Source organism: Lepisma saccharinum, chromosome 9 (assembly GCF_977018435.1).
Source record: "Lepisma saccharinum chromosome 9, izLepSacc3.1, whole genome shotgun sequence".
In the NCBI taxonomy this organism is placed as follows: domain Eukaryota; kingdom Metazoa; phylum Arthropoda; class Insecta; order Zygentoma; family Lepismatidae; genus Lepisma; species Lepisma saccharinum.
This window is the reverse complement of record NC_139237.1, coordinates 5,202,279-5,346,457: the sequence shown is the minus strand read 5'-3', so window position 1 is coordinate 5,346,457 and position 144,179 is coordinate 5,202,279.

Sequence of the window (144,179 nt, the reverse complement as noted above, 5' to 3'; positions counted from 1 at the left end):
TTTGTAAACCTCACGGAACGATGTGATCTTTCTGCCACACACACACACGCGCGCGCACGCGCCTCTCATTATTTCTGTATTGTGACGTGTTTTTTTTCAAGCAAACAAACAAATAATAATTGTTTTTTTTTTAGGATTCCTGGCCCCTATAACCCCGCCAGGGTGCGTGGTGCCCAACCAAAAAAAAAAGGTTCTAACGGCTGCGGTTAGATAACCTTTGCTTCTTTCACCCTCGCGTCCAAACGAAGGATCTGGTAATCAACCATCCGAAATTCAAATCCGACATCGCTCGTCGCGCAGGCGACAAAATAATTTACATCATCATCGTCCATGCCGTTCTATCCTGTCTACAACATCCAACACGTATAATAAACAGCGGATGAGGACCGGTTCGGTCGTGACGGCATCTTTCTGCAACGCTGCGCGTATATCTGCAAGAGAATCTCGAGATTTCAAATAATCGTACATGCGACACATGAATAAAATCCGATCGTCCATTTTCACGAAATTTTTTGGACGTTCCTGCTTAGGTAGACGGGCGTTTCTCAATCTGGATTTTTTGGATGTGATCTCGATCATCTGCATGTGATCGTTCCAAATCAATGTTGGTGTGCCGAACAACCATTGCAGCATCTTGTAGCCTTTGGGATGCTGAGCAAGCGGGAATCCACTTGGGCACTTCTACTCTTGAGAAAACGTTCCAACAGACACGAGGCGCCGTATCCATTGGAGTAATTGCACGTTTCTCGCAAGGACAATTTATCGAAGAGAAAATTTTTGCTCCAGATGGTTGGGTGTGAACCGTGAGAACCCGACGGACGCGAGGAAGTGCAGAGAGTTTTTTTCATTTTGGGTGGAAGTTGTCGCGTCAGCTCTTGCTGCTGCTGCTTCGTGTCTATCTAATAATTCGAGAACGTCATCGAAGGAAAAACAAGTTTGGCCTTGAGTGAAACATTCAGCGCAGTAATTGTTGAGCCGGTCTAAATCCTCTTCGAGTGCATAGCTTTGGTAAGAAAATCCTGCAACTTGAAACACGTGTAGGAACGAGAGTAAAAAACTCTCGCTGTGTCCTTCGTGAGAATCGCCAAAGAATCTCGGAAGCTAATTGATTGGTGAACATACCGCAACTGTAGATCATCCCCGTTGAAACATCAGGTGATTCGTGTAAGCAGAGTGAATTTCGGGCACGACGTCCGTGGTGACATTCTGAACTATGTGATCGCCGTCGTAATCTAAATTACTGCTCGGTCGGATTCGTCGGATATCGGAAAAATGATCACTCTCTCTCTCTCTCTCATGTCAATTGCTCTCGGGTGAAAAAGTAGGAATTACGTAGCATTGTTATTTTGTACCAACCAAAAAAATTACTCATGGGTGTGGTGGATCTGTCAACGATCATTTGTCCAGAAAAACATCCGGTCCCGCTGAAAAAGGTATGAAGTAGCATTGTCCTTTGTAGCAGACCTTAAAACGCCCAATGGGTAGATCGGTCAATGAACCATTTTTGCTATTTGTCCCCCAGGACATGCGCGTCAAAAAGGTCTTGCTGAAAAAAAAATAGGAAGTATATAGCATTGTTCGTTGTACCAGGGCAACACACACACACGCATGAGTGAATCGGTCAACGGGGTTCATTGCTCATTGTGTTTTAACCAAGGGATCGCGTGGGTGGGGTTCCTATATAACGCACCAGTTTCTCCTTTTGTACATCATTATCATAGTGAACGTCAATCGTGGCAGTTCAGTATTCTTAATTGTTTGTCTGGCAGTATACATATATCATCGTGGAAGTTCAGTGAGCTACAAGTTTTTTTTTGAAGTCTGTCTCTCTTAAAAGGTAAGTTTTTTTTTCAAGTGTGTTTTATTTTTTCATGATATATTTATTTTGTTTTGCGTCTGACACACACATATTCAGAGGAGTCATAAAAATATTGACACACACACACACATGCCGCACATTTTTTCTTTTTTTTTACCTCCTACAACAGTGCACACACACACACACTGTTCGCGTCTAATATATATATGCACTTGTGGAAGGAAAAAAAATGTCTAGCACTTTTCAGCTTTTTTTTTATCTTTTTTTCCCTTCTGTTTCAGTGCGCTTTCCCCTACCACCACCCCCCAAAAAATTTCGCGTATATAAATAACAGAGTATATATATACACAGAGAAATGGAACCGCAACCAGGCCCCTCCGGTCTTTGTGGGAAAATAGCATGTCGCAACTGTGGGAAGTTGATTTCTAAATCGAACATCTCGAAGCATTTGAAAAAAATGTCGTCTACCGGAACATGATGTCCCCCCGACAAAGAAATCTCGCATTGATGCGCATGAAGGCGGTGCTTTGAATAAAAGTGCACGCATCATGACGTATAAATCTGGAAGTGACGAAAAGTGTGACTCGACCACGTTCCTCGACAATGTGAAATCTCTGGTAGTTGATTAATTACGGGATTGCCTCATTAATGTTGCAGTTAAAATTCATCTCGTCTTGACCCTGCTGTATGAGAAAGTTGTCTCGGACAAGACAAGCACTTTCAGCTTTTACGTAGGGTGCGAAGGCTTACATGAGGGCAATCACGACGATCTTGAGGAGATTGTGACAGGCCTATTTAAGCATCTGGGAGAAAAACAAGAAGACTTTGAAGGTCGTGGAAGTGGATGGAGTCTTTGCGGTCGCAGCCACATGTTACAGCTTCGAGTGTGCAACTTCAAACCGTTACGTTGCGCTCAAAAAACAAAAACAAAAATGTTGCACCAGACATTAAAAAAAGCAGTGTTAAACATAGAAAGTAAAGATCAGAAGAGTTTTTTTATGGTCTGTCATCGCCGCATTACACGCAGCTAATAATAATAAACCTAGTCGTCTGTCCAATTACAGACAATACGAGAGGAGATACAAGCATGTGATGAAAGGAATTTCCTATCCTGTGGACCTGAACAACATAGATCATTTTATAAAACAATATCGAGAAAAAAAGGAGAAAATATTAATATTTCTGTATTCGGGGTTGACGATTGCGCCGACATTTGTGTGTTAAGACCTGCGAGAAGCCAGAATAATGTAATTCGACTCTTGCTTGTAGATGGCCGTTACAGTTTGATTCGCAATTTTTCTCGCCTAGTCGGAAGACAGATCAGAAAGGATCACGATAAGATTGAAATTTGCGATCGGTGTTTGAGAATTTTTCGCGGGGGAAAGAAGATGAAAGAGCAGCACAAGTGTTTTGGCTCCGTGAATGCAGAACCCGAAGATGTCATGCCGGAACCCGGAACCAAGATGAAATTTCAGAAACACCAGGCTCTTCTCCACCATCCCGTTGTCCTTTATGCCGACTTTGAAAGCTTCCAAGTTACCATGACGTATTGCAACCCTGATCCCTCTACCTCAAGCACAATACAAATTTTTCACCACGAACCTTGCAGTTTCTCCATTTACGGAGAAAAATTAAATGATGTCATCTTGTATTGCGGACCCGATGCGGCAAAAAATTTTGTTAAGAAGATAGCGGAATGTGCAAGAGAACTTGCACCCAGTCTGAAAGGCCCTTACGTTTCTCCACCTCCTCTCACAACGGAACAACAACGGAGACATGACACGGCGACAAGATGTGCGGAGTGTAACCAGACTTTCACCCCCGAAAATCACAAGGTCGTACACCACGACCATCAGAATGGATTTTTCCTGAACACCATCTGTAATTCCTGTAATCTTAAAATTAAGGAGTCGCATTTTGTTGCTGTGTTTCTGCATTACACAGAAAAATATGATACGCATCTGTTCATCAAAGAGTTGTACAATATCACGACTCGAATCAGCATCATCCCTAGAACGAGCGAGAAGTATATTGCAGTAAGAGTGTGGATCCCTCTTGAAGAAGGAGGAAGTGTGGAAGTTAGAATCCTGGACTCTTACAATTTCCTGTCCTCCAGCCTCGCCACCCTTGCAACTCAAGATCTTGTGGCCACCAAGCAAATGTTTTCGGGAGATGAGAATTTGAATCTGTTGCGTCGCAAGGGCGTCTACCCCTACGAGTACGTCAATGATTTCAACAAATTTGACGAGACAGAACTTCCACCCCGGGAGGCATTTTATTCTCATCTCACGGAGGACGTCTGTTCCGAAGAGGACTACGAACACGCTCGTAGTGTGTGGACGGCATTCAATTGCCAAACTTTTCGCGAATATCACGACCTCTATCTGAAATTGGATGTGACCCTTCTCATGGACATTTTCGAGTCGTTTCGCAAGAGATGCATCGCGATCTACAAGTTGGATCCTGCGTATTTCTTCACGACGCCGGGATTGACTTGGGAATCTATGATGAAATACACCAACGTACAACTGGGGCTCATCGCAGAGAAAGAACAGTATGCTTTCATGGAGAGTGCGATACGCGGTGGTATTGTCCAATGTCCCCTACGCCATGCTCTCGCAAACAATCCTCATACGCCTGGTTGCGATGCATCGAAGCCCAACACCTTTATTGTCTACTGGGATGTCAACAACTTGTATGGTCATTCCATGTCGCAGTGTCTTCCCATCGGCGGCTACGAATGGATGAACGAAGAGGAACTCTCCTCCGAGGATTTTCTCAACTGGACCGAAAATAACGAATGGGGCTGTTTCTTGGAAGTGGATCTCGATTATCCCGAAACGCTTCACGAGAAACATCACGGATTGGCCCTGGCCCCCACCAAAGAGAAGCCACCTGATACTAAGCGTGGAGAACAAGCGGAATTACGTTCTCCACTACAGACTCCTCCAATTTTACGTGAGTCACGGGTTGCAGCTGAAGAAAATACATAGAGGATTAAAGTTTGTACAGAGTAAGTGGCTGGAACCGTACATAGCCGAGAACACGCAACGCAGAGCACAATCAACATCCCCTGCAGACAAGGATCTGTACAAACTATTCAACAACGCCATCTACGGCAAGACGATGGAGAACGTGCGCAATTACATCGACGCAACGTTGGTCACAGACGAAAAAAAATTCGAGAAGATCGTCGCGTCCCCCTACTTCATTTTCGACGAGAATCTGATATTCATCGAGAAGAACAAGAAGCAAGTGATGCTCAACAAGCCGATTGCCATAGGTGCCACCGTCCTTGAACTCTCTAAATTGCACATGTACCAATCCTACTACGATCAGTTTCAAGCCTTTTATAGAGATAACATTGAAATATGTTACATTGACACGGATAGCTTCGTTTTTCTAATCCAAACACCAAACCTACAACATGATCTGAGTTCGATGAAGCATCTTTTTGATTTTAGTAATTTACCATCAGACCATCACTTGCATTCGACAGAAAATAAAACGACGATTGGAAAATACAATGATGAAGTTGGCGGGAAGTACATCAGCGAATTTGCGGGGCTTCGTGCCAAAATGTACTGCGTCAAGATTGCAGATAAGAAAGAGATTAGGAAAGCGAAGGGGGTGGGAAAAACAATCACTGGTAAATTCACCATGGAAGACTACAAAGAATGCCTGTTTCAAGGTAAAAGAAAACTCAGCACCGATCATCGCATTGCGAATACGTTACACGAACTGTACACGACGCGTGTAACCAAGGTAGCATTGGATGCCAGAGACAACAAGTTACGTGTTCTTGATTGTCAAATCCACACAAGAGAGTGGGGCCACTGCAATGGAAGCGACAAATGTGACGTGTGCGTACTCTAACCCCATAGCCATGATGTTCGCTGTCTTTTTCCGTCTTGCCTTCTCCAAAAACATAAGAGAGGAAAAGAGGAAGGGGCCTCAGGCGATGAAAAGAGTAGAAGTCATTACGCTCGCTTTAACGAGGCTCATTAAATTCAACTCTTACCTTTTTTTCTTCATCATGATCTAATGACATAATTACATGTTCGAGTCTTTTGAATTGCATCGCTGCAGAGAAAACCTTCTCTTTTTTTTATTCGATCTACAAGGGAAAAAAATTGTGTAAATTAAAATTTATTTTAAAATAACTACCAAAGGACAATGAATCTCTTTGGTTTCCGAAAGCAAACCAACATGGAAACTGTACACCACACGACAGATCTACCTTCAACAGCATTTGGACGAAATTGGATGACGAGGTCGGCAAGATTTTTTTACGTCTTCAATAACAATTTAAATTTTTTCGAGATTCCGATCGGCGGGAAACTTCGGATCATCGTGAATCCGGAGAACGCAGGCGAAATCAAAGTCTCCTCCGGCAAGAACATTTTTCGAATGAAGCACGACAAGATGCTTTCTAACATGGCATACGATGTTTCTGCAGGCGATTATCTTTACGTGGAACTCCTAGGAGATTACGACAAACTCATTCCTCTCTTCGTAGAATTACGAATCACCTATCCTATTATAAATAACCATAATGCCTAACGACATTTTTGGCCACACCAAGCGTGTAGACCACGCAGAAGAGATTCTGATGCTGGACGTTCGAGTTAAAAAGTTGAGGAGCGATTTGATCTTTTTGCAGGAGACCTTAAACAATAGCTTACAATCGGAAATCGCTACGCTCCAAACGCAATGTCTCGATCCTATTCTGAAAATCGATTCCGAACTGAAAACACTCATAAAAATTATGTTGATGTACCTTCTTACGATAACGTTCAAAACATACAGTTGAGCGTGGATTCGCTTTAAAATGATTTGGCCAAATTACAGCAATTTCAATCGAAAGATTTGGAAAAATTGAAACTCGAAATCGAAGAACGGACTTCCGCAATTGAAAAGAATTTATCTGAACTTCAAACCGTTGTGAATGATATCGATGTAGAACGCTTGCATGTAGCCGTTTCTAAATTACAAGAAGAATTCGCCAGCACGTTGGAATAAATTAAATCCAAGTTACAGACTTTGGAAGATACAATGACAAACCTACCATCGTCAGACGAACTGCAGGTCATCGGTAAAAGCGTTGCGAACATAAAAATTCAATTGGAGGCTTATCAAGATTTCGAACACATTCGAACCACCATCGCTACGCTTCAGGCGTCTTTGGAGTTGATCAACGAAGAAATTAAAAATATTCACGATCAAGCAAGCGCGTTGACGAGTATTCAAGACACGTTAAGCACGGTTCAGCAGAAGATCGAATATTTAGAAAATTTGAACGTCGAATCGAACCTTGCTCATTTTCATCACGTACTGGACAACATACAGGGTGACTTGGAATCGTTACAGACGAGTGTGCCTTCGAAGGAAGATTTGGAAAATTTGAAAACTACAGTGACGGCATTATACGAATCGAGTGACATCAAAAGTTAATTGAGCGATCTCGAAAGTACGGTGGCCAATCTCCACACCTCCAAAGAATTACACGCTTTGAAAAGGAACATATCTCGAATGCTGAAACGACTAAAAACGGAAACGGCAAACGTGGAACAGATTCGAGATGAAATTACTTCGCTGGTGTCGACGTTGCCCACTTCGCAGAGCGTCACGGACCTTCACACGCAGTTTACAGAGATGCGAAGCATCGTGAACGATCTTACCGAGAAAAGCTCGAAATTGAATCAAGTTGAGAACCTTCAGAACATTGTCGACAACATCAGAGATCAAGTTGGAGTGCTGGAATTCACGCAGGAATCGACGCTGGCCTCTTTCGGTGCCAAGTTGCAATAACTGAACGAAAACTACAAGCAGTTGAACGTGGAAGTGAAAATCAAACCGTCATTTTCTGCCATAACGGATACCATATTCGAGCATTTGTTGCCCATTGAAAATAAACTTGGACACGTTCACAGTAATCTGCTCAGCGTCGATACTAAAATCGCCAAATTGTTCACCTTGCAAGCCATCGAAATCAACAGCGTACTCAATCAACAGAGAATCTCCACGTTCGTCGAAGGTAACAAACTGTACATGGTACATCCTTATCATCCGTATTACAAGTTTCTCCTCGATGGCACGATTCAGATAAACGAATTTTCGTACTGGTCTCACGGCAGAAAAGCTAGCGTTCTCACCATGACGTTGATATCGAATCGTGGTGTCCAGAAAGCAGGAAACATTCCTCTGGCACGTTGGAACGAAACGCACAACATATATGAAATACACGAAGACGAAGATCTTACCGTTTTCGACGTGAGTGCCGGCGATAAGCTGATGATTCAAAATACAAGCGAGGTGCCACCCTCTTTGAATCCCATCACGCTCGTGCTTCTCTTCAAACGTAATCTCTAAAAAAAATGTCTAGGCAAGCCATCGTCGAAGAATTACATAAACCTGCACGCCGCAACTACGAACGTTTGGCGGTGGTAACCAAGGGCATCGATGACCTCTGGGAAAGTGACCTCGTGGAGATGAGCAGCGGCAAGATAAAAAATGTACATAAATTGAACAAGGGCAACAAGTACCTCCTCACCGTCATAGACACATTTTCGAAATTCGCATGGGCTCTACCTTTGAAAGCCAAAACGGGAACATGCGAAGCATTCAAATTAATTTTTCGCGAAAGCGGCAGACGACCTCGGTTTCTGCACACGGACAACGAGAAGGAATTCTACAATGCCACGTTCAGACAGTTTATTCGGAAACACGACGTTCAACATTACTCGACCTTCAGTGACGTCAAAGCCAGCATCGTGGAAAGATTCAGTCGGACTCTGAAATCGCGCATGTGGTCACGCTTTACGCTTCAGGGAAGCTACAAGTGGGTCACCATTCTTCCGGAACTCGTTAATGACTATAATCACACATTGCACAGAACGATAGGCATGAAGCCAGCTGACGTTACGAAGTCCGACGAGCAACGTTTAGTTTCTACCGTTTACTGCCCAAAGTACACACCCACGACAAAAAGACCTAAATACAAAATTGGAGACCAGGTGAGGATCAGTAAATTGAAGCGAACGTTCGACAGGGGTTTCACCAGAAATTGGAGCACGGAACTATTTACCGTAGTTCGCGTTTTACCCGGGAACCGTCACACGTATATAATAAAGGACAGTGGCGGTGAAATTTTATTGGGGCGCTTCTACGAGGAAAAACTCTCTAAAACTAAATACCCCGACACGTACCTTATCGAAAAAGTTTTGCGTAAGAGAGGTGACAAACTTTTGGTGAAATGGCTGGGACTTCCGGAAACGAGTTGGATCGACTCGAACGAAGTAATTCTATGAGTACGTGGAATGTTGTGAAACGTTTACCTGATTCGGAAAGTCAAACGAAAAAAAGGAACGGCGAATTGCTCCCCGATAGCATACGATGTCTGATTGTAGGACCTTCAGGGTGCGGAAAGACGACACTGCTCATTGATAATTTTACCCTCGCACCCAATTGGTTAGACTGGGAAAACAGACACCTCTACGTATTTTCGAAAAGTCTCGAACAAAAATTTCCAGCAAACGTCTCAAGCATATATAAAATAACCATTATAACAAAAAAGTGAGTGTTAGAAAAGTGGATAGTCTCAAGCGGCTGACGGCAAGAAAACTACGAGAACCGAACGTATAGGCTGAGAATTCGACGTTTCAGAAACGTTCCAACGTATATAGAAAAATGTCAAAACGTCAATTTCAAGAAGAGGACAATCTCAAGTTGCGGGAGTATCTAGTGAAGCGATTCAAAGGTTGGAAATCCGAGAATCGCGGTTTGTACGAAGAGAAGAAACGTCAAGATCAACCTGTGATCGACGCCATCAGCGGTCTAGGTAAAGAAATTAAAAGTGTCACGGAACAAAATAAAAAAATGATCAACGAACTCGTACCACTTGCAGCTAAAACTTACACTGTACCCACGCCCATTTCAAGCATTCCTTCGACACCGTTCGAACTGAAGGAAGTACCGGCACGACGTCAAGCCATAGGTAGCACGTCGTCTTCGGATAAGATCGAGTTGGGACCTTTGGCACGAGACTACCTGAGCACGGGGAAATTCGACAAGGATGAAGTGTTCGGATTGTATCCGAGCATGGAAACCAACGAAGGCGTCTTGTGGAAGATTGGAAAATCGAAAGTCACCTTCGAAGGCAACGACATTAAAGTTAATTTAGGCGATAAGAATAGTTGGACCAGGTATCCGGGTACGGTGGGACTGTGGGAACTCGTTGCAAAAAAATATCCGAAAGATTACACCGACGAAGATTATCAGAGTTACAGGGAAATTCTAATCATGACGGATGCCATGTACCAGAACAACGATGCCTCGCAGAATAGGGTGAAATCGAGCAGCGGTGAGAAGTACAGGAATCTCATCAAACCGATATGGAACGAGGTGAAGTGTGGAAGCGACGTCAAACGCTACAACACGTTACCCAAAGAATTCGTTTGGGTGGACGACGTGAGGAAACTCATCGACAGATTGTTAGTGATAGCCGGCGAAGAGAATGCAGGTAATCGTAATTTCTACAACGAGAAGGTTGGCATCGTGGACATGATCAGCACCAAACTTTCCAACTTCATCGTGAACGACGACAAGGGCATAGGTTACTTGATCAAAATTATCAACACGCTGCCTCCGAGATTCTGGAACGTGGCCGAAGGAAATGGACTCGTGAACGACATCATCAACAAGTTACCTTTCGAGATGCATTTACCTGGCTACCAGTACTGCGGACCGGGTACCAAACTCGAGAAAAGATTGGAGAGAGGAGACAAGGGTGTGAATCCGTTGGATGCGGCATGCAAAGATCACGACATCGCTTACAACACGCGCACCGATCTGGATGCACGTCACGAAGCAGACAAGAAATTGGAACATGCCGCTTTCGAAAGATTCGTCAGCAGAGACGCTTCTTCGGGAGAAAAAGTTGCAGCATTGGGCACCACCATCGCCATGAACACGAAACAAAAATTTGGATGGGTATATAAATAAATAACATACAGTAAAAAAAAATAATAACAACATGTCTTGTATAACCGACTTACCGCCCGAACTGCTATGTAAAATATTCAAACACTCTTTAAACGGAGATTGCGAGGATGTTGAGAAACTTGTAATCATAGCAAGAACAACGCCAGAATTTCGTATCCCTTGTGAAATGGTTTTCAAGGACCATCTTCGGGAGATCAGTGGAATGAGGTGCGGTGATCTCCACACTCTTCTTTCGACTGCAGGGGAAAAATTAAACGACAGGATGGACTAACTTCACGAGGCGAGGCAGGGGAGAAGACGATACACGGATGATTGGCGCAAGTCTAAACAGGAGACCGAAGATATCATCACACACATCATCGCGTTTTCCAAAGCACGAACTTTCTTCCTCTAACACACACACTGTGAAAAAATAATAATATACATGTAAAAAAAAAATGAGACAAAAAAAATATACGTAAAAAAAATGTACATGTAAAAAAAAACTTGATATATAAATAACACACATTGTGAAAAAAAAATTCTTCGATATATAAATAACACATTGTGAAAAATTAAAATTCTCTAACACACACACACCCTGAATTTCTCTTCGATATGACTGAAAAAATGAGTGACCTCCAAGCATTAAAACAAATTCTAAATTTGTCAGTCGAGTATATAAAAATTCAGGAATTGGAAGTCGACAAACCTTACACGATAACTTCCGGTTCAATTGTTTCTAACCAGTATGGTCCCAAGGTGCGTCTGTTGCTCAACGGACAATACAGTCTATTTTTACCAGATCGATACGCTAACATGTTATCCGACGAGAAGCTATCTATTTTAATCGAGAACAAAACTCGAATCGTGTACAAGGGGACAAAGGAACTTCTTGGTAAGAAAACAAAGCACGTAATAGAATTTGTGTAACGGCTGCGCGGAGTATATAAAATAACATACCTTGAAAAAAAAATACACGAGAGGGAAACAAAAAAAATCTCAGAACATTTATATATATAAATAACATACCGTGAAAACAACATGAAGCCCAAGGGTGTCGTGTACCAGATACCATATACGAATCTGAAAACGCTGAGTGCCCTCGATGGGTTACTCACCAAGAAACAACGCGAGAAGAAACGTTCTTGCTTGACAAAAGGACATGGAATGAAATTGCTGCTCAGCACTCCACAATTGAGACGGTTGCAGCTTTCGCGGAAACAGCAAAAGACAGGTGGGTTCATATTCAGCATCCCGGCCATCCTGGCAGCATTGGGGGCCGTTGGAAGTTTGGCTGGGGGTAGCGCCGCCATCGCGAAAACCGTGATCGACTCGAAGAAGAACAAGGCGGAATTGGAAGAACAGAAACGTCACAATCTGGCCATGCAGAAGAAAGGGAAGGGGGTCATGAGGAAGTTTAAAAAAAAGAAACAGCACTCACCAACCGAGACATTGAATCTCTGATCAAACCATTACAAATCAAACACTTCAGAGGCGTTTTCATGTCCGATTCGTTACCTTCAACCGTTAAAAATAGAGAATGTGGCGTAGTCAACTTGGACAGTCAAGAAAATCCAGGCACGCATTGGATATGTTACCACAAAAATGCAAATAACAATAAAGCATTCGTTTTCGATTCTTTCGGAGGTGTTCCACCTACAAATTTAGTTCGTTATCTGAAAACGAACAACCTATACTACAACGACGAACGCATTCAAAATTTCGGAGACGTGAACTGCGGTAATCTCTGCCTCTCCATGCTCACGTTTTTCTCTAAAATAAATAAGCCACAGGTGGAAGATTTCCAGAAAGCATTGTGGAACCTTAAACAGGATGGGCGTGTTCCATCTCACGAGCGAATCTTCGATCTTGAAACTCACGCTGCACGACGACATCGTCTATCCTAAATCCATAGCTCTGCGTGCATTCTACAGCATGTACCTCATACCTAACGTCACGCAGCACAACAACAAAATTAGCGTCGGAATTGAACATATCGTCGTCACGCCAGGTCAATACAATCTTTCTACTTTGCAAGCTCAATTCCTGGGCACCATAGGAGAACTTTTAGGTTTCGAGAACAACACCAAACTCGAAGCTGGCATCAAGCACACGGGAGCAAACATTCCTAAATATCTACCCATCGAAACTTTGAACGTTCATTGTAACGTGGCCGAAGGAATGATCACGAAATCTGAAGGGTTGCTGGGAAGTCAAAAGCAGACGGGAATCATAGCCACGTTCAAACCCAGTTCCGAATTCATGGAACCGATCATCTACACACCCTCTTCGCCGATCTATTTTCCAGTATGTCGCAGTATGTAAAGAAAGAAAGTGGAGACGCGTTCCCCGCAGCAGCAAATTTGATACTCGTGGACAACTTCGTGCCTCACCTGTTCTTGCAGGTGGAGGTGAGGAAACACAACACCGTCATCGACAGAATCGATTATCCAGGCATCTCGTCAACGGCAGTGGGAACATTGAAATTATCCAAAACGGACGCAGCATACTATCAAGTGGGAGGATTCGAAGCGGGGACGAAAATATCGACGAGAAGTCACACGGTGCTCTTTCCCATGCATCTGCTTCCGGGATTCTTCTCGGACTACAAGGAGATCATGTGGAAGGGAGGACTGAGAAGAGCGGCCAACGATAACGACGCACTGATGCGATACTGTAACTTGAACGCAGACGGTATCACGCCACTGCCCAACACATTACCCGAAGGAGCCAAATGCGTCATCCGGAGCATGGAGTTGAGAATGCCGATCGTGGAATACGAAACGAACTACGCCCTCAACTACAAAGCGGAGATCTTGAAAAGTCCACAGTTGCCCATTCACTTTCACGGTTACCAGTGCGTGCAAAAAATAGCGTCCGGAAGTCACATGGAATTCGACGTCACGACGCAGTTCAACAACATACAGTTCGACATGCCAGATTTCGTCATTGTACTCTTTCAGACCGGGAGGGACAAGAATCAGGAAAAAGATTCCAGCAAATTCGACGACTGCAAGATCAAAAATGTTTATCTCAAGAATGGCAGGAACGGAGTGTTCCCGCGCGAAAATTACAACCTCGACATGACCAAAGATGATTATCTAAAACTTTACGAAGCGTACTCTGCTTACAAGCGCGTGACCGAGGGAAACGTGAACATTAACTACACGCCCAGCGAATTCAAAACCCACAGGCCGATGTTCGTCATCAACACGACGAAGCGGAAGCAGGTGGTGGTCAACGATCGCACCAACATCAAGGTCGTCTGCGAGTTCCACGACGCGCTGTCCGAGGACACCGTGTGCAGCATCATCCTGGTCGCCGAGAAGTCCTTCTTCCATGACGTGAAGAACGAGAGGGACACAGAACAGTTTTAACAGGTTTTTTAGATAAGACGTTGCACAATGAGTTACAATAAGAATTTTGTACTAGCACAAGCACATTCAGTTACAATGATAATATGCATAATAAGAATTTCACCAGTTATCAGTTACAATGTCAATTTCATCAGTTACAATGTCTTTTTTTTTCATCAGTTTTTGCACTATAGCACGAGACAATCAGTTACAATGAATTTTTTTTTTGCTCTCTCATTTCAGGTGCTGCAGAACAACGAGCACACACACACACACACACACACTAGAAAAAAAGCATGCAACTTTATTTGTAACACACACACATTCTCCATCTTCATCAAGAAAATATTATAATAAACTTAATTTTTATCTATCTCACAATAAACTATATCAAAATACAACATCAAATAACACTAGAGTCGTTAGTACACGTTGCATGCATTATGGAGGTCCTCTGTAGAGTTTCATGGAAGTTTGAGAAAAAAAAACCACGTGAAACTCAACAGAGGTGTGGTTATCTAACCGCAGCCGTTAGAACCTTTTTGGTTGGGCACCACGCACCCTGGCGGGGTTATAGGGGCCAGGAATCCTAAAAAAACAAACAATTATTATTTGTTTGTTTGCTTGAAAAAAAAACACGTCACAATACAGAAATAATTAGAGGCGCGCGCGCGCGCGTGCGTGTGTGTTTGTGTGTGGCAGAAAGATCACATTGTTCCGTGAGGTTTACAAAGGTCACGATATATAAACATTGCCGGACTTAGAAAATTACGATAAGGTGCATTCGTACTTGAAGTACGAGAAGTGTATTTTCTCGTACCTGCTTTTCTGCGCTGTGAAACATCTTCAGCACTATAAATGAGGCGCGGAACGTGGAGAGAAAGTGAGTTTTTGAGGTTTTGGTGCAATTTTCTTAGAGGTCAAAAAATCAGGGTTGGTGTAGAAGGCATATTTACTGTACTACTTTAATACATAATAAAAGTGTGGTTTAGGCATTATAAAGGGTGTCTCAGAAATATTTAATTTTTGAATCCACCTTCTGGGTCAATTCACACATTACGGAGATATGAGATAGATCGCAAACGTTTAGCAACATTGTTAATATTTAGTTGCCATGGAGAACTTTACGGGGCAGCAACGTGCTTTTTTTGTTTGTGCATTTTATAAAAATAATGATTCTCACCCAATATTTACTTAAATTTGCACGGGACGTCTCTCATTCCTGTCAGGTTATAATGATGCCGGTACAAACGACGCACAACAACATACTCATCATAGTGCTTCCAGTGTCATCAAGGCAGATCATGTGTACTGGGTGTAGCAAAGGGGACTGAGCAAAACATCCTCCGTGCCACAGTCTGTTAGTGAGGATCCTCGCCAATCGTTAGATTAAGAATAATTGAATGTGAAAACATGAATGGTTACCTATTGTCCAATACTCTTTTCCACAAATAAAAATTTAATGTTTAAGCTTTCTTTTGGTAATAAATTTATCTTTATACAAAAAATTTAAGTATTTATTTTAATAGTTTTAAAAACGAAACTTTTAAATTATTGTGTAAATTATTTTAAAAGTAATTGCTAATTACTTTTAAATTATTGTGTAAATTATTTTAATACCTATACAAATTAGCATTTCTATTAATCTTGGGGGTGTAATATATGATACACAATATCATACACATATCCAATATAATTTTCTGGGTTATTGGGATTGAGGTGAGGTAAGATGATACCGAGAAAAGGGTTAGGAGATTTAACACCCTCCCAATTCCTAACCCCAAAATATGTAAATTATTGCATGTGCACAAAAACCTGTTTTGATGATTGCATCACTGCATGTCCAGGGATACTTCCTTTCAATGTATGTTTAAGAGATTCAATTTCCTTATCTAGGCCCCCTTGGATATCTGTGCATGGAAGTAAATGCACCTCCTGATGAAGAAATTGGATTCAGCTGTTAATTTGGTTCCAGGGGTGATCCCTGCTCTACATCAGCCTTATGAAGACATGAACTGCATTGTAGCCAACATGTTTCTACATCTTACAAGGTAACCATTCTTTCATTTAATATTATTAAAGAATTTTATGCCTTCTTATACCACTCCATATTTATAGTGAAGTGATGAAATATGTGGGAACAAAAAACAGAAGAAACAACTAGGTAATGCAGACAGAAGACATACATTTTTTTACCCTTCTTTATAATATATTTTTCTGCATATTACACTGACTTTTGAGTGTTTAGCTGTATTGCAGAAAAAATATATATACATGAGATATTTATTGTGGCAAATATAAATTCAGATTTCTATACAAAAATGGACAGAATTTCACATTCAAATTTGGTACATAAAATTATATTTTGATGTTACATGGATAAAATCTCAACTTTGATTTTCAATGTAAGGAGTCCCAGGTTTAATCCTGGCCTACGGATGGATGTTCTTTGCGTCCCTTCATCAATTTCATATCATCACTCATCCTCATCTTCGCAATTAATCAAAAGTGGCAGAAAAGTGAACAAAATAAACAAATACAATAAACAATCAAAATTGATTTTGTAACTTGATGCTTATCACAAAGTAAAAATTTCCATCCTAAAGGGAAACTTTAATGTATATGAAATAACTTTAATGTATATGAAATAATGTTATTCCTTTTTTGAACAAGTTTATTTTACCCTACTTCATGTTTTCAACATTCTTTTTTTAACCATACAAGTTTCAACATGGGATCAGTTGCAACCCAAGCCTGGGTGTACATACTTATCCATATATATCCTAATAACCTTTTTATCCATATACATCCTAATAACCTTTTTCGCCATTATATTACTCTCAATATACACTATCTACCAAAAAGTAATTGGGCACGTGTACAAAATGGTTGTCTGGTGGTACGAACCCTGTTAGAACCTCGTGGAGACACCTCTTGCTGCTATAACAGCAGCCACTCTGTCAGGCATGCTCTCGAGTAGTTTGTGGAGGATGTCCATTATGATGTGTCACCATTCCTCCTGCAAGATCTCACTCAGTTGGACAATGGAATTTGGCCGCGTCTCCCGAGACCTCACCCGCCAGTCCAATACCTCCCAAAGGTGTTCTATGGGATTGAGATAAGGACTCTGTGCAAGCCAGACCAATAGGTGAACATTGTTGTCAGCATACCACTGCATAGTAGCCTCCGAAACATGCCACCTAACATTGTCATCCTGGAAGTAACAGGGGTCCATTCTGTAAAAATGCCACAAGGTTGGGAGCATTTCATTGTATTTCTAGCATTTCTAGTATTGTACAGCATGCCTGTGAGTTCATTGTGCCATGAACATCCACCAGTGGTCCCACTAAATGATACTAAATGATTCAAATTAGATACTAAATTAACAACCATCATAGGTGCCCAATTACTTTTTGGTAGATAGTGTATATACTCTTCATCGCTTGTATGAATCAGTCACCACATCCAACTTGATTGAAGTGCCAAAATACTGTAGATAATGATGATATAGTGAGTCAAATTATCCTTTGTAGTCCAGAGCCAGTAGAGCTGCTTCATAGTCAGTGGCTCCATGCACATATTGATGGGGGCCTATTAAGGTGACTGCAAAATGTTGTAGTCAACGTGTTAATACTTGTGTCAATATTTTATAATCGGTACATAGAAATGTAATGGGACAATAATGTTCTGGTGTTACAACATGTATCACTTTTGGGATTAGAACCATCACACCTGTCACACCTTGTGCGACCAATTTTCTTCTGTGAAAAACAGGCCTTAAGCCACTGCATAAGGAAGTCTGCCATTCAATCAGTAGCCTGTCTATGCCCTAGGCTTTGCCTTTTTGAGCTTGTTGGAGAGCAGTGTCCACTTCTTCCTTGGTGAATGGTTGGTTCAAGATTGCTTCCTCTTCCTCTGATAGCGTGGGAATATCAGGGAACAGCACAAGCTCTTCTTCCACCTGGGGTGTCCGTGGTGCTTCAAATTGGGTTGCAAAATGTTCAAATAAGCATGCACAAATGTCAGAAGGTCATGTGAGACACTCATCCCTTGAAGTCTCGTAATGAGTTTTCTTTGCCCACTTCATCGTTCTGCACTCACATGGGCAATGCTTGCCTGTTTCTGGGGATCAATCATTGGGAGGTGACTCCTCACAACAAAGCTTGCCATTCGCTCACAATGCATCCGTAGTAGCACCAATTGTATGCATTTGAGTTTCATAAAGACTTGAGGTGTGTTGTCAGCTCGTGGAGAACTCTGTAATAGAAATTGTATTTCTTTTTAAAAATCTGGGTGCATCGTACCTGTAAATGCTATGCAGAAGTATTTGAACAACAGTTTTAGAAATGTGTCCTACCATGTAATAATGTCTGTTTGGTGCCTACTCATATTTTTCCATTCCTTCCACTTTTGTTTAAAGGCTGTGCAAAATTGTTATTCATGAAGGATCTGAGTATTTAGTTTCTGATAAACCCGTCCCCGCACAGAACTTGCGACATCGATTGCCATGTCTAGTTGCACACTAAAGTGGTCGGTGAAACAAGTGGAAAAAATCTTTGTGGATGACACTTTGGGAAATATCTTTGCACTTACATAGAAACAGTCTAATTGACTGCCTGAGTCTGGACGTATGAAGGTGAATCCATCCAGATGTGGGTGTTTGGTCTCCGAGACATTCTTTAGGTGGAAGGCCTCGACCAGCGTGCAGAGACTATTTGATGAGTTGAAACCTGGGTATTGATCTTGTCATCACAATACACAATTAAAATCCCCAACAAGGACAATATGATGGTGGTTGCTTCCCAGTGCCATCGCTACTTCTGTAGCATAGAAGGTATTTCGTGCTTCACGGGCCACTGATCCTGAAGGTGCTTAGATATTACAAAACCAGATTTTATGTACCTCGACGCATGTAATTTGTCCAGGTGGATGAAGGAATGTTTTATTGACAGGTATACCTTGTCTTACCAGGATGGCAGTACCTGTGGCGTTGTATCTAAAATTGCACCTGTGGCGTTGTATGTAAAATTATTATATATGGTATAATCGGGTCCACATGTGAAATCGTCTGTACCGACCTCTTGGAGGAAGAGAAGATCGAGGGCACTTTGCTTTATATAATCAGTTAAGGCATGGTGTTTAACCATAGATGACAGTTTATTCAGATTAACAGTGGCAAAATAATAAGACGGGAGCCACACTAATGAAATAAACAACCAATACAATGTATGTACTTACAGGTTATCTGAAGAGCCATTCTTATCAGTTTTCGTCATCAGGGCATGTTTACGGAGGCTTGGGTACAGTGTGGGAAAGGGTAAACCTTACTGGCGATGGTGAACACTGGTCGCTGGATTTCTTTGCTGGACGATCATTGGTTGGGCCTGTGCGACATGTCTTCTTCCTTTTTGTTTCCCCAGTGGAGGTGAGGGTGGAAGCTGGACAGATGGGATAGCTGGAGGTGGATTCATGGCAGGCATCTGTGAATAAACTGCATCCATTGGCGGTAAATTCTCCAAGGTTTCCAATGGATCCATCTACTTAGGAGAGACACTGGTGGCAAGCTGATAGCCTCATCATTGGTGGACCCTGGAATATCCGTGGAATCGACGAAATTTCATCAGTAGGCGAGGTGCAGTTTTCTTTGGTCAACTTTTGTGGAACACCCTGTATTGTATCAGAACTGGCAGATGCAGTTGGTTCGGTTTGTTTCTTGGTTGTTTCAACTGGGAATACTGTCAGTTCGCTAGGTATCACTTCTTCTGCTCTGATAAGGTTGAATGGGGTGTGTCACACTTTCCCTGCATACAAATTGTCACTTGCTCATGCTGATGGTCTCTGGCGACTGGGGCATTGATTGAAAAAATGTTCCTGGAAAGCTTGACCATTATATGTTACCCAGTACCTCCCCCCATTTATAGACACATAGGAAGGAATCGAATGGGTCAATTTCATCTTTACTATTTTTCAGCCCGTTCGGTCAGGGTATATGTGTTCATCACTATATAGGGTGTCCCAAAAGTAATGCAGAATTTAAATTTACAAAATGATCCTTTTTTTATACATGAAACATACTTTGAAAGAGTAAACACTCTGATTAAATATGGAAAATAATATCCAGCAAATGTCCTTCACGTCTCATATGACACTCGCACAATCTTTTGACAAAATTTGCAATCACATTTTCGCAAACTTGTGGCTCAGTTGTTGCGATAACACGTCAGATTTCTTCTTTAAGTTCGTGAATGGTTGGTATGTGTTTGTTGTAAACCTTGAACTTTACAAATCCCCAGAGATAAAAGTCACACGGTGTAAGATCGCATGACCTTGGTGGCGAATTGTGATCACTGTTGCACGAAATCAGCCGCCCATGAAATTTTTGCTGTAACAACTCAATGGTTTCGCATGCTGCATGCCATGTGGCGCCATCCTGCTGGAAGAACATCTCATCAACATCAAAGCCAAAGTGCATGGCTTCCACCTGAGGCCACAAAAATGCTGTTGTCATCTCGCGATAACGTACACCATTGACAGTTACTGCACTTCCGGATTCGTTTTCGAAGAAGTGCGGCCCAATAATTCCACCACACCAAAGTGCACACCACACAGACACTCGTTGGGAATAAATCGGTGTTTCTTCAATAACACGAAGGTTTTCTGTGCCCCAAATGCGACAGTTCTGCTTGTTTACATACACATCCAGATGAAAATGTACCTCATCACTGAAGATGATTTTCTTAGCAAAATCACCATCCACTTGCAGATTGTCCAGGACCCAATCGACGAATGCCCGTCGCTGCACGTGGTCTTGCGGCTTAAGCTGTTGAGTCATCAGAATCTTGTATGGTTGCATACGCAGATCTTTCTCCATGATCCGCTGCATGGCGCTCCTCGAAATGTCTAACTCAAGAGGCCTGTGGCGAATTGACGTTCTCGACACTCAGCGACACTAGTGCTCACAGCGGCAATGTTATCAGCTGAGCTTCCAGTATGAGGACGGCCACTTCTTTTGTCGTCCATCACCGAACCTGTTTGTTCAAACTTTTGAACCACTTTTTCCCGCCCAAACATAGTACGTAATTTTGCGCACCATTTCAGCACAACACTCTTCGCATTTGTAATATGTTTTTACGATAGTTATGCACTCCTGCATTGTGTATTTCTCCATCACGACTAACTCACTACTAACCGGAATGTGATTACTACAACATGTGCTTCAGATAGCGTTGCCGACCCAATGGAAGAAAAAAATGGCACGCAATTTAAATCCTGTGTTACTTTTGGGACACCCTTTACTTCTCATCTGTCATTCTATGTATTCTGCTATATTGACTCAAAACCATGCATGCTGGGTCATCAGATTGTTCACTAGGAATCATGTGGAGACGTACTATTACTCTTGCACTGTCCACCCATGTTACCTGGACTTCATGGTCACCTTCCGAATCATTAAACACATACAAGCCATTCGATTGGGTCAACAAACGTTCACACAGAACCTGAGAGACTAGTTTCAGATACAAGCTTTTTGTAAATAGGTCTATTTTAATACTCACTACCTGGCTCAGCGTTAGTTTCAGTGTGTTAATTATCCAACGGTGTAAATCCGTCGATGTCGGTTTGTCTCAAATGTTGCATTTCAGAGTATTAACCCTTTTAATTGCCATTGGACTTCGATGTATTAAACTTCCATGGAACACTTACGTAATGCACTGGCTAAACATGACGCGTCATCGGGAGTTGGGCAAGCACTCGGTTCACACAACTTCCTCATAGTGCATCTCTCGCCAGACTTACCACGAGCTACCGAGCCAGAGAGGCTTCACCTGATTTTTCCCTGTAACGGTTTTACCTGTGTGGAATCATTTCTGCTAGTGCTACTGCAATGGAATTTGTTGCCTTTGAAACACTGTAGATGTTGACTTTGTCTGGTTCTTCCCTGCACAGAGATGAAAATTCATTTAATTAAGATTAGGAACACCCAGGAGATGTACCACATAGAATTTTCAGTGAAAAATGCAGGCTTGACCAGGACTCAGTGGTAGAGAAATGGCGTGGTATTCCAGAGACCCGGGTTCAAGTCCTGGTCGAGTCTGCATTTTTCACTGCACTGTTTGTATTATATCTTTACCACTGCTATTAAGAGTAACATATGGACAAAACAATAATATAAGTGGATACATATGAGAGTATATGATATCTTGCACAAGTGTCTCATTTCTCCATTCAGATATTCATTTTAAAAATTTAATTTAAACGGATGCACATTGAAATTCTCCCTAATTGTTAATTTTAATTTTGTGTAATACGTATACTTTTTAAATCAAATTTAGTTTTTTTCTCACTATTTTAACAATGAAATGCCATTTTATTTATTGCTGTTGCTCCCAAAATATGCCAAAGTTTTTGTACCGAAATCTTGATATTTTATTCACCATAACTCTGTGGCTCTACTAATTAAGTAGTTTACATTTCAGTTTGGTAGTTCTTGCTTCAGCTGAATTATCTTGTTGTGATATGGACAAATTAAAAGCTTGTGCTCTGGTATATCCTATCTTTGATAACATGCACAGCATAGGGGCACCCCTTCCTTTGGTTTATCTTAGACAGGTGAATCTCGTACAGTCCATGTCCTGGCTGGAAATTCATCATGCCTTGAGTAGGCTGAGTAGGCTCCTGGGTTTATATCTTATAAAAATAGAATAGAGCAAATTCAAAAAAGATTTCTACAGTATTTATACTACAAGAAGAATCAAGTATCTGCTTACGAGATGAAATTATTTTATAAGAATTTATTGAAAGAGTTTTGTTATGTAAGTCTCAGTAGTAGGAGAGAATTAGCACAACAAATATTTCTTTACAAAGCAATAAATGGAATTATGGATAATAGTAACTTTCTTCATCAGTTTAAATTTAATACTAGAAAATCTAATCTTCAGATGCGACACCTTTTCCTCTGTGATATCCCGAGAACAGAAAAATACAAATCATCACCTTTATTCAGACTTTGTTCTGCATATAATTATATTTCTACAAAGCATGAAAATCTGGATTTTAGTCTGCCACTTTCCTTGTATCTAAAAACACTAAAACCAATTTTTGAAAGGACTAGCTATACATCTGTGAATCCATTCTACTGTGCATTTTTCCATTGTTCTGAAATTATTTTACCTTCTATGCTATTTTTATTATTATTATTTTTTCCGTTCAATACTATGTAAAGGCTATGTTCTGAACAATGAATATTTATGTATATGATTGGATATATACATGTTTCTTTCCTGTAGTACTTCACTTATTATCTTGTGTGTATAAATGAGTTTGTGTGTGTGTGTGTGTTTATATGTAATTTACACTATTATATGTTTATTATTTGAATTATGTAAGCTTTCCTGTAATTGGAGATTCTCTCTGTAGGAAGCAAACTAATAATTAAATAAATAAATAAATAAATAAATAAATATATGTTACACTTAGTCTTTCCTGTATGGTTGGGAGAAATCCACATATCCTATTTCCTTGTTTGGCACTCTCTCACTGTATTTGCTATTGTCGTATAATTTCAGTGTGTATGTCCAATCTTGTTCCAGTGTATCTTCCCAGAAGCTTCCGAGTTTTGACTTGGTCATCTTTCCTAAACCAATGGTTTATGCGTCTCTTTATTACTATTTTCTCTAGGACTGAGCCGATACCACTTTGAACTGATACCGATACCGATGCCAATACTCTTATCGATTCCCACTGATACCGATACCGATACTTGAAAATTGCAGTAATTAAAATTTGTTCAAATATTGATCAATATTGGTGTGCAAATTTTCTTCTCCGATTACATGCATCAATTTACCAAGATATTTACTTGCCAGCATCCAGGCGGCAAAACGGTCTTTTTTGAACAGCTGTAGCGGCGAAATGATGCACCAACGAGAAAAATGTTACTGAGAAAAGTTGTTATGTAATCACAAAAGATAATTTTTCGTGGATAATTTGTGCAAAATAAAAAGGAAGTTTGAATTTTTCATAATTTCCAGGATAATCAGAAAGTGTTGCGTGCTATTTTTGCAAACCCCGTGAAAGACTAAAATGCGGAAAAGTATCGGCTGGTATCAGTAGATGAATTCCAACCGATACTTTCCGATACCAATACATCAGCATCGGTATCGGCTCAGCTCTAATTTTGTTACATTACTGCAAATGGTGCTTGGGTGGATGTTGTTCTGAAGGCCCTATCACTCTCAGCAACACTTTCCTTTCTTCTAAGGACAATGTAAAAGGGGCAATGGAGAATTCACATTTGTAGAGAATGTTCAAAAGTCTTAGCACAGCTGTGGCGAAACTTATAAAAACATGTCCCCTATAGCCTGAGCTATGTTTCCCTGCCAATCTGCTGTCGACAGTTTCACATCTCCTCCAGAAAAAAAGAAACTGTAAAACTTTAGTTATATTGCAGATGAAATGCATAAATTGATATGATCCTCCAAAAATCTGAAATCTTATTTTAGCTAATATTAACAGTTTTCAAATTGGCTCATTTTTTCGAAATAAAGTTGACACAATGCAAATGCATGAAACTGTTTGATGTCATATGGTGAGAAAATCAAGTTGTAATAGTTTACAGTAATACCATACTTATTTTCAAAGTGCAGTTATTTAATATTCTCCATGCTTTAGTTGGTTTCAATTGCTTACTTCTTATTAAAAGTTGTCTAAAACTGTTCAATGTTATCTTCATATAATACATTGTCAATTCTCTGCAATTCACACCATTGAGTATAGTATGTACCAAATTGGTTTCGTTGGTATGTGTGTGTGTTTGTAATTGAACCGGCGAGACCAAGAAGGGAAGGATTCCACTTTTTGAACACAATGGACTGAATACTTTGAATACATATTAGAGCTAAAATAAAGGTTTTAAAAACAAACCACTAATGGAATATTGTTACTATGGTTATGATGAATAAGTTTATAATTGTAAGTTTCTTCATCTGGCTTTTAGTTTTGGTTGCTATGATGTTTTTTTTTGATTTCCCGAAAGTAATGTCGAGTGGAATATTTCCCTTCTTGGTCTCACCGATTGAATTGTATTGAGAGTTTATGGCAAATGTTGATTAAAAAAACAGACAATCAAGATTGATCGTTAATGAGTTAGTGCCATGTAGCATTGTGATATTTCATCAAACAACACATGAGATGATACAGTCAAGTGGCAAGCAATGTTACTCTGACAAATCTAAGAGAATTCAAAAACCTGCATCTGAAGAGAAATTAATTAGATTGTTTTAAGTAATTGCAAACAGTCAAACTACAATACCTTTAAAATATGTTTTTACTAGATTATACAACATCAAATTTATAATCAGAAATAATTGTAGTTACCTGTTCTGCATACTTGTTGGGAAGAAAGTTCCAAATTCACTTCATGTGGAAGATGAGTTGCCTGCTTGTAATTGTGATGTGATAATTTTTAAAAAAATTTAATAACTAAATTACTACAAGAATACTTTACATTATACTCACCATTGTTTCTCCTTTGATGCTCTATGCCACAATTATACTCTTTCTACCTGCAAAAGAGAAAAACATTGTAATACACAGCATGAACTGATAGACAGTAACAACAAAAATAACAAGGTATTAGAAATACTCACCAAAATTCCAGCCAGAACTCGAAGATAGGCGAAGTGGTAATAGAAATTAACCTGAAAAGAGAGAGCGAACTTTAATGATCAGAATAAGGTTAAAGATGGCAAAGTGTCTGTCTGAAAAGAAGACATTGCAACACTGTCAACCTCTAAATGACACTTTCCAGTGTTCATCTAGAGATCTGCTACTCTCCTCCTTCCCACCTACCCTTATTGTAGACCTCGCTCTCAAGGTGAGCTCTGGAAGCAACCAGACATTAACAGGTCACTATCTTCTTGTCGGACAGGCACCCTGAAATAAAAATAACAAAATATTTAAAATACTCACCAATATTGCAGCCAGAACTCGATGATAGGCAAAGTGGTAATAGAAATTAACCTGAAAAGAGAGAGCAAACTTTAATGATCAGAATAAAGTTAAAGATGGCAACGTGTCTGTCTGAAAAGAAGACATTGCCACTTTGCCAACCCCAGATGACACTTTCCAGTGTTCATCTGGAGATCGGCTACTCTCCTCCTTCCCACCTACCCTTATTGTAGACCTCGCTCTCAAGGTGAGCTCTGGAAGCATTCAGACGTTAACAGGTCATCTCTTTTTTTCAGACAGGCACCCGGAAATAAGAAAGAAACACAGAATATTAAAAATACTCCCAAAAAAGTGCACCCAAAACTCAAAGATAATTATGTGAGAGGTTTGGATACCACTCTAAACCGGCCCAAGTTAGCTTTTCTTTACATAAATTGAACTGAAAACAACTACGTATATACAATATTAAAACTAACATAGATCATTATTACCTCTATAGGGAAAAATGCCGTAATTAAAAATGTAATGAAATTAGATTTTAATACTTATTGTGGGTCCACTTGCAGAAAGATGTGTCCTGCTGTTGCTGATATTCTTTCTTTCTTTCTCTTCTTAATTTATTGCATCTTCTTCAACCATTTATGATGCTGCACCAGATCTGGAGAGAGGAACAATACAATGCAGACCTTTGCATAATTGTTTCTGGATACAGTTGACGTTATTAAACTCTATCGTCAGTATTTTTATTGAGGGCATTATTCTGTCTTTTTGTTATTGATTTTATGAATATGAAAATTTAATTCATGTACTACTGTGATTTTTTAAATAAATATTTAATATCTAGCATCTTTTTCCATGCCTAATATACATGTGTGCATTGGTTAAGAAATTTAGTGACTCATTTATGAAGATCATTTTATAGCAGTTAAGTTCCGAATTAGTTATTGATGTTGGTAAATGCTATGTTGAGCTTCCAACTTTGGTGTGAGTGGTCCTGGGTTTGATTCTCTGCAGGATCTCTCTAGCATTCTCAGAGTAACTAGAGAACAGCTTGAATGCAGACTCTGGCCTCAAAAGCCTAAAAAAACTTTTAAAAGGACTCGATGCCCTGATAACCAAACAAAAGTCTTGGTCTTGAAGGATTGCTGTGCCACAGAGTTTTAGCGGGATCTGTAAATACAGTAGAGTCTCGCTTATCCGGCAGAACGTCGGATAAGCAAAAATGTCGGATAATAGTGAGGTGTTAAGAAAAAGCCTACTGTTACCCATCCAACGCCAAAGTCGTCAGCTACCAGCTACCTTCTGCATTGTCTCTTCCTTGTCCGGTCTCTCGATTGCCTCAACTTTTTGTTCCATTGATACCACAAGTTTCTTTCTTTTCGTCGCCATTCTGTACTTGCGTAAATTTCAACTTTTAAACAACACAACAACGTTTGTCAAATTAACACACACAGACACATACGCATGTAACAGACGATAAACCGATCCGCATACAATGATAAACTGTACTGCACCGAGTAGCAAATAACAGACACATGAGTCATAGGGTATTCGGGCATGCCAAGTGGTAGAGTCGGGAGAAACTAAAAATAGACTACGCTCATGCTCGCAAGTTGCAGTTCTTGTTGCCGATTGATGATTTATTTTTCCCGGTGGTACGTCGGATGTCGGATAATACAGAATGTCGGATGAGTGAAGGTCGGATAAACGAAACTCTACTGTATTTAATTTGATTCATCCTTAATAATTACAGAAAAAAAACTTTAAAAAATGGAATTGCATTCATATACAATTTTTCTATGTTTAGTGTGGATTTTTAATTTTTACTCAAAGTAGTCAACAATTCTAACATTTTGACATTTTACTCATTGAAGCACAACTGCACTTAATCCCTACATAATTTGCAAAGTCACAAAAGAATATTCTTGTGGTGAGAGGAGAGAATGAAAATTCATGGTTGGGGAGAGTAAGCCTTTTTTTACATACTGCAAAATAAAAATTTAACGTTCTCTTAGCCTTATCATTTTTCATAGACATCTACTATTACTTTTCCTAATCTTCAACTATCATATTATTAATATACATTGTTTCCAGTTAAAAATAACTACAATAAAAACAACTTTAAAGTTTGTACTGATAGTTGGTTTGTTCAATGAATTGGTGTTTTAAGTCCACTTTATGCACAGTAAGGCTAATTGGGACTGGACCTACAATTTAAAGTGAGATCCGAACCACTATGTGCCAGCGGGTATCGAAATCAGGACCCCTTGATTACAAGGCAACGACGCTACCATGTACTGATAGTAACTACATGTCTATTCAATTTTGGGGGGAAGTTAACAAGCAGGCAACTCATCAGGCAGTTTATCATCATCGTCATCTTAATCTGGAAATAAAACAGAAAGTAGATTAAACAAAATTAAATCAAGGAAGTATGCAATTATTTATAATTAATCTGTGGACAACCAGTGTTAATAAGTATAAGGTTACTTGTAACTGCATTACAAGTGACTATTACTTTTTGAGTAATGGTAATGTTACAAGTTAATTTTTTGAAATAAGTACCTGTAGCTCAATTATATTTTTCAATTAAGGAATTAAGATATACTTCTACAAGTGCTTTTCTGTATGTATCAATGGTAATGAACAAAATTATAATTTGTTAAAATAGAAAATAAAATTTTAATCTTCACATATGCATTTATTCTCAGTAAATGTTTTGTGTGATATACATTTTTCAAGTTAAAGGTGTACTTCAAATTTTCTTAAATCTCTATTTTAAAATTTAAACATGTGGAGTTTAGTATAGCTTAACCCATTAACTGTGCCGGAGCTATATATAGACTCTCTAAAATTGGGACTTTTTTGCAGAGCATCTTCATGTAGACAGTATTTGAAAGTTAATTGTGGCAAGTCATTTTTATAAACACCACTTTTTCGTGCTATTATTACTCTATGTGGGTTTTTTCCAATCAAAAATTCCATTGTTGATGCTTTGTCAGTTCCTGAATTTTTTTTTTTTGCAATATGGAATTAGAGCCATGGTGGTCTAGTTGGTAGGGTGTCTGACTGCTATTGGGGAGACCCAGGTTCAATACCTGGGGTGGGTGTTTAGAAATGTTAATTTTACTGGCCTAGTCCCTGCATAAAGTGGCTCTGGGGCTCACCCAGCCTCAAATCAATGTGTAACTGGGTGCAACCCTGGAGGGTAAAGGCAACTGAAGCATGGTGCTTATCACATCACCTCCAAAATGGCATATATCGAGAATATGTAGTGGGGGTGTGTCTTTATGGCATGGTGTTGTATGCAGGAGGAACTTTATATTTTACCTTACCGAATATGGAATGTTTATTTGCGGTAGAGTCTATATATATGAGGGTAATTCGGAATGTAACCGCCATTGAGGCATGGCGCTAGTAGTAGTGGGCAAAGCGCTACCATTGTAGCATCACGCAATCTGTGATTCAGTAAGCTTCTAACTGTGCTAGTGAGAGCATCGTAGTGTCATGCGTGTGCTGGTTATAATGTCACAAAATGTGTGCTGCCATCAAAAATCTCGCCAAAGACGAGGTACGCAGAGTGATAAGATTTCTTTGGGCAAAACATCTGTCAGCAGCAGACATTCATCGTGAATTGTGTGCTGTATATGGCCCAAACATTATAGGTGAAGGTGTTGTGCGTCAGTGGATCAGATTTTTCAAAGAAGGAAGAACAAACATTCAAGATGAACCTAGGAGTGATAGGACCTCTGTAGTGAGTGATGATCTCATCAAGAAAATTGACGACGAAGTTCGTGAGAACCATCGATTTACAATCTCGGAACTTTCTGAAAAGTTTCCGAACATTTCTCGGACTGTGTTGTACGAGGTTGAAGAAGTGGCTTGGGGCACAGCACTTCGCTGACGATGAGGATCTCAAAATGCTGTGACAGGCTGGTTGAATTCCCAGGCGACTGAGTTTTATCCAGAAGGGATTGGTAAGTTGGTGAAACGCTATGACAAGTGCTTGAATTTTCATGGCGACTATGTTGAAAACTAGAGGACAGCTGTACCTTTCAGATGTAAAGTAAAAATTTGTTGTATCATTGCGGGTTTTTTATTTACAGCCAAACGACAGTTACTTTCTGAATGACCCTCGTAGATTGTTTTCCTTAGCTTTATTTTGTGGGAAGTCTTTTTATAGTTAGTTTCTTACATTATTTATAATGAAACGAATTTGCAGTTGCATCTATATATAAACAATTTTTTTTTGGTCGCACTTCCCTTCAACGTCGCTGCAGGGGAGGCGTTCATGAAAATTAAATGTTAAATTTAGTTGGTCATCAGAGAATAAAAGAAAGTACAGTCATGTCTGCTTACAGGGTGGGTGGGGCAAGGGGGACAATTTCCCCCTTCTGGAGATTTGGAATGGGATAATTTTTATAGGCTATTGAGCTGACAAAAGTTTATTTTAAAAATCAACATTTCAATAAATTGCTAATTTTTCATGCAATATTTACACATAATATTGATTACTTGCAATATACTTTTCATTGTAATCCCTTATTTGATGTACAGGTTGTCTATGTTACCACAAGCAGTTTTTCTTTGACACTACTATGTCTCTTGCATCTCTTACTTTTTCTGTTTTTTTTTTTAAGCATATATGTATAAGCAACAAATGTGACCTTTGTTATGCTCAGTGTTAGCCACCAAATTCTCTGTTGGTAGTATAAGCCTCTCTCTGTCTCTCTCTCTCTCTCCTTCTCTGTCCACTGCTATGGACTTTTCTTTTTTCTTTGTGAAAATTTAAGGAGTGTGTTAGTTATTGAGGGGAAAAAAGCAAAAAATCATTCTACGTAATTGCTGATGAAAGTGTAGGCATTTGGGCATAGAGCAGCTGTCCATAAGAATTGGATATGTAGACTCATCTCTATATGAACCCAAAGTTCGAGAAGAATTTCTTGGTTTTGTGGCCCCACAGGAACTTGATGCAAAGGCAATTGCAATCCCAGTTTAATTTTTTCATTAGGCTAGCCATAAATTAAATTTGGTTGTTAACTATACAAATAGTTGCCACAGATTGAAAATACAGTTGCAACCATGCAAGATATCATTAATTTACTTCGTGAAAGATATCTCAAAAGTAATCTTATATCCAAAGTGTCTCTCTTCTGTGCAACACATTGGTCTGCAAAGAACAAAAGCATAAGAACATTTCTAAGAACTTTGCAGAAATAGTGGATTGTTTGAAACATCAGGCCCCTGGAAAAAATTTCAGTGCACAATGTTCTCATTACTTACACTCTTCAGCAGTGTGCATCGCAGCCAAATAGTGCTATTTTAGAACCAACTACATATGTTCTAAAGGAAAGTCATCAGATCTTTTCAACGAGCTATGTTGGATATCCTTGAAAAACACTTCTCAGATGCCACCAACTGCTTTCACCAACTTCTTGATCTTGCCGAAACCTTAGCTGTTGCTGTAGGAAGCCCCTCGTGTTGCAAATCAACAGCCTAAACTCAATTACCAGGTTGCCACAGAAGAAAATGTTTACAAGGTGTACTTATTTATTCCGTATATGGATTTCATTATTGCATTTCAAGACACAATAATGTTGCTTATTCATTGCAATGCTTCGATTCTGTAATGCAGATAATTGAAAAAAGATAAGTTCATGCAATTCATACATGGTGTTGAAAATTTCTGCCATATTGACAACTTCTCAGGGGAAAGCGAAAGCTGGTATTGTATGTGGCAAAACAAGGATGCACGTGATCAGTTTTCCTACATAGATTTATTTCAACACTGCAAGGACATTTTCTTGGTGTAGTGACTGCCATAGAAACATTGCAACTTATCTTTGTTGAAAACCAGAAATGATATATAAGTAGATAATTTGTAGTTTCTGTGCATAAAATAAATACAAAATGTTTCAAACTCCATGTTGTACACCTTGTAGTGTACAACAGTTTTTGTTTAATGTGTACGTTTGTCATATTATTTAATTTTCTAATAAAATATTTTATTTCTGTCAATGCTGACGAGATATTGAATTTTAAAATCTGTTCATTTATATCTTGTTATATAATCTGCGGAAATAATAGTTCAGCATTGTATGATGTATTATGTGCATGTGCTCATCAAAGCATGTGTGTGTTCACGACTGCGCTTGTGTATGAGTCTCCCCTGTGTAAAGTAACTATGATTTAGTCAGTTTTAAAAAGTAACTGGATTGCACACACAGACACATCAATATGTAAATCTTTTTCAAAGAAATTGATGATGGTTAAAAGACACCTGATTTAAAATGGAATGATTTTGTGAGCTAATCCATGAGTATGTTGCAGTATAAAGTAATTGTCCTCACCAGGAGAGTGGAAGCAACATTTTTGCATAACTATCAAACCAATATGTACAGTGTGTCCAGGAAGTCTGTACATTATGTATTCAAATGATATTTTAAAGTTTAAAAGTAATGAAATTAGATTACTTTTTATGGCAATGCAGGACATGGTGTAATTGTCCAAGCACAATATCTTGGTAAGGTTTCAAGAGAGTCGTAGGTGCTCATGAGTGGAGTCCTAATCAACCTTCACTTCAGTGGTAGTGTGTATGTTAAAATGGTTGACATGAGTTGTTTTCAAAGGACCCAAAAATACACAAATAAAAACTACTATATAGAACAATGTCACCAGCAATTTGAATCCAAAATAAGTTCATGAGGTGATATTTTGTGTTCTGTTTTACCTGTTTCTTTTTAATCTTATATTCATTAATCATTAATCTGTAGGAATTAATGCAATTAAAAGCAATGATTTTTTGGTAGTTGGCAACCATAATCCAATTATTTTAAAGTTGGCAACCATAATTGTAACACTTTACCAATGGTCCGGAAATAGTACCCAATAAAAGTAACTAAATATCAGTTAAGGTGATTTTGTGTTATTTTTGTTATTCATTGCTTACCAGTGCATTAAAAATAAGTCTCTTTCTATGAGTAAATAGATTCTTCTGCAAGTTATCATTTTCAACTAATGGCATCCAATTATTCTAAATGTCAGTTTCTACTAAATATTTTCTTGCTGATCAAATATTATAGGGTTCGATAAAACTTTTAGTGATCTAACTACTGTATTTTATATAAAAAAGATAAGATTTGTGAATTTTTAATTCCAGAATGTGTGGAATTTAGCGAGAAATGTTACCTTTTTTTCAAGGCTTTCTTACAATTTATCCTGAGTACTGTGGCATATTACTTAATTTACTGGTCTTCTCATACCTTTATCTCCAGAACCTTTCTCACTTTTTCCACAAACCTGAAAATTTCATTGTTTATTCATTCATTCCTTTATTTTGGACCTAACAGCTTTTATGCTGTTTTTTGCCCATTACAAATTTGATTGTTTAATGCAAGTTTTAAAATAATAGGCCCTACTTTTATTTCTTAGCAACATAACTAATTGTTACTTAGTTCTGTTGAATTAGTTGAACTAATTGCATATTATTAACAATCAAGCACATGAAATTTGTTTTTTTTTACTGGAGAAGATACCAGTAAATTATGCAAAATAAAAGGGATAATAAAGGAATGATTTATTGATAAAGTTTAATTGTTCCTCTTGAAGACAGTTCAACAAGAATGAAGATGGCTTTATGCGTAACTCAGTTCAGGAATGTCAGGTACAGGATAGAAATGGTCACTGTCAATAAAATCAGTTTTTGTAAATCTTGGATTATAATTTGTTAGTTTTTAAAAGAAATAGTAATTGAAGTAAGGTTTGTGTCTGTTTGTGTCTGCAATTAATGTTCTCTTTTCATGATTTGTTAGTGCATTTTGGAATATACAAGGTTCATTCAATAAATAACCGGAAAATTATTATAAGAAATCTAAAATCGACCGTGATTGTTATATGTTTGTTATTTTGTGGAGGCATCTGTAAGCTATTCATAGCTGGGGCTGGCATCCCTGCCTCACACACAGGATGCTGGGAAACAGTTACACAAAATGGCAGCACCCTTACAGGAGTGCTCCAAGGTAGAGCAGCAAAGTGTCATGAGATTTTTGTTACGTGAAGGCATAAAACCGATAGAAATTCATTGCCGCATTACAGTTCAGTATGGTGATAACTGTATGAGTAGATCACAATGTACGAGTGGGCTGAGAAGTTCAAACAGGGCATAACCAGTGTCCAGGCTGCTCTGTCACTGCAGTCACGGAAAGCAAAATTGCTCAAGTGGAGGACTTGATACAGGAAAACCGGCATATTTCTGTCAGTGAAATTGCTTCCCAGATGGAAATAAGTGTAGGATCAGCCCATCATATCAGTCATGACTAGGCTTCGGATAGTTATGCATTTTGCATATAGCATATACGCAAATACATATTTTCAGTGTCTTCAGGATATATTGCATATCTTACCGATTTTTTTCTTACAAATGCATATTCTGCTGTTTCTGTCTGAAAATTTGTAGTTTCCTTTCCTTTGGAGCAATTCAGAAACATGATTCATTTGTCAGGTGTTCTTCGTAGTCAAAACCAGTTTGTTATCTTTGTTCGCAGGTGAGTCATATCTCTCTGGAAATGTCCCTGCTAGAACAGGTGCTAATGCGGTGCGTAATTTTAATCTTTGTCTGCCGGTTGTTTTTGAGTGGGAGAATCATTAGTTTTACAGTGGCTGTGCGAGACTGCAATCCGAAGATGCTGAAGAAGAAGCGAGCGATCTGTACTTTGCTCAGTGCGTATGTAAAAGAATTTAAAGATTTTTCTACTGACGGCTCACTTTTGTTTTGCAAATACTGCGAAACCTCAGTGTCAGCTGGGAAAAGGTTTCCAAGTAACTCAACATCTACAAACTTCAAAACACATCAAGAACAGAGAAACAAAAATCAAAAGCAAGAACCAACACTAAGTAAGTCAGGACCTCAGTTATCTCAGTTCAATGAAGATTTGTTCAGGGCGTTGGTGTCAGCAAACATACCACTGGCAAAGTTGAAAAGCAAGGTTTTTGCAGACTTTCTGAAGAAATACACTGAATGGCCTGTTCCAGACGAATGTACTCTAAGAAAAAATTATCTTCCGGTGTTATACAATGAGACATTAAGTAAATTGAGAGCAAAAACAGTGGACAAAACTATCTGGGTTTCTTTTGATGAAACAACAGATTCTGAACAGAGGTGTGTTGCTAATTTTGTGTTTGGTATTCTTGGTGTTGAAGAAGAGAGAGAGAATTCTTATTTACTCACAGTGTCTGTGCTAGAAGGTGTGAATCACTCAAGTATCACAGCATTTGATAATAATGCACTGAGTCTTTTGTAGCCTTTGGGCATAGCCTACGATCGCATGCTTCTTGTGTGTACAGATGCAGCAACTTACATGACAAAAGCTATGACGGGTCTTTAAGTTCTGTATCCAAAAATGATCCACGTAACTTGTGTGGTGCATGAACTTCATCGTGTAGCTGAAGTGCTTTGTGCGCGTTACCCTAAAGTAAACAGGGTAATTTCCTCTTTGAAAAAGGTGTTTGTGAAAGCCCCAAATTGCAAAGCTAAGTTTCAAAACTGTGCCATAAACACTCACCTCCCTCCCTCCTTCCCTTGTTATAACATGATGGGGCACTTGGCTTCATGCTGCAACTTACTATGCAGACAATTTTGAAGCAGTGAGCAACATTGCTAAACAATTAGATCCCAAGGATGCTGTTTCTATCAAGGAGGCACAAACAGCCCTGAATACAAACAGTGTTAGAGAAGAGCTCGTATTTATTAGCTTGAATTTCATGTGCATTGCAGCAGCAATAAGGAAACTGGAGACAAGGGGACTCTCTCTTAAGGAAAGTCTTCAGGAGGTGGAAAAGGTGGAACAAGTTCTGTTGAATGCTGGAAGGCCAGAAGTACTCGAAAAACTTCAGTATGTGTTTGCAAAGAATTCTGGCTACAAGCTCCTAAAGGACATTTGCTCTTTTCATGAAGGGAAACAAAATGTAGACGGTATTCCAAGTGAACTGCACGTTTCAGATTTCTTGAAATTACAATATGCACCTATTGTTTCTTGTGATGTGGAGAGACTGTTTTCAGAGTATAAAAGTATTCTCATGGATAACAGGCATAAGTTTACTTTTGAGCATCTGAAACAATACGTAGTTATTAAGTGCAATAGTAACCTTTCATACTGAGTAGAATGAATGAGAGACAGCTGTTGAAATTCTGCCAATCGTGACGTTCAGTGAAGTCAGAAACAGTTAGTGGACTTACGATAAAAATACATATATAAAAGCTATATGTAAAATATGCTCAATTGTCAATAAGGTAAGCCAAACCATACTTTTTTTACTTATGTAAACAGTGAAATTAATAAATAGTTACAAGCTATGGCTAAATTTTCTAAGTTTGATGTCAATTTTTAAAATTTTAAATGCATATTTTGATCATTTGAAGAGCATATTTCGAGCATTTTAAGAGCATATTTACATCCATATTTAAAGATTTTTCAGTGCATAACTAATCATAGTCATGACATACTTAGGTTCAGGAAAGTGTGTGCGAGGTGGGTGCAGAGATGAGTGGTCTGGTGTCCACTGGTGTGCTTTTGCTCCATGACGATGCGAGACCACACACTGCCAGTGTCACATTGTCACATTGTCTACCATCGAGGACCTAAAGTTTGAGTGCTTACCACACCCTCCGATTTCCTCACCTTTGGTCCACTGAAAGATGCACTAAGTGGATCGAGGTTCCAGAATGATGACAAAGTCCAGTCAACAGTGCATATTATTTTTTCCTTCGGAATCAGTTCCCTTGTCAAATGATGGTGTAGATGCATTGAACTAGGGGCACTATGTTGAAACATAGTACTGTAGTTCTTTTTGTGCTTGTAATAAATATTTGTTACCACATATTTCCTGTTATATATTGAATGAGCCTTGTACATATTGACATCCCAGTAAGAGGACAAGCAGTAATTTTCAGTTCAATTAAATCTAGACGTTTTACACAGATAATCTGTTGTTTTGTTTGTTTTTGGTTATTTTTCATCATTGTTCTACTTCACTAGGTTAATTTCAACAATGAGGATGAATAGTGAAGTGATGAAGTAGATAAAATAACTACTAACTAACTTACCAACCAAATCTAGACTTCTTACACTCGAAAGTTTATGGCTGCAGCAACACAAGCCTTCCATCTGTCCCTATCCTGGGTAAGATCAATCCAATCTTTTCCATCCTTACCAATTTCCTTTACGTCCATCTCAGCATTATATCTCCATCTTCATCTTGGCCTTCCTACAGACCTCTTACCATCAGGTTTCCCAATGACAATCCTGTAAACTCTTCTTTCCTCTTCCATTCATACCACATGGCCTGCCCATCTAAGTCTTCTTGATTTAATTATTCTAATATTATATTGAGATGAATACATATTATACAGTTCTAAATTCTCCATTCTCCTGTCCACTCACCCCTTTTAGATAAAAGAACTAATTAAAGGAAATGTCCATGCTTTTTTGTAGCCTTTGCCATGGTCATGGATTGGAATGAGGGTAAAGCATACATATTTGAATTTACTCCTTTATATAATTAATGATTTTCACAATTTTTATCCTTTTTGTGGTGTTAGGAATCACACTTCTGTTATTGCGAACACAAAGCAATTGCTTGTAATTTGTAGTGGTCAATGACCAATAAACAAATGATACAGTTCAAGCATTAATCCACAACATCAAGTTAACATTCACTACTACATACTACTTAGAAGTGATGGTTCAGGGATAGAGAAAGGAATCCTGTGTTTGAATTCAAGCAAGGCATATATGTACATGCAACTAAAATATTGGGGGACCCTTAGTAAAAAAATATCAAAAATACTAAGGTAACTGGGGGGGGGGGGGAATAATGCCTATTGAGGTAATAACGCCAGATGGCTATATCTCGAAAAGTTGAAAGTGAATTCGATAGATGGAATATGCCGTCTGTGCATTACTAGCAAGTAAGTCACATGATTCCTTTGTTCTGACGTCGTGCCATTCTTCCCAGTGTGAGTTAGCTGTTTGTGGTGAAAGCGGCTATTCGGAGATGCTGATGTAAAATTGAGAAGGTAAGTTCTTAGTGTGCAGAAGTGTTTTGCTCACGTTAGAGGTTCGCGCTCTGTATTATCTCTGTACGTGGGTCGTTATGTTTTCCAAACATACTACTAACTAATTCTCTTTGTTTTGAGGAAGAAGCAAAATGCATTCTGAAAGAGGAACTTGCGTATTATGGGTAATAGCGCCAACTTCAATTTGAGGTAACAACGCCAACTTTGCTATTGTGTTTATTGTTAATATGAGATATCTTCAACACGGGCACCTTTTGTTTGCTTTCGGTTTTTGTTTTAGATGCCACGGAAGTACACACACAGTTAAAGTTATAGATTTCAAGAGATAAAAAATGTATCAGTACTGTAGAAAATAGAATCTGTTTTTGTGTACCATTTACTATATGTGTATAAAGTGAGTAATTACCATTTACCTATTTAATTAGGACATTCTCATAGTATGGCGTTATTACCCCTACACATGTGGCGTTATTACCTGGCTATGTGGGAAATAATGCCAAAATGCACCTTCTTAGAAAAAAGCTCTCCGAAAATTTACTATTTGAAATAAAGATACCATATTTTTTTGTTGCTAGCGAAAAAATGCATCTATTGCCTTATCCAGTTTTTACATTGCCAGATGTTTTTATAATGCCAGGAAAAATCGAAGAAGCTTAGCATGGCGTTATTCCCCCCAGTTACCTTGCAAGTTATATACTGTGCTTTTTACTGTCAAGTCGTCCATGGAGAAGCACCTAGAGTGCCGGGCAATGAGAGCACATCTGCCTGCATTTACACCCGCAGCTGTACACTGACCTTGGCACTGGATGTGTAAGTGCTTCAGTACTCAGATAACTGGTGTCGAGTTTGCAAGTGTTTGTGAAGTGTTAAGTTATTAACAAGTGTTTTAGATTGTTTTGTTTTAGTTTACATGTTACTAGTGCTTTTCTACAGTGTAATTTAAAACAACTAATTTTTACGTAGGACTCTTACATCATTACAATGCTTGTAGGGAAGTTAGAAGGTGTTTCGCAGCAGAATAAATAAATAAATAAAGATGTTCCTGTTCCACACACTGACAGTATTGGAAAATTTGTGAACAGATTTAGGGAAACAGGGTCTGTTCTTGATAAGAAGCATAGGGTGAAACGGCATGTGCTTACAGGTAAGAAACTAGACAACATTGGTGTACGAATGAAACATACACCACACAAATCCTTCCGGCACCTTGCACATGAACCATACATTTTCAAGTATCTGCATAGCAAGCTACCGAGCTTTTAAACCTAAAGCCATACATTAGAACAGGGGTTCTCAACCTTTTTGGGCCTGCGCCCCCCTTTGCATCCACAAATTAGTCCAAGCCCCCTCCCTCTAGGCATAATGAATTATTGATGAACAAAAGTTCGACTGTGCTGTTAGGGTTAATAAATCAAACTGAAAAATATTTTATAATGCTTTTATTATTACAAATATTAAAAAATACTAATACTTGTTTTGTTGATAGAACATTTTCATTAATTAAAAAAAGTGCTTAATAGGCCTACATTACAAAGGATTCTGCTCTCACTGCAGTTCTAATTTCAAGCTACATCGTTTGGTTTTATTTCTTAAGAACACAATTAATGGAGGGCTGGCACTGTTTTTCTTTCACATGTTTTTGAAAGTTTGGTTCCAACTGCGATAATGCACACCTCAGATCATTTTCAACATCCAGCCATGCACAGTATTTTGATTTGATGTAAGCCAGCATAGAAAACCCAGACTCGCATAGATATGTTTATGAAAACTGCACCAACAACCTTGCAGTTTCCATAGCAACTTGTGGATATACATGAAAATAGCTTAACCAAAAATCTTCAACAGTCATGTTTGGGAACTCCGCTTTTGCTTGAGAATCACATTTTAGGTCGATTACCTGCTCCTGAAGGGAATCAGTAAGCAAGTCCACTTCTATTTTGAACGGATCTCGTGTCAACTAAAATTGAAGTGTATTGAAAAGTCTTTTTATTTACTACAGAGCGAGATTCAGCCTTGGGCTGCTCTACCACCTAACTCTGGTGATTAAAAGTTACAATACATATATTTATAATACTGAAATCAAATGTATAACATAACATGAATGAATTTGACATAAATGAAAAATAATAAAATTATAAGAGAATACAATGACAGATACATTAACACACACACGCACGCACACACACACATACACACATGTACATATGCAATTTCCAAATTGATACTAAAATAGCATTAAAAATTTAGTGTGTCATCAAAAAGCTCATTGAGACGTGGGAAGGATGTAAAGTTGGGTTCTGAACTCTGAAGGTGATGTTACCACAAAGCTATATTTTTCCAGGAAACCTTTCATGCTATCATAAGCCTCCACAATGTATTTCTGTCCTTGTAGTTTCAAATTCAAAAGGTTGATGGTCGATTCAAAGAAGTCTGATAAATATGCCAAGTGGTGGATACATTTATCATCTGCAAATTGCATGTACAGGGCTTTTTTATTTGAACTCCTCAAAAATATTTCAACTTCAGATTTCAGATTGAATAGCCGAGCAAGCATGTTACCTTTTGAGAGCCAACGAACTTCAGCGTGGTACAGAAGAGTTTATTGGTCACTATTCAACTCTTTGACATAAAACCTCAAAAAGTCTAGTATTCAGAGCACTATATTTGACATAGTTCACTACTTCGATTACTAATTTCAAAACAGTTTTAAGTGTTTCAGGCAGTCTTCCAAAGCTTGTCTGTGTATGATACAATGAGATTGGGTTCTATTTTCTTGCAAGCTGAACAAATCCAGAATTGCATTTTATCATGGCTTGTGCGCCATCAGTGCATATTCCAACAACGTTCTCCAAAGGAAGATTGTTAGCTGCCAAAAAGTTACACGGAGCAGAAAAAACATCCTCAGATTTTGTGGTTATCCGAAGAGTTTGGAAAAATAATACAGGGTGTCCCACGAATGGCGCAACTGGGTATTAAGAGTGGCGTTACTTTGTAATCGAAACCTGTACATACATAAGTCATACACCAAATGTTAGCCCTGTCCAAGTAGATATTTTTAAACATAGAAACAACAAACGGGGTGCGTGCAGTGTTGCCAAATGTAAGTGAAAGTGTCAATTTATTTTTCCACGAAGCATGGAAAATTGCATGTCAAACATTCGTACGGAAATTTGGACGTCAATTTCCACCTTGGGTAGGTGGACTATTTCGCCATCTATAGTTCAGAGAAGAAAACCGATCGTTTTCGCGTATAGCCAATCCTGAAATGCCTCGTAAAGGCGTACCGGTCCAAATGGGTGTTTTAAAAAAATTATGAGGTACAGTGGCAACACTGTTGATGTTTGAAGGCAACAAAAGGTGTGTTTAGTGATGGTCTATGACATGGAAATACTGGAAACATGAAAAAAAGAAAATGGAAATTATGGTGAAAAAAGTGTTACTTACCTACTTCTGGCAACCATGCAATGCACGTAACAGGCAGTGTAGCTTTACAAAAGATGTTGAAAATTACAACCATTTTCCCTGAGGCATTCATCAACACGTTTTATCATGTTGGAAGCAACTTTATGCAAGGTTGATTGGTTTATATTAATGGCTGTGCAAATGTTTATTTTTAGATCAAGTGTTCTTGGGTTATTAATGTAAACTGTTTGTTTCAAATAACCCCACAGAAAAAAATCTGGAGACGTCAGTAGTAAGTGTATAATAAGTAACGCTGTGTCTAGGCTTCCGAAATTGGCCTGTACCTTATATGCACGTAGTTTGTCATTAACTGATCCTGTTTCACGAAATCTGGAAACAAGTCGATATATCGTCGAATTTTCTGGAACACTGTTATTCGGATATTTCTCGTGAAACACAGTTTTTACACTAGCGTACGATTTTGAACAAAGAGTACTTCATTTCACAGAACAATTCTAATCTTCCCCTACGAACAATGCGAAATGCACGGCTCAAACAGTTCTGAGTACACAACTAACTGATTCTTTTGTTCTCGTTCGGTGGGCGCTCTTATCGCATTGCATGGTTTTTTCACCATAATTTTCATTTTCTTCTTTTCCTGTTTCCAGTATTTCCATGTCATAGACCATCACTAAACACACCTTTTGTTGCCTTCAAACATCAACAGTGTTGCCACTGTACCTCATATTTTTTTAAAAAAACACCCATTTGGACCGGTACGCCTTTACGAGGCATTTCAGGATTGGCTATACGAGAAAACGATCGGCTTTTTTCTCTGAACTATAGATGGCGAAATAGTCCACCTACCCAAGGTGGAAATTGACGTCCAAATTTCCGTACAAATGTTTGACATGCAATTTTCCATGCTTTGTGGAAAAATAAATTTACACTTTCACTTACATTTAGCAACACTGCACCCTGTTTGTTGTTTCTATGTTTAAAAATATCTACTTGGACAGGGCTAACATTTGGTGTATGACTTATGTATGTACAGGTTTCGGTTACAAAGTAACGCCACTCTTAATTCCCAGTTGCGCCGTTCGTGGGACACCCTGTATTTCCTCTATGAAGCATTTTTCCGTCAATATATATATATATATATATATATATATATATATATATATATATATATATATACAGTAAAACAGCAACTGAGAGTGTATTGAAATGTCAGTTGTCTCATCACATTGCAGAGAAAAGAACGAAGATTTCTTTAACTTTTCTATTACTTGTCCTCTATTTACACTGCTCGTCTGCATCTAACAGAGATGCAGAGGGTACTAGCGATATCGGGGCAAACTATTTATGTATGGGGCAGTGTAAATAAGATGTGTGTGTGACTAGCGGTGACAGGGAGAACTATTTGCAGAAGTTTATTTTCTTTGAGACAAGGGGTTTGTGTTTGTCACAACTATTTTTTGGGGGGAGGGGTAATTAATGTATATATTTTTCATTGCTCGTAATGCCTACCCTGAAATTCTCCAATGCCTCCCCAGGGAGCGTGCCCCCCAGGTTGAGAACCCCTGTATTAGAAGAATTTAAAGAAAACATCAGGAGAGAAACTGAAGCAATTTCGGAAGAGGAACTGATACGTGTTAGTAAAAATTTCCTTTAAAAATGCCGTACATGTTTGGAGGCAGGAGGACAACATTTCCAACAACTCTTGTATCAATGTATGTGCTCATTTTAATTGTAACTGTCAATGTAATAGTACGAGCTTATTTCATTACATAGCTTGCGGTTCCAGTTACGCGGATGTTGCATCCACTGCTCGGCATGCTAGCCGCCACTCCAAGGCAGGGACGTCGGAACTTATTTTGGAGGGGGGAGGTTTTCAAATCCATCAACCAGTTTTTACAATCTCTTCCCCTCCATATATATTATTAAATATCTTATTATATTTTATTGTTGTAATTATATATTTGTTGCATAAATAATATTCATATTCATATATTCATATTTTTTTATTTCTGTTGGCCCATGTCCATAGGTATGAAAATCGTCATATAACAGTACATAGAGTAATAAAATATTAATACAATTTTAGACAAGGATTACATTAATGATTTTAAGAACTACTACATGAAGGAAATCCAAATACACTAATAAAATATTAATACAATTATAGACAAGAATTACAGCAATGATTTGAAGAACTTCTACATGAAGGAAATCCAAATAAAGGAAGAATACACTATGGGAGTGAAATTACATACAATATTTAAGGCAAGCACAATAATAAGCGAAGAAATTTTTTTAGTGTAAAAATAAAATGTAAAAGTAAATATGTAACTTATACAACATGGAAGAATGCAATATATATACAGATCATGTAGGCACAATAATAGCATATAGTGAATACTTCGTACATGATAATATAAGTAGTATAATTCCATTTTATGTACAACCGAACTCTCTTTGTTGACAATTTATGTAATTTAATATTTACAAATTTAGAAATTAATTTAATGAATAAAAACAATGTCGTAATAAGAATTGTTTTAATTCCATTGAATATATGAATATCCACAGTGGCAAAGCCTCATAAGAGATAAGAGGAAGCCCAGAGGCCTCTATTACGGATTATTTTGTTACTTATAATTCCATTAAACGGCGCTAATATATGAAAACTGAAATTTTAGGTCTTACAATAATTACAGCAAATTTTCATTCCTGCATGGTACCCAATCTTCGCATGCAGCGAGGCATTCCTTTAATGATTAGTAACATAACTGAAAGCGCGCTACTTTTGAAAGGGGCGAAGTATACCTGCAATCGTATTGAGAAAATTCATGTTTCTGAAAGTTTCTCTCCGATGTGTTGCAAAGAAAGTTGCCAGTGTTCTCATATCATCGTTTTATAAATCGTAGTATAATTTTAACAAAAACGTCACTTACTAAAAGAAGAATTACGTGAATGAAACCGTTAAAAAATAAATTAATCAGAGATTTAGTTTATTTTACTTCCCTTTCCTGTAATTTTTGGCTAATCGCGAAGGCAGACGATGAGATCGAGGCAATATGGTATATTTTATTATGTAGGCGCAATATTTTTCATAATTTAACATATAAAATATTTCTGCTTCTAAAATGGTGTACAAAAACGATTCTTTCACCTTTACTGATATTTTCAAATCTCAGATATCTATTCAGAAATTGAAATTAAGAAATGAAACTATCAGTAATTTTAGAGCATTTGCTAGTCTAAAGTTTTGCAACGAAGACTTTCAAATATAGTACATGGTTGGAGAGGGCTGAGGTGTCAAATATGGGGCAAGTCGCCACGCTACGCCAACAGCTTTAAAATTAGATATTTTGATCTGTAATTATCATAGCAGTTAGGTACCTGGTATTGCATTTGAATGAAATCAGTCTGAACTTTACATGTCTTTTCAGATCAATGGACCTTCTCAGATGTTTCAGATTTGAGAGAAGAGCATAAGACTGAAGGTGAGAGGGACAATCGTCCCCGCCCCCCGATTAGTCTAAAATATCAATCATACCTCGACCTTGCCACCTAAAACTAAACAATTACTTCTCACAATGTAAAAATGAATCACCCGTGAACATAAGAATAGTTAGTTACCTCTCTCTGAGGTCAAAAACTACGCCATCAGCCCCGAACATGACGTTTAAAACAAAGATTAAACTTTTAATAAATCTAAATGGCCAAGAAATAAAAGGTTCTTCCCTTTCCACGAGAGGAGGTGGTTTATACATTCCACGGTTTGTAGCGTTAAAGCCCGAAAGGGCAGAGAATTGGTGGTATATGGAGACGATACTTGTCTGTATCTAGTCTTGTCTTCTTCTGTCCTTTTACACAGGAAATATAAATTAGTAAAGAAAACGTAAGGAGAGAAGTAAAACTTACCAGTATTTTGATTCTACGTCAGGCGACTAACTAAGCGCAGTGCAGTGATCTTCCAACTCGACCTTGCAGTCCATGTACTTTCTGCAAATGATTTACACGTATATATGCACAGTTGTATCGCTTGGTGCGGAAGGAAATCCAAACTCATCACTACAATTTCCAGAGTAACTGCCGAAACACACCATCTGCAGTTTTTTTTTACTCTGAGACTGTGTCGTCTTCCCAAGTCTAAATTTGAAGAGGGAAGGGGAGATTAGACATAGACTTGAATTTCCAAGAACTTATAAGGTGCACCTTTCCTCATGGCCGATGCTCTTTTGACAACAGGAGGTCCTTAAGCCTCGGCTGGATGTTGAAAGGAATCGCGATTTCGAGAGTGTCTTTAGTCTCTTTCCTAACAATAGTACGAAGAAGTGCGAGGGAGGCGTTGGCATCGCTGTCTACGAATTTCCCTGTGTCCCTATCAGAGGACTTCCATCTTCGCTGCCGATTTTTTGCAATTGGTCTCACTTATCGCACCAAATTCAAACCCCTTCTTGGCCTAGCTCTGTATTTCGTCTTCTGAGGCCAGGCCAGGTTAAATGTTTTCGTTGTTATAGTGTACATATACTGAAAATTTAAACTAACAAGCCTCCCTAACCACGAAAGCATTCCACGCTTACGTCAGAAGATAAATACGGTGCCTGACCAAGATGGTGTTCGAATTTGGTGCGATAAACCATACCCTTTCGGCAAATTGGCACCGCGGTTACAGTGCCTTGTACCGCGCGGGTTTTACGATCTGGTAATTAAGTAAGGGATAGAAGAAGGGGCGGTGGGTTGTGAGGAGGGAATGCTCGTAGTCACTGCCAGATGTGCTTGAAGCATGTTTTCTTTTAACTGAACCATAGTCTCCAGAAAGTTTTCCAACTTGCTTTGAGTTTGAGATCACCAGCCCCTTTGCGCTGTGAAGTCGCCTGTTTTAGGTTTGAAGGTCACAGGTGTCTCGGGTTCGAATCCTGGCCTGGGTATAGATGTTTGTGAGTATCCATTCATCATGTCATCACCCATCCCCATCTACGCAAATTAGCCAAAAGTGGCACAAGAAGCGAAGTAAAATAAAGAAAATCAATCAATCAATATTTTAAATGGAGAGAATTTTCCCTTTGCTTGGAAATTTCAGGGACTTGAGTGAAAGATAATTTAAACTAAGTCAGAAACTCATTGTACAATTATGTTCACATAAAGTAGCATACTCGTTTGAGATGAAACCAACCGTCGGAGACAGTATCTCGAAGTAAATGTTCGAAAAGCAACACCCTCGAGTTACTAGTAAAAATGTCCACAACACGCAGGAAATTTTCTGAATTGATAAGACATAGAAAACGGTTACAGGAAAGCTCTGCTTTGTAAGTATTAATGCCATACAGTATCGAATTTTACAGTCTAACGGTAAGTAAAAATTCCTGAAAAATTGTTTGAAAAACTCAATATGCAATTAACTATGGCAAAAATAACTATCTCAATTCATTCACTTGCGACACTTTATTTCGAAGCAGTGGATGATGGTTGCATTACCTCCTCCCCCTAGTCAAATGTAACAGCAAATTAGACATTTAAGATGCTCTATACTTTGACCTTGAAGTCTCACGTTAATTTTCTTAGTTTTCTTTCCCATTAACCATGGCCTTTGTCTTATTCACATTTATTTTCATCCCGAATGTTTACAGTGGGCACTTACGTTTTCACCGTTCTCACGTCTTCTTCTAACAAAGTCATGTTATTTGCAAATCTTATACATTCAGTTCTTATTCATTCTATTATAAGCACCTCATACTATGGAAACAGTTCTTTACTAATTTTTCTAAATAGATGCTGAATAATGTTGGTGATAAGCAAGGACGTATTTAAGGGGGTCCAGGGAGTCCGGATCCCCTCCCGAAAGATTTATCAAGTACTAAAATTAAATAATGAAAAAATATATTATTTTAGCCTTTGTTGTGTAATTTCCTATGAACTTATTGGACGACAAAAATTATATTGGGATCATACGGCTTTGAAGGACAGGAAGGACGTATTTAGGGGGATCCAGGGGTGCGGACACCCCCTCCCCCCCAAAGATACGAAGTACAGTAGAACGTCGTTTATCCGCGCGCCAATTATCCGCAACGCCAGTTATCGGCACACTAAAAAAACGAGATTCAAGGAGTGTTTTCTCATGTCTTTGGTTTTCTTGTACTGTATATGTATGTAGTATTGTGTACTGTATGTATAAAGTAAACCTGTATTGTACGTGCTTTTCTTTGTTAAATAAACACATGTTTGATTATCCACAGAAATCGTTATCCGCCTAACCTTCGGTCCCAATCAATGCAGATAAACGACGTTCTACTCTACTAAAATTAAGTAATGAAAATATTAGTATTTGTTGCATAATCGAGGGTTTTTAATTTCCTTTTAACTTTATAAAAGGCAAGGATTATATTGGGATCATACGGCTTTGAATGACATTACAAAGAAGATTTATGTACACTACTACTCACTATGCATAAAATATTAATCAGAAACTTACTTTTCTCCAACTACGTGTAAGATCATTTTTGTTATTCGATAAATTTTCAATTATTCATCAATTTGACAATAATTTCATTGTCAGGGCACTTGTCTTTATGTAAAATATTCCGACCTTAACTACAGGTAAGCTACAAAATGAATATGCGCTGTCATATATCTATTCTTATACAGTCCTTTTACCTATTCGTGTAATAATAATAATATAATGCATTAATTTATGTATTGTATTTAGTATTAATTTTATTTAATATGAATGTAGTGCTGCCTCCTAGAGGAAGAAGAAGCAAGCTACTGTTTCTAGACAAGAGTCTGGGCAAACAGAACATGTAATGGAGAACGCAGTTTCGTTATAATGTAAAGTTTTACGTTGTTTTGTGAGTTCCTTAATAAATTCAGTTAATCTTGTTAATATATGTGTTTTCGATCGCACAACAATAATTATTTTAATTTAAACATTATCATCATTATTATTATATCTGAGACACTTGGATCGGCAACACCCCCCCCCCCCGCCCCGAAACATATTTCTAGATACGTGGCTGGTAATAGACAGTATCCTTGTGGTACACTTCCCTCTGTCATTTCTTCTACTCTCAGTTTAATTCATTCTTTCATGGAACAGATTGCTTATGATTATGAATTTCCACTCTTCCGAAACCTGCACCGATCTTATTCAGTATCTCTATGAACGTTTCATTCAATTCACTCTATCAAATGCTTTCTTCAGATTCACAAATACTATAAATAGTACTTTCTTTCTTTAAGGAATCTTTCGCCTTTTAACTTTTTAAGGCGAGGAGATACAGCTACGCACCATGCGTGCATTTATGTGAATATCGTCGGGATGGGTAATGCCAAGTATAACAATTAAATAATCAAAATATACTTATGTAGCATTTATTGTGTAATAATTGCTTATTTATTTCCGCCGCACTTCTTGTGCCTCCATGGTATCGAACCTGGGACGTATTGTCGATTTCTTTTAACGATTGTGCCAAGTACATTGCATTAGTAACAACTTGTAAATGTCCCGACAAAACAGAAAAGTGAATAACATTTGCATTTGCATTGATTTATCTCAACAGGCAGTTTTGCATGCAGCAATAAATGCATTTTTACACAATTTTGGTCATGCACCTGTTCAGCTGTTAACATTAAAACAAGGAGTGAAATCTTCTATATTAATCTAAAAAATAATCCACAAGAACAATTTCCCATACAAAGCGGATTTTATGTACTGTGTGACAGCACTGTGCTCGACCCTCACTTATTATTGGCCAGCGAGAGACACTGAAAATGTCAAACAATGACGCGACGCCAGAGATTGAGTAAGGGGGCAGTTGCACGTTACACCTCACGTTAATACGTCAATTTAAATTGCTAATTTTTATAATAAATGTTGTTTGGAATTCATGGTGTGCAAAGAAATTTAGATTAATTTCCCTGCTCCTCACCACGTCCATACTTGAAACCATTGCAGCCTTAATACCGCAGGTAAATTTTTTGCTGGGATGAACGCAGGACTAGGTGTGTGTTTGGCTGTGTGCTTGTGTGTGCGTGTGTGTGTGTGTGTGTACACACGCGTTGATTGTCTTCGAACTAAAAATAGAACGTTTTATACAAGGAAGAGAATATTTTATTCTTTACTTTGAGTTTCAATAAATTCATATAAATCGGTACGAATGTTTGAAACCTTCCCGCCTGAAAAGATTCTGTGAGTTCTGGACTTTCGAAGTATTTATAACTATATGAAGTAAAAAAAATGTCATAATAGGAATCTCTGTCCCTTCTTTTCTACATTTTATTCAATTCGATTACTGCGTATATTTATTCCCATTATTGTGCTTAAAGCGAATATATAGAAAAAAAAGTGAAGAGTTTTAATCACAGAATAATTGAACGGCGTAACTTTCGTTCTTCCTTCGGATCAGACTCATAAACTGCCGTCATTTGTGTGACTAATAATCGTGATGATTCACTGCTTCGACTTCCAAAACTGTCTGTCTTGTTTTTTTAAAGAAGCCTCTGAAGTAATGCAGTTCCCTGATTTCATAAAGGTCTGTCTCTGCCTGAACAACACAAACCCAGATGGCAAGAAAAGATAAGCTTACGAACTGGCGGGTGAAACCTCCCCCCCCCCGCGCTCCGAGGGGCACGTCCCGCAGAAGCGAGAACCGCAAGAAGAGGGTGGGGTGTTTAAAAACGACAGCAGCGCTAGAGGCGGAAAATCCTCGAACTTTCAGAAGGCGTGGGAACTAAATACCTGTATAAAATTATATAATTTTTAGTGAAAATATTGTGCAAACGCTTGGAATTATCTATATAAATTCACGACACTAAGATCCACAATATTGAACCTAAATGGTATAGAATTTCAAAACTCTTCAAACGCCCCATTTAAAGCTACTTTTCAGATCCCATTAATGCTTCTTTACTATTTTTTGTACGCCAAACTAGATCCCCAAATTGTTTTCTAAGAATCTACATCACTTCGTGTATCCTACTAGAAAAGCTTTGCAGAGTATCACCGAAATTGGAAGCATATGTTAGGAGATTTTGTCACTAGAAAGGGAAGCAGTTTTCAGCTGTTGAGAGAAACATCCAGCCGAGGCTTAAAAGAAGCTCGTGTTCGGAAAGTGCACTGAAAGATTTAAATGTTAAGCTGTCCTCTGTCCCCCTTTCCCGGTGCATTGTTATATGTGAGCACACTTGCAGGTACAAAACCTGGCAGGAAACTGGAAACAGAAGCAGGGAATTCCAACGGGGATAATTGTTTTGCAGAGACCTGACTGCGATGTCAAGTTCTTCTTGCTGTTAACGGAAACTTGAGTGCACGTTCACAAATCTAGTGCAAAAATATTTTTCGAAATATTATTCAAAACCAAGATAACTCGAAATACATACAGCTCACCACTCACGAGAAGATCCCCAAACGAGGGGAGACGGAGAGCAGGGGTGAAGGGAAGGACCGGTCCATTTGCAAATTTTAGGGGTAGCAGAAAGTCTTCCGCTGCGGTCTTGTATCCTTTTCGAAGTGCATGGGAGTTGATTCGCGTCAATCACGCAGAGCGTGTGTCCGCAGAACAGTTTGCTTTTCTTTCAGTGGCCAGAATATTTTTGTATTGCTTATCCTGTGTATTCTTTAGACTGTATTTCAAAGAATTTTAAAAAGAATATACGGCAACGACTTTAGGTACCAATTGCTAAACTTTAAAAAAGATGGCATTTTTAGATAACAAAAAGTTAACAACTTTCGATGAAGATGCAGCACTTCGAACACACGTTGTATACTTACTGGTGCTTTGGTGAGCTTATAGATCATACACCCCTGTAAAACAATTTCACACCATTTCCGTAAAACTAATAATATGCCTCATTATAGGCATATGTCTGAATATTCTAATATTTATTCACTATGCCCGTAATATTATACGGTTCCGGTTGTAAAACTCGTTCTCTTACTTTAAAATAATAACATAAATTGACATTCTGAAAGACATTCTGCCTTGGAGTTGTTTCTTCCACGACTAAAGTCAGGAAATCGTTTCTGTAAGGTAAGTCGTTACTAAAATCACATTTGCGTTTCAGGATGGTTCAGATCGCTGGTCCACAGAACTTCACTTCTCCACTGCCATGTAACAACTAAGAGTACAGCAGTTAAAAACTATTGTTTATTGTCAACTCTGATGTCAAACTCAAATCAAAGAAAGCCGCGGCGTATCGCATATTCTTACCTATTGTTAGAAACTTGCTGATCACCATGAGTCGCGGTAGATATCACAAATGCTTTGAAATCAAAACTTTACGCGACGAGCGGCGACAACAGAAGAGACGCAAAATTCCAACAATTTTTCTTTGTTGGAAGAAACATTTCTTGGCTTTCCGCTTGCAACTGAGAGTGTCGTATTTCTTTACTTTGAAATTGAAGACGGATATAATATTAACAATTATTATTAAATAACATTTTGTTACTAATCTTGAAGTTAAGCAGTCGTCTTTATCCCAGAAAAGAGAAGAACATTTCCAAATTTTCCTAAAAATCTGCCCAGACCATTTTTAGGACCCAAAAAAGAGGATTAGTCCAGGTAAAAGAGGACGTCTGGTAACCCTAAACGACTTGTATCGCTGCACCGATTACAGCTAGCCCACATGTGTTTCTCACTCAGGGTGTACTTCCCTAACCCTAATAGTGAAGTCGCCTGACGCTACATCACTGCACTTCCGTTGGGGATCATATCCTGAGTGGTGAGCTGTACAAGCTCATTTTTTAAGGCGTAACTGGTAGGGAAAGAGAAGGGGGGCAAAAAGACAATCTTACCCTCCCTCTGTGGTTTCTTCACATCAAGCAATACTGAAAGCACTGTGTAGAGGCGGAACAACTAAGGTATGAACTTTTATCTCTTGGCCATTTAGATTTATTAAAAGTTTACTCTTTGTTTTAAATAGAGGTGTGCGGGACAGATTTTTTTTTGTCAGGACGGGATTGGGACGGGGAATTCTTAAAATCCCGAAATTCGGGATTGGAAAAATTTGCAATTTCCCGACTGAGTCGGGAAATTTTCGGGCCGGAAAAATTTCGAAATTTCCGGAAGCTCTGGAAATCTCGAATTCTACACGTCATTTTCACTTTAAGTGATTGTTTTTGCATTTCCGATAAGTTCCAGACACTTACAATGTAGAAGAAGTCGAGAATTAACGACTTTTTAAAATGAACATTCGGTATTTCTCGACTGCTCGGGATCCAGAAATGTCGGAAGTAATTTCCCGAAGTCGGGTTCGGGACGGGAAATTTTATCCCGGTCTCGACTTTTCAGGATACCGCACACCCATAGTTTTAAACGTAGTGTTGAGATCAGCATCAAGCTCCGGCCGCATTTAACTCCCAGGGTTGCCCATTCATTTGAGGACTCGATTTATGCGAGGACAAGGAAATCGAACCTGGGTCTCCGCGTGGGAGTCAGAAGCCCTACCGAGTAGACTAGACTAGGCATTCGCCACGAATTTTTTCCACCTTCAACGTTTTACGTAGAAGGCTTAAGCTCCACCTGGCCCCCTGATTTGGAGTCATTTCGTCCGTGCAATGTAGTTGTAGATGGAAAAGAAGAGATTTAAAATTATCTGCCCCCCCTCCTTTCCATCGGGGTACGCTGTGTTTATTGTTTCACACCGACCGCACCTGTACATACAAAACCTGGTAGGTACAAAGGAAAACTGGAAACTGAAGCTGGGAATTTCTAGGGGGATAATTACACGTTACTCTTGATTTGCTGAGACGTGGCTGCGACTCTCACCTGCACATGTATCTTCCTGTCACCTACTTCTTGCTGGTGGCGAAAACTTGAGTCCATGTTCATTTAACTAGTGCAAGAATATTTTTCATTTTTTTTTAAAACGAAACAAAAGTTGGAAAAAATATAGTCTCATTTTTAGCACGCGACCGGGGGGGCAAAAAGACTCTTGGCCCCCTTGTTGATGAGTGGGGGGCCTTCCCGGTTCCGACGTCTATTTCTTTTGAAGATTCTCTCTCACGTAGTGTGTCTCTCTCTCATATCCCAGCTAGGTTTTTCTATTATTTAGGTTATCTTATTCCAACTGCAAATCACTTAAGTCAACGAAATAAAATATTACTTGCAAAGTCTACTTTCATAATTTGAAAAATATTCTTTACAAGGATAAAATGGAAGTTCATTTTGTCAACACCTCCTATTAAAGCGCTTTACTCCTTTCTCATCCATGTTTTGTGGATAAATCACTGACTGTCATTCCGTTCTCGTGGCAATTTCATCATGTCAAAATTTGACATCTTTGGAATCTGCAATACAGGAGAAAATATATGTAATTTCTTACTTTCATAAATGGTAAACAATAACAGCTAATGAAAATTAGAAACAGATATGAATAGCACACACATACGCCACGCCCCCCTCACACATCCCTCTCACACACGCCACGCCGCCTCACATACACGCCACACCCCACACACACATATGCCTGCGTGCGCGCGCACGCACACAATCACACGCATACAGTGACTTGTCCAAGAGTTTCATAGTTCTTTTACGTTTTAGTTTCTTTTAATGATTTTTTTAAAGAAAATTTTGAATCAACAGTGAAGGTATAACCCATAGCATCAATCCCTGGGTACGCCACTACATACATTTGTGTAAAAAAAACTTAAAATACAAAAAAAGACCACTGAAAACCTTAGGTTGTGAACATTTACGTGTTCCAAACATCTTGTAACAATATTGGCTTACGAACTCATTGCTTTATTATTTTAACACACAACTCACAATGTTGGCAAATAACAACAACAGATTTTTAAAAAGTCCATCTGCCCCAAAAGACATGAATTTCACAAAATCATATGTGGACACATTAAATAGAACATTAACAAGTATTATAGTTCATTTCCAGTCTTACGGCGGGCGACCTACATGCTGGCAAGGGAAGTGGAGAGCGGGGAAGCGACCAATCCAGCGCCATAAGAAACGAAGCAGACTGTAGAACTAGGTGGCGGCAGCACCTTCTCCCCTCGACGTCGTAACACTGGGCGCCACTGTTGTTGTCTGGTTGGTCTGTTGCGTATTCTCCGCTCCCCACTACCCTTGCCAGCAAGTAGAGCGCCCGCCGTAAGAGTAGAAAAGACCTATAGTCACAACTCCTCTATCTAAAAAAGAATATTTCCTACTCATAATAACAAATAAGTTTACTCACGTGCATGGAACAAGGACCTGATCGTGCCACACAGTTCAGGAGTGACGTCATCAAACCTCCAATTTTGTTAGTCTTAAAACGCCACCAGCGGCAATATCGAAAACAACTGCTCGATTAGTGATTGAAAGGATTCGACTCAACGGAAGACTTCTGAGCACGTTCTAACATTGACTTGGCAAATGACAACAAGGTGTGCGAAAGGGGTAGACAGCTAAACATAGCTTACTGGAATTTTAGACATTGAGGAAGAAAATAACAACGTTGTGCATGCCATCAGTTAGAAAAGCAATAAGGAAGGGTACCCAAATATCGTCCCCTAGTCACTTTTGCGTACCTGAAGACCATATCAAATGACGTAAGAGCTCCAAGGTTGTCCATTAACTTCGTCAACTATCTCATTAAATGTTGTGACGTTTTTCTGCGCGGATCGTAATAAAAATGTATTACGTTAAATTTCCGCGTAGAAAATCCGCACATTTCTCCTCATAATCTTCGGTACGCTTTGCGTCAGTGTTATCGGATACTAGTTGATCGATTGACCGCCAGAGGTCACCAGTGGCATTTTTTCTGTTCTGCGATCACGATCGACGAGAGACAGCAGTTCCGAACCAGCTTGCGAGTCGTAAAGGAGTTTTGGAGTGACGACATGAACTTGGAGAGAAGGAGCGACTCGCGGGACTAGACGTAATCCGTCGTCGATTACAATTGGTAATATAAGATTACCTTCTTTTTTCGAACAATACGAGAAGCTGTTCCATTTTTTGCATCGTGTGATAGTAAGACGTTAAGCTGCTGGTGTTTTTTTTTTTGGACGAACGAAGCCAACCAACGAAGATGATTAAGCGAAGCATTCTTTGACCATTGACCAGTTTGATCGTCGTTTTCTTCCTTCACGGAGTGCAACCAGAACTATGAAGGTGCGATGGGACAAGTTGGAGAAGAGAAGATACGAGTAACAGGACAGCATACTTCGTACGTGCATGGAGACGACCCATTGGAAGGCGTTCCTCCTTTGATTCAACAGTGGTCAGCTCTAATTAACCATGGTGTACGATTGTTCAAATTATCGAGGTATGTACTTTACGACCATTTTTTTTTTGCATAAGTGAACAGTAAATGCGTGCTTTGACTAACATACGTCTTTTTTTGACCGAGTTACAAGTTGAAATATTGAGAGAAACGGACGCCAAAAACGGACAAGTCAAATAGAAGGCAATTTAACGATTCATTCCCAGCTTATACGACGTCGTCGCGGTTGCTCTAGTGGAAAAGTAAAGCGACGCCCGGTTTCAATTTTTGTATAAGTAAGACAGGCACTACTTAGAATCAATCGAGTACAAAAAGGATGGGGAATACAATTTATATAATTTTTGGTTAGCATATGGTGCATAAATAACCTTCGCGCATATTTGTTAAGTTGCATAAGAGCATCAAACAAAAAAAAGAGAGGGGTTTGTCTCAAAAGGAATAAGGCACGTGTAATACTGCTAAAGATTGACCTTTGTATATTTTATCGATATCGTTGTATACGTTATTCTGATGTTGTCAGTTTTTTTCTATTTTTATTGTATTATCTTCCGGTTAAATTGTTAAAACTTTTGAAGATTTGTTGTAGTGGGGGTTAGAAGAAGAAATTGTTACCGTTATACAATGTACATGTTGTTGATTGAAATACTAACCATTCTTCGCTGCGAGGTTGGTATAATAAATTTTGACTAAGTGTCGCAAATTAAATATTGCAGTATATGTTTATCCCCACACAAAGAAGAAAACTGTACTTTAGGTTATATACTGATGAAACGAGGTTGTGAATTATTCTGGGACGGACTCGTGGCTATATTTACTCGTTAGTTCAAGAGTTAACTTGGTCACAGCTTCATATGTATATTTTTGACCTTATTTTTCAAATAATCTTGTTCAATGGATCGCTTGGTCCCGTTCAATTTGGATCTCGTCAGAGACTGAGGTGACAGTACAAAATACTCGTCGTTAACCTCCAAACCGTGACCTTTTGTGACTGATTGGTTTTTTCCTTTTTTTTAGCGTACATGTAACTAGTTTCTTTCCACGGACTCTTTGCGCGTCTTCTAAATTTTGATTATTATTATTATTATTATTATTATGTACGCAACCTCTCAGTTACAATGTATATCGTAAGTAATCACACATTACAAAAGCAAAAAAAGCGTACAGAAACAAGATCGAATAAAAGGGTAATATTGATTTGCCAAGGAATTCATGTTACTTACAAAAGATTATTGCAAAAGTGAACATAATGAACATAATTAGTCGAATGTAGCAAACTGAAAACATAAATTTATCACAACTCAGAAACAATATTATTATTACTTGAAAAAATAAGATGAGAAGCCTTTAGCCTTCTAAGCAAGTATCACAAATAAATTGCACACAGTTTTTGGCGCAGGAGCAAGTTTTGTGGAACCATATGAAACATTTGTGCAGCGGATCCCGTTGACGAAATAAGGAACATGACGGGGGACGAAAAAAGGAACAACCCTCAAACTAAAATGATGGTTCCTACCTTTTCAACAAGTGACCTTGACGGAACACAACGCACACACCCTTCTATATTGACAACGTACCTGAGCCAATGACATGCAGCGAATATACGTAAAACCTACACTCATACTGGGTATAAATGACTCCTAGCAATGATATTGAAAGAACTCAACTCATCCGAAACCGAAACTTCTTTGTTACATCAGACCATAAATTGTCTTGAGCCAAAAGTTTTCATCACAGGCTTGCGAAAATTTTGCTTTTCCAAATCCTGGAGTGCTGGTGCCAACTAGCTACAGGGCCGAAATACCAAGGGGGACGATATTGGGCGAGGGGACGAATTTCGGGGCCCCTACCTTATGTATTGTGTATTTTTTTGTAATAAAGAATTCTTCCACACCAAGAACATTTTGAAAAATGATTCGTAAATTGCAATATTAATAATGATTTGTTATATTTTATTTATTTATTTATTGCAAACATAGAATATACAGGGTGAGTCAAAAGTCCCAGGACACCCTAATAAGTAGGAACATACATAATCTTTATTTATTCTAAGCATTTTAAATACATACACGTTTATATCATTATAATTTACACAACAATTAATTAATTTTGTTATTAATTAATATTACATGTGCAACGATAAAATAAATAAAGAGGGGGAACCCCTGAAGCAGCCCACCTCCACCCGTCTACATTCGAGGGTATGCGCTTATGTCCTGGTGCCTTTAAAGAGACCAGGACGTCTTTCGCTCTGAATTTATCGGTTCTCCTGCATTGTTTTCCTTTCTTTATTGTTTTTTATTTATAACATACAATTACATACATGCACATCAAACAAAGAATATATATATATATATATATATACAGGGTGTTTCTAAAGGTCGTTTACAACGCTTGGGAGGTGATTCCTCACACGAAAACAAGCAAAAAGTCTAAGTTCCATTTTTACGACTGAGGCTTCGTTTCCGAGATAGGAGCCTCGCAAAAGGTGACAAAGTGAACGTCACACCTGACTGGGACGAATACTATCACAGATAGAGAGGCGGTTCCAAGGGAATCATAAAGGAATCGTATGTGCTCAGTCCGGAAGTCACTATGAAAAGTTCACTGCACGCATGCGCAATGGAGTCCTCAAAGGAATTGGGGAATTCCAGCAAGAACAATGCATGGAAAAGGTATGTAACGCAGCAAGAAGGACCGTGACAATGAGAAATGCGTTCAAGACAACACATCCCGACCTCAAACATCAAAACATGAGCACGGAACACAAAATCCGAAAAGTTGAGCACGGTTGCATACCCCAGTTACACGCGAGGAATGAACGAATCATGTCATGTGGCATACGAGAGACACATTACTCCACCAGGAGGAGGGAAAGAAAAACACAATATCAGATGATTGCGACAACGTGTATTTTTACACGCGACAACTACGTAATATCCCCCCCCCCACACACACACACAACAAACAACAAATGCTACAATGTCTTATGCACAGACAGTGCGTGTCACTGTACACCAACTGAAGATGTCACTTTCACCACACAAAGGCGGTGGAGAGCAATACCAAAAGTGTTCGCACGCGATCATTGTGACGTAAAAGAGACCAGTTTTGGAAGCGTTGCACAGGCAAGTCTGGCTCTCGTAGTCTACGTTTGACCTTCATGACTGCTCTTCCCGCGAGAGGAGCTCGAAGGGTTGGTTCTCTCCGGCAGTCGTGCCAGTCGTGTTGCAGGTGCTGGGATATGATCAGCAGTTCGGTCTAGGTTGTCATACGCTTTGAAGAGTACTAGTATGTTGTATTGAAAGAAGTTGACGTGGTGGAGTGGGCAAGTCAAGTATCGCAACAATTGGTCTGTGGTGTTCGTACGGTGATACGGCCAATTTGTGCAGTGTGCCAGTGTTAAACAAAAACAATAACTTTCCAGTTCCAGCTACCTATTACACAGATGGCTGCGTATACGACCCAGCAGCTAGCAGACATGCATCTCATGTATGGGGAGGAACGTGGTAATGGCCGTGAGGCAAGGCGTCTTTATGGAGAACGCTTTCCACATAGACGTTTACCGTCTCACACCTTCTTTCAGGTAGTGGACAGTCGACTGCGTGAAACAGGGTCAGTGTTACCACCGCGGCAAGAAGTTGGAAGACCCCGAAGTGTACGCACACATCAGTTTGCAGAAGATGTGTTAACAGCTGTCGCAGAACATCCTGGCACCAGTACGCGAGTGCTCGCTCGGGCACGAAACACGTCTCATGTGAATGTTTGGCGAGTGTTGTGAGAGGAAGGAATGCACCCTTTTAAACTGCAGAAAGTGCAAGAACTGTTACCTCGTGACTTTCGCCCTCGTATGGAGTTTTGCCAATGGTTGTTGCATCAGCTGGACACAAACCCTCACTTCGGGGCAAACGTATTGTGGACAGACGAAGCCATTTTCACCAGGATGGATGTCTTCAATAGTAGAAACAGTCATGTATGGGACTTTGACAACCCACATGCACTTTTTGTGGCCCATCACCAGCACAGGTTTTCAGTGAATGTGTGGTGCGGGATAGTACATGATCATTTAATTGGACCATACATTCTCCCTGTTCGCCTGAATGGTCGCACGTATCATGCATTTCTTAGTTAGATTCTGCCTGAACTGTGGGAGACCGTACCTTTGGCACTGCGGCAAGAAATGTGGTCCAACACGATGGTGCACCAGCTCATTTCGATTGTAATGTACGACATTTCCTGCATGACGTGTTTCGCAATAGGTTCATTGGTAGGGATGAGCCTGTGCCTTGGCCACCGAGGTCGCCAGATCTCAACCCTCTCGATTTTTTCTTCTGGGGAGAAATGAAAACCCTCGTATACGACACACCTGTCACATCAGCTGAGGACCTCGTTGCTCGCATCAACGTTGCCGCCGCGACGGTAGCAGATACACCTGGCTTGTTTGCTCGTACTCGACAATCCTTGATTCGTCGCTGTCATCTCTGCGTAGAAGTAAACGGCAGACATTTTGAAAACCGTCTGTGATTATTGCCCTCGGCAAATACCAGTGAGAACACTCTTGGTATTGTTCCCCACCCCCTTTGTGTGGTGAAAGTGACATCTTCAGTTGGTGTACAGTGACACGCACTGTCTGTGTATAAGACATTGTAGCATTTGTTGTTTGTTGTGTGTGTGGGTGTGTGGGAGGGGGATATTACGTAGTTGTCGCGTGTAAAAATACACGTTGTCGCAATCATCTGATATTGTGTTTTTCTTTCCCTCCTCCTTGTGGAGTAATGTGTCTCTCGTATGCCACATGACATGATTCGTTCATTCCTCGCGTGTAACTGGGGTATGCAACCGTGCTCAACTTTTCGGATTTTGTGTTCCGTGCTCATGTTTTGATGTTTGAGGTCGGGATGTGTTGTCTTGAACGCATTTCTCATTGTCACGGTCCTTCTTGCTGCGTTACATACCTTTTCCATGCATTGTTCTTGCTGGAAATCCCCAATTCCTTTGAGGACTCCATTGCGCATGTGTGCAGTGAACTTTTCATAGTGACTTCCGGACTGAGCACATACGATTCCTTTATGATTCCCTTGGAACTGCCTCTCTATCTGTGATAGTATTCGTCCCAGTCAGGTGTGACGTTCACTTTGTCACCTTTTGCGAGGCTCCTATCTCGGAAACGAAGCCTCAGTCGTAAAAATGGAACTTAGACTTTTTGCTTGTTTTCGTGTGAGGAATCACCTCCCAAGCGTTGTAAACGACCTTTAGAAACACCCTGTATATATATATATATATATATATATATATATATATATATAATACACGTATAATAAGAATAGATAATTCAGTTACATAGCTATATTATTTAATTATTATCTCTCTCTTTTTTCTCTCCAAGATTGTCCAGACCATTCTGGTGTCCAGGACAAGTCGTATTTATTGTTTTATGACCTTTGTAAATTGATATTATATATTTTTAATATTAAGGGTGTATGTTATTTAAGTACATTTTCCATAAGATATTAACACAAACCTCTCATTATATTCGTGCAGTTTACTCCTTTCTAGCTGCAAGGAAGTTGAAGAGGAAGGACGTGTTTTCTAGCCGCTCCGTTCTAAGCTCGTGGTAAGCAATGGGGGTTTCGACCGAGACCTGGCGTTGCCGGATTGGAATGTTCGTGGTGAAATCAGGCCTGAAATGTCAGGTGCCTGCGGAATGTAGCTCTGAATCGAAGCAATGTTATTGTGCATATGGTTTAGTGATTTTAGTGCTACTAGTGATAGGTGGTGTGGAACAAAATCCTGGGCCCAGTGATGAAATGGGAGAGATCAAAGCAATGCTGCAAGAACTCAAGGCTTCGAACGACTCCTTAGTTTCCGAAGTTCGGCAATTCGGCACCTCACTCAAAACCCTCGTCACTAGAGTGGACGTTCTGCAGAGAGATGTTGGCTCCCTTACGAAACGTGTGGAGGAACTGTTTCAACAAAATAACTGGCTGGAACAAAGACTGGACGACCAAGAAGACAGAAGCCGACGCGATAACTTGGTGTTATACGGTGTTGAAGAAGGGGACTCGGGAGAAGACTGGAGCCAGACGGAGACGAAAGTGCGAACGATAATTAAGGACAAATTAAACATCGATCTGCAAGAGGATTCCATCCAGAGAGCGCATCGGATCAACACAAACAGTAACCGAGGTCCTCGTCCCATCGTCTGTCGCTTTTTGCGATACAAGGAAAAAGAAAAAGTTATTGGATGCCGCAACAAACTGAAGGGAACGAAGATATTTCTGGACCAAGACTTCTGTTATTCCACTCGCAAAGAACGCCAAGGATTACTCGAGCATATGCACCGAGCCCGGAACGCTGGTCACCGTGCGTACATTAGTTATCGCCATCTTGTGGTCGACAACATAAGATATTCCCTGCGCGATCTGCAAGCTGACCCTGGCAACCCTTCTGATGTCCAAAGTGTTGGTCCCCGCCTGGAGCAAAGTGAAAGCGGAGGTCAAGAACCCTCACCCCTCGTTCGTCCAGGAAATCTAGGAATGCAGGATGGAAGGGGGAGCAAGTGGGCAAGAGGTAGCGGTCTCCGAGCTCTTTGAGGACGTCAAGGTAGCCACGCCCAACGCAACTTGTCAGGTAAGAAGTTTATTTCACCTGTTCGTGTCCCTGCTTTTGTGGAGACGTCAATCAATCTTGCTAGCACTGACCCTTCCAAAACTCTGTGCGACAATGAAAAAAACATAATTAGCATGAACATAATTTATCAGAATCTGAGAGGAGTTCGATCAAAAACCAAACAGTTCTTTTTAAGTGTATTGAGTAACAATTACGACGTGGTCTTGTGCACGGAAACGTGGCTAAATTCTTCAGTTTCAGATTCCGAACTACTCGACGATAGATATAGCGTGTTCAGGTCAGATCGCAACACGTTAGAAACTGGCAAAACACTAGGTGGCGGTGTCCTCATCGCCATAAAGAGAAAATTTAATCCTGTAATGGTCGATGCTCTTTTACACGAACAAAGCATTGGCAGTTTAATTACAAAGTTTAAAACAGAATCTGGTCGCGATTGTTACATGTGTGTAGTGTATATTCAACCTGCATCTCCCGTGGACGTATACGAGAACTTCTTTAGTCATATAACTGCACATTATCCTCTGGGGAGCCCGTTGGTCATTGCAGGTGATTTCAACATCCCTGAAATTAAAAATTCCAACACTGAGTTGCTCACGTTAGGCGCACAATGTCGGGAACTGAAATATTTCCTCGATTTCAACGACCTCAAAAGCAAAAATTTCATCCAGAACGCCAATAGTAGAACTCTCGACCTAGTCTTAACAAATATTGAAAATACTAAAATATTTCGCCAAGAGCCTCTGGTAAGCGAAGATAAACACCATCCGGCTCTAGGAATAACTTTAACACAAACCATGCCTAAACAAAGAGCTTTAAATCCAAACATCCAACGATATAATTTCAAGAAAGTAGACTTCATTAATATGTATCGGAAACTCGAATTAGCTGACTGGGACCAAATAAAAGAATGCGAAGACGTAGATATTGCCGTTGATAAATTTTATGAAATAATCGAAAGCATTTTTAATGAATGTGTTCCACGCTCTCGCTCCTCTGTAAAAAAATCTTACCCATGTTGGTTCACGCGGGAAATTATTAAAAATCTGAAAGCAAAATCACGTCACCACAAAAAATGGAAACAAAGAATGGGAAATGTAACGCATCACGAAATTAAGTAATAAACCTTAAGAACGAAATTAAAATGGGAGATCAGTAAAGCTTACCAAAACTATATTGAAACTTCCGAAATCAATCTTGCTCATGATACTAACCAGTTTTGGTCCTTCATTAAAAATCAAAGAAAAAATCCACCCATGGAGCCAACTAAGTATAATGATAAAACCATTGACGATAATGAAAGTATCCAAGATCTCTTTGCAAAGTATTTTGAATCCGTATATTCCAAAGAACCATCTATCTACAAAGATCCGCATCCTAATGTAAACATGAACTCACTTCCTAGTATCTTAAATATCTCTGAAATATCACTAAATTAAATTGAGGAAGCCATTAAAAAACTGAAACCTAAAAAATCCGCCGGCCCTGATTCAATCCCCCCTTATGTAATTAAAGGATGTTCGGAAATTCTTAAGTACCCTCTTCACACCCTTTTCAACTTGGCTGTCAGAACTTCGAGATTTCCAGCAATATGGAAAACAACAGAAATCTGTCCGATTCCCAAAGCCGCTGATAAGGCTGACATATGTAACTACAGGCCTATTGCAAAATTGTCAGTACCAGCAAAACTCTTCGAGCAGATAATATACAAACATATATATTTTCATATTAAACCCATTCTTTCCCCCAAACAGCACGGATTTGTCCAAACACGCTCAACCGTAACCAATCTTGTCGAACTGACAAGCTACATTGCACCCAGTATAGCTAATAAAGGGCAAGTTGACGTTTTATATACAGACTTTTCAAAGGCATTTGATACAGTACACCACGATATATTAATACAGAAATTTGCCAACAATAGCCTTTCTCCTCCACTTATTACCCTTCTTTCTTCCTATCTGCAGAACCGCCGACAATATGTCTTGTATCAAGGCTGCAGATCAACCGAATTCGTGGCCAGTTCGGGAGTTCCACAGGGGTCGAACCTTGGTCCCTTGCTATATTTAATTTTTATAAACGATTTGCCAGAACTACTCACAAAATGTGAGAGATTAATCTTTGCTGATGATGTTAAAATATACAAAAATATCGAAAACGCTGATGACTGTACAATATTACATGAAGAGCTGAATAACTTGCTTCAGTGGTGTGAAATTAATAAAGTCAGCCTGAACCTAAAGAAATGTAAACATGTATCATTCACCCACAACAGACACCCTATTCAACATTCATACACTATTTCTAATGTGTTAGTACAAAGTGAGAATATAGTTACCGATCTAGGGGTCACTTTTGACCAAAAGTTAACATTCCAATCACATATTGCCCGCATTTTAAGCGAAGCTCACAGAAATTTGGGATTTATAATGAGAATGGGTCATCAATTTAGAAAAAAGGAAACATTTCTCTTGCTATATTATACGCTCGTCAGATCTAAACTCGAATATGCTTCTCTTGTTTGGAACCCGCAATTCAAGAAAGATATCGAAAAATTAGAAAAGCTTCAAAATAAATTTCTCAGATATCTACTATTTAAACTTGATGGTACATATCCAAAACTCACTCCTAGCAACATATTACGCGAAATCTTTAATATTCCGTCACTCGACGAAAGGAGGCAAACAAGTCAAATAACTTTTCTCTCCAAGCTTATCAATGGTAAAATAGATTCTTTTAATCTGTTGTCGAATTTAAATTTTTATGTGCCAAACTGTATGTTAAGGCCCAGAACTGATCTCTTTCAAATCCCCCTTGGAAGAACCAAAATGACCGAAGCTGAACCCATGAGGAGAATGTGCAAGTTATTTAATTCAGTTTCTTAGAATAATCCAAGCGTAGACCTATTTAAATGTAATTGTAACATAAGATCTAATCGCTGAATTTCTGTATGTTTTGTTTTGTTTTGTTCATTGAATTTTGGTTTTCATTCAGCTTGTAAGGTTATATCCAACAGTTTAGCTTCATTTATTATTGTATTGTCTCTGTGTTCCCTTTGCTTCTATAATCTAATAATTAATTTCTTCTCACAATTGTTTTTAAATGTAAAATGTATATTGCGTCATTCATATTTCTTGTTAATTTTCTTAGTTATGTTCTTGTTTATGTAATGGTGTCATCCCATATTGAACACTGTAATTGGGCATGCGCCTGTTGTGTTTCAATTAAATAAATAAATAAATAAATAAATAAATAAATAAACATCTGAGTTTAAATAGATAAAATTATAATTAATATTGCAGAATGATATGAAACACAGAATATGATCACACTAAATAGTTATAAAATTGCATGAATGAAATACAACGAACACACATTAAGTTACAGTTAGTTTGTTACTCAGTTTAATGATACATTTTAAATGAGATAAGTATTTCAATAAGATTCGAACATTATCTAACTTGAGTTTAAGTCTATTGGAAAGAAACTGGTATCCAGCAGCAATTAGGTCTGGGATGTTTTATGCCAGTTTAGTGTGCCAACTATTGAAAAAGTATTGTGGTTCTTCGGGAATCAAGCTCCCGGAAGTTAGAGGGAGGTTTGTTTAAATACGAAAAAATAGAGCGTCTGTATGTATTTGTATTACTTTTGTGGCTACTTTGTTTAATTTATTATTTTTATCCCAAGAAACTCTAAATTTTCAAACATGCTTGTTAGTTTAATTTATTTAAATTTTAGTTAGCTTTATCTGGGCCTAATCATTTAATGTAACGCTTGTGGACTTCTCCAGGTAGACGTGGTGGTCGGGTTCTCCTACCCCTAGCCGACGCTTCCTGTCTTCCCGTAGACGCGGTGAAATTCCAACGTCGCGACGCTCATTCGGTGCTTCCTCCTCTTCTGTTTGGCTTCCTTGTGTGATCGAGGGTGGTCCCCGGCGAGGGGCCTGATTTCGCCGCCTAGATGATCGTCTGAATTATTTTGGGGTGGTGGTCATTTTTTTGTTGCTCCATGTATCGTTGTACCTGTTACTAAGCCTGCGAGACCAGGTAAGAAATAGGAAGGAAAAATGAAAAATCTCAGGTCGCAAGCAAAGAATGGTGCTGGGAGGTAGGTCAGGAATCTTGGAGTCCGCCACCTTGGATCCAAGTCAAAATTTTCAAATGGAAAGGGTGTCATGCGACATATCAAAATTCATCGAAATGTTCTCAGGAATTCATTTCCGTAAAGACATTGGACCTATCTGGTGTGGTACAAAAGTTATGGTACAAAACATTGGTCACAGCAAATGGTGAAAAGGATTTTTTTTTGCTTGCAGATAACTGGCAATGGCTCTGACGAAAGCAGAGATGATTGAAGTGATTCTGATATCTGGGGGACGTAGCTGCCGTGTGATAGCTGCAGAGTTCAACAATATGCATCCAGAGAGACCACCAATATTCCACTGTACCGTCGCATCCCTGAGAGAAAATTCAAAGAAACCGGGACTGTGAATGACAAGCCACGGAGCGATCGTCCGAAAACTGCCACCGATGAGGGAACAAGAAATGCTGTATTTGCATCGTTTGCCAGGAGTCTGTAACGTAGCACACGACGGTTATCAGCAGAATGTGGTATTAGCCAGAGGTCCATCGTGCGGATTCTTCAAATCAATAAATGGCATCCGTACACGTTCCAGATGCTGCAGCACCTATCCGAAAATGACCCTGATCGACGTATTGAGTTCTACACTTGCGCTTTGGGCCAACTGCAACGGGATCCCTAATTTGCATGAAACATTGTGTTCAGTGACGAGGCGAATTTCTATGTGAATGGTGAGGTGAATTGGCAGAACCAGAGGTATTGGAGCGACAACAACCCCCACTGATCCGAACATCCAAAGGCATCTCTGATAAGATGATGGTGTGGTGTGGCATATGGGGCACCCGTATTATTGGCCCAATATTCATCGACATTACCCTTAATGCTGAGCGTTATCTGGACATGCTACAACAGAAAGGGTTCCCCTCACATGCAACTGAAGACGGCAGTTTTCCGTCATATTTCCAACATGACAGGGCTCCACCGCATTACGGCACAATTGTTCACGACTGGCTACATATTCAGCTTCCCCAGCATTGGATTGGTCGTCGGGGAGCTGTAGAGTGGCCACCCAGATCACCCGACCTAACACCACTCGATTTGTATCTCTGGGGTCTTCTGAAACAACTTGTGTATGCGGTGAAAATTCATGATCGGCGTCATCTTGAGCAACGTATCGTGGAGGCCTGTCACACAATTACTACAGATACTTTCTTGCAAGTGCATCACGACTGGATCAGGCGCCTGCGGGTTTGTGTTCAGCATGAGGGTGGGCATATTGAACATTTGCTGTGGCCAATGTTTTGTACTTAACTTTTGTACCACACCAGATAAGTCCTATGTCCTTATGGAAATGAATTCCTTAGAAAATATCAATGCATTTTGATATTCTGCGTGACCGCCTTTCCATTTAAAAATTTTGACTTGGATACAAGATGGCGGACTCCAAGATGGCGTCCACATTCCTGACCTACCTCAAAAGGTTTGCCTCCAGCCCCATTCTTTGCTTGCGATCTCAGATCTTTCATTTTTCCTTCCGTTTTCTACTTATTAGGGTATCCTGGGACTTTTGACTCAACCTGTAGTTTAATTAAGTGAAGTGTGTACGTTGTATGCTCGATAAAAGTTTCGTTATAATTATAAACATAAAATATATGTATAAAATTAAGAACAGTTCAAACAAAGATTTCGTAAAGAATGTGTTACAAAATAAACCCTCTATTGAAAGGATCTCTTAACTCGAGAGCCCCTTCATCGTAGGGTTTTTGGGGCCTTGTCTTCGCCTCTCCTAGAAATACAGAGCAAATGTTCACTTGTTGTAATTTTAGAACGTTAATTTTATGAATATATTTTCTGTTAACATTTGAACTTTTAGTGTAAAACCACTAGTTTTTCCACAGTTATGTCTAAGTTGAACTATCAAACCTGAAGCGAGGGGGTGAATTATTGCTGGTCCAGTACCTTTGCGCATTTTAAAAGTCTCTTCTAGCTCACCTCCATTTAAGTTCATAAGTTTTTCTTTTTTGTGTATTTCTCGAGAAGGAGTGGTCATATTTGCTTGCACTCTTAACTGCTGGACTTCATAACTCGCCTATTCTATTTTCTATTACTTCTAATTTCGTTCTTAATGCAGAATTATTATTCTCCTCAAGTATTTTCTATTTCATTCATGTTCTGCTATTCTCAACATATCTTTTTCTGCTTTTAGTGTGCATTCCTTGTGTTCATCTATAATATTCTTCAAATTTTGCTAGCTAAGCTATTCCGAATTCATATTCATGCCTATAAACACACATAGGCGGATTAATGGGGGGTCGGAGGGGATAACGGCCTTAGATTTTCCTCAATACATTGAAAATAATAATGCACATTATATGTGTGTTTCTCTACATCTTCCATAATACCTACTCTTATTCTTCGTTATCTGATTACTTATATGACAGATGGAGTGCAAAATGGAAAGGAAGGGTCTGGTGTCTTCCGAGATAGCTAAGACTATTTTACTCCATCATCACAACTATTGAATAAATTGATTCTTAGTGGCTTTCCAGGAAGAAGGTGATTTAATAAGCAGAAGGTCTACAAGCCGTGGGCAGATTAACGGAGCAGAGGCTATCGCTCCCCTCCGTTGGGTCACCCTCACAAACAGAAATAAATAGTCAAATTACGTAAGTAGAAGTCTCATTTGAAGTTTAACAGATTGGAATTCATCTCGCTCGGATACATCTAAAACTAATAAATGTTCTATAATCATATAACCACGTACGAATATGGGACTAATCACTAAAAGACACCATCTGCCTAAGCCCCGCGGGAGTAAGTGACTAATTCGACACTGTAGTCTCATCAAAATTTCGTGAAATCTCTTAGCTTCGTTAATGTTTATGATTACCTCTGTTTTATGGCATAACTATCGTTGTTCTCTATAAAAAAATGTTGAATCTTAATGTCCTCTCAGAGGAGAATAATTAAACACACTTCGTTATGCCAAGATAAACAACGACTGTTTCCATTTCTCATTTACGAGATGCATTTAAAATAAAAACCGATGGATTTATCGGAAATAGAAATGAAGTGTAGAGACACTGTATTACTAGTTTCAAACACGTACATATCCACTTCAAAATAACACTGCCGCTTTCAACACCTCAGTTTCTTCAAGTCGTTGAGTCTTTTAGTAGTTGTATTTGTGGTGGGGACAGCGCCACTTACAAGTGTAGAAAAGGCGAGGCTATTTGATTGAACAATCAGATTTGTTTACACTTAAAACAATGCCAAGATGGGGCCTGTACCCCAATTCTTCAGGTGTGATATGCTCTGATTTTTAAGAAATTCTGAATTTCTAGTGTAGAAAAGGCGAGGGCTCAACAGATAGATTTACCCATACTTAAGACAATGGCAAGAGGGGCTTATACCCTAATTTTTCAGGTGTGGAGGTTTGGGTTTAAGTCCTCATAAAATATGAAGCCTCCCCTGATGGCAAAATGATAATATTGTTGTCTTGTAAACAAAAGGCTCGGGGTTCGAGTCCTGATAGATTGAAATACATGTGGCAAAATAATATGTCCACAAGTGAGATTTTGAATAATTACTGCTAGTTGATAGCCCCCAAATCTGAAACCTGGTAAAAAGTGTTTTACAACAATATATTGTACAAAAACTGAATTTCTCAATTTTCTTATTTTCTCATGTTTTATAACCACGCGCTCAGCTATACAATAGGAGAAGAGCGGGTAAGCATAATTAATTGTTTGCATGCCTTGCCGGCACGCAAGAGATAAAATCTATATAGCTAGAAGGGAACATTAATGATTTTTCTATTCACTGAAGGGGCCATTAATCTTTCTGTGCGTGTAACATGTCTGTAACAAGGAAAATGTAACAAAGATTGAGACAAAGATACATATTTTCTGACCCAGTGGCAATGAACTGCCTCCTCTTCATGTTGAAAGCAATTCTGTTCTGATAATATGAGCCTAGGCAAAGACTTAGAAAATATTATGGCAGTTCAAAATCCAATTTTGTCTGTATCAAGGTCTTCAGAAGCCGGTAAAATGTGGGCATATTCCATTTGGAGACGTGCTAATATTGTGGCATTGTAATCAGGGGCTTTGGGTTCGAGTCCTGATAAAAGATTGAAATACATGTTGCAAAATAATATCTCTACAAGTGAGATTTTGAATAATTACTGCTCGTTGATAGCCCCCAGATCTGAAAACCTCCTTTCTCCTCTGCTCAGACAGATTCGGCCATGTGTGTAAAAGCTATATCTGTGTGATTGTTGTTTATAAACTTGTCAAAAATATGGCTTTTTTGTATGAAAACATACAATCCTGAATACAATTCTGGTTTTGTATTGTTCTGTTAATATAAACACAAGTGAGACTTACAGAATATTTATTGCACAGTTCAAAATCCAATTTTGAATTGTATTTAGTTGATATAGAGATGAGGTTTTAAACCTGGTGAAGTGTGTTGTACATCAGCAAAACTATCACCAAAACCTAGTTACTGCTGTTGTTTGGGTATAAAAGCACCAGCTCAGCCACTAACTGCTGAACCCAACTGATATTTTTTATTAAGTATAAAGTTTTGAATTGAAGCCCAGAAAATCTTATATAATAAACAACAAGAAAAAATGCCAAAACAAAAATATTGCAATCGGTGTAATAAAAATATATCTACTTCTCATTGGGCTAGGCATTGCCGTATTTGTAACTCTAAGAAATGCAGAAAAGCCACAAAAATGTGTCCAAGATGCCATAAAATATTAAGCAAGGCATATTACAAATGGCATAAGTGTAATTCTTATGTACAGTCATCAGCATTGCCCTCACAACCATCTACATCTGGTCTGAAAAGGAAGCATGAAGCACCTGTTAATGCTGGACCTGCAAAGCAGCCACGCTATGAACCCATCCGTAGCAGTTTTAACGGCCAATTAAGGGATCACCGTTTTGTATCAGAGCCAAGATGCGGCATTGAGAATTTCTTGAACAGTGTAAATCCTAATCTGCAGGCAATTCTTAATGCACAAAATGGCTCTTATAAGCTCTTTCTCAAATTGTTTGTACAATATAAGAAGCCAAATGGCACAAAATTTATACATCCCCACTTAACAGAAACTGTACCTGTATATTCAAATGCAAATTCAGACACAATAATAAGCAGCTTGATAAATCAATTGAATATGAAACACTCTGAATTTGCGGCAAAAGAGTCCGGATGGAGCCTATGCGGTTCATCACACAAGTTATATGTTAATATTTCTGAATTCAGCCCATTAAAAGGTTCTACATATCTGCCATTACCTGCTAATATCAAAAACAAAAGAGCCGTGGTCAATATAAAAAATAATGACGCGAAATGCTTTTTGTGGTGTATTTTAGCTGCTCTGTATCCAGTTTCAAGGGATCCTCAGAGAATAAGTTATTACAAACAGCATGAACATGATTTTGACGAGGCAATGGAGGGTTTAGAATATCCAATGTCTGTTCAAAATATTGATAAATTTGAAAAAAGGGCCAGGCACATCAATGGCAAGCAATTATCTATTAATGTATTTATTTGTTCCACTGGCAATTGCCCGATAGCACCTCTCAGAATCAGTACACTTGATGATGAATCTGCTATTCCGATTGATCTGCTCTTAATTGAAGGGGATGGCACATATCATTACACTCTGATACATAATCTTGAAGCTTTAGTGAGAACACAACTAGACAAATATAAAAAAATATTTAAGTTGTGCAGAAGATGCTTAACTGTTTTTGATGGTAGAAAAATGGTGAATGGTGTTTGTGAAGAGAGTGTAGAAATTGCAAAAAACAAGTTAATTGAGCATCTGAAATACTGTGGGAACCATAAACCTGTTCATATGGTGATGCCTAATCCAAGTGAGAATTGCAAATTCAAAAAGTTTGAAGCCTCGTTGGAACACCCGGCATATATTGTCTGGGATTCTGAATCGAATCTCAAATCTCTTGCATTCTGTAGCCCAGATCCCGAAGAATCTTCAAGTACACCATACCAGCAACATGAACCTTCCAGCTTTTGTTGTGTGGTTGTACAGGATGGTGTTGTTATTAAAGAATATTCATACAAGGGACCAAATGCCATCAAAATATTTGCACATAGAATAGAAAATGAGTGCCGTGACATAGCATATAACATTTTATTAAAATCAAAACCCATGTTGCCTTTAACAGAGGAACAGATTGAAGATTTCAACAATGCAGAAAAATGTCCGGTATGTGATTCTGAATTTTCAGATACAAATATCAAGGTACATCACCATTCTCATACAGATGGTCGATATAAACAGGCCCTGTGTAATAGCTGTAATATTAAGATCAAGAGACCAAGATTTGTCCCCATATTTTGCCATGGAGCATCCAATTATGATTTTCATCATTTGATCAGGTACGAGGGGTTTGAGAAGCAGAATTTAAATATTTTAGCTGAAAATGATGAAAAATATATATCTATTAGCAAGATAATTAAAGTTGATGGTGTTCCTATTCACATAAGATTTCTTGATTCTTACAGATTTTTATCTGCTAGCCTGGCTACACTGGCCTCTCAATTACCTGATGATAAATTAAAAATCACACGTGCATTGTTTCCAAATCAGGACCTGAAATTAATTAGGCGAAAGGGTGTATATCCATATGACTATGTCACAGATTTTTCTAAATTTGATGAGTGTTCCCTGCCACCACAAGAAGAGTTTTACAGCAAAATCAGAGGATCTGGAATCACTGATGAAGATTATCACCATGCTCAGTTGATGTGGAACAATTTAAAATGCAAGACATTTGGTGATTATCACATGGCATATTTAAAACTTGATGTCACCCTCTTAGCTGATATATTGCAGGCATTCAGAAAATCTTCCATGCAAAATTATGGACTGGACCCAGTGTATTTTTACAGTGCCCCGGGCCTAGCATGGTCTGCAATGTTTTTCAACACCAAAAAGCAATTGGATCTGATCCACGATCAAGATATGTATCTGTTTATGGAGAAAGGTATAAGAGGGGGGATGGTGCAATGTTCCCAGAGATATGCCAGAGCAAATAACAAGCATATGCCTGATTATGATCCAGCACGGCCATCAAATTATATACTGTATGTAGATGCAAACAACCTCTATGGTCACGCTATGATGCAAAAACTGCCATATGCAGGGCTTGAATGGGTCGAAGATTTCAACATTGAGGATCTTCAGGATTTTGATGACAGTGAATATGGCCTCTTCTTAGAGGTTGATCTGACAATTCCTGATGATTTACACAATAAATTTTCTGATCTGCCCCCAATTCCCGAGGTTCAGTGCTCACCTGGCTCTAAACAGAAGAAGCTCATGATGACCCTGGAGCCGAAACAGGATTATGTCATATATTACAAAAACCTCCAGTTCCTGATGAAACATGGTGTTCAAGTGACCAAAGTTGGCAAAGTCTTGAGGTTCAGGCACTCAGAATGGTTGAAACCATACATTGATACAAACACGGAGCTTCGAACATCTGCAAAGAGCCAATTTGATAAGGGCTTGTTTAAATTGATGGTGAATTCAGTGTATGGCAAAACTATTGAAAATGTCAGAAAACATACCGATGTTAAAATAATTACTGACCCCAGCCTGAGCAAAAAATTGGTTGCAAAGCCCAACTTCAATTATAGAAGAATTTATGATGAGCACATGGCACTTTTCAACATGATGAAAACAAAGATTAAGTTTGATAAACCTATTTATGTAGGGGCTGCAATATTGGAATTGTCCAAATTACATATGTTAACATTGTATTATGATGTGCTGAAACCTTTTTATGGTGATCGTGTAAAATTGATGTACATGGACACGGATAGTTTTGTTCTTGATATTCAAACAGAAGATGTTTATCAAGATATGTCACAACCTGAATTGTTTCAATACTTTGATACCAGTGAACATACAAGAATTCAACACTTGGTGATGTTATTGTGGAATTTGCTGGGTTAAGTGCCAAGATGTACAGTTTTAAAACATGTGATGCTGTTGTCAAAAAGGCCAAGGGCATTGGCAAAGTAGCTGTGGAAAAAGACCTTGTATTTGAAGATTATAAAAATTGCATCAAATCCCAGAGTTCAATCAGAACATCAGAAAATAGAATTCAGAGTGAGGATCACTTGGTGACTTCAAATGTTGTAAGAAAAGTGGCCCTGGACCCACATGATGATAAGAGATGCATTTTATCATGTGGCATGCATACTTTACCATGGGGTCATTGTGATTTGAAAAATGGCAAACAATGCCCAATTACAGAGCATGATTTGAAATAAATAAACATGCCTATGAACTTATTTGGGTTCAAAAAACAGGCTATTATGGAGCTGCCGACACCACAACCCTCTTCTGATATAATATCTAAACTGAGTGGCTTGTTAATTATTCATCTGAACAGCATACTTACAGATAATAATGAAGAAACAGGTAAAACATTGTACATATTTAACAATAATTTAAATCATTACCAATTACCTGTAGGTGGGCAATTGCAATTTATTACAACCCCTGAGGGTGATGTCAAGATTTCAGTAGGGAGAAATATTTATAGAATTAAGCACTCAAACATGATTTCTGGCACTGTATATACTGTTTCTGCTGGTGACTGCTTATATATTGAGGTCCCTGGGTCATATGACAAGCTTATACCCTTTTTTATAGAATTAAGAATCAGATACTCTATAATAAATAACCAATAAAGCAAAAATGCCTAATGATATATTTGGCCATACAAGACATGAAGATCACAGTGATGAGATTCTGATGCTTGATGTCAGAGTCAAGAAATTAAGAAGTGATTTACAAGCTTTACAGACCACACTCAATGCCAGTCTTCAATTAGAAATTACAAATTTGCAATCACAATGCATGGACCCTCTTCTTAAAATTGATTCTGAACTCAAAGTGCTGCTTCAGAAATATACTGATTTGGCAACATTGGATAATTTTCAAAGTTTGGAAGAAGCTGTAGCAGCTCTTCAAGCCAAATTTAAGAGCCAGGCCACCAACTCTGAGCAATTGAAACAGCAATTGGAAGAGCAGATAAATAATGTCCAGTCACAGCTCCAAACAATTGTCAAAAGCATAAAATCACAAGAAGATTTTGATCTAGTGATTTCCACTCTAAAGGAACAGATTCAGTCACTCCAGATACCTAATCTGGATCCTCTGCACAATGCCATAGCCGAGGTTAAAGATAAAATTGAGACACTTGAAAATTTTATGAACAACTTGCCATCTTCTGATGCTTTGAATGCAATAACTCGGAGTGTTGCAAACATCAAGCTGCAACTTGAAACATATGAAGATTTTGGAAAAATTCAAAGTTCCATAACCCATCTTGAGGGTACAATAGCAGCAGTACAAAGTGATTTGGCAAATGTACTAGAATCCAGATTGCCTGGAATTGTAGATACCCTTGTCAGTGTCCAGCAACAAATCACAAAGCTTGAAAACCTCAACACTGAATCTGAGCTATCTCATTTTCATCACTTGATCGATGATATCCAAACAAAGCTTGAAATTTTACAACAATCAACACCCTCTCAGGCAGATATAGCCCTGCTCCAAAATGCTATGCAAAATGTGGCTGATGCTTCTGAATTAAACAATGTGAAATTGGCACTTGAATCTTTGCAAAATACAGTATCAAATCTGCCTACTTCACAGGAACTTAAAAATATTAAGAGGGCAGTGAATCGCATATTGAAATCAGAAGATATCAAGAATATCCAAGCAGAGATCAAACATCTCACACAGACAGTGGCCACTCTACCAACCAATCAACATATTAATGAATTGCATGCCCTGTTTGAGGATATCAGAAGACAGGTCCATGATCTTACTGCTCAAAATTCAAAATTGGCAGTTGTTGAAAATTTGCAACAAATTGTAGCTAATATCAAGCAACAGCTAGGAACCATGGAATCCAATCAAGCAAATGCTCTGTCTGTTTTTGCCACCCAGCTTCAAGAGATTGTGCAACAATACAAAAAACTTGTTGTGGACGTAAAAATAATGCCAGGCCATGATGATGTTGTTAGGACCATCAATGAGCACCTTGAATCTGTGACAAGTAGATTGCTTACAGCAGAAAAGGAAATAACAGGCATAATCGAGAATCCAAAACATACAGTAATTCTTGAATTGTACAGCATCCCCAACAAAGAATATGATTCACCATTTACACCAGGTGGCAAAATATATATGCTGTCCCCTGCACAATTTTATTACCAATTTTTTGTTGGGGGCACACTGAGACCAATCAAGATCAAATATTGGCATCAGCCACAGGCACACCACTACCCCACCTTATCAATAACAAATGCTGACAACAAACCAAAAATCACCAGTGTAGAATTGGAGGATTTTACAGATCCCAATACATTAGAAACAGCCTATGCTGAAGATGATGGCACTTTGGAATTTAAAATACAAATAGGGGACAAATTATATTTAGAAAATCCTGCAGTTTCAGCTGCTGAACACCCCATAGTTGCAATATTCTTGTTTTCATATTATGTCTAGACAAATTATTGTTGATGAATTACACAGACAAGCCAGACATAATTTTAAGAGACTCCCAGTAGTCACAAAGGGCATAGATGATTTATGGCAGAGCGACCTGATTGAGTTGTCAAGTGGACAGTTGAAAAACTTAGACAAAATCAACAAGGGCTACAAGTATCTACTCACTGTAATAGACACATTTTCAAAATTTGCCTGGGCTGTGCCACTCAAATCCAAGACTGGAAAATGTGTTACAGAAGCCATCAGAACAATCATCAATCAGAGTGGAAGATCCCCGCGCTATTTGCAAACAGATAATGGCAAAGAATTTTATAACTCAGTGTTCCAACAATTTATTAAAAGCCAGGCAATAAAACATTACTCGAGTTACAGTGACCTCAAGGCCTCAATTGTAGAGAGATTCAACAAAACCTTAAAAAATCTTATGTATAAACAATTTACACTCCAAGGTAATTATAAATGGATTAATATTCTTCCAGAACTTCTACATAAATATAACAACTCGATCCATTCCACAATCAACATGAAACCCTCTGAAGTAACTCCATCTGATGAGCAAAAATTGATCAGCACTGTTTATTATCCTAGATACCAGCCAACAACAAGAAGGGCCAAATACAGGGTGGGCGATCAAGTAAGAATCAGCAAATATAAGCACTTATTCAAAAGAGGCTTTACAAGAAACTGGAGCTCTGAATTATTTACAGTAGTTCAAGTTAAACCCGGGACCCTTAACACATATATAATAAAAGATCACCGAGGAGAAATTCTCAAAGGCAGATTCTATGAACAAGAGCTCAGCAAAACTAAACAGCCTGACACATATCTCATAGAAAAAATCATCCGCAGAAAAGGCAACAAGTTATTTGTCAAATGGCTGGGTCATCCGGAAAACAGCTGGATCGATGCAGACAAAGTGATAATATGAGCACCTGGGATGTTATAAAAAGGCTGCCAGAACCTGAACAGCAGATTAAGAGAAATGGCAAGTTGCTGCCTGATAATATTAGGTGTCTTATTGTTGGGCCATCGGCTTGTGGTAAAACTACACTAATGGTTGATAATTTTTTATTGGCACCCAACTGGTTAGACTGGAAAAACAGGCACTTGTATGTTTTCTCTAAGAGCTTGGAACAATTAAAATATCAGCAGCTGATGAAGCTATATGATGGATTGGATATTGCCACTTTTGAACCAGATGTTAAGCCACTTCATGAATGTCTCGATAATTCTGTTGTTGTGTTTGATGACATTATACTGGATAATCAAAACAAGGTTAGAAATTTCTTTACACAGGGCCGGCACAAAAACATTGACTGCTTCTACCTGGCACAGACTTTTTCTAAAATACCGAAGCAGCTGATCCGAGACAACAGCAATTTTATATGTGTGTTTCATCAAGACCATACCAACCTCAAACACATACATGATGAATATGTAGGTGGGGACTTGAGCTACAATGATTTTTCCAAGTTTTGCAGCAAGTGCTGGAGCCAGGACAGTTATGGGTTTGTCACAATTGATATGACAAGAACACCTAATAGTGGCAAATACAGAAATAAAATCAACGATTTTCTAGACGTTGAGACATAAATAAACAACCATGAAACGACCAGTCATTGATGATCTTAAGTTAAGAGATTATCTTGTAAAAAGATTTAAGGGATGGAAATCAGAGAACCGTGGAATTTATGAAAAACACAAACAAACAGAACAGCCTGTCATTGATGCTATTAATAATTTAGGTAAGAATATCAAAACTGTTACAGAGCAAAATCAAAATTTGATCACAGAGCTTGTGCCTGTAGCTGCAAGGAACATATTAGATTATCCATTCACCCCACTTTCCAGTATTCATACACCTAGTCCTGTTGCTCCTAGAAGAATTGAAGCTACTCAGGATCCTATTGAATTGGGTCTTCTTGCACAAAAATATTTAACCACACCTAAAGACAACAAAGATGAGGTGTTTGGCTTATATGCTGACACAGAGCTTGATGGTAGCATCATACATAGAATTGGTAATTTCAGAGTAACTTTTATGGGGGATGATCTGATTGTTTATTCAGAATCTCGTCTCGGAGAAAAAGGTGCTTTTGTTAAGTACCCCGGCACACCTGGGTTGTGGGAACTGATGACTAGGAAAAGGCCTGGCAGCTATACAGATCAAGATTATGAACATTACAAAGAAATATTAATAAAATCAGATGCTCTGTACCAGAACAATGATCCCACACAAAAAAGAGTCAAGTCGAGCAGTGGAGCAAAATACAACAATTTAATCAAGCCCATATGGTCACAGATCAAGACTGGCAGTGGAATCAAACAATACAACACCCTGCCTAAAGAATTTGTCTGGGTTGATGATGTCAGGAAACTTGTAGATAGGTTATTGGTGATAGCTGGGGAGGAAAATGCTGGCAACCACAATTTTTACAATGAAAAGGTTGGAATTATGGACATGATAAGCACCAAATTATCTAATTTTATAGTGAATGACCCTAAGGGGATTGGATATCTCATAAAAATTATTAATACTCTACCACCTAAATTTTGGAATATTTCTGAGGGTCGGGGGCTGGTTAATGACATCATAAACAAGCTGCCATTTGAACTACACATTCCAGGCTATCAGTATTGTGGTCCAGGCACAAAATTGGATCATAGATTAAACAGAGGTGATCCTGGTGTAAATCCCCTAGATGCTGCTTGTAGAGACCATGACATAGCATACAACACACATTCTGATCTTGACAAGAGACATGTTGCAGACAAGAAATTAGAAGAGGCTGCATTTGGTAGATTTGTAAGCAAAGATGCATCTTTAAGTGAAAAAATAGCAGCATTGGGAACCACCATAGCTATGAGCACCAAACAAAAACTGGGGTGGGGGCTGTGAATATGTATATAATAAACCTACAATGAAGGCCAAGGGTGTTATGTATCAAATACCTTATGCAGGTCTCAAATCTCTTAAAACTATTGACAGTCTTTTGACCAAAAAGCAGCGCAAGAAAAAAAGCTCTTGTATTGCAAAGGGACATGGTATGAAATTGTTGCTTAGTACCCCCCAATTAAAAAAATTACAGCAATCAAGGAAAAAATCACATGTGGGGGGGTTCATATTTACCATCCCTGCCATCTTAGCAGCACTCGGGGCTGTTGGGAGCTTGGCTGGGGGATCAGCCGCCATAGCAAAAACAGTAATAGATGCCAAGAAGAATAGAGCAGAATTAGATGAGCAGAGGCGCCATAACCTGGCCATGGAGAAAAAAGGCAAAGGTCTTAAGAGAGCCATGAATAAGTTTAAAAAAAACAAGAGCCGCTTACAAACCAAGATATTGAAGCTTTGATCAAGCCACTGGGCATCAAACATTTTAGAGGTGTGTACATGTCTGATTCTTTACCGGAACAACCACTCAACAAAGAGTGTGGCATTGTTAATTTGGATGAGTACAAAAATCAGGGCACTCACTGGATCTGTTATCTTAAATATTTAAAAAATGAGGCCTTTGTGTTTGATTCATTTGGAGGTGTTCCACCTGAAAGTTTAATAAAATATCTAAAATCAGCTAATCTTTATTACAATAATGCCCGTGTTCAAAATTTCAAAGATGTTAATTGCGGACATTTGTGTTTATCTGTTCTGAGATATATGTCTCAAATAAATAAACCATCAATTGAAGATTTTCAAAAGGCCTTGTGGTATCTGAAACATCATGGGGGTATTCCATCTCACCAGCCAAAATTCAATATTGAAACTCAAATTGCATGATGACATAGTGTATCCCAAAACAATAGCTCTCAGGGCATTTTACGGCATGTACCTGATCCCTAATATTACACACCACAACAATACAATTGCAGTAGGGGATCAAAAAATTGTCATCACTCCAGGGCAATATAATCTATCCACTTTAAATGCTCAATTACCCAGAGGTATAGTGTTAAGTCAAAATTCTGTCACTCACAGAGTAGAGATTGTATCTGCTACAGAAACAGTGGATCTGGGTACTATAGGAGAGCTGCTAGGCTTTGAGAACAACACAAAACTTGAACCGGCCATCAAACACACTGCTATGAATATACCTAAATTCTTAGCCATAGAGACTCTGAATATTCACTGTAATGTGGCTGAGGGTATGATCACCAAATCAAATGGCATAGGCACTCACAAACAAACCGGCATCATTGCAACATTCAAACCTAATTCCGAATTCATGGAGCCGATCATCTACAATCCATCCCCAACACTATATTTTCCTGTATGCCATAACAGAATAGATTATATTGAATTGATGGTCACTAATGAAAAAGAAGAATTAGTTGATTTTGCTGGAGCCACAACAACTGCAATCGTAGAGATTAACATTTAAATAAAAATACATACAATGGAAAATATTGAGAGTTATGAGCTACAATCATTCCCCCCAACCAGGAGGACATTTGCAAATTTAAATCAACCCAACACAGAGATTGAGGTTGATCTTGATGTAGGGGATGGCTTTATACACCCCCACAGAGCAGATCTATACATCAAATTTGATGTTGTAAAGCTCGATGGTACAGATTATCCGGCAAATTCAAATATAAGATTGGTAGATAATTTTGTGCCGCATCTGTTCTCTGAAATTGAGGTCAGAAAGCATGGTGTTGTTATAAACAGAATAGATTATCCCGGTATTACCTCAACAGCTTTGGCTACATTAAAATTATCCAAAACCGAGGCTTCATACTATCAAATAGGTGGATTTGAGGCTGGTGATAAGATATTATCCAAGAGCCACACAGTGCTGTTCCCCATGCGCCTGTTGCCAGGATTCTTCTCAGATTACAAAGAAATTATGTGGAAGGGTGGGTTAAGAATTACATTTAGAAGAGCTGCCAATGATAATAATGCTTTGATGAGGTACAGTGCAATAAACCCCACAGGGGAAGCTCTGCCTAATACCTTACCTGATGAAGGCAAATGCATTATTCAGACTATGGAGTTAAGAATCCCGGTTGTTGAATATGAAGCCAGTTATGCTCTTAAATACAAAGCAGATATCCTAAAAAATCCACAGGTTCCTCTGCAATTTTATACATATCAATGTGTACAGAAGCCCGCCACTGGTACCTATTATGAGTTTGATGCTACAAATTCATTCTCCAGTATTCAATACGACATGCCTGATTTTGTGGTGGTACTGTTTCAGACTGGAAGACACAATAATCAGGAAAAAAATTCAAGTAAATTTGATAACTGCAACATCAAGAACATATATCTTAAAAATGGCAGAAATGAGGTATTTCCTAGAGAAAATTATAATTTAGACATGTCCAAGGATGATTTTCTTAAATTATATGAGGCTTTTTCGGCTTTCAAACGTGTCACTACTGGCAGTACTGATATGTATTACTCACCAGATGAATTCAAAGCACGGAGACCCATGTTTGTAATTAACACTTCAAAAAGAAAACAAGTTGTGGTTAATGACAGGACAAACATTAAAATTATCTGTGAATTTCACGAGGCTTTACCCGATGACACCATATGCAGTGTCATTCTCATAGGTGAAAAATCATATGTTTATGATGTAAGAAATGAGAGAGTCACGGAGCAATTCTAGAAGCCCGATTCAAACACAGAGGCCCTTGATTACAAAGCAATAATACCAACACTTTGCTGTCAGAGAGGCCCCAGACACTCTACCAGCTTTGAAACCTCAACTGTATTATCAGCTAGCAGTGAATATCTTATGTGTGGGCAGTTGTATATATTTCAATCTTTTATCAGGACTCGAACCCAAAGCCCCTGATTACAATGCCACAATATTAGCACGTCTCCAAATGGAATATGCCCACATTTTACCGGCTTCTGAAGACCTTGATACAGACAAAATTGGATTTTGAACTGCCATAATATTTTCTAAGTCTTTGCCTAGGCTCATATTATCAGAACAGAATTGCTTTCAACATGAAGAGGAGGCAGTTCATTGCCACTGGGTCAGAAAATATGTATCTTTGTCTCAATCTTTGTTACATTTTCCTTGTTACAGACATGTTACACGCACAGAAAGATTAATGGCCCCTTCAGTGAATAGAAAAATCATTAATGTTCCCTTCTAGCTATATAGATTTTATCTCTTGCGTGCCGGCAAGGCATGCAAACAATTAATTATGCTTACCCGCTCTTCTCCTATTGTATAGCTGAGCGGGTGGTTATAAAACATGAGAAAATAAGAAAATTGAGAAATTCAGTTTTTGTACAATATATTGTTGTAAAACACTTTTTACCAGGTTTCAGATTTGGGGGCTATCAACTAGCAGTAATTATTCAAAATCTCACTTGTGGACATATTATTTTGCCACATGTATTTCAATCTATCAGGACTCGAACCCCGAGCCTTTTGTTTACAAGACAACAATATTATCATTTTGCCATCAGGGGAGGCTTCATATTTTATGAGGACTTAAACCCAAACCTCCACACCTGAAAAATTAGGGTATAAGCCCCTCTTGCCATTGTCTTAAGTATGGGTAAATCTATCTGTTGAGCCCTCGCCTTTTCTACACTAGAAATTCAGAATTTCTTAAAAATCAGAGCATATCACACCTGAAGAATTGGGGTACAGGCCCCATCTTGGCATTGTTTTAAGTGTAAACAAATCTGATTGTTCAATCAAATAGCCTCGCCTTTTCTACACTTGTAAGTGGCGCTGTCCCCACCACAAATACAACTACTTCTTTTTTATGTGCAGCAAGACGATATAGTCACTAACTGCAAGGTACGGACTATTTGGGGAGTGATCAAAATGTCCGAACTCTGCATCGCCTGGAGAATGAGCCTAATAGTGTGCGATGTGATTGTTTCCCCCGGTTCTATGAAATCCATGAAAAGCACAATTTGTTGGTCCCAGAAAACAGTTCCATAACTTTACGAGCAGATGGAGTTTGCTTGAGCTTTCTCGACTTTGGTGGGTGTCAACGCACGGCACAGTTGCCATACTTTTTCTTCACTCATTTGACCATACGATTCACACAATTCTCGATGAATTTCGGCAGCAGTTTGGCCTTTGGAGTTAAGAAATCGAAACACAGACCGTACTTCTCGATTGGCGGGACTCTGTAATCGAGCAGGCATTTTAACACACTCTAACTCACAGGTAACTAACAGCTGACTAGCGCAAATATTATTCTCGGTTCCAATTGACCAGTTGATGTTACTGCGCAGGCGTGAACGGATCACTATTGCCAGTCACTTTTTATAAACAATCGTCCCTTTATTTTCAAATGAGCCACGAACTTTCTTGCTCTCACAGACTCGCCACGCATCGCCAACTGCGAAATGGCCACTGAATGGCGGATCATTAACTCGGCCCCTCCGCGTGTTGCAGTGGCTAAAAGCCTATCGGAAGCTGAAGGTACGTCCCAGGTCCCAGTCGGTTCCGAGAGAAGTCTCCGACAGCTGACTTCTCTTCTCCTCCGCTATGTTCATTATTTTTTTGAGCAGCGGCATCTTAGAAAGAATCTCAAAAGAGGCCAATTGGATTTTTCCTATGAACAGACGTGATTTGGTCGATGGCTTTCACATGTAGCCTTCAAAGCGGCATCATGCCTAGTAAGAGTTTGCTATTTAGGCTCCTGTGTTGTGGACTCAGATGAGATTATCCCATGCTTCTATTTTAACGAAGATAGGCAAAATTTGAACTTCTCTGCTCTCAAATAGATAGCAGAGATTTTAGAAAATGGATACCTAGTAACCTATGTAGTTCGATAGGTAGGAGAAAGGACCAGGTTCGAATTCCAGAAGAGCTTGTGCATAGAAGCAGTAAAAAGGGGTTCTGGATTTAATCAGCCTCTGATCCAATGGTTACCTTCTCAAACATGGGTAATATATGAGACCGAAGCGTAGTGCTGATCACAACACACTCAGTACGGCCATGATCGAGAATATAAGGGACGTATCTCCACATTCTAATGGCCGATCTCCGTGGCGGAGTGGTTAGCAGAGCGCGCTACTGCACCAGGGGTTCGAATCTCGTCCTGGACGTGATTATTCTTTTTGAGTGTCACTGCATGAATATCATCTTATCATCACTCATCCGCATCTATGCGATTAGCCAAAAGTGGCAGGAAAGCGAAGAAAAATAATCCAAATCAATCTATCCCGCCCTAAATGCCTTCATAATAGTAGGCATAGTATTTTGATTATTCAAAATACTGGATTTGTGTTCTATGCAGGCGATACTAGCACAATGGTAAAAGTGAATGATATAAACCAGTTAAAAGGAAACACCAGAATTGTAATGGTAAAATAAAAAGTTTGACCTTACCGACCCTCTTTCGTCAGGTAATAGTCTATTGGCCAGCCAAGAATTTGGTATAATTTGGGGGTACTAATTTTCCTTTCTGCCACAGTTATATGGGTGTGTAAGGATACGAAAAAAACATGATTTCCATCTCAAAGTGGTAGTTAATAGCAATGGCTGCCAATCCAAGATGGCGGATGTTGACATTTGAAAAAAACGATCGTATCTCTGAAACTAATGGTCCGATTTCAACGATCTTTTTTTAAATGAAAGACCAAAATACGTTCAATATTTAATGTTATCTTAGATTTTTCGATGTGAGCAACCGTTAAATAGTTATTCACGGATTAGTAAAGAAAAATTGTATTTTTTACTATTCATTTTATGTTTATCATTAATTTATTAATAATCTAGGCATCTGAGAAGAAAATGTCCGAACAAAAATTGAAACGTAAACGCTTACCTTTCATTTGGCATATTACACTTGTTGGTTTTGACTCAGAATTTATATAAAACGAATGAATTATGTGAAGTGTAAAGCTAACAAACAAACATCCATGCCCAGGCCGAGATTCGAACCCGGGGCCCCTGATGTCGTAGGGCTATGTGATATGAATGGTTGAATGTTGTCCTGTGTTTTGCTCGTTATGTGCTGAGTGGCCCAATACAGCCTCGGTTTATACCCTTGGTAAGGAGATTTTAGAGACACGCATGGTGATATTTGTACGTTGTAAGAAGCTTGATCCGTATAATGTGACGGTTTCAAGTAGCCTAAGAGATGACGCATCCAAAATTTTAATTTCAATCAATCAATAATATTCTTCCATGAACATCGTTAACATTTAAACAAAATTCATTCCTAGTTACTACTACTACTACAACAACAACAACAACAACAACTGATGGTGATAATAATAATAATAAAAAGTATTATTATTATTGTTACAACAATACTAAGAATAACATTATTATTATTATTATTAAATGTTATTGCATGTATATAACTGAAATATACTATTCAATAGTCAATACTAGTTACAATAGGTGTAGTTAAATAGGACTAAGGGCGGCTAGAAGAATTCGCTGCACACACTACATAATTCATTCGTTTTATATAAACTCTGAGGTCAAAACCAACAAGCGTAATATGCCAAATTAAAGGTAAGCGTTTACTCTACAAATTGTTTTGTTTGGGACATTTTATTCTCAGATGCCTAGATTATTAATAAATTAATGATAAACAAAACATTAATAGTAAAAAATACATTTTATCTTTACTAATCCGTGATTAACTACTTAACGGTTGCTCACATCGAAACATCTAAGATAACATTAAATATAGAACGTATCTTAATCTTTTCTTTAATAAAAGATCGTTGAAATCGGACCATTAGTTTCAGAAATATGAACGTTTTTTTTTTTCAAATGTCAACATCCGCCATTTAGGATTGGCCGCCATTTCTATTAGCTACCACTTTGAGATGGAAATCATGGTATTTTCGTATCCTTACACACTCATATAACTGCGGCATAAAGGAAAATTAGTTCCCCCAAATTATACCGAATTCTTGATTTTGGCCACTTGGCCCATAGACAATTTTGAGCAAAATGCAGAGTTTTATAAAAATGACTGTAGATCGAGCAGTAGCGGCTCGTGCCTAATAGGTGAAGAAGTACATTTATAGGCAATGAGAAACAAATAGTAAGTTGAACTGAATCATGCTTGACTCACCTACGTTTTGTAGATCAAATCGATCCTTCTATCTTTCAGGGCTGCAAATCTTTCGATAATGTCTTCATGGAAGGGGTGACGTTCAATAAGTTCGTTCAAGAGCTCCTTTTGGATTGAAACGTTCGCCAAAGATAGAAGTCGGTTCTGTGATGTTGCGCTTCTTGAGTAGGTTTTTATTCTCTTGAGGCACGAGAAACTCCTTTCCACTGATGCACTGGTTGAGGGTATTGTTTCGACCAGGGAGAAGAGTTTGTAAGTTTCCTCGAATACATCTCGATTTGCCCTCAAAGAATGAAGAACTTCTTCAGGTGTGCAATTTTTGTACTTTAAATGATCATTGTTAAAAAAAGACAGCTCATTTTTAAGGCGCTGAGGCTTATTGAATATTTGGGGATAACACTGTTGTAGCTGGCATATTGCATCGGAGGGGAAATTAATGGAATGTGTCTGAAATTTCGATGTGTCTACGAGACAGAGGAACTTCAATTTGTCACAGTCTTGAAACCGAACACTTATTTGCATCAAAATATTATCAAGTATTTCAAAGTAGAGGATTCTATAATTAAGGAAAACTTGATTGTTCTCTTCCGGTAGTCACACTCGTGAGTTTGGCTGTGTTTTCAAACAATGTACCGAAATATTGTTCGTTCCTTCTTGCCGTTAGAATATCAGTCGTACTCTTGATTTTAGCCACGCTGAAACTGATGTACAACGATCTTTTCTGAAGAACATCGAAAAGAACGTCAGTCATACTAAAAATGTCATTGAAAACTACGGCCAGGAAAGTGAACTGAAAACTGTTCATTTCATGATCGAATGGCCTTTTCAACAGATTCTGGATCGTCCATAATTATTTCAAATACATGTTTCAGCCTGTCCCAGTCTTCAATGATCACACGAATGAGTCTGGAATGGAAACTCCACCTCGTCTCAGTTAAAGTTGGAATTCTTTTGGCCAAAACTGAATCAAGAACATGCGTTCGTTTGGCAGATTTGTGAAAAAATTTGGAAAACCACTGATACTCGCAAAAAATATGCGGCATTTTGAATTGCTATTGCAACTTTGTTTCAGAACTATATTTAGCCGATGGGCTAAACAATGGACAAACATTGCTTGAGGTGCTTCATCCTTAATTCTTTTCTGCAGTCCGTTTAAGTGCCCTGACATTACACTTGCCCCGTCGTAGCATTGCGCAACTAATTTACGTTCATAATCAAACTCTTTCAATACACCGTCTAACAAATGAAAGAGTGTTTCTGCAGACCTATCAGCACTTACGTAAAAAAAAACCTAAAAATCGTTCAACCAGTTTCCCTTCTTCATTAACATATCTCACAATAATGGAGCACTGTGATATGTGGCAAATATCTGTGGTGTCATCCACTTGAACAGAAAAAAAACCCTGAAGCTTTAATTCCATTCCTAACATATTCCTGTAAGTACTCAGAAATGCATGCAATGAGTTCGTTTTGTAATGTCTTAGAGTCACCACTGAACACGTTTTTTATTTTCTTGTAATGGCTCTGTATTTCTAACGAACTTCTCGATATTAATAATGCAACAAGTTCCTTGAAATTCCCACGATTAAGCGAAGACACGCTTTCGTCGTGACCCCTGAACGCAACTTCTTGTTTACATAAATACAGCGTTGCGTCAACTATTAATTGTAGGAAAAGCCTATTTAATCTTACATTTTCATTGAACCGTACATTTAAAAGCCTACTATTTTCTTGAAGGGCATCTGCTATGGTATTCCTGTTTTTTTTTTCAAAAACTTTGAATTGTAATTTACACTTTAAATGTTCCACCGAATCATTGTGCTTATGCAGAGAACGCGTTATATTTACAAAATCGTTATACCCTTCTTTATTCCACACATTGTATTTGTTGCTAAACAGTAAAAAAAGCCAGCAGAACAACGATTGCAAATATCGACTACTACACAACCAAGAAAAGTCGACAAACCAGGAACTTTTAAATTTAATGTTGTACGATTTCCCTGCCTTTTTGTTCTCTCGCTTAACTGATATTTGAAGAATGTCAGTGGGTCGCCCACAATTTAAAACGTCTTTTTTGTCTTCATCCGTCCATCTGGAAAATGGTGTCTGCAACAATTTACACACTAAGTCATTTACTGGGTTCATTGTAGAAACCACAGCTCAACACATGAACACAACACACGATAGGAAACGCGAAACACACACGCGGAACAAGATCTCGCGAGAACGCAAAGATTTTGCCACAACCACTGGATGCAATATTTTCTCCGACGAGAGAACTGCTGCACCTAGAAGGCGACACCCGTCCGAGCGGCGAATTATTTGAGTATTATCGTGTGCGTTTTGCTGGGAAATAGTTTAATTTAACAAGCAAATGAAAAATGTCAATATTAATTTGAAAATTAGGTGAAAACATCTGCACTTGTTGCACTTGGCCAGCCGCCATTGTATCGGAGCCTAATTGCCGTACACAGACCAATAATGTATCTTTATAAGTGGAATGAACCATAGACTTGGACCATATAAAATGTATGCACATTTGACGTATATATATGGAGGGAGGGGAGATGAGGAAACGGAAAATTTAAGATTTTTTTTTAAAAAAAATGTGGGTTTCGCGCCCCCCATCCCGACAAAAAAGTACTGGACATTGTCTAAAATAGACATGGAAATAATCGCTGGAGTGTTAGTAACAAGCAAATAATTGCACTATTATCATATGAACAATAGAACACGACTTTTAACCCCAAAACGACATGTCTGCGAACCCACTCATTCAAGTCTCGAATTTCAACGAAATGCGTAGTTACCTTGAAACAACTGTAGATCGGAGGGTAATTGCCCTAGACAGACGAATGATATATCGTTATACGCGGAATAAACCATAGATTCGAACTATATGAAACCTATGCATATTCGGCGTATATATGGAGGAAGGGGAGGATACGGAAAATTCAAGATTTTTTTGGAAAAAAAATGGGGGTTTCGCCCCTCCAACCCAACACAAATGCACAGGACATTGTCACAATACACATGGTAATAATTGCTGGAGTGTTAGGAACAAGAAAATAATTGCACTATTGTCATATGAACAATAGAACACAACATATACCTCCAAAACGACATGTCTGCGCGCCACTGATTGAAGTCTCGAATTTGAACGAAATGCGTTGTTACCTTGAAACAACTGTAGATCGGAGGCCAATTGCCTAAAGAGCGCCAAATATTGCAATTTCTTGCATGTGCGTCACCAGTCTATTTTTAGACAATGCAGGTCACGTTGCAGCCACTTGAGAAACACTTGTGCTCGACAAAAAAAAAAAAAAACTGTTTTCGTGCGTGGCTAAATCTTTGCTTTGTTACAACGCAGTTTTCCTCAACCCCTCTTTACCCCCCGCCCTTGTGCCGACACGGGGAAAGTTCCTTGTGACCTCGGGTACCGACTAGGAAATTTCAACCATCGAGTTTCTAGTGGTGAAAGAAAAGCATTGCTTTAGAACAACAAATCCCGCCTTTGTTTGTCGGATTTCTTTTTTCTTTGAGAGGAATCCGCACAAAAAAACAGCCGCCATTTTCCCTCCTATTTTGTTCAACACCAAGACGTGCAAGAGTCATTATTGTTTGATATATGTGTTAACAATAATACGAGAGAAGAAAATCGCAATTGCAGCCAAAAATAGCAACATTATAACGTAAAAACTACGAGCATAACAAGGTATCTTGATCGAGATACTTTGGCACCCGAGGGTTAATGGAAAGAGTCTCGACCGAGATACTTGGGCACCAAGAGATTAATAGGCTCACTTGAGTAATTTCATAAATAAATATAACATAAACGAAACCAAAGTAGCAAATATACGCATTATAGCAGACGAGTATGCTTCGTGTCATAGCACAAACGTCAGAAGATACAGTGGCAAGAATTTACATCTTACGAATGCTTGCTCAAGGATATGGTGTAAGTCTTGAATTGAATCTGACACTGATATAATTTATGATTATTCTTCACATCATATATTTGTATTCCAAATTGTGTAGTATTGCAAACCCATTTTTGATCAAAGTTAAAATAATTTTTGATTTTACAAATAATAATACTAATGTGCTAACATCTAACGGAAAATAAATATAACTTGATTTAAAATGTCCACTCGAGATAATGAATTAGACACAGATAATCCAATGGTCAACGTAAATCGAAAACTGATCTTTGTGTGCAGCTGGGTTCACTTGAAACTTCATGATCTATCGGATAAAATCGATGAGAATGCATTTGTCTGAAGCCAGTGTGCACAAAAGTAAGGAACGACAGAATCATAAACGATGTGAAATTTGTATCCTTTCCTTGTCAACGAATATTTTGTATTTACGAGCTTTCATGCTGGGCTGACAATTCGCATTCATTTTTCCACTTTGCCTTCGCAAGCCACTGTCATAAACTTTAAATCGGTAATAAAGAGCGTCATATATGGTCGTAAACGGTAAACTATGGTGACGTGGGAATCGGCACATACAAACAGCATTTATTCAAACGGGCAACGCTGCGGGAAAACTCTCTTAAAAGAAGCAACAAACAGAATAGATAAATTATATCATATCACGAGAAACAATAAACGTGTTTTCAAAGCAGCAATGCAACAAAGAAAACAAAAAATCAAACGTGAGTGTAACAAAAATCTTAAGATTTAAGTTAATTTGCAGATTGACATTTGAAACATTAACTGTAGGCCATAAAGTTTTTCTACATTAGAATCAACTATTTGTAACTTCATTAGGAATTGTGTAATTTCATTGTGTAACCTAAATATTATTCTGTTTTACACATATACGTATTAGGTAAAAGGCTAGTAGACAACAAATATATAATAAATTTCACTAAAAGGCATGAGAAGAGTGCAGAGAGGTATTATGAAAATATGTGAGCTTATCTGAACACCGATATGTAATATGCTTTGCAAACAGCATATTTTTCGCAAACAGTGATTCAAAAAACATAACTATCATTTATGCTAATGTACTGTATATGTGTTTGTTTGAATAAAATGCAGGTTCAAGTTTGCAACTTTCCTGGTGAGATACTGATTCGACCACTGTCAGTGAACTTGGCAGCTAAGGCGGTAATATTTTATCCAATTTAATCATTAATTATTATTATCAATATTATTATTTACAGTAAGTTATACTACTTTTTACATACTTTCCATCTCAAAGGAAATTTTTGTAAATATAATAATTTAGATTTTAAAATACGTAATTATAGGAAAAGAGATTCGTACTTTTGCTACTATGTGCAGTATGTGTGAGGGAGACAATGATACTCAGTGTAAGTATTCATAGCTTAATCTCCTATTTTTAATTTTAATTTAATTTTATTTTTTTCTCCTGAAGTTTATGGAGCTCATTCATAACACAAGAAACAACCAGAGTCTTGTTCTGACGTAAGCGAGGAATGTCTTCGTTGTTACGTTAGGCTTGTTAGGTTGTTTATATCCTGTCCCGGATATCCGTGGAGCAAGCGAACGGACACAAGTCTCTGCGCATGTATTGACGTTAGAAGCTCCACCAATGAACACGTGAGAGGGAACGGAATTGCGTGCAGGGGGATTGACTGCAGTTGCCAGCTTCGCAGCAGCGTGTACTGATTAGGTCTGCTCACTCGATTCCCCCTTTCTCTGCTGCTATGAACGATCTTGCTCCAGAGATATAGGAACCAGAGAATAGTTCTCTTATTATAACTACATTGCTATTTTATCTGGCCTTGGCCAGAAAGGTATTATTTATGGTAAGAAAACTAAACCTAAGAATGACGGCATTCCCTCACTAACGGCAGAATACGATATTCATTCTGCTTGTATTATGATTGAGATCCGTTGTGTTTTGACAGTTGTTTTCATAACTTACTGACCAGAGGTGATAGGGATTTTAATCGTATTTTGTTACATTTCGACAGGGATGCATAACGTACAGTGGTAATAGTGTATGTTATTCTTTTTTTCTGAATATATCGCCTTTATTTAAAACGAGTACAACTAAATCCCTTACCAGGAATCATGGACTGCGGGTAGCATTTTGTTTGACATTTTTGTTAATCCAGCATAAGTCAGCATAACACTTTTGTATTACCACGCATTCTTCATATTTGCTTAAATTTTGCTTTTGTGTTTATGGGGCAAGTAATGTCAAATTTCTCCTCAAATCACAAAATAGATTTCCAATCCATATATTGCAGAGATCTACTAATGTTGTGTAGCATCCCATTAACTAACTCTTGAAAGCAATGCAGCTTAAGAAGCGAGTCTGTATGAACTTCACAGCAAAAGGTCAAAGGTTTCTGCATGTTTGGCTCAATTTGGCTAATATGAGATTGGTCGTTCTAGCACCTTCCAAAACTTCCACATTTCGAGCCCGGCACTGCTTACCTAAGACCATATGCATTTCCATCCCGTTGGTGATTTCATGAGAGTTTTAGTTTAACAGTTAAATGTGGCACGAATGGGAGAGGAAAGAAGAGTTTACAGGATTCATGTTGGGAAACCTGATGGTAAAAGACTTGTAAGAAGGCCAAGTCGAAGACTGAGGGATAACGTTGAGATGGACCTAAAGGAAATCGATAACGATGGATACGATTGGATTTATCTTGTCCAGAATAGGGACAGATGGAAGGTTTATTCTGCTGCAGCCATAAACCTTCGGGTTTAAGAATCTTAGAGAGGTAGTTCTCCTTTAGTTAATTTATATTAAGTGATGCGTATGCATACATATGAGAATCTGATCTTCGAAACAAAGTAACATTTGATCACAAAAAAGTTTCAAATATCAATATTGCTATTGAAATAGCAAGTGTGTAACTGTTTGCTGGTACGAAATAAAGAAACATGATGATAATAGTAAGTCGAAATTGAGCAACTTCGATTTTCCTATAACTTGATGGGAAATACTCAAAAATATTTTTATGTTTAAATTAGGAAACTAGGGAAACAAGAAACGTAACATATGGAAATTTCGTTAGCAGAATTCAATTAGTATTTTTTCCCAACAGTTCTGCATGTTATCCTACATCCACCTTTCCTGTCTAGCGTAGGGAATCCGCAAACAGATCGGTTCATTTTTCTCTTGGCGGGACAGATTGAAACGTTTTCATGTTTCCTGCTCAACTGGTAATAGGGGCACACGGCTAGATGAAATATTAGCCTTATTTCGCCGCATGCAAATTCATTTTTCGTCCAAACGTAATTTTCCTGTCTTTGCCGCTGTACAAGTTCTTTTCAGGAAACGCCGAAATTAAATTGACAAGGTTTTAGCTCACTTCGATGAATCGATAAGGTGAAGGGATCCTCATTCAGTGGTGTGCATGTGAGGAGCATTAGCATCACGCTACATGCAAATTGCAGGAGATGATAACGTTGCCTCCAGTTGCAGAGGATATTTTTCTGCATCCTCCTGAGTGGCTGGCATAGAACTAGCGCCCGGATAGTTATACACTTAAAACACTTAAAATATGCACTGAAAAGGTACAAAATATGTAAATAAATATTCAGTTTCTCATTACAGTACAAAAAACCTTAAAACTTTCAGGGGAAAACAACCAAAACTTTACGTCCTTATCTATAGACTGTCGATAGCTTTGTCGAAGTTTCTCTCTCAAAAAGAGTAGTCGTTGAATGATACCGCGAGGACGACGAAAGAAGGTTTTTCTCCTTGTTTTGTAAAAAAAACTGGAGAATAAACAACAGTAAAGCAAGAAAATAGAAAGTTCTTAAAAACACGCACGGACGTAAAATACAACTTTAGCAGTGGTTGTTGGCTCTAAAATATGCAAGAAGTTTATATATATGATCCATATATGCACTTGCAGATGTTGAAGATATATATTTGTGTATGTAAAATGCATAAGTATTCTGGCCCTACCTAGAACCAAATTCAAACAACAATAACTTCAGAAGAAATTACGGAATTTTTCCAAATAAAAGAAGCAAACCTAAAAGCATATACTACTTAATTACGTATTCGGTAATTTGGAAATACATCTAAACTATTCTCATCTCTTCATATCATATTCAGTACTGGGAAAAATTAAAACCACCAAGGTTCGTCGCTCTGAAAGTATATAAGTCACATTGTTCAAGAGATAGGAAAACCATGCCATCGTGTATAAGCTACACGGAAATTGCAATGAACATTACACTAATTTCCTTCTTCAGAGGACGCTGTTCATGTTATTTTTTTTAAGTGGAACATCTAGAGACCCTAAAATTGATCTGAAATTTAAGAGAAAGCTTGTATCAATATAAAGTGTAATCCAACATGTATTTAATTTCTAAAACGCTTTCGTGTCGTCCTCCGTGACGGAGTAGTTAGCACAGCACTATAAGGCCAACGGGTTCCCGGATTCAAATCCCGGATTGTGCGTGGATGTTCTTTGTGAGCGTTCCTTAATCAGTTTCATCACAGCATCACCCATCTACATCATTGGGATTAGCCAAAAGTGGCAGATAATAAACCAAACCAGCCAATCAATAAAAGGGTTTGGTCAACGTCTACTAAAGAAAAACAATGTTCTAATACTGTGTGTGGTGTAGCATGAGAAATGTAGAAATAATCTAACGTCGCTCTGAGTACAAGAAAAAAAATAAACTGTGTTGAGGTAGTGATGATCTTTTGTAACAGGGCTTGCTCTGTGTTTACCAACACAAGTTTTGTTTTCACCAAAACATTCATCTCAGATGCCGAGATATAGAGTTGTATTGTGATGATCCGACGATCAACACAAGCAACATTTAGTTAGAAACTCCCTATTTTAGCAATTGGTCCCGGAAGTAGCCAGGGTCTACCAATGGTTCCCCGTATAAAGGTTGCCTAAAAATATTATTTTTCCACCACACGTGATAATTGGATTCCCAAAAATTCGGAGTTATTGCGTTTTCAAGCCGCAGAAAACAGGTTTGAATTTTCTCTGAACCAGAAGGCAGTCGATTCATTAGATTCCTCTCAACAGTTCGTATTCACTTCGCTAACCTCGACTAATTTCCGACATATGTAGGACATCGAAACCCAAAAATTTCCCAAAAATTTACGGGTGCCAGTCCTCAAATAGGCCTTCGGCGCTTGACGCAGGGCTACAAGATCCATAGTTGTGGTTTTTCAGACCAAGATTCGTATTCGATACAGGTTACGACCTCGATGTTGGATTAAAATGTCATTTGAGTATAGAATTTCCAATTTGATGATGTGTTCGACGTTTAATTTCTTACATGATTCGAGTTCAAACCGGCGTGAGACAGGTTAATTTCTATCTCCTAATGTTTCTCACATCACTGTGTGCCATCATTTCGTTGGTCACTCAGTGAACTGAATGTTATGTAGCTCTATACGTTACGTCATAATATGTGATTAGGGAGAGAAAAAGAGAGAAGGGAGGGGGCATGATTCTCAGTTTAACCTTTAACTATGTACTATCCACGTTGATAAGTCAGACTGGTGTCTTGATGTTGAACTGTGAACTACCTGTTTTGCTATTTTAAATTTTTTACAGGTTTCACGAGATTTGACATTGCTGTAGAAGAATATTGTAAAATAGTTTTCAATTACTATTGTTTAGTTAAAAGTGGCCGCGGTGGCTTAGTCGGTAACGCGTCTGACTACCATGCTAAAGGTCCCGGGTTCGATCCCCGGCCGGTTCAAATCCGGGAACTTTTCTAACGATGGAAGCGGCCCCGGCGCCCACCCAGCGTCGAATAACATGGGTACCTGGGGGGAAACCCTGGGAGGTAAAGGCGGTCAGGGGCGTGATGCTAATCACATCACCCCCACTCACGATCGGATCAAGAAAGTGTGGGGCGTTACCTCCACACCCCCTATACGCCTTCATGGCGTTGTGCTAAGCACAGGGGAGCACTTTACCTTTTTTATTGTTTAGTTAAAGAAAGATAACGTAATTTATTGCAAAGAGGAAAAGAATCAGTCCAAAATTGCAACAATGACTCCTCTCCTTTTGAAATTCCAAATTCATAAGATTTCCGCTTTTTCATGTCAGAAAACAAGTATTTCAAAGTAATATGTAGTATTTTGTTGAAATTGAAATTGAGTTATGAGTAATCTGAAACACAACGTAACAAAAACACGCAACTACTATGGTACGTTTGTCTGTACGCTCGCCGAAAATAAAATTCAATAAGATAAAAAAAAAAGAAAAAGGTCAAGACTTCGTGACCTTGAGAGCGTGTTGGCACCACCCCAACTGAAAGGCATGTAGAACGATCCACTTGCGATTGGGGGTGTGGGTGAGAAATAAAGTAAAATATAAATTCAATGCGGTCTGAGGGTCTTCCCCTGTAATCAAGAGGTCCCGGAATCGATACCCGGTGAAGGCACCTAGTGGTTCGGATCCCACTTTAAACCGTAGGTCCGGTCCAGATTAGCCTTACTGTGCATAAAGTACACTTAAAACACCATAACAATCAATCAATCAGTCAACGCGGTCTGAGACACTATTAGAATAATTTAATCAAGAAGACTTAGGTCGGCAGGCCAAGTGGCACGAATGGGGAGGAAAGAAGGGTTGACTTGTTGGGAAACCTGATGGTAAGAAAGCTAAAACAAAGAAGGAGATGAACCGAAAGGAGATCGGTACGGATGGAAAATATTGGATTGATCTTTCCCAGGATAGGAACAGATGGAAGGCTTGTGTTAGTTAGTTCTGGAACCCTTATGCAGTAGCAGAAGAAACGTTCTTCAAAATAGTTACGGTTGTCGTGTGGTTTTTTTGTTTCTTTATTCGTTCTACTATCTTTTTCGTTACTTCATAAGTCATCCTCTTTATAGGGTTAGCCTTGACAGGTAGACAAAAAGACTTAAAATGTGGAAAATGCAATTGAAATTTAAATTGAGTTACCCAACATTCATCTGTTTCGAATTTAAAAAAATCTGAAAGAGTTGTCAGAGTTCATTGCCTTCCTTGAACACAATCATAGAAAACGGGAAGTTTTTTGTCCTTTACATTGCATTCCCAAGAGTCGAGGCCCTTTGGGGCTTATGCAAAGTTGGCAATCTCTCATGAAAAGTGACACTGAGTGATGGCATGGCTGCGGGAGGCAGGTCGACGGGTGGAATTAAATATTTCCGTCACTCAATACTCTTTGGAAAGACGGAAGAAGTTACCTCTCGATTCAATTTCTGTGGGACACATTCTTTACCCTAATCAAAAGGCCCCGAAGAAACTGCAATTCCAATCACTGCTCTCTCAGGGATCAGTTAAGAAGTATTTTTCAAAATTAAGTTTTCAAATTAAAGTTTGTAAAAGTTTAAAACATTGTAGGATGATTAGAGAACAAACTGAAATACGAAAATGTGAACTACCCTTTCCAAGGGGTTCTGGACCCCCTCCCCGCCGAAAGAGTTAGCAAGTACTAAAATAAAATAATGAAAATGTACTTTTCAGCATTTGCTGTACTACAATCCATAATTATATATTTCCTATGAACTTGTAGGACAAGGATTATTATACTGGGATCATACATACCTGGAATGTTCTGAGCCTTTACCGGCCTGGGGCATTTCAGTGTACAGTTAATGAGATAGTTAAGTATAAATTAGTTGTAGTAGCTGTTCAGGAAGTTAGGTGGCCAGGAGAAGGGAATTGTAAAACTAAAAATTATAATTTTTTCTATGGTGGTACTGAAAATCATAATTTTGGAACAGGCTTTTTCATAAATAATAGAATTATCTCGGCTCTTAAAACAGTAGAATTTATTAATGATAGGATATCATATGCAGTTTTACAGGGTAGGTGGTGTAAAATTATTTTAATAAACATACATGCACCAACGGAAGATAAAGATGATAATACTAAAGATGATTTTTATACAGAGTTAGAACAGGTCTTTGATAAATTTTCTCAGTATGATATGAAAATTCTGTTAGGTGACTGTAATGTACAGATTGGCAAAGAAGAGACATTTAAACCCACGATTGGTAAAGAAAGTCTTCATGAATTAAGTAATGATAATGGTATAAGATTGATTACTTTTGCAACCTCAAAGAATTTAATTGTGAAAAGTAGCACTTTTAAACATAAAGATATCCATAAATATACCTGGTCTTCTCCAGATGGTAAAACTCATAATCAGATAGATCATATTCTCATTGATAAGAGAAGGCATACTAGTATAATTGACGTTCGTACACATAGAGGTGCTGACTGTGCCAGTGACCATTATTTAGTAATTGCTAATTTAAGAGAAAGACTCTCAGTGATAAATCATAAGCAACAAAATCTAAAAGTTCTAAAATTTGATACAGGAAAGTTTACTGATGAAAGAATTAAGAAAGATTACCAAATTAAACTGTCAAATAGATTTCATATTTTGCAGGATTTAAATGATGATGAAAATATAAATGAAACAGACGTAAATAAGAATTGGAGCACATACGTAATGCAATAGAATCAGCAGCTAAAGAAAGTATAGGATACCATAAACCGAGAAAAAGTAAGCCATGGTTTGATAATGAATGTCATAATCTAATAGAAATAAGAAATCAGGCTAGACTTAGGTGGTTAAATAACTCTGATGATACAAATCTAAACAATTATAATAGAATAAAGCGAGAAGTTAACCGCACGTTTAGAAGTAAAAAAAGAGATTACTTGAAAAGCAAAATTAACGAAATTGAAACAAACAGCAAAAACAAAAATATCAGAGATTTATATAAAGGTGTAAATGAATTTAGAAAGGGGTGGCAACCTAAAGTAAACTTGATAAAAGATAAAGACGGTGATTTTCTAGCTGACCCAAGCGATATTCTAAATAGATGGAAAAACTACTTTAATGACCTTTAAATGTTCATGTACGAGATAAATCAGAAGTAAATGAAGTCCACACAGCAGAACCTTTAGTTCCAGAACCTAACTTGACTGAAGTTAAAGATGCTATTAAAAGGCTAAAGAATAACAAAGCACCTGGCATTGATTTAATACCAGCTGAGTTAATTAAATATGGTGGAAATTCATTACTTTGTCAAATTCATAAATTAATTTGTTTAATATGGAATAAAGAAGAAATCCCTCAACAGTGGAAAGAATCCATAATTGTTCCTGTGTTTAAAAAAGGTGATAAAATGAACTGCAATAATTACCGTGGAATTTCTCTACTCTCAACAACATACAAAATATTGTCTAACATTCTTTTAACAAGACTAACCCCATATGCTAATGAAATTATAGGTGATTATCAATTTGAATTTAAACGTAACAGATCAACTACAGATCAAATATTTCACATCAGACAGACTCTTGAGAAAATAATAGGAATATAATCAAAATGTCCATCAGCTATTCATTGATTTAAAAAAAGCATATGATTCGGTCAAAAGAGATAAATATGCTTTTAGGAAGGTAAAATAATCTAACGATGGACTAAAATTAAATGGTGTGACTCAGTTGTTAGCATATGCAGATGATGTAGACTTACTGGGGGATGATGTGAATACAATTAAGAATAATGCTAAAATATTTTTCAAAACTGCTAAAGAGATAGGTTTGGAAGTTAACAAAGAGAAAACTAAATATATGCTTACAGGCCGAAACCAAGTGTTAGGTAATAATCAAAATCTAATTATTGATAACAACTTGTTTGAACCAGTTTCCAAATTCAAGTACTTAGGAGTAATATTAACAAATGAAAATTATATTAAAGATGAAATAAAAAGTAGTCTTAATTCAGGAAATGCATGTTACTTCTCTCTTCATAAACTTTTGTCTTCTCGTTTAATATCTAAGAAACTGAAAGTTAAAATATACAAAACAGTAATTTTGCCTGTAGTATTATATGGATGTGAAACTTTGTCCCTTACATTGAAAGAGGAACATAAATTGAGAGTATTTGAAAATAAGATCCTTAGGAAAATCTTTGGACCTAAAAGGGATGAGGAGACAGGTGAGTGGAGAAAGTTACATAATTTAGAACTACATAATTTGTATTCATGTCCAGATATTATTAGAATAATTAAATCAAGAAGACTTAGGTGGGCAGGCCATGTGGCACGGATGGGAGAGGAAAGAGGAGTTTACAGGATTCTTGTTGGGAAACCTGATGGTAAGAGACCTGTAGGAAGGCCAAGATGAAGATGGAGGGACAACGTTGAGATGGACCTAAGGGATATCGGTAGGGATGGGAAAGAGTATATAGATCTTTCTCAAGATAGGGAAAGATGGAAGGCCTGTGTTGCTGCAGCCATGAACCTTCGGGTTTAAGAAGGCTAGAGAGTTAGTTAGTTAGTCAGATCATACTGCTTCGAAGGACGGTACCAAAGAAGATTTATGCACACTACTACTTATGAAAATATGCCTAAAATATCAATTAGGAACATCCTTTTTCATTATTCAATAAATATTCAATTCTTTATCTATTTGACATTAATTTTCTTGTTTTTATACATATTTAGGATCTTAAGTACACGCAAACCAGATAATAAATATATGTTGTTATATTTATATTCTTCCAGGGCCTGTATTTTTGATGACATTTCATCTTTTAACTGGTGCAACATAGACATTGCTAACTAGTACAGAAATTCTGAACATGCTCGTAAGGTGGAAGAAATGTAATTTTTTTGTCATTTTTTGGTCATTGTTTACCATTTTATTAAGTTATTTTTTAAACTTTTGGTCATTTTTAGGTAATTTTTCAAATTTTGAGCCATTGCATGCTGAAACATAAGAAGTTCAACAATTTCTGTTTTGTCTGAATGCTATCTTGCGGTACTTATTCTGTGTTTAACTACCAGCGCAACAAAGCCTGTATGAAAATCGCGAAATGCAACATTGTCGAGTTTCTTATTCACAGTCCATACAACACACCAAGGTGAAGAAACAATTGCTAAATTGTTTGTTTTGGAATCAACAAAAAAGTTTCTTTTAAAAATTAACAATAAATACCGCGTGCTCGAGAATGAAAGGAAAGCTACAGCTTAACTGTTGGTGAAGCTGAACGTTGTATTTTTGAAGGTCACTCAGCACGAACATTTGCATCTTAGTCCGATATTCGTGGTTAGGAGGGTTTGACTTCTGTTTCTTCTATTTGTGAGTTTAGGTGTTGAGTAGACTTAAAATGCCGAAGATAAAGTCATCTAAAGCTGCTAGTTTGAAGCAGATAATGTCAGAATTCGGTGAGGACATTTTTTATACTGATGGCCAGATACTTTTCTGCAAATTATGTGACAAACATGTGCGTGTTATCCATAACATTAGTAAAAGGAAAACGTTCCAACTTTTGCTTACACAAAAGCATCCACAAGTACTGACACAAACTCAGCATTTTATGGAGATTTGCGTGAAGCTTTCCTTTTCGCGAACATCCCTATCTGGAAAGTTAACAATTTGAAATTAAGAGAGTTTCAAGGAAAGTATACAGGCCGTTCTATTCCAGACGAGTCTACACTGAGAAAGAACTAATTATCCCGTTGTTATGAGAACACAATAACAAGAATAAGAGAAGGAGTATCCGGAAAGAAAATTTTTGTTTCCATTGATGAGACCAGTGATGTAGAAGGCCGTTACGTTGCTAATGTAATAGTGGGATACTTTGGAAGTAGACAACTCTGGTGAAATATTCTTGCTCACAACTGAAGTTTTGGAGTAAGTGAACTATTCAGTAATATGTCGTATCTCCATAGATCGATGACACTCCAGTGGCCTGAAGGGGTAAGGCAAGATGATGTACTGCTCTTCGTGACTGATGCAGCACCTTACATTGTCAAAGCTGCCAGAGCAATTAAAGCATTTTACTCGAAGATGATACATGTCATTTGGTTAGCTCACGCTATCCACAGAGTAGCGGAAGAAGTCAAAGCCAAATTCTCCGAAGTCCACAAGCTTGTGTCACTCACAAAGAATGTATTTGTTAAGACTCCATCACGAAGGCAACTTTTAAACCGCAGGCTCCAGACATACAGCTTCCACCACAGCCTATCATTAAGCGCTGGGGAACGAGGATCGATGCCTGTGTGTACTATTGTGAGAACTTTCATACGGTGAAACAAATAATAGATTCCCTTGAAGCAGAAACGACAAGGCTATAGAAAGCGTCCAAGAACTGTCTTCCGATAGTGAAATGGAGGGAAGACTAGCATTCATCAAGGCGCATTTCGAATGCTTCTCGGCAACTATTACACGTCTTCAAGAGAGAGGTGTGCCTCTCGAAAAGATGATCGATATGGTTAGAACAACCGATGATGATTTGAAGAATGTTCCTTGTGAAATTGGCATGTTGGTATTAGGCAAAATGAAAAGTGTTCTTTACAAAAACTCAGGATATAAAGTGTTGTGTTCCATTAATCGGGTTTTGAGGGGAGAAGACTTTAGTCTGACAGGCATCGAGGAGGAACTTAAATCTAGTGATGTAGTGCATTTCAAGTATGCTCCAATGACATACGTAGATGTGGAAAAGAGTTTTCAATGTACAGAAATGTGTTGGCCGACAATCGACGTTCCTTTTCCTTTGAGAACCTGCGAATGGTCGCTGTCATCTACTGTAATGCTGCTGCAGAATAACAGGTAAGAATTGAAGCCTACTCATGCACCTTTAATGCAGTGAAATTATTTTTTCTCTCCAAATGTTTTTCAATTAATACTTGTGCTTTGACTGCGTAGAAAGTATCCGGATACTTATTTTTTTTTGTGTGTAATACTCTGATATTTGTGAATTCTTCCCAATGTTATTGATTGTGATCTACAAAGTAAGTGTACAATATAAATACATTTATATATATAAATACTATTTTCAATAAACAGATTGGGCTTTTTATTAATTTTTTGGTCATTTTTCAAAGATGTTAGGTCATTTTACAGGATTTTTGTTGTAATTTTAAAGGTCATTTTTCAAAATTTTTAGGTAATCAAAATCCGGGCCCCTTTTTAAGTAATCATGTAATAAAATAAATGCAATTAATAAATTTACATATTTGAATTAATATTTAACTTAATTTTAATTTTATTATTTTAATTTAAACATTATTATTATTATTATTTTTGGGGTACTTGGTTGAAGACCGCCCGGAAATATATTTCTAGATACGTACCTGACCTTTTCCATATTTCTCATTCTTTATGTATTGGTTTTGAGTAGTTGACAACTTTTGCTTATCTTCAGCTATGGATTTTTACTTCTTACCAACTATTTTACCCTTTCAGGCATATTTATATTTGTTTCGTACTTTTCTTCTTCCCTTTCCCTTGGTATATTCACACACAATTTGTACTCTATCAACAATTGCAGCCTACGTCTTCTGTTAATTGGACGTTTCAATCTGATGTAGAAACAAAGAATCAATATTTTGTAATAAGCCGTCATGTCCGCGATAATAATAATTATTATTATTAATTATCTTAATAGGGTTATAATTAACCATACAATATTTTATTAAAACGATATCAATAAAAATGAGGCTTGTGACGTTCACTACTCAATCATATGCACGATTAGCTTTCGTTCATACATATTTCAAACTGAAACGCGAAGGTGAAGATACAACTTCTATGGGTCTATGAAATATCTGAGCTATATGCAGTTCACTTTTACCTATATTTTCATTTTGTCACACACATTACCACATAATGACTATAGATTCTCGTTGCTATAGCAACGTTAGAGTTCAAAATATCTCGTTTATACAGCGTATACCGCAATAAATAACATAAAACATAATTAATATTGTACAAAGTAATTATTATACATTTTTTAACCGTTAATATAAAGTGATTTGTATAATATGAAATTAATAATTTCAATAAACATATAATTATATTATATTGTGCGGATTCACCGGATATCACAGGCTATCCTATCATCTTGTCTCGTCTCTTCTCTAGACTTTGCCAAAATTATTTTCTTTTTATTTCTAATTTCTAATTCTTCCTCATAGTAATTGTAACGTGGTGGTTGCGAACGTAAGGAAAGTAATCAAAATTTTTGGAAAGCGCGTAAAGAGTCCGGGATCAATTTAATAGACATACGCTAAAAAAACAAAAGAACCAACCAGTTACAAAAGTCGCGGTTTTTTGAGGCTTTTGACAAGTGTTTAGCACTGTCGCCTCAGTCTAACGAGAACCAAACTTAATGTAGAACATGCCCAAAAATATGGGATCTATCAAAAGACGCCAAGCAAAATACATTCAAGATTACTGGAAAAATTCACACTACATTGACGAGCCAACCTATATATATATATATATATAATATATATATATATATATATATATATATATATATATATATATATATATATATATATATATATATATATAATCCACGTGTCCGTCTCCGAAAAATCTGTTGCAATACAAATCAATTAGTTTACAAATTCAGATAATGCATTTTTACGGTTGTTTTGAGTAAAGGGTCAAAACATAGATCAATATTCCATTTGAGACGCTAGGTCTGAATTTATTACGCTAATCACCCAACGAAGCTCGATTAACGTTTCAATCAAACAACATATACAATGAACAATTATTAACAACCCTTCCCATTTAACTCTCACAATGTACTTTCAAATAGATTCAACAATTATCTCTTTTTTTACTCTGAGATTTATACATTAAATCGTAAGAGAGCGAACAAAACATACAATCATCAAAACACGTCGGCATCCATAACATCTAAAACTTAACAAGGTCATTATTCAACAGTACATTAATGTTCACTACTTTTCTTTGCAACCAATTTCCCCTTTTAATTTTGGTGCTCCCGTTTATTTTATCCTTTCATGTGCCAACCAATCATTATCTTTAACTGTATTCTCCCTTCCCTGTAGTAATTTACTAAAATTCGCTAGTGTACGGCCCACTTGCTCAACATTTAAAGTTTGAACGCCACCTTTACATTCCTTTATTACGAAGCGTGACGACGACTCATTTTTGACCAACAATATATCGTTATTTGCCTGGTAATTCGAAGGTTTAGCCGTTCGTGCCTTCTTCCTCCCAATATTCAAACTCGTGACTCTTTTCAGAAAGATACATGTATCCAGCACACTTCACTTTTCACAATATGTCAAAAAAGAGGGGGTTGATAAAGTACATACCTCAATCACCAAAGATAAAACTCGTCCCGCTGACCAATCAAACTCCGGCACCATGGAATCAAATAGGGTTTTGGTGTCCTTCTCCCTCGGTCGTCATACTCTTACGTAGTTTCTGGATACGTCCCTCAAACTTTCTTCTCTGTCAATATCCCATCTGTAACTAAATGGTCCTAACGGCGACTGGTACCTTGAAGAATACGGCAATCGAGCTGTCCTAAGATCAGACGAAACTCTGCTCATCCAAATTCACTTCTTCACAATATGTCAGTTCTTCCATGTCTTACTCCAAGAAACGTAGTAAAAAACGAGGCAGTTTGCGTAGTAATCCGAATATGGAGAGAGTCCAATACCCCAGCGTGTAATCAACGGTGAATGGACAAGTCTCGTCCCGCGACTTCCTGTTTCGCTCTAAACAAGCGTCATACTCTCTCCCTCTCTTTTCCTCCAAGGCTCGCTGGCTGGTTTCGTGAGTGCCATCTGTATCGGGACTACTGAGCTTGCACGCTCGTAGTCGCCGCACTGAACAAATAACAGTGGAGACCTCTAGCGGTAACTCGCACAACCAATAACCCACAAGACAGACGCAAGGCGTACCGACGAAGGAGGAAATGTGAGGCTTTTCTACGCGTACTTTAAACGTAATACTTTTTATTACGACTCGCGCAGAAAAACGTCACAAACTCCCCCAACTAGCGAAAAGAAAAAAAACAATCAATTGTAAAAAGGGCACGTAAACTATGCACAAATAAGGTTCTACTCCCTAGAGCACCTAATATATAAGTAAACAAATTCCCCAAAGACAAAAAAAAATATATACATATGTGTTAATTACCCAGTTGTTGACCTGTGTTGAAGAACCATAAGAAACACACAATAAATAAGACCACACCGACAAGGTGGTAATATATACAAACAAGTACCTAAAAAATGTTATGCAAAAACTGATTACATTTAGACTAGACTAGATAATGTCTGAAATATACACAATATTGGTAAGAAATTTACACACAATAAATAATATGATTGATAAATACTATCCAAATGAACGTGAAGAAAGAAAATAGATATGAATAAGGCGATTGCAATCTTAAAAAAATGAAGATGAACGAACTAGTTGAACAAGGTTAACATGACAAATATGAAAAATACCCTTTACATGGGGTATGAGTATAGACGCCGTTAAAAAAAGGCATTACATCAGATAGACGTTCAGTTAGCAGTACACACAATAAAAATATTCCTGTTACATATCACTTATATGCGGAAAAGGAGTCCAGATAAACACTGTGAAGATGATAATTTCACAAAAAAAGGAGACGTTTTACTATAAAAGTAGTATTCCAGGTGGGATAAGTTGGCTTTCCCAATTGATGCGTCGAATGATCATTCCGAGGTGGTAATGTATAAGTATAATATGTATAATGTATATAAGTATAGTATGTATAATGTATAGTTTCCTCATGAAACATGAAAATAAAATAAAAAGGCAAATTAGAAGAGAAAAAATAGAAGAGAAAAAAAGATAGGAAAGAGGAGAGGAAACCTAAAGGGAGGGGGATACAATAAGAAATAGGAGCACCAATTACAATTTTGATTAAAACAGTCAATCCTAAATATACTCCAGAAATTGCAATAAATGATATACAAAAACAATTATTACCAAGGAAGTTAAGATTTACATTTAATATGAATCGACTCTGGAAAACAAGATATTAATGGATATAAGTTAAAGCATGTCAAAATACCAAACATAGAAAAAGATGTTTACACAAAAAATTGTATAAAGTATAAACCATCAATAAACTCTTAATATTCTAAGGCAAACAAACAACCAGAAACAAGACCCAAATTGTGATATTCAATATACTTGCTACATATGAGGAACTGGGTCATGAGGAGAGTAATTATTCGGAGAGGGACGACGTCGGCAGTGGGAAGCAGTGTGTCCAGTTCTGCGGCAAAAATTGCAGTATAAAGGGTGAAATTGGCGAGAAGGGCGATTTGAATTCTGACCCCGGTTTGATTGCAATAGCAAAGCTATATGTGTGTCCGATAATTCCACATCTGTTGAAGGTTCCTCTCGAATATGATAGGATTTAATATGTGAAATATGAACCTTCCGAAGAAAAACTTCCGTTTCGGGATCGACTAACAGAACGGTTACGGGACCCAAAACCTTAAAAACTTTAGCAGGACCTGCCCAACGTTGTTGGAGTTTTGCAGTGACTTTCTGAAAGGCGTTACTGTGTGGGAACGTTTTATAGAGGACCAAATCCTCGACTTTGAAGGAAGATGATTGCCTTTTAGGATCATATCTATCACGTCGCATAGCCCAAGCCTTTTGCAAGTGATGAAGGGCCTGCGCCCAGCATTTTGCACGGTCAGCAGAAGGAGGACCGGCCAATTCAGAATCAGATTTGAATTCCCAGAAAAAGTTCATAGGTCCGTCAATGTCCCGTCCAAACAATATCTGTGCTGGTGTGGTTTGAATACTATCCTGTACAGCTGTATGAAATGCAAAAGAAATTGCATTTAAATGAACATCCCATTTGGTGTGATCATCTGAATGGTACGCTATCAAGGAGGCCTTTAAATTGCGAATAAAGCGTTCAGCCAATGAAGGATTAGGATAGTAAGAGCTAGTATAAATATGCTTTACCCGAGACTCAAACAAAAAGGAATTGAAGTGACGAGATCGAAAATACGAAGCATTGTCTGACACCAATTCACAAGGAGCCCCAAACATAAGAAACAAAGACCGAAGTTTTTCCACTATTTGATTGGATGTGGGCCCCCGAAGAGGATAGAGAGAAACCCACTTGGAAAATGCGTCCACGACCACCAGAATATAGGAATGACCTTTGGACGAACGTACCAAGGGACCGACAAGGTCAATATACAATCGTCGCCAAGGGTGTTTGATGATCTCAGATGACAAAAAACCGGGAGGCTTACGTATGGCTAATTTTGCTTTTTGACAAATGTCGCAAGATTTAACATAGGCTTTGATATCTTGGATACATGATGGCCACCAAAATACGGACATTATTTTCTTGGTACACTTTTGAATACCCAAATGTGAACCTCCCACAGGTGTATCGTGATAATAACGGCAAATCAGGTGTTGAAGGGTATGAGGAACGACAACTAAAGAGACCTTAGAACGTGGGGGTTGCCATACGAGTAAGTCATGATAAAGAGCATAATGTTTATAAGATTGACCGGCACGTAATTGCTGGATGATTGGGAGGAAAGTAGAATCCTTTTGTTGGAGATCAAGAATGTCTGATTTACTAAAAGGAATAATTTGGAATTTTGGAGCAGCACATGCAAGAGAGGTAACAGGTGAAGGAGAAACCTGGAATTCATCAGGTGAGTACATTCTTGATAGGCAATCGGCAAATGGATTAAGCCGAGAGGCAATGTGCTCGACGGAGTAAGAAAAACGAGATAAGTAGAGCAACCAACGACCAAATTTGCCGTATTGTTCAGGATGGCGTAAAAGCCAAGAAAGTGCCTGGTTATCAGTCTGAAGAGTGAAATGTTTCTCGGTTAAATAGGTCTCAAACTTTTTGAATCCATAAACAATGGCACAGCATTCGGCCTCGTATATGGATTGTCGACGTTCTATGTCCGTACGTTTGCGAGAGGCAAAGGCAATAGGACGTAGTGACCCATCGGGCATACGTTGGTTCAGGGTAGCCCCCAGAGCCAATCCTGAAGCATCGCATTGCAAGAGAAATTCTTTTGAGAAATCTGGCAAAGCTAAAACAGTATGCTTAAGAAAAACCTGTTTAAGATGATCAAATTGTTGTTGATCACTCTGAGACCACATAAATGTAAGACCCTTTTTCTTTTTATCTGTTAAAAAGGAGGTAAGGTCAGAATACGATGGTATAAAGCGCGAGTAGTACCCCAATAATCCCAAAACGCGCTGGACAGCTTTGACGTTCCTAGTCTTGAATCGCAGAGATACGGTGGGGGTCTAAAACAAGTTGCCCCTCACGTAAAATATATCCGAGGTATTTGACCTCGGTTTGCATCCATTTGGATTTGACTGGGTTTACAGTTAACCCGGCCTCTCGAAATGCCTGAAGAACCAATTTAAGATGAGTGAAGTGAGTTTTCTCATCTGGACTAAAGATCAAAACGTCATCAGCGTAATTAACCAGGAATTTGTATTTGAAGGGACCCAAGATTTTATCCAAAACCCGTGTCAACAGTTGAGTACCGAGATTAATACCAAATGGAACCTTGGTATACCGGTATTGACCAAAGGAGGTGACAAAAGCCGTTAAGTCTTTACTAGGTTCGTCTAACCTAATCTGGTGAAAACTTTTGCAAAGATCCAAGCAGGAGAATACTCTAGCGGTTTGTAAATGTTGAAAAATCAAATCTATACGGCTTTGTGGAAAATTGTAATAAGGCAATATGTCGGTTTAAATGCTTATAACTGCATACAAGGCGATGACCGCCGTCCTTCTTATCAACGAGGAAACAAGGGGATGCATAGGGGGAGGCGCACTCCTCTATAATGTTGTGATCCAGCAACTCCTGAATTTGCTGACGTAAAATATTTGTTTGCGTGGGGTTTAATTGAAATGGTTTTGAACGAAAAGGAACATTAGTAATCAAGGGAATGGAAACAGGTTCCAGCGTACAACTACCCACACGTTCTGTAACAACGTCATCATATTCCTGTAAGAAATTGGTAATACTGGTAGACAAGTTATTGGTTGAGGGGGACTAACGTCCTCATTAAGTCGTACCTGATGTTTTGTTGCCTGAGGTACAGAAGAGGCGAAAGGAATGGAATCATTGGAATAGGGAAAGGAAACAACTAAATGGTCAAAGGAAATAGTACCCTTAGAATGTGAAAAAAATCTGAACCGAGAATAACCGGAAAGGGTAAAGTTTCAGAAATCCAAAAGGTCCATTTCCAGGACAACCCCTGTAACTTCAATGTCAAAACCACGCGTGAGTCAAGGGATATAGATTGACTATTGACTGTTTGTAACGTACGAGTAGTGTCTTTAAGAGGAGATGGTATGGGACGTAAGGTGGCTAAAAATCCCCTCGCAATTAATGACACGGAACTTCCCGAATCGACAAGACGACTCGGTGTAGAATTCAAAGTGGCGTGTATAATTGGCACTGCTTTTTCAATAATGGTCAAGGGGTGTTCTATATGAGTTATAGTCGTGGTCTCCGATGATGAAGATTGGTCCGTACCGAAATGAGAGGGCTTAATATTCGATAAGTTATTATTATTGTGTGGGACGACATTAAAAGGTAAATCATCGGGTTGTTTTAAACCATCCAAGGAAGAGGAAGGAGAAGAAAATACAGGTAAGGTTGGTAGGGGGTGTGCTACAGGTACAAGTGCCTGTGGGAGAGGAGAATCGATAGGATGTAATTTACATTTCTCCACTTGTTGCTCCACCCGGAGTAATTCCATAGGCCATATTTCCCTAGATAAACAGATGAAATTGGAGATTGAAGTCGGTCGACCGAACCCCATTAGATGCAGACGTGTGGTATCCTGCAAACTCAGTAACGCAAATTCCAAAAGACTAGGTTCAGACCAATCAATAGGTAATACATGATAAGCATCGTAAATGTCATTTAAATAGGTGGAGAGAAATTAATCTGTTCGCTGAGGACGAAGTAGGTATTTATCGAGCAACATTTGCATTTTGGGAAAAGGAACGAGGCGATACCAAATAACGCGTATAAACATCGGCCATGGAAATTTCTCAGTGAGAGAGTCATACCAAGTTTCTCGAAGGGGTCCCTTTGTTGATGCAAAAGCCATCAACAATAATGATTCTAAATCTAAAAGATTTAGTTTAAAGGTTTTGTGCAGGGTTAACAAAAAATGAAATAACTCGTCGGCAACAGAACCATCCGTCTGCGGTAACGCCTGTAAAAGATCTATGGCTGTCGTATATCTAATGTGATTTGTGATATGGGAATAGTCGGGAGGTAACAAAAGTTCTCTGGGTGTGTGAAGATTTGGAGTCTGCTAAAAGGGTGAAGGTTGTATGTTTACGGGCGGAAAGGGAAAAGGAGACGACGACCCGTGCAAATGGCCATGAAGGGGAACAGACATTATGCAGACCGCTCGGTGAGGATACCTCGAATGTCCAAAAATAATTAACCAGAACAAAAGAGTAGTGGGGTTTGTGGTGGGGACAGGACGAGAAAGTACGAACCCCTCTCCAGCAGCTTTGCTACACTTAAAACTTGCTCAACATGGTTACATGAGCTTTTTGTTCAAGCGTGGAGCTCTTATAATTCAAGATTTTTGTAAAAAATGCCCTCGGGAATTTTTTAGAAAGTACGAACCCCTCTCCAGCAGATTTGCTATACTTAAAACTTGCTTAACATGTCTATTTGTTCAAGTGTAGCACCTGCCTAACCCAAGAATTTTATAATTCAGAAAATATCAAACCCCCCCTCAAGCAGATTTACAAAATTGCATTAGTTTGTCTATAAACTTGTCAATTTTTGGCTACACCAGAAATTAAGCTTATAGTATGTTTTTCTGTCAAAATTCCAGGAATCTTGAATTGATATCTATTGGGTTCTGAGACCGAGTGGAGTGTGGTGCATGGTTTTTATTGTCTTGTAATCAAAAGGTTCGGGTTTGAGTCCTCATAAAATCTGATGGCAAAATGTTAATATTGTAGTTTTGTAAACAAGAGGCTTTGGGTTCGAGTCCTGAGAGATGTGGCATTCCATACGTGAGATTTTGAGAATAATTTTGCTCTGTTAATAGCCCCCAGATCTTAAATTTAGTAAAATGTTGTATAACAGAGCAAAATTATTCTCTATTAAGAATCACCAGAGTTTTGTTATCTGGGTAACAACAATACGAGCAAAACTGCATAATCAATACAATAGAATGGAGGTCAAGTAAACATTCCATGTTCTTTCCAATCTTTTGATCAGTCCCATGTTTCTGCCAACTATTAATCATGCTTGCCCGGGAGTTGTATGCCAATAGATATAATCTTTATTGTGTCTTTTCAGAGAGTTATTCATCATCAAAGAGACATTAGTAAATGCATGAGTGATTATATCTGTTGATATTACCTGTACTGTGCCTTTTCCGAGGGAAATTACATGTCATTTGTCATGGAACTCAAAGAGAAATTCTTATCTACACTATGCACTCTTTCAGGGACCATCCATCATATTGAGGAATTGCCTTCTCGGATATTGTCATGCAAAGGGTTGATCTTGTCGCAACAGAATAATTGCAATGGCAAATGTGCTGTGTTAGTAGGTAAAAGCTTTTCTGCTCGTAAGCATAGGTGCATAAAATGGGTAGGTAATATATTTTCTGACGGTAAAGTATTGTTTTATATCCAAAGAGTTTCTGTGTTTGAATCGTGTTTCTAGTTTGAGTTGCTGTTTTAAGTCCATTTTATGCACAGTAAGGCTAATCGGGACTGGCCCTACAGTTTTAAAGTGGGATCCGAACTACTTGTGCCTCCACCGGGTATCGAACCCGGGACCTCTTGATTACAAGGCAATGACGCTACCACTGCGCCATGGGGGAAGCCCTGAATCGTGCTTCTAGAATTGCTCTGTGACCCGCTCATTTCTCACATCATAAATATATGATTTTTCACCTATGAGAATAACGCTACATATGGTGTCATCTGGTAAAGCCTCGTGGAATTCACAGATAATTTTAATGTTTGTTCTGTCATTAACCACAACCTGTTTTCTTTTCGAAGTGTTAATTACAAACATGGGTCTCCGTTCCTTGAATTCATCTGGTGCGTAGTACAGGTCAGTATTGCCAGTAGTGACGCGCTTGAAGGAAGAAAAAGCCTCATATAATTTAAGAAAATCATTCTTGGACATGTCTAAATTATAATTTTCCCTAGGGAATACCTCATTTCTGCCATTTTTAAGATATATGTTTTTGATGTTGCAGTTATCAAATCTACTTGAATTTTTTTCCTGATTGTTGTGTCTTCCAGTCTGAAACAGCACCACCACAAAATCAGGCATGTCAAATTGAATACTGGAGAATGAGTTTGTAGCATCAAACTCATAATAAGTACCAGTGGCAACCTTCTGTACGCATTGATATGTGTAAAATTGCAGAGGAATTTGCGGATTTTTTAGAATATCAGCTTTGTATTTAAGAGCGTAACTGGCCTCATATTCAACAACGGGGATTCTTAACTCCATAGTCTGAATAATGCATTTGCCTTCATCAGGTAAGGTATTAGGCAGAGCTTCCCCTGTGGGGTTTATCGCACTGTACCTCATCAAAGCATTGTTATCATTTGCAGCTCTTCTAAATGTGATTCTTAAACCACCCTTCCACATGATATCTTTGTAATCCGAGAAGAATCCTGGCAACAGGCGCATAGGGAACAGCACTGTGTGGTTTTTAGATAATATCTTATCACCAGCTTCAAATCCGCCTATTTTGTAGTAAGAAGCCTCGGTTTTGGATAATTTTAATGTGGCCAAAGCTGTGGAGGTAATGCCGGGATAATCTATTCTGTTTATAACAACGCCATGTTTTCTGATCTCAATTTCAGAGAAGAGATGCGGTACAAAATTGTCCACCAGTCTTATGTTCGAATTTGCAGGATAATCTGTTCCATCGAGCTTTACAACATCAAATTTGATGTATAGATCTGCTCTGTGGGGGTGTATAAAGCCGTCCCCTACATCAAGATCAACCTCAACCTCCGTGTTGGGTTGATTTAAATTTGCAAATGTCCTCCTGTTTGGGGGGAATGATTGTAGCTCATAACTCTCAATATTTTCCATTGTATGTATTTTTATTTAAATGTTAATTTCTATGATAGCAGTTGTTGTGGCTCCAGCAAAATCAACTAATTCTTCTTTTTCATTAGTGACCATCAATTCAATGTAATCTATTCTGTTGTGACACACGGGAAAATATAATGTTGGGGATGGATTGTAGATGATGGGCTCCATGAATTCAGAATTAGGTTTGAATGTTGCAATGATGCCGGTTTCTTTGTGAGTGCCTATGCCATTTGATTTGGTGATCATACCCTCGGCTACATTACAGTGAATATTAAGAGTCTCTATGGCTAAGAATTTGGGTATATTCATAGCAGTGTGTTTGATGGCTGGTTCGAGTTTTGTGTTGTTCTCAAAGCCTAGCAGCTCTCCTATAGTACCCAGATGCACTGTCTCCGTGGCAGATACAATCTCTACTCTGTGAGTGACAGAATTTTGACTTAACACTACACCTCTGGGTAATTGAGCATTTAGAGTGGACAGATTATACTGCCCTGGAGTGATGACAATTTTTTGATCCCCTACTGCAATTGTGTTGTTGTGGTGCGTAATATTTGGGATCAGGTACATGCCGTAAAATGCCCTGAGAGCTATTGTTTTGGGATACACTATGTCATCATGCAATTTGAGTTTCAATATTGAATTTTGGCTGGTGAGATGGAATACCCCCATGATGTTTCAAATACCACAAGGCCTTTTGAAAATTTTCAATTGATGGTTTATTTATTTGAGACATATATCTGAGAACAGATAAACACAAATGTCCGCAATTAACATCTTTGAAGTTTTGAACACGGGCATTATTGTAATAAAGATTAGCTGATTTTAGATATTTTACTAAATTTTCAGGTGGAACACCTCCAAATGAATCAAACACAAATGCCTCATTGTTTAAATATTTAAGATAACAGATCCAGTGAGTGCCCTGATTTTTGTACTCATCCAAATTAACAATGCCACACTCTTTGTTGAGTGGTTGTTCCGGTAAAGAATCAGACATGTACACACCTCTAAAATTTTTGATGCCCAGTGGCTTGATCAAAGCTTCAATATCTTGGTTTGTAAGCGGCTCTTGTTTTTTTTAAACTTATTCATGGCTCTCTTAACACCTTTGCCTTGTTTCTCCATGGCCAGGTTATGGCGCCTCTGCTCATCTAATTCTGCCTTATTCTTCTTGGCATCTATTACTGTTTTTGCTATGGCAGCTGATCCCCCAGCCAAGCTCCCAACAGCCCCGAGAGCAGCTAAGATGGCAGGGATGGTAAATATGAACCCCCCCACATGTGATTTTTTTCTTGATTGCTGTAATTTTTTTAATTGGGGGGTGCTAAGCAACAATTTCATACCATGCCCCTTTGCAAGACAAGAGCTTTTTTTCTTGCGCTGCTTTTTGGTCAAAAGACTGTCAATAGTTTTAAGAGATTTAAGACCTGCATAAGGTATTTGATACATAACACCCTTGGCCTTCATTGTAGGTTTATTATATACATGTTCACAACCCCCACCCCAGTTTTTGTTTGGTACTCATAGCTATGGTGGTTCCCAATGCTGCTATTTTCTCACTCAAAGAAGCATCTTTGCTTACAAATCTACCAAATGCAGCCTCTTCTAATTTCTTGTCTGCAACATGTCTCTTGTCAAGATCAGAATCTGTGTTGTATGCAATGTCATGGTCTCTGCAAGCAGCATCTAAAGGATTAACACCAGGGTCCCCTCTGTTTAATCTATGGTCCAATTTTGTGCCCGGACCGCAATACTGATAGCCTGGAATGTGTAGTTCAAATGGCAGCTTGTTTATGATGTCATTAACCAACCCCCGACCCTCAGAAACATTCCAAAATTTAGGTGGTAGAGTATTAATAATTTTTATGAGATATCCAATGCCCTTAGGGTCATTCACTATAAAATTAGATAATTTTGTGCTTATCATGTCCATAATTCCAACCTTTTCATTGTAAAAATTGTGGTTGCCAGCATTTTCCTCCCCAGCTATCACCAATAACCTATCTACAAGTTTCCTGACATCATCAACCCACACAAATTCTTTGGGCAGGGTGCTGTATTGTTTGATTCCACTGCCAGTCTTAATTTGTGACCATATGGGCTTGATTAAATTATTGTATTTTGCTCCACTGCTCGACTTGACTCTTTTTTGTGTGGGATCATTGTTCTGGTATAGAGCATCTGATTTTATTAATATTTCTTTGTAGTGCTCATAATCTTGATCTGTATAGCTGCCAGGCCTCTTCCTAGTCATCAGTTCCCACAATCCAGGTGTGCCGGGGTACTTAACAAAAGCACCTTTTTCTCCGAGACGAGATTCTGAATAAACAATGATATCATCCCCCATAAAAGTTACTCTGAAATTACCGATTCTATGAATAATGCTGCCATCAAGCTCTGTGTCGGCATATAAGCCAAAAACCTCATCTTTGTTGTCTTTAGGTGTGGTTAAATATTTTTGAGCAAGAAGACCCAATTCAATAGGATCCTGAGTAGCTTCGATTCTTCTAGGAGCAATAGGACTAGGTGTATGAATACTGGAAAGTGGGGTGAATGGATAATCTAATATGTTCCTAGCAGCTACAGGCACAAGCTCTGTGATCAAATCTTGATTTTGCTCTGTAACAGTTTTGATATTCTTACCTAAATTATTAATAGCATCAATGACAGGCTGTTCTGTTTGTTTGTGTTTTTCATAAATTCCACGGTTCTCTGATTTCCATCCCTTAAATCTTTTTACAAGATAATCTCTTAACTTAAGATCATCAATGACTGGTCGTTTCATGGTTGTTTATTTATGTCTCAACGTCTAGAAAATCGTTGATTTTATTTCTGTATTTGCCACTATTGGGTGTTCTTGTCATATCAATTGTGACAAAGCCATAACTGTCCTGGTTCCAGCACCTGCTGCAAAACTTGGAAAAATCATTGTAGCTCAAATCCCCACCTACATATTCATCATGTATGTGTTTGAGGTTGGTATGATCTTGATGAAACGCACATATAAAATTGCTGTTGTCTCGGATCAGCTGCTTCGGAATTTTAGAAAAAGTCTGTGCCAGGTAGAAGCAATCAATGTTTTTGTGTCGGCCCTGTGTAAAGAAATTTCTAACCTTGTTTTGATTATCCAGTATAACGTCATCAAACACAACAACAGAATTATCGAGACATTCATGAAGTGGCTTAACATCTGATTCAAAAGTGGCAATATCCAGTCCATCATATAGCTTCATCAGCTGCTGATATTTTAATTGTTCCAAGCTCTTAGAGAAGATATACAAGTGCCTGTTTTTCCAGTCTAACCAGTTGGGTGCCAATAAAAAATTATCAACCATTAGTGTAGTTTTACCACAAGCAGATGGCCCAACAATAAGACACCTAATATTGTCAGGCAGCAAGTTGCCATTTCTCTTATTCTGCTGTTCAGGTTCTGGCAGCCTCTTTATAACATCCCAGGTGCTCATATTATCACTTTGTCTGCATCGATCCAGCTGTTTTCCGGATGACCCAGCCATTTGACAAATAACTTGTTGCCTTTTCTGCGGATGATTTTTTCTATGAGATATGTGTCAGGCTGTTTAGTTTTGCTGAGCTCTTGTTCATAGAACCGGCCTTTGAGAATTTCTCCTCGGTGATCTTTTATTATATATGTGTTAAGGGTCCCGGGTTTAACTTGAACCACTGTAAATAATTCAGTGCTCCAGTTTCTCGTAAAGCCTCTTTTGAATAAGTGCTTATATTTGCTGATTCTTACTTGATCGCCCACCCTGTATTTGGCCCTTCTTGTTGTTGGCTGGTATCTAGGATAATAAACAGTCCTGATCAATTTTTGCTCATCAGATGAAGTTACTTCAGAGGGTTTCATGTTGATTGTGGAATGGACCGAGTTGTTATATTTATGTAGAAGTTCTGGAAGAATATTAATCCATTTATAATTACCTTGAAGTGTAAATTGTTTATACATAAGATTTTTTAGGGTTCTGTTGAATCTCTCTACAATTGACGCCTTGAGATCACTGTAACTCGAATAATGTTTTATTGACTGGCTTTTAATAAATTGTTGAAACACTGAGTTATAAAATTCTTTGCCATTATCTGTTTGCAAATAGCGCGGTGATCTTCCTGAATGATTGATGATTGTCCTGAGGGCTTCTGTAACACATTTTCCAGTCTTGGATTTGAGTGGCACAGCCCAGGCAAATTTTGAAAATGTGTCTATCACAGTGAGTAGATACTTGTAGCCCTTGTTGATTTTGTCTAAGTTTTTCAACTGCCCACTTGACAACTCAATCAAGTCGCTCTGCCATAAATCATCTATGCCCTTTGTGACTACTGGGAGTCTCTTAAAATTATGTCGGGCCTGTCTATGTAATTCATCAACAATAATTTGTCTAGACATAATATGTAAACAGGAATATTGCAACTATAGGGTGTTCAGCAGCTGATACTACAGGATTTTCTAAATATAATTTGTCTCCAATATGTATTTTAAATTCCAAAGTGCCATCATCTTCAGTATAGGCTGTTTCTAATGTATTGGGGTCTGTAAAATCCTCTAACTCTACACTGGTGATTTTTATTTTGTTATCAGCATTTGTTATCGATAAGGTGGGGTAGTGGTGTGCCTGTGGCTGATGCCAATATTTGATCTTGATTGGTCTCAGTGTGCCCCCAACAAAAAACTGGTAATAAAATTGTGCAGGGGACAGCATATATATTTTGCCACCTGGTGTAAATGGAGAATCATATTCTTTGTTGGGGATGCTGTACAATTCAAGAATTACTGTATGTTTTGGATTCTCGATTATGCCTGTTATTTCTTTTTCTGCTGTAAGCAATCTGCTTGTTACAGATTCAAGGTGCTCATTGATGGTCCTAACAACATCATCATGGCCTGGCTTTATTTTTATGTCCACAACAAGTTTCTTGTATTGTTGCACAATCTCTTGTAGCTGGGTGGCAAAAACAGACAGAGCATTTGCTTGATTGGATTCCATGGTCCCTAGCTGTTGCTTGATATTAGCTACAATTTGTTGCAAATTTTCAATGACTGCCAATTTTGAATTTTGAGCAGTAAGATCATGGACCTGTCTTCTGATATCCTCAAACAGGGCATGCAGTTCATTAATATGTTGATTAGTTGGTAGAGTGGACACTGTCTGAGTGAGTTGTTTGATCTCTGCCTGGATATTCTTGATATCTTCTGATTTCAATATGCGATTCACTGCCCTCTTAATATTTTTAAGTTCCTGTGATGTGGGAAGATTTGATACTGTATTCTGCAAAAATTCAAGTGCCAATTTTACATTGTTTAATTCAGAAGCATCAGCCACATTTTGCATAGCATTTTGGAGCAGGGCTATATCTGCCTGAGAGGGTGTTGATTGTTGTAAAATTTCAAGCTTTGTTTGGATATCATCGATCAAGTGATGAAAATGAGATAGCTCAGATTCAGTGTTGAGGTTTTCAAGCTTTGTGATTTGTTGCTGGACACTGACAAGGGTATCTACAATTCCAGGCAGGCGAGATTCTAGTACATTTGCCAAATCACTTTGCACTGCTGCTATTGTACCCTCAAGATGGGTTATGGAACTTTGAATTTTTCCAAAATCTTCATATGTTTCAAGTTGCAGCTTGATGTTTGCAACACTCCGAGTTATTGCATTCAAAGCATCAGAAGATGGCAAATTGTTCATAAAATTTTCAAGTGTCTCAATTTTTTCTTTAACCTCGGCTATGGCATTGTGCAGAGGGTCCAGATTAGGTATTTGGAGTGACTGAATCTGTTCTTTTAGAGTGGAAATCACTAGATCAAAATCTTCTTGTGATTTTATGCTTTTGACAATTGTTTGGAGCTGTGTCTGGACATTATTTATCTGCTCTTCCAATTGCTGTTTCAATTGCTCGGAGTTGTTGGCCTGGGTCTTAAATTTGGCTTGAAGAGCTGCTACAGCCTCTTCCAAACTTTGAAAATTATCCAATGTGGCCAAATCAGTATATTTCTGAAGCAACAATTTGAGTTCAGAATCAATTTTAAGAAGAGGGTCCATGCATTGTGATTGCAAATTTGTAATTTCTAATTGAAGACTGGCATTGAGTGTGGTCTGTAAAGCTTGTAAATCACTTCTTAATTTCTTGACTCTGACATCAAGCATCAGAATCTCATCACTGTGATCTTCATGTCTTGTATGGCCAAATATATCATTAGGCATTTTTGTTTTACTGGTTATTTATTATTGAGTATCTGATTCTTAATTCTATAAAAAAGGGTATAAGCTTGTCATAAGATCCAGGGACCTCAATATATAAGCAGTCACCAGCAGAAACAGTATATACAGTGCCAGAAATCATGTTTGAGTGCTTAATTCTATAAATATTTCTCCCTACTGAAATCTTGACATCACCCTCAGGGGTTGTAATAAATTGCAATTGCCCACCTACAGGTAATTGGTAATGATTTAAATTATTGTTAAATATGTACAATATTTTGCCTGTTTCTTCATCATTATCTGTAAGTATGCTGTTCAGATGAATAATTAACAAGCCACTCAGTTTAGACAGCATATCAGAAGAGGGTTGTGGTGTCGGCAGGTCCATAATAGCCTGTTTTTTGAACCCAAATAAGTTCATAGGCATGTTTATTTATTTCAAATCATGCTCTGTAATTGGGCATTGTTTGCCACTTTTCAAATCACAATGCCCCCAAGGTAAAGTATGTATGCCGCATGATAAAATGCATCTTTTATCATCATGTGGGTCCAGAGCCACTTTTCTTACAATATTGCTAGTCAGCAAGTGATTCTCACTCTGAATTCTATTTTCTGATGTTCTGATTGAATTCTGGGATTTGATGCAATTTTTATAATCTTCAAACACAAGATCTTTTTCCACAGTAACTCTGCCAACGCCCTTGGCCTTTTTGACAACAGCACTACATGTTTTAAAACTGTACACCTTGGCACTTAACCCAGCAAATTCCACAATAGCATCACCACATGTCTCATCTTTTAACTTGCCAGGCACCTTTTTGTTGTGGGGTTGAATCCTTGTATGTTCACTGGTATCAAAGTATTGAAACAATTCAGGCTGTGCAATATCTTGATAAACATCTTCTGTTTGAATATCAAGAATAAAACTATCCGTGTCCATGTACAATAATTTTACACGATCACCATAAAAAGGTTTCAGCACATCATAATACAATGTTAACATATGTAATTTGGACGATTCCAATATCGCAGCCCCTTCGTAAATAGGTTTATCAAACTTGATCTTTGTTTTCATCATGTTGAAAAGTGCCATGTGCTCATCATAAATTCTTCTATAATTGAAATTAGGCTTTGCAACCAATTTTTTGCTCCGGCTGGGGTCAGTAATTATTTTAACATCGGTATGTTTCCTGACATTTTCAATTGTTTTGCCATACACTGAATTCACCATCAATTTAAACAAGCCCTTATCAAATTGGCTCTTTGCAGATGTTCGAAGCTCCGTGTTTGTATCAATGTATGGTTTCAACCATCTTGAGTGCCTGAACCTCAAAACTTTGCCAACTTTGGTTACTTGAACACCATGTTTCATCAGGAACTGGAGGTTTTTGTAATATATGACATAACCCTGTTTCGGCTCCAGAGTCATCATGAGCTTCTTCTGTTTAGAGCCAGGTGAGCACTTAACCTCGGGAATTGGGGGCAGATCAGAAAATTTCTTGTGCAAATGATCTGGAAATGTCAGATCAACCTCTAAGAAGAGGCCATATTCACTGTCATCAAAATCCTGAAGATCCTCAATATTGAAATCTTCAACCCACTCAAGCCCTGCATATGGCAATTTATCCATCATAGCGTGACCATAGAGGTTGTTTGCATCTACATACAGTATATAATTTGATGGCCGTGCTGGATCATAATCAGGCATATGCTTGTTATTTGCTCTGGCATATCTCTGGGAACATTGCACCATCCCACCTCTTATACATTGTTCCATAAACAGATACGTATCTTGATCGTGGATCAGATCCAATTGCTTTTTGGTGTTGAAAAACATTGCAGACCATGCTAGGCCCGGGGCACTGTAAAAATACACTGGGTCCAGTCCATAATTTTGCATGGAAGATTTTCTGAATGCTTGCAATATATCAGCTAAGAGAGTGACATCAAGTTTCAAATATGCCATGTGATAATCACCAAATGTCTTGCATTTTAAATTGTTCCACATCAACTGAGCATGGTGATAATCTTCATCAGTGATTCCAGATCCTCTGATTCTGCTGTAAAACTCTTCTTGTGGTGGCAGGGAACACTCATCAAATTTAGAAAAATCTGTAACATAGTCATATGGATATACACCCTTCCGCCTAATTAATTTCAGGTCCTGATTTGGAAACAATGCACGTGTGATTTTTAATTTATCATCAGGTAATTGAGAGGCCAGTGTAGCCAGGCTAGCAGATAAAAATCTGTAAGAATCAAGAAATCTTATGTGAATAGGAACACCATCAACTTTAATTATCTTGCTAATAGATATATATTTTTCATCATTTTCAGCTAAAATATTTAAATTCTGCTTCTCAAACCCCTCGTACCTGATCATATGATGGAAATCATAATTGGATGCTCCGTGGCAAAATATGGGGACAAATCTTGGTCTCTTGATCTGAATATTGCAGCTATTACACAGGGCCATTAAGAATTTACCATCTGTATGAGAATGGTGATGTACCTTGATATTTGTATCTGAAAATTCACAATCACATACCGGGCATTTTTCTGCATTGTTGAAATCCTCAATCTGTTCCTCTGTTAAAGGCAACATAGGTTTTGATTTTAATAAGATGTTATATGCTATGTCACGGCACTCATTTTCTATTCTATGTGCAAATATTTTGATGGCATCTGGTCCCATGTATGAATATTCTTTAGTAACAATACCATCCTGTACAACCACATAACAAAAGCTGGAAGGTTCATGTTGCTGGTATGGTGTAGCTGAAGATTCTTCGGGATCTGGATTGCAGAATGCAAGAGATTTGAGATTTGATTCGGAATCCCAGACAATATATACAGGGTGTTCCAACAAGGCTTCATACTTTTTGAATTTGCAATTTTCACTTGGATTGGGCATCACCATATGAACAGGTTTATGGTTGCCACAGTATTTCAGATGCTCAATTAACTTGTTTTTTGCAATTTCTGCACTCTCTTCACAAACACCATTCACCATTTTTCTACCATCAAATTCAGTTAAACATCTTCTGCACAACTTGAATATTTTTTTATATTTGTCTAGTTGTGTTCTCACTAAAGCTTCAAGATTATGTATCAGAGTGTAATGATATGTATCATCTCCTTCAATTAAGAGCAGATCAATCGGAATAGCAGATTCATCATCAATTGTGCTAATTCTGAGAGGTGCTATCGGGCAATTGCCAGTGGAACAAGTAAATACATTAATGGATAATTGTTTGCCATTGATGTGCCTGGCCTTTTTTTCAAATTTATCAATATTTTGAACAGACATTGGATATTCTAAACCCTCCATTACATCGTCAAAATCGTGCTCATGCTGTTTGTAATAAGTTATTCTCTCAGGATGGCTTGAAACTGGATACAAAGCAGCTAATATACACCACAAAAAGCATTTCTGGTCGGTGTTTTTTATATTGACCACGGCTCTTTTGTTTTTGATATTAGCAGGTAATGGCAGATATGTAGAACCTTTTAATGGGCTGAATTCAGAAATATTAACATATAACTTGTGTGATGAACCGCATAGGCTCCATCCGGACTCTTTTGCCGCAAATTCAGAGTGTTTCATATTCAATTGATCTATCAACCTGCTTATTATTCTGTCTAAATTTGCGTTTGAATATACCGATACAGTTTCTGTTACGTGGGGGTGTGTAAATTTTGTGCCGTCTGGTTTCTTATATTGTACAAACAATTTGAGGGAGAGCTTATAAGAGCCATTTTGTGCATTTAGAATTGCCTGCAGATTAGGATTTATACTGTTCAAGAAATTCTCAATGCCGCATCTTGGCTCCGATACAAACCGATAATCCCTAAGTTGGGTATTAAAACTGCTACGGATGGGTGCATGGCATGGTTGCTTTGCTGCTCTGGCATTAAGAGGTACTTCGTGCCTTCTTTTCAGGCCAGATGTGGATGGTTGAGGGGGCAATATTGATGACTGTACAGAGCAAGTATCTTTATGTTTATATGTGAAATATTCCATGTTATATTTTCTATTGCATTTGGGGCAAATTTTTGTGGGAGTTTTGTATTTGTCTGGATTACAAATTTTTTGATGCTTGGCCCAATTAGAGCTGGATATATTCTTATTGCACTGATTGCAATATTTTTGATTTGGCATTTTTGCTGTTGTTTATTATATACAATTTCCTGGGTTTCAATTCAAAATTTTATACTGAATAAAAAATATCAGTTGGGTTCAGCACTGTGCGTTAAATGTGTGTGTATGTGTGTATGTGTGTATACACTTAATATTTTTGGCTTTGGTATTTATATAAAATTTCCTGGGATTCAAATCTAATCTCTATGGATTAATATTAATAATATTAATCTTATGACAGGTTGTAAAGCCAATAGCCCTCAAGTGTAAAAATCATTCACATTGACCCAGCGCAAATGCCTGCACGGACATGCATGTCTTGAATAGCAATAACCTTGTTATGTATAACACGCTGGGACAAATATAAGCTTGACTCTAAATATGAGTGGATTACAACAAATAACAGATTTTATATTGTTCAATATGAATTTAAACCTGTAAGTATGAGAAGTACTGTATCAACACATCTATTCTCCTCAGTCAGTCTCACAATACTGAATGACGCAATACTCGGGAATTTCTGTAAATACTGGCGCTGAGGGCAAAGCAAAAATCAATACTACCGTCTCGGGAATTCCATACACTGACACAGAGGAGAAACATGCAAACACGAAGCAATTCTAGAGGTAGGCTCTGCATATTGCATTGTTTTAATATTAGATAAGCAAATTGAATAGTATCCAATTAAACTTAAACCTGAAGTAAATATGTATAGGTAGGTATGGATACAAGTTTATAGACAAACTAATGCAATTTTGTAAATCTGCTTGAGGGGGGGTTTGATATTTTCTGAATTATAAAATTCTTGGGTTAGGCAGGTGCTACACTTGAACAAATAGACATGTTAAGCAAGTTTTAAGTATAGCAAATCTGCTGGAGAGGGGTTCGTACTTTCTAAAAAATTCCCGAGGGCATTTTTTACAAAAATCTTGAATTATAAGAGCTCCACGCTTGAACAAAAAGCTCATGTAACCATGTTGAGCAAGTTTTAAGTGTAGCAAAGCTGCTGGAGAGGGGTTCGTACTTTCTCGTCCTGTCCCCACCACAAACCCCACTACTCAAAAGGGAAACCAGTAATGTCATATATACAAGAAAATTGCAGAAGTACAACATAAAGATATGTCGTAATAGAATTGTAATCAATTGACAGAAATTTCTATGATGACTACTCTCTCCCCAAAAAATTTTGCAATCCTGTATTCCCAAAAAAGGGGGGCAAAAGTGAAATTAAAAAAAAAAATGAGAAAATAAAAAAAATTATGAGAAAGAGTTGTTGTAACACCAATACTACCAACAATTGTGATATAAGGGGGGAAATTTTTTTTTATATATTTCTACTGTATATATTATAAAACCAGCTCTGCTTCCAGGAACTTTGTAACGTGGTGGTTGCGAACGTAAGGAAAGTAATCAAAATTTTTGGAAAGCGCGTAAAGAGTCCGGGATCAATTTAATAGACGTACGCTATATATATATATATATATATATATATATATATATATATATATATATATATATATATATATATATATATAAATCCACGTGTCCGTCTCCGAAAAATCTGTTGCAATACAAATCAATTAGTTTACAAATTCAGATAATGCATTTTTACGGTTGTTTTGAGTAAAGGGTCAAAACATAGATCAATATTCCATTTGAGACGCTAGGTCTGAATTTATTACGCTAATCACCCAACGAAGCTCGATTAACGTTTCAATCAAACAACATATACAATGAACAATTATTAACAACCCTTCCCATTTAACTCTCACAATGTACTTTCAAATAGATTCAACAATTATCTCTTTTTTTACTCTGAGATTTATACATTAAATCGTAAGAGAGCGAACAAAACATACAATCATCAAAACACGTCGGCATCCATAACATCTAAAACTTAACAAGGTCATTATTCAACAGTACATTAATGTTCACTACTTTTCTTTGCAACCAATTTCCCCTTTTAATTTTGGTGCTCCCGTTTATTTTATCCTTTCATGTGCCAACCAATCATTATCTTTAACTGTATTCTCCCTTCCCTGTAGTAATTTACTAAAATTCGCTAGTGTACGGCCCACTTGCTCAACATTTAAAGTTTGAACGCCACCTTTACATTCCTTTATTACGAAGCGTGACGACGACTCATTTTTGACCAACAATATATCGTTATTTGCCTGGTAATTCGAAGGTTTAGCCGTTCGTGCCTTCTTCCTCCCAATATTCAAACTCGTGACTCTTTTCAGAAAGATACATGTATCCAGCACACTTCACTTTTCACAATATGTCAAAAAAGAGGGGGTTGATAAAGTACATACCTCAATCACCAAAGATAAAACTCGTCCCGCTGACCAATCAAACTCAGGCACCATGGAATCAAATAGGGTTTTGGTGTCCTTCTCCCTCGGTCGTCATACTCTTACGTAGTTTCTGGATACGTCCCTCAAACTTTCTTCTCTGTCAATATCCCATCTGTAACTAAATGGTCCTAACGGCGACTGGTACCTTGAAGAATACGGCAATCGAGCTGTCCTAAGATCAGACGAAACTCTGCTCATCCAAATTCACTTCTTCACAATATGTCAGTTCTTCCATGTCTTACTCCAAGAAACGTAGTAAAAAACGAGGCAGTTTGCGTAGTAATCCGAATATGGAGAGAGTCCAATACCCCAGCGTGTAATCAACGGTGAATGGACAAGTCTCGTCCCGCGACTTCCTGTTTCGCTCTAAACAAGCGTCATACTCTCTCCCTCTCTTTTCCTCCAAGGCTCGCTGGCTGGTTTCGTGAGTGCCATCTGTATCGGGACTACTGAGCTTGCACGCTCGTAGTCGCCGCACTGAACAAATAACAGTGGAGACCTCTAGCGGTAACTCGCACAACCAATAACCCACAAGACAGACGCAAGGCGTACCGACGAAGGAGGAAATGTGAGGCTTTTCTACGCGTACTTTAAACGTAATACTTTTTATTACGACCCGCGCACAAAAACGTCACATAATTTAAGCTACTTATAATATATTTATTATATTGAGGGCGTACTGAAAGTCGTGATCAACATGTTACAAGAAGGAAGTAAACTGTACAAGAAAGAATCTAATATATCCCTGTTGAAGTACATACCTTTGTTAGTCTTCAACATAATCACCATCTAAATCGACACATTTTTGCCAACGTTCTAGAAGTTAGAAAATTCCTCTGTTGCAGAACTCCGTTCGGACACTTCTGAGTATTCTCCTAGCGGAAAGTTCCACTTCCTTGTTGCTGCCATATCTGATTCCCCGCAAGTATTCCTTCAGAAAAGAAAACAAGTGAAAGTCAGAAGGAGCCAGATATGGACTGTAGGGAGGGTGTCGAAGGAGTTCCCACCCAAATCTGACTACTTCATCCCTCGCTAGCTGTGCTGTGTGCGGCTTGGCGTTATCGTGTTGGAGGATAACCCTATCCCTGCCAGAAAGTTTTTCACGAATAGCACGACGAAATTTTCTCAAAGCGCGCACGTAGTCAACGGCATTGATTGTTTCCCCAGGTGTGAGGAAGTCCATGAGAAGAGCACCCTCCGAATCCCAGAAGACAGTTCCCATCACTTTGGATTACTGATGTCTGTGTTTCCATCTCTAAAATGTTTTGTCCATCGTCTGATGCTACTGGCAGCCTGATCACCATACCTTTCCTGCAATCGGCGGTGGATATCTGATGCCGATGCACCTTCCTTAAACAGGGATTCAATCACTCCACGCTGGCGAAACGCGACGTGTCAAACGGAGCCATTACTCACTACTCGCTACTGCGCACACGTTCTGCGCCGATCACCCCACCTTCAAGTGTATGTTGTCACAATAGGTGGCTCTAACTGTCTTATGCAGCGCATTGCTCTACGTGAACATTTACGTCTAAAATATAAAGTTGATCACGACTTTCAGTATGCACCTACTTGTACGAAAACTTCATACCTTGATTGCTTCTAATCTCTTTTTTTTACTATTTCATAGGTCCATACAAAAACAATCATGTAACTTTTTTTACTAATGTTGTTGCTTAAAATCTGAAAAGTAGCATTTACTCTCATATTCTATTTTTGCTCGAGCAATCCTTTTCACCCACTTCCATTTTGATTGATAGAATACTAATTAATTAACAAAGCATTTGTACTTACGTATATTTCGTCTTTAAGATTTATGTAAATTGCGAGAAGTGCGACAAGTATCGTCTTGTTATCTTTCTCTGTATTATTATATTACATTCAATTTCAGATATGGCTTGCAATTTCGCAGCTAATCTTGAATATCTTCTTTACTTTCATCACATATATCAATATCATAAGTATAAAGTATAATGTGTTATCAAGTTTGTTTATATATATATATATATATATATATATATATATATATATATATACATACATACATACATACATACATACATACATATATACAGGTTGTCTCAAAAGTAATAGCGCAAACTGACACAGGTGAAAGTACACGATAATAGAAGCAAAAAGTCTCAGTGAACATGGGTCTGCAAACGAGCCGTTTTCGAGATAATTGCGATTGTGTGATTACAAGCCTCCACTGCCTTCATTGTTTGTAAACGACGTCCTAGTTGGAAAATGCTAATAATACAGTAAGAGAGGTCATTGGAGATCTCAATTGAACATTCGACTTACTTTAACAGACGTTAGTATGTTACATGTTACAATTACTGTACACTCGTACCTGTCAAAGGAATTGTTCAAAGTGTCGTCCTTGCATCTGAATGCAATACTGTACGCGATTCTGCATTGAGTTTCGAATTATTTCGAACAGCCCCGGTTCATTTCGGAATTGGTCACAAGCATGTACAATTCTCTGTACTGATTATATCCATCCTGTTTTATTACAACGCCACCTCTCGGAAATGTCCTGTTTTGTCAACACAGAGCAAACCTCGGACCGCATTAGGAGTAAAGCACTCTGTGTTTACAAAATGCAATCAATTACGGCTTGTAAACACACATTCGCACACATTATTAGCATCTTACCAAGTATGACGAACGTCTTGAAAATGCACTAAATAATATATCAAATATTCATAAGAAAAAGTATTAGTTTGTGGAGATTTCAATGTTGATTTTGTAAAAGACTGCCCTGAGCAAAAAAGTTGTTGGCACTAACTTTATCGTATAATATTAACTACTTTATTACAAAATCTACCAGAATAACAGCTAATTCCGAAACTGCAATTGACAATGTACTCACAAATCTCAATCACGGTGACATCTCATATGACATTAAGAACGGTCTCTCTGATCACACATGCCAAATCATGCACGTAAAAACTACACATGTTAACAAACAACCTATTATGCATGAAAAAGAATATATAGTCAAAGAAATATGTACAAATTTAAATCTTTGATAGAAATAGAATCTTGGAGCCAAATATATACTGTATATGTAAGTCAAATAGACAGTGATGAAAAGTTCACAAATTTTACAAATACACTCTACAATATTTTTGACAAAGCTTTCCCTAAAAGAAAAATACAAGCCAAAACTGGAAGGAGAAAGCAATGGATAGCACGAGAGGTAAAAAAATATAGCAAAATAAAAAGATCCCTAATAAGTCAAAGTCAACGCAGTCCCATAAATAAATCAGTAAATAAATTTTACATAAATTACTATAAAAAAACAAATAAAAGATGCCAAACAAAAATATTATGCGAACAAAATTGTGTCTTCAAACAAGAAAAGCAAAGCAATGTGGGATGTTGTAAATGAAAATACTGTAATGAATGAAAAAAACAACAACAAATAACAATATAAAATTATGCACGAATGATATTGAAATTGACGATCCATTTGTAGTGTGTGAAACATTTAACAAATACTTCACAGAATTAGGAGTTAACTTAGTAACAAATTGCGACTTTTGTGTAACTCTAAACCGCGCACTCTAGAAAGAATGTTTCTAACACCAAGCACAACAAATGAAATATTGAAAGAGATATGGAATTTAAAAGACTCAAAGCTGCAGGAGACGAATTTCCAGTCAGTGTAATAAAATAAATGAAGAAGTTGTTAGCACCCATTTTAGAATATCTCTTTAATGACTGTATCGCGAATGGTATCTTTCCCAATAAGCTAAAAATAGCAAAAGTCAATCCAGTATTTAAAAATGGAAGCAAAAACCTGGTTCAAAATTACAGACCAATTTAATTACTAGCTGTGATAAGCAAAATTCTAGAAAACTTACTAAAACGTCGCCTTCTACAGTTCCTTAATAAACACAACATACTTTCAAAAGAACAATATGGCTTTATTGAAATTAAAAGCGCAGCAACTGCAACACATACATTAATCGAAAACATCTTGCAAGGTATAAAAGACAAAAAATTAGTTCTCGGAATATTTTACGACTTGACAAAATATTAATTTCTAAAATTGAACACTATAGGGTAAGGGATATCGCGCTTGAAATTATGAAATCATACTTATCAAACAGAATGCAATGTGTTGAAATTAGCCACGAAAGAGAAGGAAATGTAAGGAAATAAAAATCCACTCTAAAGACATTTAAGTATGGAGTTCCCCAAGGATCAATAGTAGGCCCACTACTTTTTCTTTTGTACATTAATGATTTACCATTAAATATACAGAATACAAAGATTTTGTACGCAATCGATACTAGCGCAATAATAAAGGGAAATGATGTGAACGAGTTAGAAGCCAACATTGAAAAAACAATGGAAGAAATGAAATCTTGGTTTGACAGCAACAAATTACTATTGAATGAACAGAAAAAAAATACGTGCTATTTCACACTAAACAAAACAATAAAATTAAAGATGTAGTAAAGAATAGCCATCGTCCAGTAATATTAGTTAGTGAAACAACATTTTTAGGAATTACTATAAATGAAAATCTAAATTGGTCAAACCACGTAAAAATACTTGTTCAAAAAATAAATTCCAAAATATTTCCACTGAGGATATTAAAACAAACACTTCATACGAATTCACTAATTCAGGAATAATGCAATGTTTCATTCACTAATAAATTATGCAATAGAGTTTTGGGGGAACTCACCGGCACGTTTAGAAGCATTTAGAAAACAAAATCAAGCCATTAGGATAATAGCAGGTATAAAGCCTAGGGAATCGTGCAAAACGTTGTTTAAGAAATTCATAATATTAACCCTCCCTTCACTGTACATATATGAAATGTCATTATATGTGAGAAAATATATTGCGCTGCGAAGTTCAATAGAACACACATATAACACCTGAAATAAACAGCTCTTAAAGCCTTACTTCACCAGGCTAACATTAGTTCAAGAGGGACCCCAACAGATGGCAATTAAAATATTCAACCATTTACCAAATTATATAAAAGCAGAAAGTATGACAAGTTTCAAAAACAAATTAAAGAAACTATTGGTTAATAAGGAATATTATACACAAAATTCGGTATTGACACTTCATTTTGAATACGTTGTTTTTCTACCATTTTTAGCAGGGTTTCGGAGCGGAGTGCGGAGCGTACTAAAGGAGCGCTCCGGAGCGATTTCGAAGCGTCAGTTCTACTCCGCTCCTCGCTCCGGAGCGGAGCGTGGGACGACAGCACTCCGCTCCGGAGCGGAGTGGTTGGATATTTTTGCTTGCACGCTCCGATCCGGAGCGGAGTGGTTAGTAATTTTTACATGCACGCTCCGATCCGGAGCGGAGCGTAGGACGACAGCACTCCGCTCCGGAGCGGAGTGGTTGGATGTTCCTGCTTCCACGCTCCGATCCGGAGCGGAGCGTGGCGAGCCAGCACTCCGATCCGGAGCGGAGTGGTTCGAGTTCTTGAGAGACACGCTCCGCTCCGGAGCGGAGTGGTTCGGCTTTCTGGGATACACGCTCCGATCCGGAGCGGAGCGTGATACAGTAGTACTCCGCTCCGGAGCGGAGTGGTTCAGATTTTTTAGACGCACGCTCCGATCCGGAGCGGAGCGTGAGACAACAGCACTCCGCTCCGGAGCGTGGTGCTTTTGACAGCACGCTCCGATCCGGTTAGGAGTTTTTTTTACACGAATGCTGTAATGCAACTATGAATAATGGAATGTGCGCATTAAAGCCGACTTCCGTGACGGAGTGGTTATAGTGGAACTACATGGAAAAGAGCCTGCAGTCCTGTTTGCACTTACTCTAGTTGTTTGTCTGTATGATCCCCCCGCTTGGAGGGGAGGGACAGAGTGGATCATGCTTCCTTATGGCCCTAGTCGAACGGGTGAAGGGGGAGGTGCGCGGGGACTTTTGGCCGAAGCTTTTTTGTTTGTGGTCGCTCTACATCACAGCATCCTATGACGTCAGGGATCCGTTTTATACACTTGTATGTTGAATTGTATCTTCTGCAAATATGCTGGATAAAGAAACAAACTGCCGGAGTACTAAGTGAGGCGAGTGTACAACCTTTGTGTGTATCGTTCATCAATTTAATCATAACATCGATCATCCCCATCTTCGCGATTAGCCAAAAGCGACAAAGAAGAGAAGTAAAATGATCTAAATCAATCAATCAATCATGCACATTAAACATTGGTAAAACAATACAAGAATGTTGTTTTGGCTCAATAGAGAGAGAGAGAGAGAGAGAGAGAGAGAGAGCTATAGTACGTAAATTGTTCATTTGATGTAAGTTGAAATATGAATTACGTAAATAGTATTTCTGTATTGAGATGTACTATTTTGTATTGTGACTCTTAGATATAAGAGTTTGAATGTTATGTGTTGAATGGGTTACGAATAATTTCAAGCAATCAGTTTTTCTGCTTTGCGGATTTGTCCGACCCACCTCCCCCATACAACAGACAGCTTCGTTTTGTGCCGTATTCCGTGTTCCTTGCAGGTGACTCAGTGCAATCGGCTAGCGCATTGGCCTTGTGCCCGTTTCAAGAGGGAAGGCGGGTGAAACATAGCTTGTTTGTGTGTGCTTTCGGGGTTGAGAACTTCGTTCGCTGCGCTGTACGTTGCGTTCGACGTATCCGTAGACATCGCCTTTGCCAGACAGATCCAGTGTTGCCAGTTGTATTAGAATTATGCTACACCAATTCTGGCTAGATTGTTATCTTTTAAAAGTATTATTTGCGCGTGTTGTTCTTCTCTTCACCGTCATAAAAAGAAGCCTTTAAGAGCTGTGTTCATTACATGCATATTATGTGTGCTTGTCAACGGTGATGTATGGACGTTTAATGAAATTTTTAAGGCCGCTGATACATGGACGTCTTCAGGATTTGTTCCAGGAAGGGACAAGCAAGATATTTTTCCAAGGGAGGGGCCAGAATGAGGCAGAATTTCCCCAAAATAGTATTACTCCCTTTAAAAAATTCTACAGTTTGAAGTTATCATGTTCCTGCAACGCCCTTGAAATAATTAACATATATTACTGTGACTGAAATGAAATTATATGCGTGAAATATGTACTTCTTGATTGACTTTCATTTCCGGGTGGCGTGGCCCCCTCCCTTCGGAAGTCGTCCATGCTAATGGAGAAATCATTCCAACCAGTCTCGGTTAATGGAATTATAAGGTGACTAGATTTGTTAAATCAATATACAAGAACAAAAAAGAAAAATCCGTAATTGTTAATTCTATGCATCATAAGCCACGAGAATCATGGAAGATCTATACTGTAATAATGAATTGAAGGAAACCATGCCGAGTTTTTATTTATAGTTTACCTGTTCAAGTAGGAATGGAAAGGTGCACAAAAAGAATTACAAAAATGTATGGAAAAGAAAACCAAGTATTTCGATCAAGTTATTTCTATAATTGTAATCAACAATGACCAATTGTCATTTCAACTAAGTATAAGTTTCAATTTGTCTTTTCCGGACTATTACCTTTGCCTTGCCTTTAATCGTATATTTCTCATGATCCGTAATTTTAAACAAATTCTAGATAAGTCGGCAAAAAGATAGGACACCGAAACTATGGAAAAGAAATATACTGTGATAGAGAAACAAACACAATGGAAACACCAATGAAATTAACGCGGGTCAAACCAACACCATTTGTCGTTGAGAGCTGAACTCACATCCACGAACTCGCTGATATATTCCCATGGAATTCGTTATTCGTCTGATATTGAATACCCAATGATGATTTCTGTTATGTAATAGACATTTATGAAGTGAATACATTATTAGAACTTTGCCAGATTTCAGAAAACACACACACACACACCCACACACACACACACACACACATACGTAAAAGATATGCATAAGAGGTTGTTCATTTGGAAATGAATTTTTAAGTTGTATTTTTATGCTCTTGTGAATAGATGTAAAGGAAAGTGAAGTCTCTTATTGTTAAACAGAATTACAAATGTATATTTGCTTAAGGATTAATTTATCACAATATACATTGCAATTATACATTCAACACACGTTGAAACAATGCCTTTTGTTATGGACTTTTGGTGGATTTAAGACTCAACAATACGCTATCGAGAATAGACCTACAGTTTAAATCCTACCTCAAGTGGGATTCGAGCCACTATGTCCCTCCGCCGGGTATCGATCCCAGTGCCCCTTCATTACAAGGCGACGTTGTTATCACTATGTTATCGGGCCACAGCGCGCTACTTTTTTTCTACATATTTATCAATTCTCTCTTTATCATCGTCGCGATTAGCCAAAATTCAAAGCTAAGTAACAAAAATAAAATCAAATGCCATTAGTGAGGAAAGCACGTATTGCTCGCAGCCCTGTTTTTAAAAATGAAACCATAAAATTCAGGACATGACCCTATCCAAGTAGATAATATTACAATTTTGTGTTTATCACGGTTATTGAGGTTTATACATCTTGTTTCTACTTATCTGTTGACTACACATTGTTCATTACTGAAAACTTGCTTTCAGTTTGCTGTGTACAACGTACTCAATACAAAAAATATTAATTTTATACGTATACGTTTTCTGGCTTTCTAGACTCAAAAAGTTGAATATAGCAACATTCCATTCGTCGTTTTCCAAAATTTTTGCAATCTTCTTATAACCACCATGCCTATTTCCAGGTTACTGCTTACAAACTTGAAATGTTAGATATGGCAACCAGACATTTTGTAATTTTTGCAGTAGTATACGTATGTAACCATTACATACCTATTTCAACTTCCTGCCTTTAAAATTGGGAAAAAGAATCGATATAACAACCCTGTATTTCATACTATTTAAATTCCCCTGTTCGGCTGTATAAAAACAGCATTCCGATTTTCGACTTTATACCTTCATAAAATTAAACCAAATGTGGCAACTTACATTTTTGGTTAATCCGGTTTTCAACTTTCTAGTGTCAGGATTTTAAAAAAGTTAGATATGAAAACTCTGTAGCTATTTCAAATTAAAACGTTTCCTTATTGGCCGACGGTAACATTAATAAGCATGATTCCGATTTTCAACTTCATACATTCAAACATCGAAAAGTTAAAATTAGCAACCTGAATTTCCAATTACTTTAAACTTTTCCCTTTCGTTACATTCAAAGTATCATACATAACCAGCGTAAAAGAAAGTAAGATATGGCAATCATGCACCAGCGAGTGTTTGGCATGAACACCTGTCCGCCTTTTATCTTCCTCCGTACAAGTTGCTTCGGCTTTCCTCTGCGCGCTCCTGGGCTTTTAGAAGGTCGAATGGATTTTCTGCAGTAGTTTCGCCAGTGTTACTCGAACCAATATTCCGGAATAACTCACTTCTCCCGCGGCGTGGACTGTAACGTCGGGCCGATATGCCGAAGTGCTTAGCCCGAACCAGAGGTTGAACCGAAATGAGTTTTAGTCGCGATCCCTGGTGGCAGGAAATGAGAGTGGTTCCATTCTCTCAACTTATAAAACCACAGGTGGCACACCTGCTATTGAAATATATTGTCCCCAGAAGTAGTAGTAGAGTAGTAAAAGTGATAATGAAAATGTAATAATAATAATAATAATAATAATAATAATAATAATAATATCGCTCTCTTCACGAAAACAGTCCAGTGAAGATCGATGCTTCCCCTTGCCTACTCCACACCCCTGGCCCTCCAGGTTTGCGACACTTCTTCTACGCTTCTCAGTTGACACATTGCGCGTTGTACAGTCACGGACACTTCCGGCTTGTAACGATTCCATTGAAAGTCAATGTATTCATTACAAGCCGGCAGTGTCCTGACTGTACGTATGCGGTTGAATGTGCCTTCCCTGGTGTATTGTGTAAGGATTATTCCTTGCTTATTGGCAACACTGTAGGTGAGTGACATAATATTTTCTGGACTGTTTCCGTGGCGTTAGCTTTAGTAATAATCAGTTTTATAACAACAATAACGTGCGATTTTCAAATGCCGTACAAATTCCACAAACAAAATTGCTAATGTACTCGGAACCTTTGATCGTTAGTTTTCTCTATACACTCGTATGACCCAACCTCGGAGCGCTCCGGAGTCGCTCCGGAGCGGAGTGGGCAAGTTCTTAGAATATCGCTCATCGCTCCGGAGCGGAGCGTCACAAGGTATCGCTCCGCTCCGGAGCGGAGTGAACCGTTTCCCAAAATTTCGCTCCTCGCTCCGGAGCGGAGCGAGAAATTTTCCAACTTCCTCTGCTCCGATCCGGAGCGGAGCGTGTCAAGGTAGCGCTCCGCTCCGGAGCGGAGTGAACTATTTTCTAAAATTTCGCTAGAAATTTTTCGATTCTCACTGCTCCGCTCCGGAGCGGAGCGGGCTAAGACATCGCTCCGCTCCGGAGCGGAGCGAACCATTTCTTAGAATCTCGCTCCTCGCTCCGGAGCGTGGGCAACAGCTGGAGCGTTGATCCGCTCCGCTCCGAAACCCTGATTTTTAGTATCGTTGGTTCACTCCCACCTTCCCCTGGGATGACTGCAGGTCTTCTAGCCGGCAGGCCATGTTACCCTGGATGCTCGGTTTACTGAACGCGTTCCTATCTTCATTTTACAGCTCATAATATTGTTGGTAGTCTGTAATGTTTCCCAAACCTTGTGTGCTCCTTGCAACGTTGCCGTGCACTGTTTCGCCGCAGGGAATGACTTCACAGATGCTAACAAAGTTGTGTTGGGTTGCCAGCATTCAGGCGGCAAAATTGTATTTTTGTGACTACTGTAGCGCCGAAACGACGCATCAACGAGAAAAATATTACTGAGAAAGGTTGTTTGTTTTGATGTCCTCTTTACGTTTCTGTGGTCCGTGGGCGCCATTAAAATGACACCCTGTATATAGTCAAATAGATACTGACTGCAATAATTTGTGTTCTAAATGATAGAGTCATGTTTTTAAGAACATGTAACAATATTTAGTCATGAAGTTCTCATTTTAAGGAAGCAGATTTTGTAATGGTTTTTCACAGTTGTGAATTCTCAGACATTATTCTTTGCTTTGGTCTGAGTATTGTGTATATAAGAAGTTCATCTGCATTTGAAAATCTCCAAAAACTTTATCACCGCAAACGAGAGAGTTGTTATTTAAGTTTTGCACAGCGTATCTCCCAATTAGAGAAAATAAAATTATGTTCTTAGGGTAAGATTACAGTCTTTTGAATTAAACGGCCTTGAGTTACAGGAGCTCTGTAAGCATACTTAATATCCACGTGGCACAATGCCAAAATTTCCACATCAGGCAGGTTAGTAGTGTAAAATACCCTATTACTATCTCGATAAAGTATGAGCCCCCCTCAGGCAGATTTGGCTACACTTAAAACTAGCTCAAGATGTGCATATGAGCTTATTGCTCAAGTGTGGTCCTCTGTCTAACCCAAGATTTTTGTAAAAATGCCCTCGGGAATTTCCCGTGAAAGTATGACCCCCCTCAGATTGATTTGCCTACACTTACAAAAGCTGCATCTGCCAGATTGTTGTTCATAAGCTTGTTAAAAATATGCCCCTCTTGATATTGTTTTGGCTACACTTAAAACTAAGCCAAGATGCTCATAAGAGCTTATTGCCTCTAGTGTAATACCCTGTCAAGTGTAATCTTATTAGCTAAATCTACACCCACGCACACCCGCACCCACCCACACCCACACATATTTACTTCCGGTCACTTCCGGTCCACTTCCGGTTACTTCCGGTCCACTTAGGCATGTGTTGTTTTCTGATTGGTTGGTTATGACATAATGTGATGATGTGGTATATTCTGATTGGCTTATTGTTTCAGATGTTTTCAATGCGGTCCGTGCTTAGGCTATATAAAGAGATTTTGCATTACATATCAGCTAGTATTGTGAGAGTGGCTGAGGAGTAAGGGTATGTTGTTGCAGTGCTCCTCATATTTTTTAAAAAACACAAAAATATAGCAGATTTGTATAAATTGAATTATAGGTTTGTTTGATTTAATATACAGAATTTTTTATTATTCATATCAAACATATTTCTAATATATTGAACAAGGGGTTTATATCTGTCCCAGTTTGACATGTATTTGTGGTGGCTTAGTGCTTTTGTAGATTAATACTTATTCTACCTTTGTGCATGTAGGCTATCAGCTTTATACAACCTGTCATAATTTTATTAAGTATAGAGTTTTGATTTGAACCCCAAGAAATTTTATATAATAAACCAACAACAAAAATACCAAAGCCAAAAATATTAAGACACTAAGTATACACACTAGGTATACAAAGCACACTGCTGGACCCAACTGATATTTTGTATTAAGCATAGAATTTTGATTTGAACCCCAAGAAATTTTATATAATAAAACAACAACAAAAATGCCAAATCAAAAATACTGTAATCAATGCAATAAGAATATATCCAGCCCTAATTGGGCTAAGCACCAAAAGAATTGTAATCCAGACAAATGCAGAACTCCCACAAAAATATTCCCAAAATGCCATAGAAAATATAGCATGGAATACTTCACATATAAACATATGGGTACTTGTTCTGCACAGTCATCAACATTGCCCCACAACCATCTACATCTGGTCTGAAAAGGAAGCTTGAAACACCTGTTAATGCTAGACCGGCAAAGCAGCCGCGCAATGAACCTATTCATAGCAGTTTTAATGGCCAACTTAGGGATCACCGTTTTGTATCAGAGCCAAGATGTGAAATTAAGAATTTTTTGAACAGTATAAATCCTGATGTGCAGGCAATTCTAAATGCAGAAAATGGCTCTTATAAGCTGTCCCTCAAATTGTTTACACAATATAAGAAACCAAATGGCACAAAATTTACAAAGCACCACATAACAGAAACTTGTGCTGTATATTCAAATGCAAATTTAGACAAAATAATAAGCAGTTTGATAGATCAATTGAATATTAAACATTCTGAATTTGCTGCAAAAGCATCAGGATGGAGCCTATGTGGATCTCCACGCAAGTTATATATTAATATTTCTGAATTCAGCCCATTACAAGGTTCTACATATCTGCCATTACCTGCCAATATCAAAAACAAAAAAGCCGTGGTTAACATAGAAAATAATGATGAGAAATGTTTTCTGTGGTGTATTTTAGCTGCTTTGTATCCAGTTTTAAGGAATCCTCAGAGAATAACTTACTATAAACAATATGAACACAATTTTGATGATGCTATAAAGGGCTTAGAATATCCAATGTCTGTTCAGAATATTGATAAATTTGAAAAAAAGGCCAGGGATATCAATGGTAAACAATTATCTATTAATGTATTTATTTGTTCCACTGGTCGTGGCAATTGCTTGATAGCACCTCTCAGAATCAGTACACTTAATAATGATTCTGCTGTCCCGATTGATCTGCTCTTAATTGAAGAGGATGGCACACACCATTACACTCTGATACACAGTCTTGAAGCTTTAGTCAGAAAACAACTAGACAAATCCAATACAATATTCAAGTTGTGCAGAAGATGTTTGACTGTATTTGATGGTCAAAAAATAATAAATGGGGTTCGGGAAAAAATGCAGAAATTGCTAAAAACAAGTTAATTGAACATTTAAAATACTGTGGCAACCATAAACCTGTTCATATGGTGATGCCCAGTCCAAGTGAAAATGCCAAATTCAAAAAATTTGAACCCTTGTTGGAACACCCAGCATATATAGTCTGTGATTTTGAATCAAACCTCAAACCCCTTGCATTATGCAGCCCAGATCCTGATGAATCTTCAATTACATCATACCAGTTACATGAGCCTTCTAGTTTTTATTATGTTGTTGTACAGGATGGTGTTGTTAGTGAAGAATATTTATACATGGGACCAGATGCCATCAAAGAATTTGCACATAGAATAGAAAATGAGTGCCATGACATAGCATCTAATGTCGTATTAAAATCAAGACCTATGTTGCCTTTAACAGAGGATCAGATTGAAGATTTCAACAATGCAGAAAAATGCCCGGTATGTGATTCTGAATTTTCAGATACAAATATCAAGGTGCATCACCATTCTCATACAGATGGTAAATTCAAAATGGCCCTGTGTAATAGCTGTAATATTAAGATCCAGAGACCAAAATTTGTCCCTATATTTTGCCATGGTGCATCCAATTATGATTTTCATCACCTGATCAGGTACGAGGGGTTTGACAAGCAGAATTTAAATATTTTAGCAGAAAATGATAAGAAATATATTGTTATTAGCAGGATAATTAAAGCTAATGGTGTTCCCATTCACTTAAGATTTCTTGATTCCTACAGAATTCTGTCGGCTAGCCTGGCTACACTGGCCAGTCAATTATCTGATGATCAATTCAAAATCACATGTGCTTTGTTTCCAAATCAGGACCTGAAATTAATTAGGCGGAAGGGTGTATACCCATATGACTATGTTACAGATTTTTCTAAATTTGATGAGTGTGCTCTGCCTTCACAACAAGCATTCTACAGTAAACTCAGGGCATCTGGAATTACTGATGATGATTATCACCATGCCCAGTTGATGTGGAGCAACTTAAAATGCCAGACATTTGGTGATTATCATAAGGCATATTTAAAACTTGATGTGACTCTCTTAGCTGATATACTTCAGGCATTTAGAAAATCATCGATATAAAATTATAAACTGGTTCCAATGTATTTCTACAGTGCTCCAGGCCTAGCATGGTCTGGAATGTTTTTAAACACTAAAATGCAGTTGGATCTCATTCAGGATCAAGATATGTATCTGTTTATGGAGCAATGTATAAGAGGAGGCATGGTGCAATGTTCTCAGACATATGCCAGAGCAAAGAACAAGTATATTAACAAATATTATCCAGCACTGCCATCAAATTATATACTTTATGTGGATGCCAACAGTCTGTATGGTTATGCTATGATGGATAAATTGCCATATGCAGGGCTTGAGTGGGTTGAAGATTTCAATATTGAAGATCTTCAGGATTTTGATGACAGTGACTATGGCCTGTTCTTAGAAGTTGATCTGACAATTCCTGATGATTTACACAACACATTTTCTGATCTGCCCCCAATTCCTGAGGTTAAGTGTTCACCTGGCTCTAAACAGAAGAAGCTCATGATGACTCTAGAGCCAAAACAGGATTATGTCATATATTACAAAAACCTCCAGTTCCTAATGAATCATGGTGTTCAAGTGACCAAAGTTGGCAAAGTCTTAAGGTTCAGGCACTCAAGATGGTTGAAGCCATATATTGATACAAACACAGAGCTTCGAACATCTGCAATGAGCCAATTTGATAAGACCTTGTTTAAATTGATGGTAAATTCAGTGTATGGCAAAACCATAGAAAATGTCAGAAAACATACTGATGTTAAATTAATTACTGACCCCAGCCTGAGCAAAAAATTGATTGCAAAGCCTAATTTCAATTATAGAAGAATTTATGATGGCAATATGGCACTCTTCAACATGAAAAAAACAAAGATTAAGTTTGATAAGCCTATTTATGTTGGGGCTGTGATATTGGAATTGGCCAAATTACACATGTTAAAGCTCTATTATGATGTGCTGAAGCCTATTTATGGTTATTGTGTAAAACTGATGTACATGGACACAGATAGCTTTATTCTTGATATTCAGACGACAGAAGATGTCTATCAAGATATGTCACAGCCTGCATTGCTTGAATATTTTGATACCAGTGAACATACAAAAATTCAACCCCACAACAAAAAGGTGCCTGGCAAGTTAAAAGATGAGACACTTGGTGATGTTATTGTGGCATTTGCTGGGTTAAGGGCCAAGATGTACAGTTTTGAAACATGTAGTGTTGTTGTTGCCAAAAAGGCCAAGTGCATTGGCAGAGTAACTGTGGACAAAGAGCTTGAATTTGAAGATTACAAAAATTGTCTCAAAACCCAGAGTTTAATAAGAACATCAGAATGCAGAATTCAGAGTGTGGATCACTTGTTGACTACAAATGTTGTAAGAAAAGTGGCTCTGGACCCACATGATGATAAGAGATGCATTTTATCATGTGGCATACATACTCTACCATGGGGTCATTGTGATTTGAAAAGTGGTAATCTATGCCCAATTACAGAGCATGATTTGAAATAAATAAACATGCCTATGAACTTATTTGGGTTCAAAAAACAGGCTATTATGGACCTGCCAACACCAGCACCCTCTTCTGATATACAATCTATGATATCTATACTTAGTGGTTTGTTAATTATTCATCTGAACAGCATACTTACAGATGTTGATGATAAAACAGGTAAAACATTGTACATATTTAATAATAATTTAAATCATTACCAATTACCTGTAGGTGGTCAATTACAATTTATTACAATTCCCGAGGGTAATGTCAAGGTTTCAATAGGGAGAAATATTTATAGAATTAAGCACTCAAACATGATTTCTGGCACTGTATATACTGTTTCTGCTGGTGACTGCTTATATATTGACGTCCCAGGATCCTAT